The 127,119-nt window shown below is 36.8% G+C and overlaps 22 protein-coding genes across 33 annotated transcripts in view; 9 read left to right on the top strand and 13 right to left on the bottom strand.

Annotated features, from left to right (window-relative positions):
- Positions 1-3,350, top strand: part of LOC111800644 (bZIP transcription factor TGA10-like) — a 4,057-nt gene extending 707 nt beyond the window's left edge. The window contains exons 3-11 of the mRNA XM_023684432.1: positions 232-308; positions 462-641; positions 724-792; positions 878-937; positions 1,130-1,207; positions 1,282-1,360; positions 1,443-1,714; positions 2,309-2,548; positions 3,022-3,350. Coding sequence (XP_023540200.1) covers positions 232-308; positions 462-641; positions 724-792; positions 878-937; positions 1,130-1,207; positions 1,282-1,360; positions 1,443-1,714; positions 2,309-2,548; positions 3,022-3,171 — 1,205 coding nt within the window. The 3' untranslated portion in view covers positions 3,172-3,350. The remainder of the gene's footprint in view (positions 1-231; positions 309-461; positions 642-723; positions 793-877; positions 938-1,129; positions 1,208-1,281; positions 1,361-1,442; positions 1,715-2,308; positions 2,549-3,021) is intronic.
- Positions 3,351-4,106: 756 nt separating this feature from the next.
- LOC111799620 (protein ABHD18) lies at positions 4,107-7,140 on the bottom strand. Its single transcript, XM_023683034.1, has 5 exons — positions 6,611-7,140; positions 5,893-5,977; positions 5,626-5,795; positions 5,064-5,338; positions 4,107-4,568 (listed from the first exon to the last, which is right to left on the bottom strand). Exons 1-5 carry the CDS (start codon positions 6,984-6,986, stop codon positions 4,392-4,394), a joined length of 1,083 nt encoding a protein of 360 aa, XP_023538802.1. The 5' UTR covers positions 6,987-7,140; the 3' UTR covers positions 4,107-4,391.
- Positions 7,141-8,467: 1,327 nt separating this feature from the next.
- Positions 8,468-12,082, top strand: LOC111799621 (OTU domain-containing protein At3g57810-like). 6 transcript variants are annotated; one of them, XM_023683036.1, is made up of 8 exons: positions 8,468-8,683; positions 10,016-10,095; positions 10,537-10,795; positions 10,897-11,004; positions 11,090-11,211; positions 11,329-11,369; positions 11,570-11,668; positions 11,757-12,082. In XM_023683036.1, exons 1-8 carry the CDS (start codon positions 8,620-8,622, stop codon positions 11,929-11,931), a joined length of 948 nt encoding a protein of 315 aa, XP_023538804.1. In that variant the 5' UTR covers positions 8,468-8,619; the 3' UTR covers positions 11,932-12,082. The 6 variants fall into 6 exon arrangements, with proteins under 6 accessions (XP_023538804.1, XP_023538803.1, XP_023538808.1 ...); XM_023683038.1 differs by lacking the exon at positions 10,537-10,795 and adding an exon at positions 8,877-8,918 and having other exon boundaries at positions 8,623-8,683; positions 10,016-10,354; XM_023683039.1 differs by lacking the exon at positions 10,537-10,795 and adding an exon at positions 8,867-8,918 and having other exon boundaries at positions 8,623-8,683; positions 10,016-10,354.
- A 2,969-nt stretch (positions 12,083-15,051) lies between these two features.
- LOC111799619 (transcription factor bHLH48-like) lies at positions 15,052-18,514 on the top strand. Its single transcript, XM_023683033.1, has 7 exons — positions 15,052-15,952; positions 16,067-16,186; positions 16,285-16,350; positions 17,352-17,420; positions 17,716-17,787; positions 17,877-18,093; positions 18,192-18,514. Exons 1-7 carry the CDS (start codon positions 15,425-15,427, stop codon positions 18,257-18,259), a joined length of 1,140 nt encoding a protein of 379 aa, XP_023538801.1. The 5' UTR covers positions 15,052-15,424; the 3' UTR covers positions 18,260-18,514.
- A 99-nt stretch (positions 18,515-18,613) lies between these two features.
- LOC111799618 (exo-poly-alpha-D-galacturonosidase) lies at positions 18,614-20,610 on the top strand. Its single transcript, XM_023683032.1, has 3 exons — positions 18,614-19,316; positions 19,387-19,718; positions 20,001-20,610. The coding sequence occupies exons 1-3, from the start codon at positions 18,739-18,741 to the stop codon at positions 20,492-20,494; spliced, it is 1,404 nt and encodes a 467-aa protein (XP_023538800.1). The 5' UTR covers positions 18,614-18,738; the 3' UTR covers positions 20,495-20,610.
- Positions 20,611-20,621: 11 nt separating this feature from the next.
- On the bottom strand, positions 20,622-23,293 carry LOC111799623 (chaperone protein dnaJ 6-like). Its single transcript, XM_023683042.1, has 8 exons — positions 23,113-23,293; positions 22,224-22,322; positions 21,996-22,097; positions 21,729-21,788; positions 21,540-21,646; positions 21,380-21,462; positions 21,108-21,198; positions 20,622-20,984 (listed from the first exon to the last, which is right to left on the bottom strand). Exons 1-8 carry the CDS (start codon positions 23,212-23,214, stop codon positions 20,774-20,776), a joined length of 855 nt encoding a protein of 284 aa, XP_023538810.1. The 5' UTR covers positions 23,215-23,293; the 3' UTR covers positions 20,622-20,773.
- An 893-nt stretch (positions 23,294-24,186) lies between these two features.
- Positions 24,187-26,410, bottom strand: LOC111799617 (putative pentatricopeptide repeat-containing protein At3g13770, mitochondrial). Its single transcript, XM_023683031.1, has 2 exons — positions 25,945-26,410; positions 24,187-25,656 (listed from the first exon to the last, which is right to left on the bottom strand). Exons 1-2 carry the CDS (start codon positions 26,408-26,410, stop codon positions 24,212-24,214), a joined length of 1,911 nt encoding a protein of 636 aa, XP_023538799.1. The 3' UTR covers positions 24,187-24,211.
- Positions 26,411-34,405: 7,995 nt separating this feature from the next.
- LOC111800755 (zinc finger protein WIP2-like) lies at positions 34,406-36,060 on the top strand. Its single transcript, XM_023684589.1, has 2 exons — positions 34,406-35,067; positions 35,452-36,060. The coding sequence occupies exons 1-2, from the start codon at positions 34,495-34,497 to the stop codon at positions 35,953-35,955; spliced, it is 1,077 nt and encodes a 358-aa protein (XP_023540357.1). The 5' UTR covers positions 34,406-34,494; the 3' UTR covers positions 35,956-36,060.
- A 5,146-nt stretch (positions 36,061-41,206) lies between these two features.
- LOC111799692 (protein FAR1-RELATED SEQUENCE 5-like) lies at positions 41,207-44,243 on the top strand. 2 transcript variants are annotated; one of them, XM_023683135.1, is made up of 4 exons: positions 41,207-41,289; positions 41,724-42,185; positions 43,619-43,834; positions 43,958-44,243. In XM_023683135.1, the coding sequence occupies exons 2-3, from the start codon at positions 41,724-41,726 to the stop codon at positions 43,820-43,822; spliced, it is 666 nt and encodes a 221-aa protein (XP_023538903.1). In that variant the 5' UTR covers positions 41,207-41,289; the 3' UTR covers positions 43,823-43,834; positions 43,958-44,243. The 2 variants fall into 2 exon arrangements, with proteins under 2 accessions (XP_023538903.1, XP_023538904.1); XM_023683136.1 differs by lacking the exon at positions 41,207-41,289 and adding an exon at positions 41,303-41,485 and having other exon boundaries at positions 41,764-42,185.
- Positions 44,244-44,581: 338 nt separating this feature from the next.
- Positions 44,582-59,308, bottom strand: LOC111799691 (DNA-directed RNA polymerase I subunit 1). Its single transcript, XM_023683133.1, has 22 exons — positions 59,152-59,308; positions 58,791-59,065; positions 58,330-58,499; positions 57,667-57,826; positions 57,288-57,557; positions 56,906-57,160; positions 56,646-56,816; positions 55,811-55,973; positions 55,140-55,330; positions 54,597-54,863; positions 53,102-53,190; positions 52,857-53,004; positions 52,534-52,752; positions 51,726-52,154; positions 51,466-51,610; positions 50,447-50,658; positions 49,242-49,444; positions 48,243-48,441; positions 47,882-48,141; positions 47,410-47,550; positions 46,229-47,009; positions 44,582-45,463 (listed from the first exon to the last, which is right to left on the bottom strand). Exons 2-22 carry the CDS (start codon positions 58,806-58,808, stop codon positions 44,867-44,869), a joined length of 5,088 nt encoding a protein of 1,695 aa, XP_023538901.1. The 5' UTR covers positions 58,809-59,065; positions 59,152-59,308; the 3' UTR covers positions 44,582-44,866.
- A 694-nt stretch (positions 59,309-60,002) lies between these two features.
- LOC111799690 (dehydration-responsive element-binding protein 2F-like) lies at positions 60,003-61,496 on the bottom strand. Its single transcript, XM_023683132.1, has 2 exons — positions 60,621-61,496; positions 60,003-60,539 (listed from the first exon to the last, which is right to left on the bottom strand). The coding sequence occupies exons 1-2, from the start codon at positions 61,089-61,091 to the stop codon at positions 60,072-60,074; spliced, it is 939 nt and encodes a 312-aa protein (XP_023538900.1). The 5' UTR covers positions 61,092-61,496; the 3' UTR covers positions 60,003-60,071.
- Positions 61,497-61,660: 164 nt separating this feature from the next.
- On the bottom strand, positions 61,661-65,490 carry LOC111799689. Of its 2 annotated transcripts, XM_023683131.1 has the most exons (5): positions 65,098-65,490; positions 64,826-65,022; positions 64,550-64,654; positions 62,663-64,443; positions 61,661-61,992 (listed from the first exon to the last, which is right to left on the bottom strand). In XM_023683131.1, the coding sequence occupies exons 1-5, from the start codon at positions 65,198-65,200 to the stop codon at positions 61,983-61,985; spliced, it is 2,196 nt and encodes a 731-aa protein (XP_023538899.1). In that variant the 5' UTR covers positions 65,201-65,490; the 3' UTR covers positions 61,661-61,982. The 2 variants fall into 2 exon arrangements, with proteins under 2 accessions (XP_023538899.1, XP_023538898.1); XM_023683130.1 differs by lacking the exon at positions 61,661-61,992 and having other exon boundaries at positions 62,429-64,443.
- A 557-nt stretch (positions 65,491-66,047) lies between these two features.
- On the bottom strand, positions 66,048-70,177 carry LOC111799688 (zinc finger CCCH domain-containing protein 30-like). Of its 2 annotated transcripts, none has more exons than XM_023683128.1 (2): positions 69,989-70,177; positions 66,048-68,873 (listed from the first exon to the last, which is right to left on the bottom strand). In XM_023683128.1, exon 2 carries the CDS (start codon positions 68,772-68,774, stop codon positions 66,672-66,674), a length of 2,103 nt encoding a protein of 700 aa, XP_023538896.1. In that variant the 5' UTR covers positions 68,775-68,873; positions 69,989-70,177; the 3' UTR covers positions 66,048-66,671. The 2 variants fall into 2 exon arrangements, with proteins under 2 accessions (XP_023538896.1, XP_023538897.1); XM_023683129.1 differs by lacking the exon at positions 69,989-70,177 and having other exon boundaries at positions 66,048-68,461; positions 68,547-68,638.
- Positions 70,178-71,660: 1,483 nt separating this feature from the next.
- LOC111799687 (ATP phosphoribosyltransferase 1, chloroplastic-like) lies at positions 71,661-75,179 on the top strand. 2 transcript variants are annotated; one of them, XM_023683125.1, is made up of 12 exons: positions 71,661-71,763; positions 71,842-72,129; positions 72,208-72,267; positions 72,377-72,490; positions 72,610-72,675; positions 72,750-72,857; positions 72,982-73,065; positions 73,854-73,955; positions 74,049-74,162; positions 74,237-74,317; positions 74,436-74,555; positions 74,716-75,179. In XM_023683125.1, exons 2-12 carry the CDS (start codon positions 71,872-71,874, stop codon positions 74,809-74,811), a joined length of 1,203 nt encoding a protein of 400 aa, XP_023538893.1. In that variant the 5' UTR covers positions 71,661-71,763; positions 71,842-71,871; the 3' UTR covers positions 74,812-75,179. The 2 variants fall into 2 exon arrangements, with proteins under 2 accessions (XP_023538893.1, XP_023538895.1); XM_023683127.1 differs by having other exon boundaries at positions 71,670-71,763; positions 72,013-72,129.
- Positions 75,180-75,334: 155 nt separating this feature from the next.
- On the bottom strand, positions 75,335-82,927 carry LOC111799686 (villin-3-like). 2 transcript variants are annotated; one of them, XM_023683123.1, is made up of 24 exons: positions 82,371-82,927; positions 81,455-81,606; positions 81,207-81,306; positions 80,908-80,976; positions 80,583-80,819; positions 80,319-80,496; positions 80,065-80,197; positions 79,752-79,911; positions 79,527-79,677; positions 79,337-79,437; positions 79,091-79,249; positions 78,573-78,641; positions 78,428-78,496; positions 78,193-78,330; positions 77,939-78,067; positions 77,639-77,786; positions 77,515-77,525; positions 77,299-77,439; positions 77,091-77,216; positions 76,915-76,977; positions 76,642-76,746; positions 76,305-76,557; positions 75,980-76,218; positions 75,335-75,897 (listed from the first exon to the last, which is right to left on the bottom strand). In XM_023683123.1, exons 2-24 carry the CDS (start codon positions 81,508-81,510, stop codon positions 75,784-75,786), a joined length of 2,949 nt encoding a protein of 982 aa, XP_023538891.1. In that variant the 5' UTR covers positions 81,511-81,606; positions 82,371-82,927; the 3' UTR covers positions 75,335-75,783. The 2 variants fall into 2 exon arrangements, with proteins under 2 accessions (XP_023538891.1, XP_023538892.1); XM_023683124.1 differs by having other exon boundaries at positions 76,305-76,554; positions 82,371-82,926.
- A 4,025-nt stretch (positions 82,928-86,952) lies between these two features.
- Positions 86,953-88,821, top strand: LOC111801157 (WUSCHEL-related homeobox 11-like). The gene is made up of 3 exons (XM_023685152.1): positions 86,953-87,457; positions 87,774-87,949; positions 88,656-88,821. Exons 1-3 carry the CDS (start codon positions 86,953-86,955, stop codon positions 88,671-88,673), a joined length of 699 nt encoding a protein of 232 aa, XP_023540920.1. The 3' UTR covers positions 88,674-88,821.
- Positions 88,822-91,653: 2,832 nt separating this feature from the next.
- On the bottom strand, positions 91,654-93,203 carry LOC111800605 (transcription factor CSA-like). Its single transcript, XM_023684377.1, has 3 exons — positions 92,668-93,203; positions 92,257-92,594; positions 91,654-92,174 (listed from the first exon to the last, which is right to left on the bottom strand). Exons 1-3 carry the CDS (start codon positions 92,979-92,981, stop codon positions 91,939-91,941), a joined length of 888 nt encoding a protein of 295 aa, XP_023540145.1. The 5' UTR covers positions 92,982-93,203; the 3' UTR covers positions 91,654-91,938.
- A 10,699-nt stretch (positions 93,204-103,902) lies between these two features.
- LOC111800402 (zinc finger protein VAR3, chloroplastic) lies at positions 103,903-108,743 on the bottom strand. Its single transcript, XM_023684079.1, has 5 exons — positions 108,154-108,743; positions 107,938-108,055; positions 106,114-106,391; positions 105,857-105,955; positions 103,903-105,758 (listed from the first exon to the last, which is right to left on the bottom strand). The coding sequence occupies exons 1-5, from the start codon at positions 108,588-108,590 to the stop codon at positions 104,066-104,068; spliced, it is 2,625 nt and encodes an 874-aa protein (XP_023539847.1). The 5' UTR covers positions 108,591-108,743; the 3' UTR covers positions 103,903-104,065.
- A 3,538-nt stretch (positions 108,744-112,281) lies between these two features.
- Positions 112,282-113,870, bottom strand: LOC111799956 (family of serine hydrolases 2-like). Its single transcript, XM_023683492.1, has 5 exons — positions 113,486-113,870; positions 113,307-113,399; positions 113,135-113,233; positions 113,021-113,062; positions 112,282-112,819 (listed from the first exon to the last, which is right to left on the bottom strand). Exons 1-5 carry the CDS (start codon positions 113,612-113,614, stop codon positions 112,439-112,441), a joined length of 744 nt encoding a protein of 247 aa, XP_023539260.1. The 5' UTR covers positions 113,615-113,870; the 3' UTR covers positions 112,282-112,438.
- A 145-nt stretch (positions 113,871-114,015) lies between these two features.
- LOC111799954 (ribosome production factor 1) lies at positions 114,016-118,182 on the bottom strand. Its single transcript, XM_023683491.1, has 12 exons — positions 118,061-118,182; positions 116,931-117,116; positions 116,769-116,849; positions 116,546-116,641; positions 116,314-116,397; positions 116,093-116,162; positions 115,836-115,918; positions 115,612-115,691; positions 115,343-115,441; positions 115,149-115,254; positions 114,490-114,579; positions 114,016-114,362 (listed from the first exon to the last, which is right to left on the bottom strand). Exons 2-12 carry the CDS (start codon positions 117,096-117,098, stop codon positions 114,324-114,326), a joined length of 996 nt encoding a protein of 331 aa, XP_023539259.1. The 5' UTR covers positions 117,099-117,116; positions 118,061-118,182; the 3' UTR covers positions 114,016-114,323.
- Positions 118,183-119,106: 924 nt separating this feature from the next.
- On the bottom strand, positions 119,107-120,250 carry LOC111799957 (60S ribosomal protein L7-1-like; the record flags this gene model as incomplete). The annotated part of the gene is given in 4 exon segments (XM_023683493.1): positions 119,107-119,602; positions 119,737-119,839; positions 119,930-120,067; positions 120,153-120,250. Coding segments are annotated over 4 exon segments (555 nt in total), but the record flags the coding sequence as incomplete, so codon positions are not given.
- A 3,153-nt stretch (positions 120,251-123,403) lies between these two features.
- Positions 123,404-127,119, top strand: part of LOC111799958 (myb family transcription factor PHL7-like) — a 6,038-nt gene continuing 2,322 nt past the window's right edge. The window contains exons 1-2 of one of the 2 annotated variants that reach the window (XM_023683494.1): positions 123,404-123,781; positions 125,352-125,588. In XM_023683494.1, coding sequence (XP_023539262.1) covers positions 125,381-125,588 — 208 coding nt within the window. In that variant the 5' untranslated portion in view covers positions 123,404-123,781; positions 125,352-125,380. Of the gene's footprint in view, positions 123,782-124,549; positions 124,927-125,351; positions 125,589-127,119 lie in introns of those variants that run through there. The other variant, XM_023683496.1, reaches the window with a different exon arrangement.

Genomic DNA, 127,119 nt, shown 5'->3' with positions numbered 1-127,119 from the left:
TCTGTGGTTGTACTTCTTTGACCATAACACACTCTTTGTTCCTCTCTCTCTCTCTCTCTCTCTTATGGGGTTTCAGCATATGTTTTATTCCTTTTGGCTCTTCCATTTCTTACCCTTTTCTCTTCTCAAACATTACATGCATTCAAACCCTTCTCTCCTCCTTAAATTTACCATAATTTGTCCGTTGAAGCATTCTTTATAAGGGTGTGTTTGTTTTTTTTTTTGTTGCAGAGAGTTCGGGGATGAGACCGGCGACGTTGAACATCTTCCCGTCGCAGCCGATGCACGTCGACCCATTACCAGCAAAAGTAAATAAATGAGAAAAATTGCATCTTTTCTCCAAGTTGATGATTAGTTATGATATTAAATGGATTAAGAAAAGAAGAAGAAGAAGAAGAAGACATTTTTTTTTTTTCTTTTTTGAATTTGGGAGTATATGAAATTTGGATTTGGTGTTGTAGGCAAACACAGCATTGGTTAACCATGGTGATTCAAAGATCAAAGCATCAGAGCCATCCAAGGAGTTGGCCAACCAACGCAGCAGTGGAGCCACTCCATCCGGACCACCCCCAACTCCAACTCCAAACCCAAACCCAAACCCAACTACAACAATAACCGAACCTCATGCCAAACCTCCAAAAGTAAACCTTTTTTTTTAAATTAAATAAAAACAAAATCACTTCTTAATTAACATTAAATTGAACCCTTTTTTCTTTGTCGCAGCGTGAGGCTAACAAGAAAGGGCTGACCTCAAGCTCAGAGCAAGAAGGACCCAAAACTCCAGACCCCAAGGTCTAAAAATCCCACCTTTTTCATTCTATACCTGTTTTTGACCTCATTCACCCTTAAAAATGCCTTCTTTTTGCTTCATTTTCAGACTCTTAGAAGGCTGGCTCAGAACCGAGAGGCCGCAAGAAAAAGCAGGCTAAGAAAAAAGGTCCTTTTTTTGCTTTCTTTCTCGTGTATTGAGAATTGTTGGAAGTGAGTCCCACCTCCACTAATTTAGGAAATGATATATTTCTCCGTTCGCATGAGCCCAAAACCCAAAGTAAAGCCACGAAAGCATAGGCTCAAAGTACACAATACCATATCATTATATAGAGTCATGATTCCTTCGATACATTTTCAGGCCTATGTTCAGCAGTTGGAGCTGAGTAGGATTAAGCTGACGCAACTGGAGCAAGAGCTACAAAGAGCAAGAACTCAGGTAATATATATATATATATATTTGGAGTTTAATTCATTATTTTGTAACTTGATGTTATTGCTGGTGCTCATTAGGGTATGCTTGTGGGTGGCGGAGCAGCCATTTTAGGAGCTGACCAAGGACTTCCCCCCGGTTTCCATAACCTCAGCTCCGGTAACAATCCCTAATTATTAGTAATTACGTACGTTCACGATGGTATGATATTATCTTACTTATAAACCTTATACTCTTGTAGATGCCGCGGTGTTCGACATTGAGTATAGGCGGTGGCAAGAGGAGCACCACCGGCTGATGTGCGAGCTCCGAGCAGCTGTGCAGGAACATTTACCGGAAAACGAGCTCCGATTGTTTGTCGACAACTGCCTTGTCCACTACGACGAGGTTTTGAACTTGAAAATGATGGTGGCTAAGTCCGACGTCTTCCACCTTGTCTCCGGCATGTGGAAGACGCCGGCGGAGAGATGCTTCTTGTGGATGGGCGATTTTAGGCCCTCTGAGCTCCTTAAGGTACCTTTTCATTATTATCTCTTTGGTTTTTCCTTCCTAATTTTCTTTCTTCACCAAAAGGAAACTAACATAATAATATCAACAATAATTATAATAATAATAATAAGTATTATTATAATAATAATAACAACATTATTATTATTTAACATGGGTATATTTTTAAAAATCTATTTCTCAGGTCGAGAAATTATTCGACATGGTTGGAACGTTGTCACCAGCAACAGTATAGTATTAGATATATTGTTGCTGGTGACACTGTTCCTACCCTGTCGAATAATTTCTCGACCATAAAACCCAAAAAAAGGGGTATAATGATGGGACGGGAAGCGACAACATTGTGTGTTTGGTTGTTTTTCTCGAAAGTGTGAAGCAACAATAAATGACGAAAGGGTATTGAAATTTTGCATAATATGTAAGGATTAGGTAATGCAATGTAGAAAGGCAATACCTTTATACTACAAATTGGTTGTGTGTGTGACATAGAAATGGATGGAAATGGCAAGAATTGCATGGCTCTCTCTCTTTGTCTCTAAGAATAAATGCTATTTTTGACCATAAAAATTAACCCCAAAAGTTTGGTGTGTGTTTGTGTAGATAGTAATGGGTGAAATAGAGCCATTAACTGAGCATCAAATATTGAACATTTGTGGATTGCAACAATCCACACAAGAGAGCGAAGAGGCATTGTCTGAAGGCCTTGAAGCCCTTAACCAATCCTTATCAGACACCATCGCCGCTGATTCATTGAGTAACCCTCCCAATATGGCTAACTACATGGGCCAGATGACCTTAGCCATCAACAAGCTCTCGACCCTCGAAGGCTTTGTACGACAGGTACCCTCTCCTATCTCTCTTCACAATAGTACGATATTGTCCACTTTGAATTGGGAAATGAGAAGTCCTATCCTTTTCCTGATCCAAAAGCAACTCTCGTTATATCCCAAAGTGTTCATGTGGTTGGTTGGTTGGCTACTGGAATCTACGAATATGTCTATCTCTGTTCTATTATTCGTTTTGTTCTTTATCTTCTTCCCGACACCTACCTTTCAAAACGTGACCCACCATACAATATCCAAAGATAAATGATTGAGCAACTAATAAATTATAAGTTTTTATAAAAGACGAATGAGATGTTAGGTTTGAGTTTTGTTTAGTAATATAATTTGTTGTTATTTGACTTTGTTTTGTTGTGATTGTAGGCAGATCATTTGAGACATCAAACCATTCATCGATTGCATCAAATGTTGACGACCCGACAAGCTGCACGATNTTTGTTGTTATTTGACTTTGTTTTGTTGTGATTGTAGGCAGATCATTTGAGACATCAAACCATTCATCGATTGCATCAAATGTTGACGACCCGACAAGCTGCACGATGTCTGCTAGCCATTGCGGAGTATTTTCATCGGCTTCGAGCTCTTAGTTCCTTGTGGTTAGCTCGACCGAGGCAGGATTGAGTCGGAAGTATACCCTTTTTTAAGTGACAAAATCTTAACTTCTTCCCTTTTAGCTCATGAAGCTCTCTCTAAGATATAGCTATAGAACATGAGATATAGATAAATAAAATAGTTGTTGATGAACCATTTTCTCTCACTAATTATAAATATACAAAGCAAATAGGTCTTTGATTCCTCAAGGATGGAAGAAAAGTCCAAAATAAAAACAACTCTAAGCAGCTTCCACACAATAATCAAAGAAATGTTGTTTTGTTTATTTTCAAAGGAGCAGTTGCTGCTGTATAATAAACTAATAAACACTTGTCTTGGACACATTTGGGAGTTGATTGGAGCAGATATATTATATTGAAGAGATTGGTAATTGATCTGGGAATATGTTAGATTTGTTCATGTTTGTAGATTTGTTCATGTTTGGTTTGGTGGGATGTATCCCGTAACGATTCCACTAGTAAATATTGTCTTTTTTGAATTTTCTTAGGTTTTTTCTTTTGGACTTCTCGTCAAAGTTGCAAATATTGTCTTTTTTGGGTTTTCCTATAAGAAGTTTACACACCTTATTTCATTCTCCTCCCCAACCGATGTGAGATCTCACAATCCACCCCCTTCGAGGCCCAACGTCTTCACTAGCACTCATTCCCTTCTTCAATCGATGTGGGACCCTCCCCCAATCTACCCCTACGAGCCCAGCGTCCTTGGTGGTACACCGCCTCATGTCCACCCCCTTCGAGGCTCTGCCTCCTCGCTGGCACATTGCCCGGTGTTTGGTTCTGATACCATTCGTAGTGGTTCAACCACACTGCTAGCAAATCTTGTCTTCTTGGACTTCCCAATTAAGAAGTCTGAAAGGAAAAATCCAAAAAAGATAATATCTGCTAGTAGTGTGCTTATATAACACTCACTCTATTACAAGAAAAATTGAGAATTGACAAACAATATGAGCAAAGTTGAACGTGTCAAATAAACCACGAGTTGGGTCTGATTCGAGTGCGATCACACCATTGTTATATAAATTACAACGAAAGATGCAGGCATTGCTTCTGAATAGAGTTGTCTAATGTTTATACCTATGAACGTGAAATTAGGAAGAGAGAAGACATCGCAGAATAGTATCATATCAGATTTACAGGTTGAATGATACAAATCCACAGAATAAGAAGAAAACAAGAAAGAAAGAAAGAAATAGGCAACCATCTTTACATGTTTGGTGCAAAGCTTTCGTGTCACAATGGCGATTCTTTCCATTCGAGTCTGTCGAGCCCATCAACAATCGCCCGACGAAACTCGTTATTGTGTAGAATGAAGGAAGATACATGACCACCAGTCACCCATCTTACTTCTGAACCAGGCCAAGCTTTCTGTAGCTCGAGCACAGAGTGTTTCGGAATGTAGCCATCGTCCTGAAACTCGAAAGTGTTCGAACTAAGCTTCAATGCGAAAAGTAGAGAACAAAATAGCAACAAACAAACCGTGTCGTAAAGCAACACGAACGCAGGCTTCAGAATACATCTCTCAGAGTTCAATCAAAATTCATTAAGAAACCAAACTTGAAACCAGAAGAATAATAGAACAGACGGCAGGCCACAAAAGCTTACAAGAGAGTGCTCCAATTCTTTAAACAAAAGGAAAGAGCTTTAACGGACACATTATAAATGTAAAAGTACTATGCGAATGAAAGAGTTTATATAACCTCATGAACATCAGACGCTATAGTAGTATACTATATAGCACAGAAAATACAAGCAACAAGATTACATATTAAGAACTAAGCATGAGTAACCGAACTCGATATATATGAATGGCATAAGACTCCATATCAGCACATTTAGAGATACAAGGAAAGCAGAACACTTGAGAAATGTATTGAATGTAGTAAAGCAGGATCAAGAACTTACAGTAGCTGCAACAAGTATGACAGCATTGGGATTTTTCGGGATCGGAAAGCGTGTGACGTCTGTGAGAGAGAGTACATTCCGCATCCGTTCTCTAACCTCCTCAAGAGTCATGGCAGACTTCTGCAATGCAAGATCCTGTCTTAATGCTTCCCAAGCAGTTCCATGCTTTAAAATTCCCTCACAGAATGCTACAACAGCAGAGTGTGGAGAAAGAAAAGGAAACGTCGCAATCGGTGTAGGGTGTAGAGATCCAACCATTGCAGCATGTACTCCTCCTAAATTTCATAAATGGGTCCAACTTAGGAATTTGTTTCATNCAACCATTGCAGCATGTACTCCTCCTAAATTTCATAAATGGGTTCAACTTAGGAATTTGTTTCTGNCTTAGGAATTTGTTTCATAAATGACTGCTTAAATGCAAACATATGTCAGATTTAAAATTTAATCTAGGCTCTCAAAGTAAGGATTTAATGCCAAAACTTCAATATGTAATGATTTAGTCCATGAAATTTAGTGAGTAGCTTCATAACCATAATGCCAAGGTATCTAGATTGAGGCATACCCATGCTAAGCCCACAAATACCCATCTTTCCAAACCCTGCCTCAGAGTCTAACCAATGTAAAAGACCGCGAGCCTCTTCAATGGTTGCTCTTCCCAACAAAAGCAAGTCACTAACACACAAGAGTTTGGCACCAGATTGCAGCATGGGTCGTCGCTGACCATAGAAAGGACTGTAGTCGAATATTTGACACGAAATTAATAACTTAAAGTTTTGCATAACATTATTAGTAACTTTAGTTTCATTTAACAGAGCAGGATAAAGCATACCTCTCAAGCACCATGGTTGCAATGTTTTCCTTCAACAATGGCCCTCCAAGACGTAGTCGCCTTTCAAATGTATGGTCTCCAGTCCCTGCAAAATAGTTGTTTGTGTAGGGTTATCATCTGACCTTTACAATAGAGAAGCACTTCATTCAGTCAATGAGATTGATATTCATTGAACAACAAACATATATACATGATCAGAAGAAAAAAGAAAAAGAGAGATTCCAAAGAAACTATAATTCTAATTTTGCGTTCGAGAGGTGGAGATTTGAACCTTCTGAAGGCCTTTTCTAGGACATATAACCAGTTAGCTATGCTTTAGTTGGTATCTTAATCAAAGAGAACCATAATGTGTCTAAAACTTTCTCACCTACAATTATTTACTAAATATGAGATCATGTTCCGTGAGTAGCAATGAGTAGCAAACTGTGAGATCCCCGTGNATGAGATCATGTTCCGTGAGTAGCAATGAGTAGCAAACTGTGACATCCCCGTGAGTTGGAGAGGGGAACGAAACATTCTTTATAAGGGTGTGTAAACCTCTCCCTAACAGATGCGTTCTAAAAACCTTGAGGGGAAGTCCGGAAGGAAAAGCCCAAAGAGGACAATATCTGCTAGCGGTAAGCTTCGGTCGTTGCACAAACATAAGCAGTAAACAAGATAAGTATTCACTAAAAACAAGATTGATATTATGTAAAGCATCACAAACAAAACATGATACCTGCCAAATGAACAACACAAGACATCTTGTGGGTTGGCACAGATTTAGGCATGAGAAAAGCAACCCTTGCATTATGACTCTCGGGAGGCAATGCAGCAAGAAGCTGTTCATCACAAGGGGTCTTGAAAACCCCTTCTCTCAAACGAGCACTCTCATTCTCCCAAACCGTTCTCCAAATGGGTCTAATCAAACTGGGAGGCAAATTCTGGCCTACCATATCTGGGAACAACTGTTTGATCATCTTTTCAAGCAAATCCAGCTTCGAACCACCCCATCCCCTCGAGAAAAACGGTGGGCTGATCTTGGTTCTGTGCACAAATGCACCATACACATGGTCCAACACATAATGAAGCATTCCAAGATTAACAGTGACCATCGTAAGAAAACCCCAATAATTAACAGCACACCACAAATACCCAGAGACCTATCTAGTTTCAATTCACAAATCAATCAATCGGATAAGCTACCTAAGATCCATGAAAACAATTCAAAGAAGAAGATCCAAACAGTCCCCCATCTAGCGATTTGGGCGTNAATCAATCAATCGGATAAGCTACCTAAGATCCATGAAAACAATGCAAAGAAGAAGATCAAAACAGTCCCTCATCAAGCGATTTGGGCGGGAAAAAATAAAAACCCCCGATCAGATCTGAAGGAGTAATTGGAATCGAATAAACTTAGAAACCCAGATCGCGAAAAAACAGAATCGAAGCTAGATTAATCAAAGAAAAGAAGAAGGAAAACAAGGGGAAAGGGGTGTGATTCATAGAACAAAACCATAAATGGAAGGGCGGAAGGTTTGAAGGAAAGAAGACGGCGTTAAAGATGAAAATAAGAAAGATAAGGNAGATCGCGAAAAAACAGAATCGAAGCTAGATTAATCAAAGAAAAGAAGAAGGAAAACAAGGGGAAAGGGGTGTGATTCATAGAACAAAACCATAAATGGAAGGGCGGAAGGTTTGAAGGAAAGAAGACGGCGTTAAAGATGAAAGTAAGAAGGATAAGANAAAAACAGAATCGAAGCTAGATTAATCAAAGAAAAGAAGAAGGAAAACAAGGGGAAAGGGGTGTGATTCATAGAACAAAACCATAAATGGAAGGGCGGAAGGTTTGAAGGAAAGAAGACGGCGTTAAAGATGAAAATAAGAAAGATAAGGTGAAGAAAACAAAAACAGCGGGCGGATTTGGGAGCCGCGAATATTTGATTACTTTATCCAAAGATTCGAACTTTAATTGACCTATCGCCGCTTCCCCGCTTTGGTTGCGCCTACAATTAAATTTCGAGAAAAATAAATCAAATTTTACTCCTCAATTTGTGGATGAAGTTGCAATCAAAATCACCAAAATTTATATTAACTAGATATTTAAAAGTAAATGATTAAAATAGAAGGAGAAATTTGAATTTCCATTTTTTTTTAANAAAGATTCGAACTTTAATTGACCTATCGCCGCTTCCCCGCTTTTGTTGCGCCTACAATTAAATTTCGAGAAAAATAAATCAAAGTTTACTCCTCAATTTGTGGATGAAGTTGAAATCAAAGTCACCAAAAATTTATATTAACTAGATATTTAAAAGTAAATGATTAAAATAGAAGGAGAAATTTGAATTTCCATTTTTTTTTTTTTTTAAAAAAAGATGTTTAATTTGTCTAAAACAAAATGGTAGGAAAATATCTTGTGGGAGCGGCTGATCGAAGGCGCCTAATGTTTCACCTACTTCTGCGAAGGTTTCTTAATTGGAACAGCTACTGTTCGAGAAGATTTGATCTTGGAGCAAACGCCTGGATGAAGCTACAGAACGAAACGAGTGGAAATTCAGAAGCAGCGTCTTCATTACAAATCCGACTNGTTTCTTAATTGGAACAGCTACTGTTCGAGAAGATTTGATCTTCGAGCAAACGCCTGGATGAAGCTACAGAACGAAACGAGTGGAAATTCAGAAGCAGCGTGTTCATTACAAATCCGACTAGGTAACATATGGATCATTGCCCTAATCTAATTCCGAAGCAATGCGTCTCAAAAAAGGGGCCGTGTGTTCGTGGCTCAACATTAATCGCAAAGTTACCGTTGCAGGTATTCTTTCCTTTAATCCCATTTCTTGAATCTTATGCCATTTTTGGGGTTTGCTTTTGTTGTTTCTTTCTTTCACGTGCTCGGGTTTTTCTTCGAATTTTAAATCTCCTCCCCTCTTCGATTTGATCCTCTGCTGCTTGCCTTCTGTTGATCTTTCGCTGTTTGATTTTGTTCTTTCTCAAGCTTTGTTCAGGGTTTTCAGATTCTTGACCTTCGTGTTTTTCCTTGCTCAATGGTAATGGGGACTCTTATTATCTTCGTTCTAGTTCTTTTTCTTTTTCCCCTTTCCTTGTTCGTTGTTAATTTTCTTTTGGGTGTGTGCATTTATAGCCATCTGCATGAACTTTGGTTTATATTTCAGTAACATAATGTGAATTCATATTGGCAGAACATGAGCTATTGCAGCTGAAATGTAAATTCTTAGTCATGGATATTTGTGATTTTAAGGCTGTTTATAACAAATGCATCGTTTATTCACCGATCGTAGCATAACTCAACTAGTTAAGACGTATAATCAAATAGTCACATATTTGAATTCCGTTTAAAGAGATTGTTGCATTGTATATTAGTTTGTTATTATAGCAAGTCTTTTACCGGCAGAGGACTTCTGAGGAAATGTAACAGTCCAAGCTTACCATTAGTAGATATTGTCTTTTTTGGGCTTTTCTTTTCGAGTTTCCCCTCAAGGTTTCTAAAACGCATCTGCTAGGATGAGATTTCCACACCGTTATAAAGCATGTTTCGTTCCCCTCTCTAACCAATGTGGGATCTCACGATCCACCCGCCTTCGAGGCAGTGTCCTCGCTAGCATTTGTTCCCCTATCCAATTGAGGTTGGATCTCACAGAAAAGGTCTTATACCTGCTAAAGATGTACTCAAAATCTGAACCTCACTAAGGCTTTCAGTTTTTGAAGCTGTGAGATTCAAGTTACACCTTCAGCTTATTGTACTGCATCATATTCTATATTACAAAAAAGAAACATGATCATTTTGTAGTATTCCTGAACAAAGGTTTTGTTTAAGTGGATATGATTTTTGGACTGTATGTTAATGTTTTTGTAGACATCGAATCCGTTTTCGTTCTTGGTTTGGTTTGGGCTCCTCTCGATCTTATTCGTAGTTAGGAAGGTGGAAGGAGTCTAAATCAATAGACATTAATGAACCATCATCGATGGACGTTGCACATGTCACACAATCAATTTGGTTTGGGCTCCTCTTGTTCATGTTAAGCATCAGAGATAAAAGAAGGGCGTTCAAATTTTTTGGTCCAAATTATGGAATGCTTTCAATTTCTGACTTGTTTCCTCTTTCTTTGTTCTGTTAATTTCTCAGGCTACACCAGCATGCCTATTGGCTCAATAAGCGTTTGCACGAGGAATGTTGTCCCTCTGAACTTCCGTGTTCGATCACAGATGGGCAGCAACATTTGTACCGTGCTGTCTCGAAGGACATCGAACTCTTGCTGTTCCTATGGCATTTCAAGACCAAAGTGTTCGGATCAAACCATCTCCACAATGTCGTCTTGTTCACCAAATACTAGCCAAAGATTTCAGGGAGGCTGTCTCAGTTATTGCTTCTCCAGACAGCCAATTGAGTTGAAGTCTTTTAAAGATTTGATTACAGATGAAGGGTTGTGTGGAAGAGGACTTGAAATTTCATTATCATCCAAAGGTATGAATATGAAACTCTCAATCCCCAATGATGTTCAAATATAACATACGATGGCCAGAAAGATGTGCATCTCATGGCTTGTTATTCAACTTCTGAACCAGTCCATGCTGAAGCAGCTTGTGAGAAAGAGGATAATGAAGAAAANGAATGTTGTCCCTCTGAACTTCCGTGTTCGATCACAGATGGGCAGCAACATTTGTACCGTGCTGTCTCGAAGGACATCGAACTCTTGCTGTTCCTATGGCGTTTCAAGACCAAAGTGTTCGGATCAAACCATCTCCACAATGTCGTCTTGTTCACCAAATACTAGCCAAAGATTTCAGGGAGGCTGTCTCAGTTATTGCTTCTCCAGACAGCCAATTGAGTTGAAGTCTTTTAAAGATTTGATTACGGATGAAGGGTTGTGTGGAAGAGGACTTGAAATTTCATTATCATGCAAAGGTATGAATATGAAACTCTCAATCCCCAATGATAATCAAATATAACATACGATGGCCAGAAAGATGTGCATCTGATGGCTTGTTATTCAACTTCTGAACCAGTTCATGCTGAAGCAGCTTGTGAGAAAGAGGATAATGAAGAAAATTCTGATTCTTCTCATGTCAAACTCTCTCATGGAAAAAAGGTTTACACTAAGTATTCTGTTATAGGTGAGCTTCGAAGCCTTCTACGTCTTCTTTTACGTTACACGGTCAAATCGACAATTGATTGTAGCAAATTGTTTGTTCTGGGCAGGAATTCCCGGAGATGGACGATGTTTGTTCCGCTCGGTCGCTCATGGTGCTTGTTTACGATCTGGGAAACCAGCTCCAAGCCAGAACCTTCAGAGAGATTTGGCAGATGAGTTACGGACTAAAGTAAGTTTTATTAGTTTGTTTTTAAGAGAATACCATGGTGACAAGAATCCATATTTCAGACCAAGTTCTTTGCAAAATTGGCCCTTTACTTATAATGATAGATCACTCATCTTTCAGGTTGCAGATGAGTTTATCAAGAGACGAGAGGAAACAGAATGGTGACTCTCTCTCTCTCTCAAAAGAATTTTAAGTTCGTGAGGATCTCTAAGATCTATTAAACACATTTTAAAGTCCAAGAACATTTTAGACACAAATTTAAAAGTTCAATGACTAAACTATCTCTACCGTATAGAACAAGATGAGGTTCTCCCATATCCATCCTGGTCTCACAATAACATCCTGCCTGTGTTGACAATAGGTTCATTGAAGGTGATTTCGATACATATGTGTCTAATATGCGAAAACCACGCGTATGGGGAGGCGAGCCCGAGCTATTCATGGCCTCTCATATTCTTCAGTAAGCGCTTCCTCTCAATACTTGTTTCTCTACTGTGGTATATGAATGAATTGCTTGTTAAGATTGAAGGCTGTGGTTGCTGCTGCAGTGCACCTATCATAGTGTACATGTACGATAAAGCTTCTGGTGGGTTGATATCCATTGCTGAATATGGCGATGAATATGGCAAACAAAATCCCATCACAGTTCTGTACCATGGCTTTGGCCATTACGATGCTTTGCAAATTCCTGCAAATCAAGGGGTCAGTATATCAAAACTTTAGTGTTCCTTAGTCAATTATTGTGAATTAATTCATCCTATTTCATTCTATAAATAAATTTCAATTTCCATTTCAATGATGGATATGAGAATCCATCATGTACATTACTGAATATCTTGTATCTGTATGTCAAAATAGGTTTAGTCCTTTCGTTTCGACCCATGTCATGAATTTGTAAGTGGCTCTAGAGTCGACCATAGTGCTCTTGGTCGACGTATATGATAAAAGGTAGGCTTGGATTAGCATAACTGTGACACTTAGCATTAAAAAAACGGTGTTCTAGGCTACTTAGACTTGCGTCGAAACTAAGCCTAAGTCGAAACAAATATCTTAGGCCGACATCATTCAAGTAGATAGACCCGAACGACACCAAAATTAGATGGACAAAAATGTAGGCATAGGGGAGGGTAGCTGTATAGTATACATAGTCTGGGAGAGTGGACAAGTTTGGCAGAGATGATATAACTCACTGTATTTTACTTATTTAGCCCTACTTCTAATTATTAACTATTTTATTTTATTTTAACCGTATATAAAAAAATTTAATTAAAAAAATAAATAAAACTTCAGTGTGGGTGGGCCCTTTACAACTGGTACTCCCTACATGTCGGCCCACTTCCTGGCCCACCACTTACCTTGACTAGTTGCCTCCCTTGGGCCCATCACCCTCTATTTCTTTCTTTTCCTTTTTTTTTTTTTGTTAATTTATGAATTAATCTATATGGTGAACTAATTTTCAAAATACTAATAAGTTGGTAAGTTTTTAGGGTTAAACATGTCAATTTCATTTAATCAAATAATATTTTTTAAGTTTCAAAAAATAATTTTGATATTACGTCATTATTTTTTAAATAATTATTAGTGAAAATAATTTATCATAGACGTTATAAGGTATATTAATCGGAAAAAATTAGTTGAGCTATTGACACCCAACAAGTAGATCTAACCCTAACCTAAAACTGGACAAAAAGTCATGATGTAGGTAGTGCAATGTAACTTAACTCCGAACATTGTTGTACGATCATTAGGCTTACGTCGAAGCTAAGCTTAGGTCTAAATAATAGTTTAGTACATGTGGTTCATCGGGATACTCAACTTTATTTATATACAAGGCTTCAACTCATACTCGTCCAATGATGAGTATGGCATAATCCAAGTAGTCACACGCCTCGTAAATTAAAAAAATTATTAAAAACTAAGAGAAAGAAATTAAAAAAGAAAAGAAAAAGATAGACGACATATCTCAGACAGCTTACTTTTATCTACTTCTACCTCAACTCCCCATATGTCACTATTTTTCACTTATTAATCATTGGTTTTTTTAATAAATAAATAAATATATAAAAGACTGGAACATGGGCCCACCCCTACTTTAGTCTACGTCTTCAGCTATGGGCCCATTGAAACTGGTCCTCCCAACATCTCGGCCCACCACTTCACACCACTTGTCGGACCTCGGGCCCAATAGCCTCTGCTCTTTTTATTTAATGTATGGTTATTTAATAATGGATTAATAAAATAAAATAAAATAAATGTTTTTGGGAAAATTTATAAAAATCATCCTCCAGTTATAAGATTATTATCTTTCAATTTTATTAATCATCCATAAATAATATAAAATGTGGGCATAAATGGAGTGGGCCCAAAAAGGAGAAGTGGGCCCATAAGGACGAAGTGGGCCCTTAGAATGGGCTAATGGGCCTAAAAACGGACGACATTTCATTATTAGTTAAAGCAGAAGTCTTTGTTCTCTGTTTGGCCGCTGCTTCCCTATCCTCACAAATACGTACCCAACCAAATTCAATTACAAATTATTATTATTATTATTATTCAAACTATTTTCTTATTTATATTTAAAAAAAAATAGAGAAAATAAAAGGTTCATTAAATTAGGATGAGAAAATTAAAAAAATATTGTTGGTAATATTATTATTTTGTTAGTTAAATTTTTTGGTGGGAGCCACTTGAAATCATGACTACAGCTCATTTGATAGTGCCATCCCATCCCACACTATCTCACATCTCTTTCAAATTCTCCATCAATATAAAATTTTCATTTTTTTTTTCAAATTCAATAAATAATTAATTAAAATATCATTTTATTTCTACGTTTTCTCTCCTTCTAATAAATTTAATAGTATTTCATAAAATAAAATTTAATATACATATATAATTTAGAAATAAATTAATTCATTAAAACGTTTCTCATTTCATTTCAAGTGAGTACTCTCAAAATGAACCTTCGACCCGTTTTCACTTATGTGGGTGATTCTATGTTGATAAAGGTTTGAGTTGTTCCGTTAAAATACTCATGAATAAGATGAACGTTTTGCTTATAATTTGAAGAGGGACTCGATCACCAAAATAAAATTAGTACCACTAGAAATTGTTATAGTTTTGAAAAAATAATTTTTAACCATAGAGGGTACTTAGTTACGTAGCAAGCCCTCACAGGTAGAAGATGACCCAAAAAGGTATGCTTTCTCATCTCTATCTCACTGTTGAGCTAATCTTAATTGTTTATACTGTTTGTAATGTTTAAGTTTTGTCTAACTATATAAACCGAAATTAGGACTATGATACTCGAGCATGGACATCTAAGCATAACATCCGAATGGTTCTCTTTCTTCCTCACTAGTTGATTGACTACTTGAAATNTCTAAGCATAACATCCGAATGGTTCTCTTTCTTCCTCACTAGTCAATCAACGTAAAATTAAAACCTTCAATGCTGGTCTCTCTATCTCTTCTACTTGAAATCAAACCCATCAAAATTACCATCCTCCCCTTATCCAGAACAAATCTCATTACAAAAATTTCATCTTGTTTGATCCATAGAAAAAATGTAATCCAAAAGTAAGTGGCTAAAAATAGAGAGAAGAAATTTGAAGATCAACTAGAAAAAGAGATGAAATTATAAAAAAAAAAAAAAAAAAAAAAAAAANAACCCAAGATTTACTTGTGTGTTGCTAGTAAATTTTACCTCATTTAGGGTAAAAATAAAAATAAAAAGATAAATAGGAAAAGTAAGTAGAGTAATATTATTATTTTAGAGAGAAAAAAAAAAGGGACAAAAAATTGTGTTTGTGGTCCATCCGGAAGTCTATATCATCAGAGGAAGAACTGTAGAGGGTAAAATCCGTAGAAACCATTTTCTCTCTGCTTTTTTTTCTCTGATCTTTGTAAACAAAACTCCGTTTTGCGTATAATTATGCACTCCAAGTTGAACGGTACCATCAAGCAACGTTGCTTTCGCCATACTTCAAATGGGTTCCAGAACTAATCTCGACTGATTATTAAGAGGAAGAAGAAAGTAGATTGGCTGCCATTGAAGATAGTTTCCTTTTCCTTCATACCCACATTCTGTTTCTCTTTCATTCCCCTCCATTTCCCCTCTGATTCATCGATTAGCTCTGTAATCCCACATTTGAGGAGCTGGGTTTTGCTCCGAATTTGGTCAAGGTGAAGGGGAATTTGTGAAGTTGTTGTTACTGTAAATGGAGATTGAAGTGGGGACTGTTGGTGGATCCAGTCCCATCGGGCGTCAGTTCAATTACACTGGACTTGAATCGCATCAATTCTGTGAAGAAATTCATGGGTTGATGACGATTCCGTCGGAAAATGCTAGCTCCTTCACGGCGCTTCTTGAACTTCCGGCAACGCAGGCTTTAGAGCTTCTCCACTCGACGGATTCCGCGGAGGTTAAGAAGGATGATTCCGTTCACCACCGTGTCAAAGACGTTCCGAAACCCTACTTCAGTGCCTTAAATTGCAATTTGACCTTCCCGACGAACTCGCCTCTAAACGAACACGACGCCAAATTCTCTGTCGTGGCTGAAGAACACTCGCCGGAGACGACGAGTTCAGTGCCGTTGAATTCGAGCGTCAGTTTGGAGAAAGTGAAGAACGAGCCCACCATTGAAACCGATTCGAACCCTAATCACTCGTATCCGAAAATCTCCGACCCGACGGTGGAGAACAACACGAATCAGAGATCGGTGAAGAGGAAGGAGCGCGAGAAAAAGGTAACCGATAATCATAAAGTCCATAAGAACAAAAACAAAGAAACCTAGGGCTTTGATTTCTACATCAATTTCCATGTCTGAATTTCAATCAATTACAATCTTTAACCAATTCAGGGCAAAGGGTCATCAAAGAAGAGCAAGAACGAGAGCCAGGAAGATGCAGAGAAGCTCCCTTACGTTCATGTCCGAGCCGGCCGTGGTCAAGCGACAGACAAACATAGCCTAGCAGAGCGAGTAATTTTGTTAATTAATCAGTACTTAAGATCTGATCATCAATTTTAGTCTGATTAACTGTGCTGAACTAACACTTTATTCCCTTTTGGTTTGAAAAGGCAAGGAGAGAGAAAATCAATGCTCGGATGAAGCTACTTCAAGAACTGGTCCCTGGATGCAATAAGGTCAGTAGTCTTCGTAGTTATGCAGTCTTTATCATAATTAAATGTTCTTTGATTCAATCTGTGGAGCTTTATTATGATTTCTCTCTAATTGTCTGCCAAAAAGTGGAATTATGGTTCTTGGATTATGAACTTTAATAACGGTTCTTGTCATTGTCACCTTTTCTGTAATAAAGTGGTTGCTTTTGAGCCAAGGGAAGTGCCCAGTAGGTCTTTTTCTTCATCTTTCCTTTCTTACCTTCTCTCGACCATCTCTCGAGAATCTGAATTCTGCCCACGTGAGCTTAGTTCAATGGTAACTGACATATACTCTCGATCAAAAGGTCAAATATTCGAATTCCCAAATGGGAAGATGGAGTTAGATGTTATTTGTTTATCATGTATTCTACTCGTACGATGCTCGCTTAATATGTCTTATAATCAATATGTCTTATATTCATAGAGATTGCTTGAAATCTCAGCAATTTTCACTTTGATTGGCTGAGAAATTTAGTTCCAAAGGAATGCAAGCTGGACTTACCTTGAAGGAGTTGGGGGAATCAGAAGGGGTCCCATATGCTTGTTGGGTTGTTGATACTCATTTGAGGGTCCATGCTATTTTCCATCTATTTTAAGTTAGGCATCCATCATAAACTGGATGCAAATATGGGATGACAGAACAGCAACTTCCTCACCTAACTTCTCGAGGACGTGGAAAACGTGAGCGTTTTTAGAAAAAGATATGCATCCCAGAGTTGTGAATAGCCACGATAGAGTGAGTCGAAGAATTACGAGACGTTTTGAAATAAACAGATTGAGACTGACCCCGACTCGTTTGTAATGTACCGTGTAGTTTAATGAACATTATAGTCTTATGAAGATTCAGTAGTCGAGAGAGGAAGATTAGATGTCGTCGTTAAGCACTGAACTGTTCTTTTTCTATTCATATCAAATGTAATGAAGTAGTCTGCAAGTTAGAAACTGAGTTCTTTATTTATTTTCTTCCTTCCTCTGTGTCTCTGTAGATCTCAGGTACAGCTCTAGTGTTGGATGAAATCATCAACCATGTACAATCGCTGCAGCGTCAAGTGGAGGTCAGAATCTTACTTAAACGTTTTGAGATTCGTTCTGGACTGATACGTATATGATACGACTGGGTAGATAGAAATGTATAAGCTCGACAAGAATACGTATATGTACCTTGTTTTATGTATGTCAGCTCCTGGAGTTGTTCTTTTTGGTGGCTCTATCGATGATTGTTCGGACTAGCTTGCGTGTTCCTCGATTCAAAATAGGAAAGAGAGAGAGAGAGAGCCAATATGCATCATTTTCAGTAGTTATTTTCTTTTTATATATCAACCAACTTGTGTTGAACTTGCTGTGTTGCAGTTCTTGTCAATGAGGCTTGCAGCAGTTAACCCCAGAGTTGATTTCAACATTGATAGCATATTGGCTGCAGAAGTAAGTATATCAGCGCATCTGCTTCTTTTTCTTTGTCAACTTTCTGTGAACGAGATTTAACGTCGTGTTATCGTTTACTGAAATCTCAGAACGAACCCGTACACGAAAGCAACCTTCCAACCATGATTACGCCATTGATGTGGTCAGAAATCTCCCCAAGTGGAAGCAGACAACAATATCAACAGCAATGGCATTTTGATGCAGCAGTAGTTAACCAGCTAGCCGGGGCGAGGGACGAGCATAACCTTCATACTTTCAGCACTCCTGAAAACTCTCTTTTAAGTTACGACTCTTCAGCAAATTCAGGTATACAACTCTTACTCTATGATCTATGACCTTATTCTGTAATACTCTAAAATGACCAATTTAAACATAGTTCAACTGATCAACTATGTATGAAACAGCATCTGTACGCTCAAAATCAGTTGAAGATGGAGGCGTGAAGGCAGCATTATATTTTAGTTGTAGGTAGCAGCCGTGTATATAGCGAAATATATTAATAGTGATAGGAGTAAGCAGAGAAGTAGAGTATCTGCCTCCACATTCAACTGGGTGTTCAAGGCGAAGAAGACGACAAAGAAGACGACGAAGAAGACGAAGCCGAGAGGAATTTGATTTGGTATCTAAATTTTTAATGTGTATACTAATTTGGAGGCTGCTTTGATTGAAGCCATTACTGAAGACTGTCAGACTAAAATTGTACTGATTGTGATTGCTACTCTTTCTCCGATCTTTGTTCTTCCCGATATTCATATGAAGAACACACAACTTGATGATATCAAAACCGAACGCCATGGATTCAACTAAGAATTTCTTCAGTGATCTTAATGAAATCTAACGTAATCCATTATCCGCCCACCAAGTAATGGACCGGAGAGCTTTTCTTTAAAAGAAGAATTCTAATAAAATAACAATATAACTAAAAGGGAAAGGAAAAATCAGAATCAAGAGATGAAGATGAATCAACATCCAATGGCAATTCTTTTCTTTTTCTTCTCTCTCATCATCCATTCACACTGCGTTGTTCCCTCAATCAGACTTCCCGGCGGATCAACCTCCTTCTCCGTCACCGACTTCGGAGCCATCGGCGATGGAGTCCACTACGACACTGCAGCGATTCAGTCCGCTATTAACAGCTGCCCCTCGCCGGTCCGCTGCTACGTTATATTTCCGCCGGGTACCTACCTGACCGCGACGATATGGCTTCAATCCGGCGTCGTATTGGACATCCAACCTGGCGCCACCGTGCTGGCCGGAACGAGGATGGAGGACTATCCCATGGATTCGTCGAGGTGGTATGCGGTGGTGGCGGAGAACGCGAGCGATGTCGAGATCAGCGGCGGAGGCGTGGTGGATGGGCAGGGGCTGAAATTCGTGGAGAAGTTCGATAAGAGGAAGAACGTGATGGTGAGTTGGAACAAGACCGGGGCGTGCTATGGCGATGAGTGCAGGCCGGATCTGATTGGGTTCATCGGGTCGAAGAATGTTAGGGTTTCGAATGTTAGTTTGAATCAGCCTGCTCACTGGTGGTGCGTGCGACACTCTCCCTCCCTCTCTCTTACATAATTACTGCATTTCTCTAAGTGAAATTTGATGCAGCTTGCACCTGGTTCGATGTGAGAACACAATCATCGAAGATGTTTCAATTTATGGAGATTTCGATACACCAAACAACGACGGGATTGATATTGAAGACTCCAATAATACCTTCATTACAAGGTGCAGAATCGACACCGGAGATGATGCAATCTGCCCCAAAACATCTAATGGCCCTGTCTTCAATTTAACTGCCACTAACTGCTGGATTAGAACCAAATCTTCTGCCATCAAGCTGGGTAGCGCCAGTTGGTTCAATTTCACCCGAATGCTCTTCGACAACATCACCATTGTCGATTCTCATCGAGGTCTGGGGTTCCAGCTGCGCGATGGAGGTCAGTTTTTCATTCCCTTCTTAGTTGTGATGCTCAAACTTTAGTCTTTTTGGAGCCATTATATATAACAGTTTTCTGCTTTTTAGAACAAGATTTCAACTTTTTAGAAGTGGGGTTAGAGCAAAATACAGAAATTCAGACAAATGAAACCTATTTTTATATTACCAACTTGAAGATAATTCGATTAGTTTAGACATTTTCTCAACCAAAAGGTCGAAATGGTTTGAATTTCCACTCCTTTCCTATCCCATTAAGAAATTCTGTCTTCATATTCTCCTGTAGGAAGTGCAAATGACATTACATTCTCAAACATGAACGTAAGTACAAGATATTATGATCCTTCATGGTGGGGAAGAGCTGAGCCAATTTACGTTACGACTTGCCCTAGAGATCCAGGCTCGAAGGAGGGTTCAATCTCAAACATAAACTTCATAAACATCACAGCAACCTCCGAAAACGGGGTTTTCTTGTCGGGATCGAAATCCGGAGTTCTGAGTAATCTGAGATTCAACAACGTGAAGTTGACCTACAAAAGATGGACAAAATATGGTGGTGGTATAGCAGACTACAGACCGGGTTGCCAAGGCTTTGTTAAACATGGGATGGCAGGTATGATTATGGAGCACATTGAAGGATTGAGTTTCGAAAATGTTGATATGAAATGGTCTGATGATGATGATGGATCATTACAGTGGAACAATCCTTTGGATTTCAGACCATCAACTGTGAGTAACATCTCTTTCTTGAACTTTCATTCAGGTTATTTAAGAGAATGAAAGCTTGTGATTTATTTGAATCCTGAAAGTGTTATCTTCGTTTCTTTCTGTAAGAATGTGTATAGAATAATTGTACTCTGCATTTAAGAGGTTGCTATATAGTGGGGTTTGTTGAAGACTTTGATTATTTGAATTCTTCATTTGTTGCAAATGGTTAAGAACAACCATCATGGAAACCATTGTCTCAACATTTCTAAAGTCATTCAGCAGCACAGAGCTAAAACGTTTGTACAGAATCTAACAATTGATCAAGCAATTTACCAATCATAGATGAGAGACTTACTTCCTCTTCCTCTTGGATTTTTTGGACGACTTTCGGCTCTCTAGCTTCTTCTGGGCAGCCTCGAATTCTTCCTCAGTCGGTTCTGACAAATCGCCTCCCCCATATCTAGAAACCAAAGACGAGAACATGGAATCGAATCGATCTTTCCTCTCATTCCTTCTCTGAGATATTATTGCATAGAGATCTGTTTCCGACTCTTTATTGGATCTGTCAACAAATCCAAGCATTCAGTAAGCTCTTCGGTCCAAGATGACGAGATTTGACTGATATAAAAGTCGAAGTACCATCATCGAAGTCATAGAAAGTGATAAAACACAGTGAAAAGCTTACTTCACCCTCTTCCTCACAGGGCTGGTAGGTTGCTTTGTTTCGGATATTTTCCATGCCCATTTCTCGTAGGCCTTCGTTACCTTCAGTTCCCCTAACGCAAGGAAGAAAGGATAACATTAGCATCATCACGTCGAAGGGGGTTGCAAAGAAATGTACTAGAAGTATCAACAAAACAAATCCTAGGATGAGGTAGCCATAGCAACCCTAGAGCAGCAATATAAGAGAAGGTTAGGTGACATAGCCATCAATATAAAAGCAAGATGAATGCTAACCATTAGCTATAGCCTCATCCAAAATATCCTTGAATCTGTGCGAATCAAGCTTGGGATCCGAACAAAGCATAGAACAGAACATCCTGTGAAAGAAGAAACTTAAGAATGCAGCTTGGCAAGTGCACATAAAAACAGGACAGTTATGAGACACTCTCATTACCTGTTCATATTCCCCTTGAATTTCTTAAACAAATCAATCAAATCCTTCTTCTCTGATTCAGATCCTCGGTAATTTGCTTCAAATTCATCTATGTCAGCTTCAGTGACCTACAATTAACCATACATAGTTACAAACTAATTCCATTGATATTATAAAGGTATTGATCTTTCTACTTGGTGAAAGTGAAACCTTTTTGTACATCGTTCTGAAAAACTCGTGAAGATTCCGAACAACGTCCCCTGCAAGGTCCTGATGTGAAAAGAATCCAGAAAGACATCAGATTGCAATTCTTTAACACTAAGTCTAATAGTAAGTTGAATACTCAATTGTACGTTCCAAAGTGTCCTGTAAATGAACCAATACGATGCGTACTTATGCATCGATCTACTATTCAAGTCCTCATGCGATATCAGTAGACTACAAATGTCTAAAAGTATAAGTTAGGTGAGTACTTACAGCATCATCAATGCAGCCTGTTTGATCATAAACTGCACGCTTCTCCTCATCCCCAAGAATGGACACAACCTTTTGCAGCTGCTGAAATTTCTCTTTGGCTTCCTGAAGGGATGAAAGTAACAAGTAAACAACTACATATAACTTCAAACAAATGATTACAAAATAGAACAAAAATCAATTTAAAAACACAGAACTAAAATTTGCAGATGTAAAATTAGCATTCATCACCTCATCTCCAGGGTTTTTGTCAGGGTGAAGGCGAAGCGCCAACTTATAGTATGCCTTCTTGATTTCCTGCTGAGAAGCTGTCCTCTCCACTCCAAGAACCTACAACCATTATTATATACCAAATTTAGGAAGTGAAGGAACCACACACTATAGGGATGCAGTTAATTCATACATTCCTTTCATCGGAACAATAAAACAATTCAGAACAATAAAACAATCTGTAACAGCCCAAGCCTACCACTAGCAGATATTGTCCGCTTTAACCCATTACGTATCGTCGTCAGTCTCACGGTTTTAAAACGACACCCTTATAAGTAATGCTTCGTTCTACTCTCCAACTGATGTGGGATCTCACACGATTGCAACTCATTATCAAAATCCCGGTGTTCTAACAACTATCAGTTAAGTGACAAAAGAGAAGGCTAAAAGTTGTGTAAGATATAGTCTTAATTCATATGGCTAAAAGAAATCTGGGATCCTCTCCTGTTTCATTGATATGGGCAGCTGAATTTCTTCACTCCTACGGAACCAGAGAGCTAACAAGGTATTGCAGAACAAGATTTGAAGAAAAAACGCAGAAAAAGAACAAACGCCATCAATTGATCGGATTAGCTCTGTTCTTGTCTCAAAATCGGCGAATTCCCACCAAATGTAAAGAAACGCTAGAAATTGGAGTATTAACAACGATTTCCACCTCATAAAATTGAAGGATTCAAAACTAACAACACAAGCAAAAGCTACACATCATAAGACAAGAACATCCACCATAAGCCGTAAATAATGAAGCACGAAAACGCCACTCGACTCCATTTTTAGGGCAAAAGAATGTCGAGATAAAATGGTGTGTCAATCCACAAATCATCCATAACATAAAAGACACACGCCGTACCTCGTAGAGGCTGTTCTGAGTGGCGTAAGATTCACTCGGAGTTTCAACTTGCTCTTCCTCCTCTTCTTCCATAGGAACCCTAGATTTCTTCTTCTTCGCCATAGAAATTCGAGGAGAGGGTCCAAGTGAAAACAAGAATCGCAGAGCCTGAGTAGTATATGATCCGATCCGATCCGATCCGATGAAGAACACAATGGGTGTTTGCAAGATCGAGTTTTTTTATTTTCAGTCGCCGAAAGTTTCTTGTTTGCTGATTTTAGCCTTCTCCATTTCCCGCGCGACGATCTTTACAAGTGGCGTACCGTTAACAGAATTGTACTTTTGATATTAACCGCTCATTTCGATTGAATGGCTCCTGATTATCTGATCTTAATTAAATTTTGCAATAACATGAGAAGTCTTGCGAAATGAGAGTATTTTGTATGTAGATCTAAATATGAATAAATGAGAATCAAATGTTAATTCATTCTCTTGACGAGATTTTTCAGACTAGAAAGTAAATCGAGATTGAAGCTACGGAGCTAAATCATAATCTATAATAAAGTGATAGGAACGATATTGAATTCGAAAGGTAATTACTTGTATACTTACCAAGAGAGAATCAATTTAAACATTATTGAACAGAAGTCCAAAAGAATTCTTTGATCGAGGTCTTCATTCTTTTGTGCGATCTCCATGTATAATCTGTTATGTAACATACTTAAAAATGGGATCTTTAGTTCCCATTAGCTATCCACGTTCAGCACATCTGGTATTCATTTGGTAAACACCTTGATCTCGAGCTATTGGAGATTATTTCGCCCGTATACACCTCAACTTGTTTCAACCTCCAAGTGAATGAGAACGCTAATAGATTCAACAGGTTCAGAAAAATTCCGAAGTTGGAAACCTCATGATGTGTCGTAAGATTTCAGTTTTGATGTCTTGCTACAGCCACCGCGATGTTCGACATTAGGAATTAAATATTGATCTTGAACTGTTCTTCCCCTTCTTTGGATCATAGGCTACTTCAGTTCATGTATTCTAGACTGCAACAAAGTTGCAATCTTAATAGTAGCAGAGAAGAGACGAGTCATTGCTATTTCTAACATGGAAGCTTTTACCAATAATCTCCACAAGAACATGTTCCCCCAACTATATTATGGAACCGGTTTTTGTCCCTTAGGATTACCGTTCTTGCATAAAGCTTCGACACAAATTTGGCAAAACTATGGCAATCGACGCAAACTCGGAGGTTTTTTATGACTCGGATCGTTGCTCCTTCAGGGGCAGCAATCAACCAAAATGCCATAGCTAGCTTTTCACTGTGGCCTAGAAGTACCTTCTCTTTCTGTTCTTCATCCACATCATACAACACACAACTCAAGTTGGGAACATAACCCTCTTCCTTGAATTTAATGGCTAATTCTTTCACCTTCCTCGCCACCTCCTCCCTTCTTGGATGAGTGTGATCACTTGCATGGAAAGTATGAACAATCTGATCAAGCTCTACCCAACTGCGACCTGGCTCCTTTATCACAGCTTTCTCTTGCATCAGGTCCCTTATATTCCTCATATCTTCCCATTTTCCTGCAGAAGCATACAAATTTGAGAGAATAACATAGTTACCAGCATTTTCAGGCTCTATTTCTAGAAGCTTCTGACCCACAATTATGCCGATGTCGACGTTCGAGTGGACTCGACACGAACCTAACAGTGATCCCCAAATAGCAGCCGTTGGCACATAAGGCATCTTTCTTATAAAATCAAAAGCCTCTTCTATTCTGCCAACACGTCCAAGTAAATCAACAACACAACCATAATGCTCAATATCTGGTTCAATCCCATCCTTTCCATCAGCCATGTTGTAAAATATTTCAAGCCCCTTATGTTCTAGTTGTCCATGACTACAACCAGATAAAACAGCCAAATACGTGATGCTGTCAGGTTTAACTTTATTTTCTTCTCTCATCAATTTAAAAAGTTCGAGTACCTCTCGCCCCATGCCATGTTTACTATATCCAACGAGCATCGCATTCCACGATATGCAAGTTCTCTCAGACATGTGATCGAAAATCCTCCTAGCGTAGCAGACGTTCCCGCATTTTGAGTACATATCGATTAGAGAATTCAGGAGAACCACATTCAAAGACTGTCCAGACCGAAGGACATGGTTGTGGACCTGCTTGCCATGATTTAGCGCAGCAAGTCCGGATAGAGCAGTTAAGACACTAGCATAAGTTACATAATTTGAATGCATTCCTTCACTTTGGAGCTGACGGAATAGCTTCAATGCCTCTACATCAAGACCCATTTGAGCATAGCCAGAGATGATAGCAGTACACACAACGACATCTCGTTCGGGCAAGCTTTGGAAAACTCCATGAGCTTCATGGATTCTCCCAGATTTTGCATACATATCAAGAAGTGAACTTCCAACAAACATGTGGGACTCATAGTTTCTTTTAATGACAATGGAATGAATTTGTCTACCAATTTCAAATCCCAAACTACCTATGCAAGAAGTAAGTATGGTAGCAAAAGTGAACTCGTTTGGTTCTGTACCTGAAAAAATGACCTTTTTTATCATTAACATATTAAATGTGATTCGAGACAATAGGGTAAGTTAATCAATATGCAATTCTTTAATTTCTAAGATTCATCCCAATAATATTCCTAATCTGTCATTAAAATTCTAGAAGAGGGAGTTCAATCTTTCTGGGGCCCCTCGAGTAACAGAGTATCTGTAGAAACTCTCTTAATCCATAAAACAAAAAGTACAAAAAGCCAACTCTAAAGAAAGGAAACCAGATTATACATCTCACAAATAGAACGGGAAAAAGAAATGAGTACCTGATCTTAACATTGCCACAAAGAGATTCAAGGCTTGAGAGGCAAACCCTCTCTGCGAATAAGCCGAAATCATCGCGGTCCAAGAAACCACATTTCTCAGGGGCATTTCATCGAACACTTCCCGTGCATCACCCAAACACTCGCACTTATTGTACAACACAATCAGCCTCGTCCTGAGATAAACCGGAGGCAAATAACAAGTTTTGATCATGTGGGCATGAACTCTTTGGCCTTCTCTAATAGCCCTTTGGCTAACGCATTGGTTCAAGATGGTATCGTAACCTTCGAACTTCATTTCAGAGCCAAAAATGGCCATTTGCAGCAATGCTTCATTCAATTGGGCATTGGAACACAGTGTTTTCAAGTTGGGTGATGGAGAAATAGATATTTGGCGGGAGAATGTGCAGATGGGAGAGAGTAATAGATCTTTGACATGAAAGTACAAACAGAAGCTCCTCCGCAGCATATTCAAGTTCCTTAAACTCAAAGAAGAATATATATATATATATATATATATTTTAGTCTTGTTCTTAATTTATTTGGAAACCCTTCTAAATTTCTTAATTTCTTATACAAGGATGTCGTAGAAATTACCGACCTACGCAATGTTATGATATTATCTATCAAAATATATTTAATTAAAAATTGTTAGGAGTTAAAATTGAGATCCAATTGTTATATTTAGAGTTAATGATAGGAATATAATTAAGATAATTATGGAAGAAATTTGAGGAATAAATATATAATTGAAGAATTTTTTTGTTGTTAAATAATGAACCAAAACCCTTTAACAAGTTTCTCTGTTTCCATGTTACATAATCTCCCTTCATTGCTCCCCAAGGGCCCTCCTATTGATTCCTCATTCCCTCGCTCAACCTTTTACAAGTAGTATGCAAACAAGGATGCAACAGAAGCGCCAATGAAGGCTCCAACAGCAGGCACAGCAGCAGCAGCCGCATCAGAGGAGGGGCCAGGGGCCAGAGCTGGGGCTTCAGCGGAGGCCACAACGGCGGTGACGGTGGCAGCAGCGAAGAGGAGGGCGCAGGTAAGCTTGTTGATGGCCATGGCGATGAGGGGTAGATAAAAAGAGGGAAAGAAAAGGGTATGTTATTGAAAGAGAAAGAATTGCAGAGAAAGAGAGACCCGCCTGGAAAAGCAGATGGGATCTTCTTTGGTTTGCAAGATGAATGCTTGAGATCTGAGCAGGTCTGAGGAAAATGGGAGATGGGGGAACTGTTTTATACTTGCTTGTTTGCTCATATTTTTAGGCTAAAATGGTTGGAGAAAAAAGTGGATAGATTTTGGTGGTGGCTATTCATTTGTTTCTTGCATGCCATAAAAATAGCCTATAATTGCTTATTGCCAAATATTATAGCAATTTATTTATTTTTTCTTTCCAAATTTATTAGAATCTCTAGTTCAAACCCACTGTTAATGGGAAAAGTTTCCACATGAATGCTTTTTTCCCTCTTTAATGATCTCATAATCCACCTGGATCTTTCTAACTCGACATGTGATCTCATAATCCACCTGGATCTTTCTAACTCTTATACAATTTTACTCTTATACAATTTTAAAACGCGTCTAGGAGAGATATTTCTTCTTAATGTTTCGTTCCCATTATAAAGAATATTTTGTTCGTTCTCTATGTGTTCCTTTCTCGAATGTGGAATCTATAGATGTGTTCCTTTCTCGAATGTGGAATCTATAGAGTAAAATTAATTAACTGTTTCCTATGTGTTTCAAATTAATTAACTCACAAACATTCTAGTCTTATCTAGACTTATATGCAGAGGATAAGGTGGTGGAGTAGTGAATATTGTAAATATCGGGTAAGTAGCCATATTATTAAGGTTAGAGATATATACCCACATATTTTAAAGTTTCATATCGCATGGAGAAGGAACCTTAATTCCTCACTACTGGAAGGTATCCTTACACGCCTATACCAACATGTTATTAAATGCGACCATATATTCGCCATCTTTCATCTTAGATATGACCATGTAATTCCATGTAAGTGCTAAGATTGAAAAAACTATTTTAGCCAAAGATTGAAAAAAATATATATGAACACCTTCCTCTTAACCATATATTAACCAAGTTTGACCAATTTGATGCCAAATATCATAATTTTTTTTACAACTTTTCCTTTTAGATTATATATATACATGCATATGCATGAGATCTCATCAAACAAATTCACTTTTTGACTTTTCTAATATAACCAATAATGAATCCATCAAAGAATTTTAATTTAATTTTGAAATTACTATTATTTTAATTAGACACAATTGAAAATATTAATCGTGAGAAAGTGGAACGAAATATTAAAACCATGAGGCTAATGATATGTAACGGGCAAAAACTGATAATATCTATTAGTGATGACTTGAGTTAAAAGATCATGAGCAAGAGCGGCTAGGAATAGTGCCCTTTCTTTGAAATAATATCGAAGCTACGGGCTTTCTTTGAAATAATATCGATCATCAACTTCAAATTGGGTAGGCAAAATTTATGACATTGAAGAAGTTTATTTTTTTAATTGAACGAATATAAAGAAGATGGGTGATAGCATAGATATTGGAATTGAGCATACGAACATAAATAATTCAAAAGAAAAAAATTGTTGTTAAATAATGAAGGAAATAAGCACATTTTTTCCTCAAACCCCTTTACAAGTTTCTCCTGTTTCCATGTCACATAATCTCCCTTCATCGCTCCCCAAGGGCCCTCCTATTCTCTCCTCATTCCCTCACTCAGCTTCTTACAAGTAGTACGCAAACAAGGTCGCAAAAGAAGCGCCAATGAACGCTCCAACAGCAGGCACAGCAGCAGCAGCCGCATCAGAGGAGGGGCCAGGGGCCAGAGCTGGGGCTTCAGCGGAGGCCACAACCGCGCTCACGGTGGCAGCAGCGAAGAGGAGGGCGCAGGTAAGCTTGTTGATGGCCATGGCGATGAGGGGTAGATGAAAAGAGGGAAAGAAAAGGGTATGTTATTGAAAGAGAAAGGAAAGGAAAGGTTTGCAAAGAAAGAGAGACCCGCTTAGAACAAGCTGTTGGGATCTTCTTTTGTTTGCACAATGAGGTTGAAATGAGCGGGTCTGAGGAATATGGGAGATGGGGGAAGCGTTTTATAGGGCTTGTTTGATGATATTTTTAGGCATAAACTGTTGGGAGAGGAGAGAGAGCGATTTTGTTGGTGGGCTTTGATTTGTATGTTGCATGCCATCAAAATAGGGCTAAATTGGGTATTGTGTGTTGTTCGAATTAGCTACTCAAATGAACTGGATAGGGTTTGTAACCTGAATCCAACCCATTAGTGGATGATGGGTTCGATTAGTGGATGATGGGTTCGATTGGGTTGGATCACTAATCTTCCTTCAGAATTCAACCTAGGAATGGATGATGGGTTCAATTGGGTTGGGTCATCGAGTGGAGAATCTTCGTTCAAAATCCAACCTAGTAATGGTTGGTGGGTTGGGTTGGATTGGAGTCATCAGTGGAGAATCTTCGTTCAGAATCCAACCCAGTAATGGATGATGGGTTCAATTGGGTTGGGTCATCGAGCGGAGAATCTTCAATCCAACCCAGTAATGGTTGGTGGGTTCGATTGGGTTGGATCATTGAGTGGAAAATCTTCCTTCAAAATCCAACCCAGTAATGGTTGGTGAGTTCAATTGGGTTGAGTGGAAAATCTTCATTCAAAATCCAACACAGTAATGGTTGGAGGGTTCGATTGAGTTGGGTCATCGAGTGGAGATGTTCATAATCCAACCCAGTAATAGTTAGTGGGTTCAATTGGGTTGGGTCATCGAGTAGAGAATCTTCGTTCATAATCCAACCTAATAATGGATGGTGGGTTCCATAGGATTGATCATCGAGTGGAGAATCTTCATTCAGAAGGACGGAAAAGCTATTTCTCTATGTTAACTAAATTGGGTCAAAGACAACAACCAAAAATATCATTGCTTAAAGTAGCGTGGTCACGTCAACACACTCTCACGACCAATTGATTATAAAGAAGATGAAGAAAATGACAAGAAATAGCAGATCATAAGAAGTTAGCAAAGGCCACCAAAGATCCAAATCACATGCAAACTCAAGAGAAGGACGATTATTCCCACAATTATGCAAAGCCAAATCCTTTCAAATGATGTGAAACATAGATGTCACATCGAAACTAATTAAAGAAGACAAGTAAGCGTTGTCAATACCCTACTAGATACCCACATGCACCATTGCATTACTACACAAATTTCATGTTCTTAGCCCATTCACTAACAACTTATGGCTAAGTTCACAATCAAATCAAGAACACAAGCAAAACAACCAAATGAATCAAAGAAGAACCCAACATTTTACTCAATGAAACAAAGATCTTTGCCTTCAAATCAGCACCAATGACAGTATATGAATTGTCCACTTCTCAAGTTGTTTAAATTATGCATTCAGATGGGGCCAGCTGCGGAGGCATTATTATTTTGATTATTACGAGTGTTTGATGTCAGCTGGTAGCACTCCCTTTTGCTCGTTGTGCAGAAGAAGCTACCCACGCAGCCTGATCTGAGCCAAAGGCTGCCTTAATTTTGAAGTTGATATCACTTCTGTTGGTCAACAGTGGTACTCAATGATTAGCCATTGTTTTATTCTCTTCTTCTTCTTCTTCTTCTTCTTCTTAAATGTTTCAAGAACAATTTGAATGAAGAAAGGAATGGGAAGCATTAATAATGCCCATTTGTCCACCCAAATGCTGTTCAAAAAATCTACAACAGATTTGACATAACAATAATAATGATAATAATCAAGAAAAAATAAAAATAAAAACATATGAATTTAATGCATTATGATGATGATGATCTGTATGGCACATAGATATTCTGGGGATTTGTAAAATTTGCAGACGCCACGCAGACAATGTCTGTCTTGAAACCTTCAAAACAAGACAACCTCATTGGAACTCAATCTCTTTCCATTTTTCAACCAAAACCCTTAATTTCTCTTCCTATTCTTTCTTACACACACACTCGTGCTGTCTTGAGAACAACAACAACATCAACAAAAACAAACCCTAATTACCCTCTTGTTTCCCTCAATGTTTTCCCTTTGTTCCCTTAAATTCTTTAGTATATTGTCTTGCTTTTGTGTTTCTTCATTTCTTTACGATTTCCCGAGATTTTAATAACGTTTTACTTTTCAAATTTGTTTAAAAGATTTGATATCTATGAAGATATGCATCATTATTAAGGTATTCAAGATCCCTACGTGCCCACATCCCAACCAGACAAATTACACAAATTATTTTAAAAGTACGAAAATTCTAACCGGGAATGGGTACAAGTTCAAAATGTATGGATATATATGTCCAAGAAAGAAAAGGAAAACCTAAATCCTGCCATACTTCTTTTGCTATCAACACAGATCTCAATGTTTTGATCACTAAAAAAGTCACACCATAAGCTTTTTGATGTTAGATCAAGAATTCAGCCATACCCATAACCCCAAAATCCAATCTTTTCGTGTGATTATGAACAAAAACCTTGTTCGAACGAGAGTGATTCTAAAGACATGAGCGTTAAGAAATGGTTTAAAAAGTTGATAATTACTACATATACCAACTAAATGCACGTGAGCTAATCCAGATGGGAAGTATGAAGGTTTAAGATTAAGGATTTTTGTGGTTATAACCATTGGATTTTAGATGGAAGATGGAGGTGAGAGATGAGTTGGGATTATTCATTGGATTTAAAGAAAAATGTACTTTTGATCACTGTTTCATTCATCATCTCTTGTGTTGCTCATATGCTCATTGCTCCCACAGCCCCTTTTGATCATCCTATCATATCATAATTCCTTCTTGACTTTTCTCTCTACATAGATTTTGTCAGAAATTTCGTAAGGATTTTATTTTATTTTTTTAATTTTATTTTATTTTTACAATGCAAGAGAGAGAAGAAATGCATAGTTTTTTTAGGATTCATTGGAAGAGTGGAGGAGGGTTTTGAGGAAATGGAAGAAGGGGAAGGCATATTCCAATGCAAATGTTGCCATCTTTTCCATCTAATACCTTCTATTAAGAAGGATTTAGGGTTTGGAGAATTAAGAAATGGGTGTCGGGTCATGTTATAGGAAATGCAAGAGAACGTCGAGACCATCAGGTATCAAACCTATGAATTCTAGATCTTAATCTAAATCTTGATCCATTTGATTAGTATATGATCCAAAGACGAAGTATATTAAATAATTTAGTTAAATGGAAATAAAAGCAACATCAAAATTTAATCATAAGACTAAAATATGACCAACATATTCTCCCATCTTTGATCATTAAGGCACAAACAAAAGGCCACTTTAAAGAATTTGATAGCATCAAAGAATATATATATATTTATATATTTTAATAATTAAATGTAATACAAATAATCAGTGAGCAGCTTTAGTTTTACTTTTTCTTTACCATGATATGCCATAATGATGACCACCTTTAGTAGGCTTTTTCTTTATTTATTTATTTATTTTTTTTNCTTTATTTATTTATTTATTTATTTATTTTTTTAATTTTAATTTAAAGAGGAATACATATAATATATTGTATATATGAAGGTGGTGGATAAGGCACCTGATGTGCACGTGTTGAAAGAGATTTAGCATTGTATGGCACATGGATTGAGTCAAAATATAATGATGTTTTATGGTTTTGGGGAAAAGCATGTAAAAGTAATTCCATCATTCATACTTCCTTAATTTGTCATCTTACCTTTGTTTCTTTTCGACCCAACCCCAATCTCTTAAATGTCACCCCTGCCGTAGATGTCTCATGGCTACATTCGAATGAGAGTGATTTTAAACATAGAATGACTAAGAAAAACTTTTAAGAATTGAAAGTTACTACCTATACCAACCAAAGGTATACCTTCTTTTTTAGTGACTCGATCATAGGAACTCTAAAGTTAAGTATGTTTTGCTTATAGAGCAATCTTATGTTGGGTAACCTTTTGAGAATTTTTCTTAAAAGGTATGTGAATAAAGAAAAAACATGCTGGAAGAACTTGTGTTAGTCTATCAAGATAGTCAACATGTTGGAAGAACTTGTGTTGGTCCGTGGAAATAGTCAACATGTTGGAAGAACTTATGTTGGTATGTGGGATAGTCTTCATTTTTAAAAATAAGGAGTAAGCAACGTGACATATCGTAAAATGTCAGGAGATACAGGTTGCTAGTCGAACTTATGTTGGTATGTTTTTTCTTTGGTGAAAAATTAGGAAAAAAAAAAAAATATATATATATATATATATATATATTTTGTAAGAAAACATTTTACCTAAAAAGGTTTTTTTAAACAAAAAAATGTTTTATAACCTAATATCCAAACAATTTCTAAGGTTGTTTTATGTTTTTTTTTTTCATTTTTAATATTTTAAAAATAAATTTAAAATTTTAGATCTTTTATTCCCTTCAAAATATTGTTAAGCCAATAAAAAATTAAAACTTTATAAATATGTTTTAAATATAAATAAACATAAAAATGAAATAATTACAAAATTATCTGATTTTTTAAAAGTTACAAAAGATGAAATTATTATTAAAACATACATAAGCAATATATACAATATTTGACCAATAACAAAATCATCATTATTGTATGAACTCTTTCATATATTACAAATGATTATGATCCTTTCTTAATTTATATTTATTTTTTAATAGAATAATATGTATTAATATTTCTTAGGGAAAAAAAAAATACATAAATCAAATAAACTTGCCACTCTAATAAATTTCTACAAATTTGTATGGACATAATTGATCCCGTTTACCGCACTCATAACTTAACTATAATAGTTAAGTCCACTTACTTCTAGTAGATATTGTTCGTTTTGATCTATTACGCATAATTGTCAGCGTCACAGTTTCAAAAACACGTATGTTAGAGAGAGGTTTTCACACCCTTATCATGGATATTTTGTTCCTCTCTCCAACCGATGTGGGATCTCACAATATACCCCCTTGGGGGCCAATGTTCTTGCTAGCATACTACTCGATGTCTGACTCTATACCATTTGTAACAGTTCAAGCCCACTATTAGGATGTTGTCCGTTTTGACCCGTTACGTATCGCTATCAGCTTCACAGTTTTAAAACGCATATGTAGTAAGAATATTTCATTTCTCTCTCCAATTGATGAAATAAAAACGAAACGAAAATAGACACTACCATGAGAACGAGAAGGATAGGTCAAAATCTAAACCCTAGATGGTGGTAACACTAAAAAGAAAAAAAGAATGGTAATTGGAAATTCCACACCCAATTGGGCATGCCATCTCTCTTCAATTTGGTGCCCTTATTGTATACATACACATAACACAATCTCTCTCCCACTCTCCACCGTTCACTTCCTTCAGTCATCTTCTTCTTCTCTCTCTCTCTATAAAAGCATTCCACCATTAAAGCCACCACCACACCTAAACACATTAAAAAGAAGAACAAATAAGAAAAGAAACTATTCCCTCTCCTTCCCACAGATCCCTTTTCCCATTAATCCCACTTCCACCATGGATGATCCTTCCACTAATTTCTTCACAGATCTCTTCAAATTCAACTATCCCACTAATTTCCACCACCACCACAACCCTCCTTCTTCAAATCCTCCTCCCAATTTCTTCCACGCGCCGCCGTCTTCTCCTCCACTCCGGCAGGCCCTCCCCCTTCTCCGCCTCAGCCCCACAAGGTCATCTCAAGACCACCACCTCTCTTTTACTTCCTCCTCCGCCATGGAAATTGACAACAACAACAACCACAACAACGATAACGAGGATGTTTCGGTGACGGTTGCACTTCACATAGGGCTTCCAAGCTCTAATGCCTCAGAAATGGCGACCCTTTTGGTGTCTGATAATAATAATCAAAATGAGGAAGAAGATCAATTGGAAGAAGAATTAGAAGAAGAAGAAGATGAAGATGAAGAACAGCAACAAGCGGGTATCACAATTTCTGGATTCTCTTTGAGTAGCAGACTCAATAAAGGACAGTATTGGATCCCTACTCCTTCTCAAATCCTCATTGGTCCTACTCAATTTTCTTGTCCTGTTTGTTTCAAAACCTTCAATCGATACAACAACATGCAGGTAAACCTCTCAAAATTCCATCTTTTATGCTTTGTTCTTACAAATTTCAAATTTTTCTTAATGGGTTCTTCTTTTTTTGCATGGATTTGTTGTTGATTATGATGGGGTTTGATTCAATTAATGTTTAATTTTTGTTTAGTGATTGAACAACACACGCAATGTTCTTTGTGCCCCCTCCCTCTCTCCCCTTTTAGTATCTTGAACTCTGTGCTTCCCTTGTTTTAGAGGTTCTTTTTTGGGTCTTGCAAATTTTCTTTTGTTTCTCTCAAATGGGTCTTCCAAAGTTTTGATTTTTATGACACTAGAGCCTTCAAAATCTCAACTTTGTTATGCTAATGCATTGTTTGATATGAACAAAATTGAAAAAAAAAATGGGTATTATAGATGCACATGTGGGGGCATGGTTCACAATACAGGCGAGGCCCGGAGTCCTTGAGAGGCACACAGCCAACGGGGATGCTCAGGCTGCCGTGCTACTGCTGCTCGCCGGGCTGCCGCAACAACATCGACCATCCGAGAGCGAAGCCATTGAAGGACTTCCGAACGCTTCAAACGCATTACAAACGCAAGCATGGAATCAAGCCTTTTATGTGTAGGAAATGTGGTAAAGCCTTTGCTGTTAGAGGGGATTGGAGAACTCATGAGAAGAATTGTGGGAAGCTTTGGTATTGCATTTGTGGCTCTGATTTTAAGCATAAGAGATCGCTTAAAGATCATATCAAAGCCTTTGGAAATGGGCATGCTGCTTATAATAGTAATATTAATAACAACTGTGATCATCGTCAACAACAACATCATCATCATCATCATCATCATCATCATCATCATCATGCGTTCGATGAGGAGGACGAGTCGGCTTATTCTGAAGTCGAGGAAGATCATGATTGATTTTGTTGTGTTCTAATGGAGATTTGAGTATGTTTTTTTTTATCTATATGGGGTTTAAGGGAACCTTATTCTTACATATTTTTAGTATATACATGTTACAAAATCCAGATGGCTCTTTTTCCAAATTGAATTTACCCTTTTTAATCAACTTCCCTTGGTTTCGTCCGATTGTCATGCTCGAGTTGACATAGGTTCTTCATTTCCAATGTCGGTATATCCTTTTAGTTAGATAGAAGAGCGATTTGAATCTCTGATCAGGGAAGTAGCATGTAGACATGGTGGAGAGTATTAGCAGGTAGCTAAGGTTGAGATGTATGAACATGTTTTGTTCTTGTGAGATCCTGCATTGGTTGAAGAGGGGAACGATACATTTTTTATAAGGGTGTGGAAACCTCTCTCTAGTAAATCCGTTTTAAAACCTTGAGGAGAGGAAAGTTCAAATTGAACCGTTACAAATGGTATCAAAGGCAAACATTAGGTAGAGTGACATCGAGGACTCTAGGCCCCCAGGGGTGGATTGTGAGATCCCACATCGGTTGGAGAGGGAACGAAACATTTCTCGTAAGGCTGACAGCTATACATAACGGGCCGTGAGCGCCCATGTTACTTTTTTAATGTGTGATGTGTGTTGAAATGTAGGTAGGAGAGAGAAAATAGAGGTGCATGGAGGGAGATATGTAGGCGTACGCATATACATGGAAGCCATAAATGGTGCGAGTAATTAGAGTTCCATAAAAGGTCAAAGAAAGTTGATTGATGTGCGTAAAAGAAGACACCCATTGTTCATCTCACAATACCCACCTCATTATATATATATATACATTCACCTGTTTTCAGGCTTTTTTGTTCTATCTTTTTTATCATTAGTTTTCCTTTTAAGATCTTCATCATGGTTCCTATATTTATTATGTTCTTGAAATATATGTATAGTTTGATTCGATTTTCGAATATCTAAATTCTAGTTATTATAGAAAGCTATTGAAATATTAGCGTTGATCGATCTCACGTGGGTTTGGAATGTCCTACAAGTCGTGTCAGTTCAATCATAATTTAGTAGATAAAACATCAATGGTTAGTAATAAGGTCGATCTTCACTCTCGTAATTATTAAACTAAAAGCAAACGAAAGTTAAAAGCTTTGGTACAATGAATACTTAACTCTAGCTTATAATTGAGGCAAATTATCACAAAAGTAGTAGCTAAAAACTAATAATCACAAACATATGGGGAAAAAACATTATATGTGGTTATAATTATGGTTACATAAATCAATCAATACATAGGCTGTTCTTTCTTTTATGTAAATCAACCACAAACCCACTTTAAAAAACACATCAAAATTGCAATACCTTAAAAAAAGATGACGAGGAGACTCGTTTCTATATGCATTGTAACAACAAAGATACAACGAGACCCATTACTTAGAAAGAAAACGACATAGCTACAAAGAGACTAACTACTAACATAAGAATGTGTGAGATCTCACGTTAAAACAAAACATTTCTTATAAGAGTGTAGAAACTTCTCCCTAATATTATAGGTTTTAGGACAATACGTATCTATTAGCGGTGGACTAGAACGTGTAACGAGAGGTTAAGGAAGGGGTGTAATAAGAAGGGGATTTGCAGTGGAATATATAGTGGTGGCAGGAGAGAGAGAGAGAGGGGCAGAAGGGTAAGGATAAGAAAGAAGAAGAGTGAAGAAGGGAAGAGGGAGGGTATGTGGGGACATAAATATTGTACAAATGCTTCCTACACTGCATACACACATCCCTCTTCTGATGGATAAACTGTACATTTGATACGACATTTCACTAACTCTTTGACTATTACTCTCTCTTTCCTTCTCTGTCAGACACTCCTCTTTTGAATCTCTGCCTCTTCTTCTTCTTCTTCTTCTTCATATCTTCACCATTTTCTTCTTCTCATCTTCTCCTTTTCATCTCTCTCACTCATACCTTGTTTTCTTCATAACCCTTTTCAAATCAATCATCATATGTGCTTGTCTCGTTGTGAGATTCCATATCGGTTGGAGAAGAGAACGAAACATTCTTTATAAGTGTGTGGAAACCTCTTTCTAGTAGACACGTTTTAAAACAACAATGAGTATCTGTCAAAACGGACAATACCTACTAGTGATAGACTTGAACTGTTATAAATGGTATCAAAACTAGACACCGGACTATGTGCTAGCGAGAATGCTGGCCCCTAAAAGAGGTGGATTGTGAGATCCCACATCAGTTGGAGAGGAGAACGAAACATTTCTTATAAGGGTGTGGAAACCTCTCTCTAGTAGATACGTTTTAAAACTGTGAGGCTAACAGCAATGCGTAACTAGTCAAAATGGACAATACCTACTAATGATAGACTTGGACTATTACAAATGGTATCAGAACTAAACACTGGACAATGTGCTAGCGAGAATGTTGGGCCCCTAAAGGAGATGGATTGTGAGATCCCACATTAGTTGGAGAGGAGAACGAAACATTTCTTATAAGGGTGTGGAAACCTCTCCCTCGTACACACGTTTTAAAACTGTGAGGCTAACAGCAATGCGTAACTAGTCAAAACGGACAATACCGGCTAGTGATAGACTTGGGCTATTACAAATGGTATAAAAACCAAACACTGAACGGTGTGCTAGCGAGGATGTTGGCCCCTAAAAGGAGGTGGATTGTGAGATCCCACATAAGTTGGAGAGGAGAACAAAACATTTCTTATAAGAGTGTGGAAACCTCTCCTTAGTAGACGTGTTTTAAAACTGTGAGGCTGATGGTAATACGTAACAAGTCAAAATAGACAATATCTACTTACAATGTATTGTATACGTGGAAGAAAGGTTCCTACCCGTTTGGGAAATAGGAGACCCTACACAATTTGAGGCATTCCTCCTTTTAGTGTGTGTAAATGGGTTTAAGGGGAAGGCTTTCCTTTAAGGATAGTGCATGATTGATTGTGTTCATGAGATGTCTCTTTCCTTGTTCAAAGCCTTTGTCTATAAATGTTTACATATCATACCCATCAACACAAAACCTATTCCCTTTAATCACACCAAACCAACCCAAAAAGGACACTCTTACTCTTATTTATTCAATCATACATCCTCTTCTTCTCTTTACTTTCACCTCAAAATATGCAATGCCTTCCCCACTCCCTCTCTTTTTGGACTCAACCACAACATGCTATGCTTCCCATACTCTTCTACTCTCAACCTAAAATTAGGTTAAACAACATTCTCGTCCATAGACTTTCGTAAAAGTAAAGGTGTTAAATTGTAACACCCTATACCTAAGATTCAAAATCCAAATTTAGCATAAGGGGATCCCGACATTGTCCTATCAGCATGTTTTATACCCAATTGGAGTTCTTACGATTGAGCCACCGAAAAAAAAGATGCCGGCATAGTAACTTTCAAGGCTTTCTTAGCCATCTTATTTGTAGGATCTCTCTATTCGGATGTGGTTTCGATTCATTTATGTACTCGTTTTATAGACATGCAAATGGGAGGTAAATGGGAGGTAAACTTGAAAAGGAAAAGGGTTTTTCTTTTTTAAAAAAAGAGCACTTTCACCAGCTTCCTATAAGGATCACATCCCATTTTGCCAAAGTAGAAAGGGATATTTCAATGCAAAAAGTTGAATCAAAGGGGAAACAATAAAGGAAATGTGGGGAATGGTGTGGTGTGGTGTGGTGAAGTTCCAAATGCATTAATATATTCTTTGCTTAAAACAAGTAAGAATGTTGAAGGAGGCTTATTATGTGGATGATCATATATCAATTTGGGTATCTCTAATGAAGTGAGAGTAGGTCATTAGGGCATCAAAATGAAGACATCTTTGGTCTTTTTGTGTTACTTTCTGCAAACTTTAGATGGTGGGAGCAAGCTGCATCATTTATAGACGCGTAGGTTAAAGAAAGGTTTTCACACTCTTAGGAGGAATGTCTTGTTCCCTTCTCCAATCGACGTGGGATCTCACAATAGTTACAAATGGTATCAAAAATAGACACCGGTCGGTGTCAATGAGGACGCTGGCCTCTGAGGGAGGTAGATTGTGATATCCCACATTGGTTAGAGATGAGAAAAAAACATTTCTTATACGGGTGTGGAAACCTCTCCCTAGTAGACGCATTTTAACACCGTGAGGCCGACGATGATGCGTAACATGTCAAAGTGGACAATATCGGTAATCGATGGTAATTTGAATTTAGTTTCATTTTCTCGATGAATAATGATTGAGCTACAAATATCTGGTTGGTATGGTATGATAGCCAGTTGCTTTAGTTCATGTGGGACTTTATGTCAATCTTTCCACACCTTTTGTGTCTGAAATTTGCTTTGGGAAATCCAATGAAAGACTCAGCTTTTGTTGTTACTTAATGAAGGAAGATGAGGCAGTAGAGAATTGCTTTTAGCTCATATGCTACATCCTCAACTACATCTTTGTTTCCAACTCTAAACTTGTTCACTTTAATCAACATTCTCAACCAGAAGTTTATAGTGCAGGACCTACCATGTAACAAAAATGGGATCGACCCTACACACCCGGGACAAAGGTTGGCCCTTCTACTCGTGTAGTGCATGTATGGTCCAGTTCCGTCCATGGTGGGATCAGCTATGATACACTAAACTCATTCTTGGAGATACTCATCTACAAGATTTTGCAGTGCCCTCTTGGGCACGTTCTTCTTACAAATTGTTTTTGTTGGGATCGAATTTGATTTGGCTTGATGCATTTAATTTGATTGAACTAGATATGATATTCTATGAGAATTAGTAGAAAAATTAATACTTTAAACCGATTTGAGTATAAAATTAAACCGACTTTAAACCTGTGTGAACTAGAGTTGGAGATGTCGAATTAGAGTGAACTAGAGCTTGATGTATTGAACCGCGTATTAACCAAAACTGGAGTGCGTCAACCAAAGTTGACTAGGTCAAACTGCACTTGATGTGTTGAACCATGAACATAGGCTAAGCCGGGTCACACACCTAAGTTTAAAAGTATTATTGAAATTAAAAAAAAAAAAAAAAATTAGGTAATTTATAAAATTTAAAGGTATTTTTAAATAATAATAATAATAAATAATAAAAAAACCCTTAATTGGACCACCAAAATTTGGATGTAAGCCCAAAGCCCCACCCGATTTGAGGAACAAGATACAGTCATCTCTGTTTTTACCGTCTTATCTTTCCTTCCCACCGTCGTTTTTTACACCCATTTTTCTCCATCGTCGCTCTCTCGGGAAGCTTCTTTCACATAACTTCGCACAACAGACGCCGCCACTCGCCTTCTTTCTTCCTTTCTGCCCAATCAATTCTTCTTCTTCTAATCAGGGTATTCTTTCTAATCGCAGTTCTTATTTTTCTTGTTTCGCCAATCCTGTCGCTTGCAGACTGAATTTCTGATGTCAGGATTGAATTGAATACGCTTAGATACTGTATTGTTCTTCTGGGTTTCATTGTTTGTTGGAAATTGAATTGTCATTTATGTATACTGGCCATATTGGGAAATTCGCTTCACAGAGTTTAAAGTAATTGATGAAACTACTTTCCATTTTTGGTTGTTGTGTGGTTTTCGGTTCTTGTGTGCGCCGCCATTTTTTGTTTGGATGATCTAACTTTGCAAATGGGGTATTGTTGATGTTTTGTATCTGCTGTTCTTTGTGTCTGTCCCGTTGCTGATGAATTTTCTGCGATCGTCTATCCTTTCTTTTTCTGCTTGTTTCTCGAGTGATTTAGTTAATTTTTCTAGAAATTGGTAACTTTCAGATGGATTTGAGAGATAATAGTGAAAGATGTCTTCTGACAGTGGACGCAGATGAGGGAGGATCATTTGAAAGTCCAGCAGCGACGGAATTAATTGAATGTGATGGAGATATTATTCTTGAGCCTTATGAGGGCATGGAATTTGAATCTGAAGATGCTGCTAAAATTTTCTATGATAAGTATGCCCGTCAAGTGGGGTTTGTCATGCGTGTGATGTCCTGTCGTCGTTCTGAAAAAGATGGGAGGATACTTGCCCGACGACTTGGATGCAATAAAGAGGGGTATTGTGTCAGCATTCGAGGTAAATTTGGGGCAGTTCGGAAGCCTCGGCCGAGCACTCGAGAAGGCTGTAAGGCAATGATTCATGTCAAATATGATAAGTCTGGGAAATGGGTGATTACAAAATTTGTAAAGGAGCATAATCATCCTCTTGTGGTTTCGCCCCGTGAAGCTCGGCAGACGATGGTTCGTGTTTCTCTTCCCCCGTTCTTTTACTTTCATCTAACATCATATATTACAATTGTAGATTTGCTTACTTTTGCTCTCAGTAAGACTGTATTCTTTGCCAGTGTGTTTTTCTTACTACTCTGCAAAGATGTTATGGAATTGGAAATGATTGGAATCTGAATTTCTTTAAACAAGGAGAGCTATTTAATGGATTGTTCAAGAGAATCAATTATATTGTTTAGGGAGATGGAAGTGAAAACACCTTTGCCTTACATCTCGCCAATTGTGTAACGGCCCAAGCCCACCGCTAGCAGATAATGTCCTTTTTGGGATTCCTCTCAAGTTTTAAAACGCGTATGCTAGGGAGAGGTTTACACACCCTTATAAAGAATGTTTTGTTTCCCCTCCAACCAATGTGGGATCTCACAATCCTCCCCCCTTCAGAGCCGCTAACACACTACCCGATATCTGACTCTGATATCATTTGTAATAGCTCAAGTCCACCGTGAGCAGATATTGTCTTTTTTGGGCTTTCCCTTCCGGGCTTCCCCTCAAGGTTTTAAAACAGGTTTGCTAGGGAGAGGTTTTCACACCCTCTTAAAGAATGCTTTGTACCCTTCTCCAATTGATGTGGGACCTCACAAACTGTTAACGGGGACTTGTGTGTAAAAGGATTAAATGTCACGTATATAAACTATAGTTGTGACCTTGCTTTAAGGGAGAAGCTTCTAGTTTCATCTGTCTTTCTAATCTTTGTGCCATTCTCCATACTTTGGCCTATATTTTAGATTGTTCTTGACTTTAGTTTCGTATTGCTCAATGTTGTGTTGGGGGTTGTTTTATACCGTTGTGGTGTCTGGCACCATCTAGGATTTTTTCTTTTTCCATTATGAAAGTACTATTGTGAGATCTCATCTCGATTGGAGAGGAGAACAAATCATTCTTTATAAGGGTGTGGAAACCTCTCCCAAGCAGAGACGCGTTTTAAAAACCTTGAGAGGAAGCTCGAAAGAGAAGGCCCAAAGAGGACAATATCTACTAGCGGTGGGCTTGGGCCATTACAGTTGTTGTTGTTATTATTATTATTATAAAGAAACTATGTTACACGAAGTTTCACTTTTAGCGGTTTATTAATAAACCTATTGTGTGTACAGTTTATTGATGCCCATGTCACTGCTATCTCTTTTACTTGGGAGAATGGTGTGACCATGATTTTCATTTAGAAACCTGCCCCTTTAACCAACTCAAATGAACATATCAGTTAAATAAAACCAACCAACCATTCCATGTAGCACATTTAGTTACTATCCTTAGTTTGGGAAACTAGTGAACTAACAAGAGTGCTTCGGATTATTTGTATTCTCACAGTTAAAACCTTTCTGTGGGTGATTGATCTGTATTTATGCTGTATCATATGATTAAATGAGTTGATTTTGAATTTTTGCTTGTAGGATGAAAAAGATAAACAAATACAGGAACTCACTACAGAGCTGCGGAATAAGAAACGGTTGTGTTTGACATACCAAGAACAGCTCGCCGCATTTATGAAAATTGTGGAAGAGCATACCGACCAATTGTCGAGAAAAGTTCAGAATGTAGTTACCAACCTTAAGGAATTTGAGTCCCTTGAGCAAGAATTGTTGCATCCTAGATAGCCCTGCCACAGAGTGAGTATTTGATTGCCTATTGGCTCTTATGCTTCCCCCCAATATTGTCTTTCATCTTAATTTCTTTTCACTGCATCAAAGGTATTTCCTATGTCATTTAAGTACAACTATATTTGTATGCAGTGTCGTCGGTGGCCATCGATATTTGGAGCTTGGTAGCATACGAAGAATAGCGACCACCCTTCAGAAAGCTCCCAAAAGGCATTCTTAACAAATCCGCCCTGCCCCACCCCAAACTCGGAGCAAGCGATGGAAACGAGCGTTATAGAGGAATGACATCATAGCAAGCACTGGCATGAAGAAGTATTTGCAGACATCTGAGAGGAGAGATAATTTTGTAATGTAGAGACAATTTGATTTACCTCCATGAATGGATTTTATTGAATAACCAATGCAGTTCTTCAGAAATCTCTGATTGTGCATATACTGAATCGTCCAAACCCCATCCTAGAATGCCCACATAGCTATAATGAGAGAAGCAAGATTAGAATTGTTCCATTATGCTTATTTTACTACAATTTCTCTGCTAAAATGTTCTTCTCTTCTTCCTGTTTTCATTTAAGGTCACTTGGCTGTTCTTATAACCTAGTGTTCATTAAGATCTAGGTTAGTAAAAGCTTTTAAGTGCTGAGTTAATGGCTGTTGTTGTAAAAATGGTATCGAAAGTTCTATGAGGTGTCAAGTTCTATGAGGTGTCGTCGTGTTGAAAATGTTTTAAAGCAAGTTGATAACTAGTAGAGGACTGTTCAGAATATCATATCATGTCGATAAAATACTAATTACAATCTAAGTATTTCTCAACGGGACAAAATTTTGTGCCATTTTTTTGGACCTTTCAACATCCTTGCATGTTGGTTTCTACATGTAAACACTATAAATAATACAACTATAAGCTAATAATACAAAATCTTGTAGCATCCAAATTCTACACACTGCAGACAATCTCTTCCAATAACAACTAATTAATTGATGGGTAATTAAATTAGTCGATCAAATAACTCAAAACTCAAGATATGAAGCCAAAGGGACTCATCAGACATCGATTTTCTGCATCAAATCAAAACTACCGGTTCCCATCTTTACTGGCAAACCAAGACAGATTCTAGCAGATGGAGTTTCCAAGGTGTCTACTTCCCCATGGTATGCAGCTTGAACAATGAACCTTGCAGCCGTCTCAAAAGTCATTCGACTGAAAGGAGATATCGAGTCGGCTATGCCTCCTAATCGATTCATTGGTCGGTATCCACCAGAATGAGTCATATAATCAGCAATTAGAGTTAGATGTCTAATATTGACTGATATCCCATATGAACTGAAAATGTTTCGAATTTCTCTTATTATTGTTTCCCTAGCAGCTTCCACTCCATATGTTTGTAGCATGGCATGAATGTCATTGGAATATATATATCTAGCATCAAGCTCATCTTGTAACTCCCAGAGCGTCTTAAAGTCGACTCCAGTCGTCTGCAATGCAGGAACTTTTTCCTTTTCTTCTGGTTTGATATTCTTTCTTACCTTAATATCATTCCCGTGGTATATTACCTGACCTTCCTTGCATGTAATTTGTTGACAGCGGATGATTTTGCCAGAGCTTTGGATAGACACCTTCTGGGCCGTTCTCTGAGCAATCTGGTTTCACAGGCCAGAAAGGAAGTTCATAAAGTGATCAGTGAAGAAATAAAAAAATCACAATGTATTATGAGAAACAGATTTACACCAACAATTTTCTAGACTATCGAATGAGCATAGAAGAATTACATCCACCCTAAGAGTAACTACAGGAATGTGTGCTATTGCTCGTCAATAGTTTTAGCGCGCGCAGGTTTGAATTTGGAAGTATAATGTTCTCAGGACAACTGCAATATGGGTACCGGTGTGTAAGTAGAACCTATAAGAGATCGTCCAGCTAAAGGTTTTGAACCTATTAATTTGGATTCGTCTATCAAATATCTCTCAAAGACACCTCTCCAATACGGTGATAGATACCAAGGACCCATGGTTTTTCTTTAAGCTAGAGTCTAAAGCAGCACAAGGCTCCACCTCAAAAGAGATTGAAGAGGCATTGTTCGTACTAACACGTACAAGAGGTTAAGAAGAGTTGATCAACAGAAATGGGGAATGGCATGCAAACTTTCAAAGGCACCAAGAGAATTGGCCTTCACTCAGATAATTTAACTAATATATTCTAGATTATTTTGGCATCTTGTCCATAGACGCTTACATACTTGCCTATTATGAACCAAACAGAATAAATTAACAAAAGGAAAAGAGCCAACAAAAATACTGAAACATATCAAACTGATTAAACAGATTACTTCCTACAAATACATAAGTGCTAACATAAGGAACAAAAAAACCAGATCCAGATGAAAATAGACGAGTGTGAGAAAGTACCTGCGTCAGTAAAATATGAGGTTCATTGGTAAACTTAAAATGGACTTCAAAATGATTTCCCTTCGCTGCCACAAAAATTGCTCTATCATAGTCCTTTCTGGAGAATTCTGATTTAGCTTTCTTCTTTTTGTTTGATGTTTTGGTTGTTTTCCCTTTCGAATTGGACTTTGAGACATCTATTATCTCAGTCTGATCCTCAGATGTAGCGTCTTTAACAATTTCCATCGTATCATCATTGGTTATATCAGCCTCATCACCTTGATCAACTTCACTTTCAAATCCTGCTGATGGTTCTTTCACATTGAGTTCCTCTTCCGAATCATCTTCATAATCCATCTCATCATTAGTTCGAAGTTTTTGTTTTTTCATGTCAAAACCAAGATCTTCAGCAACATCTAAGTCATTGCCAACTTCATCATCATCATCATTTTCTTCACGTTGTGAGCTACTTACTTTATCGCTTTCACTCAAACCCTTTGATTGTGAGTCGGGCACAAAATTTTTTATACCACTAATTCGTGATAGTAAGAGCATTTCATTTTGGATTGAATCTTCCAACTCCCTAACGAACACAAATTCCAAAATTTCTTCCAAATCTTCTGAAGATACATGAGCATGCTGTGGATTACTTTCAAGTGGGTAAAATCTTATTTCAAGCTTATAAATACTGCATATCTCTCGCTTCCGTTGCGAAAATGGCACAACAGTTACTTCCATACTTTCTATTATGTCAGCTACTGTAATCTTCTTCAACTTATTAGCAAGACACTTTGCATCATCCCTGTCATATAACAGTCAATTTTTATGGTTCAGAATAATATTGACCAACATGTTATAGTTTGTACTTTCATACTCTCCCTTATGACAGTAACCAATTGTAAGGTTAGTTTGACCTACAAAATCACCAAGTTAACTTGTGTCCGCAAAATTCACATACATTGCAATCTATAAATTTCTCTCCGCCATGGTTCAATAAGTTTCAAGCTTTACCTTTATTTCTTTTTTTTTTTCTTTTTTTTTTAAATGGAAACAGTATAAAAAAAATACTAATGTAACTATGGCCGAAGTCACTATGTAGACTGAGAATATTAACTCTATGGATACAACATATACACTAGTAATAACGAGATTAGATACATAACCATGTAGCAATGAATCAAGAAACAGTAATTTTAACTTACATTGAGTAGCCCTCTCGCAATGGGCATGTCATAATTGGTGTCTTAATATCTTGTGAAGCAGTCATCAAAATCTCTTGAAGGCGGGGAATTCCAAGAGTCACATTCATCTCACCACGCCCAGCATGATGAAATGTGTTCAACCTAAGACACATTTCATTTCAACAACAAAAGAGAATGATAGTGAAATCAGCCACTATATAGTCAATCTAACGGGATAATAATTCCTCTTTTTTAAAAAAGAGTGAGAAGGTGACTTTTTTTTCCTGAACTTTTGTTAAGTATACTCGCTTATCAGCCAACTGATTTCTAACCAAGACAGCCAGGGAAAACTAAGTTCATTCTTATCCAAGTATCAACACTAATTACGATGACTTATTCCTAATATATTAAGAAAAGCTTAAACTGAAGTCTTATTCGAAGAGAAATAACATGATTAAAGCCTGAAAGTTAGAAACAGGGTGGGGGGTCTTACGTCATTTGTGTTGATGGCTCTCCGATAGACTGAGCAGCGAGTACACCAACTGGTTCTCCAGGCTGTGCAAGACTTGACAGGTACTTATTCTCCAGCAGCCTGATAAAGTCATCTTTTTGCCCCAGACCAGGAGCCTTATCCTTCGCAAAAGAATTATATATGACTTCTGCTTTCTCTTGAAGAACTGAAGGCAGCTCATTGATGTATTGATTAAAGCTGTCAGGCTGATGATGACTTTTTTGGTAGATCATTTCGCAGTTCTGAAATAAAAATAGGTATGATCTAATCATTCAGAAAACACACAAACAATGAATAAAAAGCTCTATTAAGCATCCAGATTTTGAAGGTTTCAAGTTCTTACAGCTGCAAGTGCTTCAAATTTTATAATAAAGGCATTTTTATGGACATCTACACCATCCTCGCCATAACGAAATTGAATAATGGAGCCATCTGCATCACGAACAGTATGATCGTAACCAACTTTTAGAGACTCCAGATTTTTAATAAGGCATCTTTGTAGATATCCACTCCGAGATGTCTTAACTGCTGTATCAACCAACCTATGAGAAGAAAAAAAAACTCAGTTTATATGTCAATAAGATGTCAAGTAAATACTGATGAAAAAAGTTCTTGTATGTTGCTCCTTAACCAATAGAACAATCTATCTAAAAGCCATGAAGGGGGGCAAAAAAGAAGAACAGATAAAAGTAACTGAACGTGATATGACCAAATTTGCAGTTTTAAGAATCTAACGTAACCAATTTCATTTGCATGGTATATTCTATTTAAAAATCATTAGTTCACTAATCAAGACCAGAATTGTATTTTTTATTCGTTAATTTCCCCTGTTATGGTATACTTTTGGCTTAATAATTCATTGTAACCATAATCTTATGAGTTACATATATATTAAGGAGTATAATTATGAACGCAGGAAACATGATGAATGTACTGCAATTTTCATCACTCCTCATTTATCCTTGAACAGCAGATTATAATGCAGATCAAGAATGCTTCCATAAAGGGGTTTTCTCACCTTGCTTTCCTTCAATGATGCTTAAAGATTATTAAAGTTCAGAAACCTCTTAGACGCAAAATTGAAATATCATAACCTGTTGGACAACTTTTAAACTTCTAGTTTCTGGTCAGTGAACAAGATCAAATCTTGAACTGGAATGATTATAGGGAATCCAAACTTAACTTTAATTTTCAAATAGATAGGACGAGGTTCAATGCAGAAATATGATGCATAAACCAATTAACTTTTGGGAAGAAAAAACACAAATAGCTACGTCTGATTATGCCAAATCACACATAATATTCGTCAGGATTAACTTAAGTCAGAAGAAGTTTAATTTACCCTTCACGGCCAGCCATACAATGGAAGTAGTATTCTTGAGGTCGAAGACCAGTAAGAAAGCGATCAACAATGAACCCTCCAGCTCGTGATGCCCAATCCCAAGGCGGAAAGCAGGGTAATGTTTTTCCTGACACCATTCTAGGAACTCGTTTGCCTTCTAACTGCTGCTGGCCTAAATGTGAAGATATTTGTTGAAAATTTGCCTGTTCAAAGCAAGACAATTTAGAAAAAATGGAAAAATCTCAAAACAGAGTAAAATTGTGATTGAGCATTGATTCAAATTTCCATCCGCATACACGTAAATGCAACAAATAAAAGAAAAATGTATTTACACTGCATCAACAAGTCGAGACAAGTTCAAGAAAGATTGTCAATTATGTCAAAAAAGATGGAATACAACGACAGGAGATCAGCATATATTTTTGTATTCATTCGTTTCATGGTTTCTTAGTTTTGTACTTTCATAGCCACATTTCATTTTCTTGGTACAAAGAATACCACTATCCTCAATTTTATCATGTTCAGGGAAACTAAAACATCATAGTTGCATCAGATAACAAACAATCAACAGGAAGGAGAAAAAATTAAACCATTATTCGCTACAGGAAAATATGACTCATGAAGCCTACATTTTAAACTCCAATTTTATATAAGCTTCTAATAACCTGCTAAATACTTACACCAACTCTTCTCTCTTCTTTTCTTTTTTATTTAAAAAAGAAAAAACAACAGCTACAATACCAACTACTACCTTAACTACTGGAAAGTAGCCACTTGGCAACCAAACAAACACAAAACATCTGAGCTATTAAAATCAATAAGAGAGAATAACATTGCAGGGATTTGAATACATAAAACACAAGACCTCTAATTCTGTTAGCATATTAATCTACCACAAGATCAAAATGTTTAAGCTAATAGATATATCAAATCTTATATTCTTAAGAATGCCGTACATAGAAAAAATTTGATCTTATATTCTTAAGAATGCCGTACATAGAAAAATATTGCTCTACCACAAGATCAAAATGGAAGTTTTCTTCCCTTTAAAACTTCTTTCCTTACACCTAAAGCAAAAGAGAAAGAAGTTTTAAACGGAAGAAAAGTTTTAAAAAAAGGAAGAAGACAGAAAAATAACACCACTGTGGAAGAAGCATTGTATTGGCAACAAATACCTAGATACTCAGAATTGCAAAGAAACCTACCGTACCACCTTTAGCCCCAGAAGTCGTCATCAGAGAAATGCAGTTGTTTACAGAGGGTTTTAGCAAGCCCTCAGACAACAAATCTTTGAGGACCTTAGAGTTACCAGTCCTTTCATTAAGTTGGCTGGTCATTTTTCTATCCAATGATGTTAATGCTGGCTCTCCATTATTGGAAATAGTTTTTTCAATATTCAACTGCAGTGCCATTGGATCTGCAAATCAAACATATCAAGTCCCAAATCCATCAAACTGAGAAAGTCCGAAGTAATAACAAATAGATTCCACACCAACAGTTGGCCATAATAAAAATATTTGTCATAGCAGGCTGAATCATGGAAAGTGTTTTGAGATGCAATTGTCAGGCCTCACATAAGCTCATTTATGCTTGTCATTTCAAATCATTCTCTGGATATGTATCTACGTTAGTTGTTCTTCCTCGTAGGTCAAGATTTTAATCAGAGTATGTACGAGTAAATACCATATCCAAAGAAAATTTAAGGCATTTTTATGGAAGCTTAGTCATTGGAGAATCAATACAGCAGATCATCTTCAATGGAGAATCCCTAATTTCTTTAGCACAATAGTATTGAAACCTTAATTTGGAAGGCTTTGCATGGAGCATGATTATGCCTGTAAATATTTTATCTTTTATCACAGATTTTTGTGGGGAACCCTTTCAAAAGCGATAAGAAAACACTATGGTTTGCACTTAACTGTTCCTTTTTTTTTTTTTTGGTCTCTATGGTGTGAAAGGAGTGGGTGGATCATCAATAACAATCATTCATCATTCGATGGGTTTATGGATTTGGTTTTATTTAATTTGCCCTTTACTGGTGTGAATGCTCACACCCTTTTAAAAAATATAGTCGTTCTACAGTAATTTATTGCAATCCACCAATGGTAGTTGGGAGGCTTTATCTTCTCTTTTGTACACTTCATTCATCAATGAAATTTTTATGCTTCTTTCTATTAGAAAAAACACTTCATGCATCAAGCACTAATAGTGAACAGGAAAATACCTAATTTTTCTCCATCTTTAACCTTAAGAAATCCAAGATGCACCTGTTCACCGATATTCTCGCAGATTTGGAGTTGCTTCTCTCTCTCCTTGTCCATACATTGTATCAACAAAAGATCATCTACTCCACATGTGAACCCATGCATCTAAGAAATGAAAGATGAATGTACAAGTATTGTCAATGCCAACTTGTAAGATGAGAACTAGCTTATGTTATTTTATATAAAGAGGGAGAGTAAACTTGAAATAGTACACCATCACCTGAAGATAAACAGTGAACAAACGACTCATTACAGAAAGCAAGACGCCAGCAGTATTTGAACCATAAAGCTCCTGCACTGTATGCACTAAGCCATAGTCACCAAATTGAGCCTTGTCTATGACACCACGCACCAATTCATTTTTAAATATTAGTAAGCTATCGTCATCTAAACGCTCTGCCTTCAATTTATCAAATTTTGAGTAATCATCTTCTTTAGAGTTCCCTTCATCAGGAACTTCTCCTTTTCCCAACTTAATTCCATTCCAAGTTCTTTTTCTCTTTGATTTATCACCATCGGCCACTTTGACATTGGAAGAATTATTTCCCGTATGTCTGCACTTAAAAAAACCACGTGGAATTTTCACATCTTTTTCTACACAAAATGGTGGGGCCCCTCTAGTGATATGGTCCAATAAGGCTGTGACAACCTGTAAACCAAAAAAAAAACAAAAACAAAAACGATTACGGTATCAGAAGTTAACCATGAGGCCTGTGAACTCTTTACAAAACAACAAATTTCTATTCAAATCCAGGAGAAGTGCAAAGAAAAGCAAAGCAGACAACGATAGTTTTCTAATATGAACTCATTTTAGAAACCTTGAGTGGGTTAACATTACTTACTCAAGCTCAAGTATCATAGCAAACATCTCAACAAAACACAAATCCTCTGATTACTAAAGTAGCACATGCCTACGAACTCCTAATATTTATTCTGTTTTTTTTTTTTCTTTTTGCATGATAAGATATATTTCCGTGTCTGCAACATTAATATGCAAATATCTTATTTTCTAGAAAAGATCCCAACACCTGTTTTCCTGTCCAAAGAGGCTCTGGTTTCCATACGGCAGGAAGAACAGGTAGCATCTCGGATTCAAAATCTAAAATGAAAATCTTCTGCCCAGGTTTATCTGAAGAAGCACATGGTCTGGATGTTGAAATGCCAGAACTATAGAGAAGCTGGCTAAACTCGTCAAATTTTAAGAAAGTATCCTTCTTCGTGAGAAGCACAGCACTTATAATGTGGTCCTGAAGAATATATGCAAATTAGGTGGTTAATCACCTATATATATCAATGACATCAGAGAGTATATGAAGAAATAAGCTCAGGGTTTTAGAAATTTACTTGGTACCTGAATTAATGCTCTGATTGGTTCACCACTGGTGGGTTTCACATATTGGTTATTTGCATTCACAATGTTGTAAGCTTCAGCACGAGAAATTTCATCTTGAGGAAAATGAACGTTCATTTCATCACCATCAAAATCAGCATTATACGTGCTGTAATTAGAGAACAATACATTTTCAGTGGCACGTGCTCTTATTGAAAATAACACAAAATGTTGTACAAGTTAATACAAATTATAAATAATGATACCTGCAATTTGCATAGTGCATTCGAATAGTCTTCTCTCCTTTTAAGACACGAACAACATGAGCCATAATACTAGGCTTGTGAAGTGTAGGCTGTTGGGGAAAAAGAAACAAAGACTCAAACACATGAAAAAATAGGATATAAATAGACATCCTAATGTTAGAACTAAAAGCCAGTTTACACCATCTCTATTTTATGTAAATCATCAATGACGGGGAGTGCGCAGAGGGGTCCATGTGATGCTCGGTCCCTTGTTAGGTTCAAGGCTTCCCTTTGAACCTCAGTGTTGAAGGCCTTTTATATTATCCGTTTGGTCTTATTTTGATTGATTAGAGTCTCTTTCTTTAGTGGGATTCCCTTTTGTGAGCTTGGTTTTTCTGTTGCCCTTGTATTATTTCTTTTTTCTTTTTCTTTTTCTTTTTTTTTTTTAATCTTTTTTACCAATGAATTTCGATTCGTCAACAATGCAAAAAAAGGGACTCCAATCCATAACAATAGGACCTAACAGGTGATTGGAAAAACAAGGAGACCACGCCCAGATTAAGGAATTAAACCTAGCTAATGACTAAACTTCCTCCCCAGCTCTATCCTAACCCCTAAAAATTTTGTAACTCCCTACAAGCCAAAGACCCAAACTATAGCAACGAAGCCAACTTTCCACAAAAAAGTATCAATACTTACTTCAACCTTACATCTCTCAACCACTAAGGAAGCTTCTTTCAGGCTCATCATATAAGCTATATCAATACACAACAATAAAAAAATTGCAAGAAACAAGACAGCATGAAACTTAGCAACATTTTTCTGAACTAGCTACCTAAACTGGGATTCTGGATAAGGGGAGGAAGTAAGTTGAAAACCAACCCAAAACGACCTGGATGAGGGTAAGTATTCCTTAGAAAAGAAAGTTCTTTATCAAAGAAAAAGACACTTTTGGGCTTTTTCTAAAATGGGATTCCGAAAAGACATGCACTTTGGATCATGGCCTAGAGGGAGCCCAAGGTAAGAGAACGCAACCTAACTCATTTCACACCCCCACAAGAGAAGCCCAATTACCCGACTTCAGTGGGTCACAATTCATACCGATGGTCAATCTCCTACCTTTGTTCATCTCAAGGCAATAAACCACTCATAGTAAGAAAGAGTTTTCCTTACCCAAGTAAAAGAAAAATGTGTCATCCGCAAACGAAGATGTTAGAGGTGTAGATTTTGTCCCAGGAAACCCTCAATAATCCTCCTCCACTAAAATTAATATATCCTTACCCACTTGGAAACCCATTTTAACAAAGTAATCAGCAACCAACTAAAACTAAATATCATAGTAAGACTAAAAAACAGGAAATAATAACAATGTTACATACTTATCCACTACATCACATTCACTTAGGAAGCAACTATAACAATAATGACAAAAAAAAAGGCATAAATTTAAGTTCAAGTCTTATAGATAAAGTAGTACAGATGTAAAAGAATTATGTCAAATAAAACCAAAGTCTACCTGTCGATTCACAAGAACAATATCTCCATCTTCCAAATGGCGATTCACAATTTTCCCTTCAAATTCATAATCATCACTTCCTTGATCGACAACCACTCCACGAGAGGAAGGTAATTTCCTTGAGATAGAAATGCGTGATTTCCGACTTGGCTTCAAATTCAACTTAACTGTAGCTAACTTATCAATGTAATGTGTGGCTCCTGGATGGGTTTCAGGACCATTAATTATAGCATTTCGTAACTTTTGAACATTCCAAGCAGTCACTCTCTGGAAAAAGTAACAACAAAAAGGAACAAATAAAACACGATCAGGTCAGGGATAAAAGCCACTTTTTCCTACTNAAAAAAAAAAAAAAAAAAATGATGAAGACTACTCTCAGAAAAGAAAAATTAGATTAAAATATTGTTTCAATAAATAACAAATTAACACTAGTTAGTCTAATCAAAATGTTGTGGCTTAAAACAAAAACCAGTACATACCACATACAAATATAGAAGACAATCAATATTACTACAAGTAGAATACTTGTTTAGATTAGAATACCTCCGGATAGGTCAATCTCAATGCAAAATAAGGTGGAATTCCAATCTCATTAACTGCTAAGTAGGGATCTGGTGAAATGACAGATCGGCACGCAAAGTTAACCCTCTTTCCCATCATCTTCTGACGAAACATGCCTTCCTTCTTCTCCAATAACTGACATATTCCCACAGAAACATCTTTTTGACCTGGACCTGCCGTCAAGAAAGCATGGCCCCACCATTCAATAGGCAGTTCCATGATTTGTGTATAACATTCATGGCAGTACTAGACTATCAAAAATAGCAAACATGCTACTACAAGGTTACAATTAATAAGACTAAACTAGACAATGGAAATTAGAGGCAAAATGCAATTTGAACAACACTAATTTTGCGACCATGGTAAGGCAGAACTTTTCAATTAGTGGCACAAATACCAGATGACTTGTGCATTAATTATTCTACAAAGGTGGTTTTTGTTTAGATATCTCACAGTAACAAAGCCTTAAAAAAGGTGTAAGAAGACTCCCTCATTGGAAATTAAAAAAAAAAAAACAAAAGAAAAAGGTAATTAAGAAAATCAATAGAAACAAGCCAGCAAGACAAATTGAAAGAAAATTGAGTCCCCTACTTCCGCATTGCATATAAATTGAAGGCCATTTAGAAACTTTGACATTGAATAAACATGCTTACCAGATGCAGTTTTGCTATCAAACAAAACATTGATAGATTGTTGAAGATCCATCCATAGCCTGACTATCTTTGAGTGTTCTGATTTGTTAGCATGAGCATTTCCTAATGATATATTGGACTGTAGCACCTTGTTCAGTAACACAGTTTGAGGATGCTCCATTATCTGAGAACACAATTAAGCAGCGACTCTTTATGAAAACATGTACAAAAGACCACATGAATTGTTACAGTCATAGCTAGATTAGTTAGATCTTGAGTTAGGAAAAAAAAAAGGTTGCAGTTTAAAATGCAAGGGATAAGTACTATTACAGAAGTAGAACATACAAGGACTCATGACCCCAATTTCCAAACCAGTTAAATAAACGACTGTTTCAACAACATTCTTTACTCTATTAGTCAGGTGGAAATGCAAAAGCTAGCAATCAAATGCATTATTCTTTTAAAATATAATTGTCAAATTCTTTTATTTTTTTCTCAATGAAAGTTTGGTCCTTTATCAAAAAATTATACATAACGGTCAAATAATGTTTTTGAGGGGAGGCCAAAAAAAAGTGTCACAGCAGTTAACAAGAAACTCATCTCACACAACAGCTTTGATTTTTAGTTTCCATCTACTACGTTTAATTCATTTCCATGCATCAACTTATGTGGTTCCTAAAAGAATTTAATTCATTTCCATGCATCAATTTCAGTGGTTCCAAACAGAAAAGGGATGAGCAAGCATGTGACCATCATTCATCAAAACCCTTGGTCTTTAGTCATAAACAGAGAAAGAGAGAGAGAGAGAGAGAGAGAGAGAGAGAGAGAGAGAGGAAGGGAGGGAGAAGATACTTACAGAATCGCCTCCTTTTGCAGGGGGGCGGAACTTAATTGGAGGGACTAGAACAGCCTCTAAGAAAAACATGGAGTGGCCTGCTTTATTTCCATATCCCTGATGCTGAATATCACTAATAAACGAACAGAGCATAGCTTCATTTTTCCACAAACGCTTCAAAATATGCTTAACCTATTATAAAAATACAAATTATTGTTGTTATTTGAAGAAAAGAAGGGAAAAAATTATCTGCTATTACAAAATAAACTGGCAGTACGTACCTCAGACGGCAACAAATGTCCTGCGGAGAAATTTTTTGGCACAAAAATTTCAGGAGAAACTTCCTCAGAATCTTCTACAGAGGCCTTGGTTGCAGTGTCATCAAATACATCTACTTCCGACATATTGATAACAGTAGTTTGCGGAACCGTATTCTCTTCCTCAATTGAGGATATTCCTTCAGCCCCACTACTCACACTCGCAGGCTTGCATCCTCTAATAGCATTGGCCCTCTTGTGAGCTCCTGGCAAGCCAGTCTGCGTCCATCATGAAAAAGAACCAAAATCAAATCCCTGAAACTTGTATATATGCCCATGACCTGATAGTAAAGCTATAAATGTAATATCACATCTGAATTAGAAATGGGCATGTAAGAAGAAATACCATGTGAAGCCAACCAAAAGTTGGTCTAGTAATCTTAGGATTTTTGGCACCACAATTTTTGCACTCTCTCTGTTTGGGCTTCAAAAATTTATTCACAGCAGATATGGCCTCAGAAAATTGAAGAGAGGTCCATTTTTTTGGTTGCATATTCTGCATTTCATTGCTATGCTTTGAATCTGAAGACTCAGTTAGCAATTCTGAATCCAACTCTTTCGCCTTAACAACATCACCATTTAAAATAAGCTCCAGTTGAGATGCACATTTTTCAACCTAAAGTCAAGAATTAAATTGGCAGGTATTATTTATGTATAGAAGACAGAAGAGTGTATGAAACTAAAGAATTCTACCTAAAAACATCCTTCGATTATAGTAAGTTTACCTGGGATCCGCCAGCCCGAAAATGGTGGCACGAGAAACAAGTGCGTTGTAGAAGATTATGGAGAATAATAAATAGCAAGGGATTATACACTGGAGAAACAAGGTCAATGTGACCACAATGACCGGGGCAGTAGAAAGGCCTTTGTCCGCAAGATTTGCAACTACATAAACCAAAATACCAACCAAATAAAACATTATAGAAACAGAGAACAAGTAAATATAACTTTAGATTACAAGACAAGTTCAAAACTGTAGATGAAAAAGATGTCACCAAATAGCTCTCCGATTGCAATGAATTAAAAAGGGAAGATATAGCAAAAACTCCATTAGTATCCAGAGGCTAATAAGAAGGTTAAATACTCCAAATCTGCCAAATTTCAAAACTTCCCCAAAATCTCCTCTTTCGACCATTCTATTTCAAGCCAAATTTACCCATCACAAGAGAGACAATAGGTGATGTACATAACGTGAAGGCTGAAGCAAAACAATTAAGACAATATTTTCTGAGCCTATAACCTACGAACAGGAAAATTCACAGAATAAACTCATAGCTGGAGCCAACTACGTAAACGTTCATCAACAAGCACAAACATGAAATATTGGATGGAACGAGACAAATATTCAACTTCTGAAAGAAAAGTAAACAAGAATCCAAGGTACTCACAGTGTTGTCTCATCTAAAGAACCCATGGCTGGATCATAAAGTCCGCCAGCTACGGGCCTGCCCATAGCATCTAACAATATGGGTGCAGTAACTTTTACAGCACTGTGTTTGCGAACCTCGTCTTCAGTCATGAAGCTGAAGGCGACCGCCTTTACTGACTCGGACGCACCCTGCAACAAATTGTCACCATTAAAAAAACTACACTACTCTTCAACATCCTACCACACCCCAAAGCTAAAATTTCCAACATAAAAAGTGGTCTACAACTAGAAATTGCCTTCACTTCATGCAGTAGAAGCTCAGAACAATTAAACATTAGATACAATGAGGATAAGCTCAAAACCATCTCCGTGTTTTACTACACTCGCATCCTCTCGCAACAAACAACAACATGAAAGCGAACACTCGGAAACACACAAAAGCAGAAGGAAACAGATATTGAGAGAAACGAGCATTAGTACCTCTGTGGTCTGAGCCATGGCAGTGACAATCTATTCCAACTACTCAGTTTCAACAGTCGGCGTGCGCGAGTGACGGAAGAGAAACAACAGAGGTTTGAAGCACATTCACCGATCGAGATTTTTTACTCTGTGTGTGAGTGTGTGAACTGAATAAAAATAACCTTTTTTAAACTGATTCCAAAAAGAATCAATATTTCTTTTACACTGATTTAGGGCAATTCCTTAGCAGGTTCTGGCTATAGCGGCGGCGTGAGCGAACCTTTCACGATGGCAACCTGGAAACGGCGAGGGAAAAAAAACGTGGACAGCGTCAATAGTTGTAGAGAAGAGTAGAGGAAAGATCGAATGATAAAAGACGTACTTGACGGCGAAGAGGGCTTAGTGGCGACGACGGCGAGTTGCAACGGAGGATGTCTCTTATCGATGGCGGTGGCGGCGGGCGCGAAGATGGTTACTGAGAAAAAGGAGAGGGAGAGGGAAAGGGAAGAGAAGACGAGAACGCGAAAGACGCAGTTGGACGGCGCAATGCAAACGGCTATGGAATTATATTAGTTCTTAAAGGAACCTTATTTCTAAATTTGTTTTTTCTTTTAATATATTTGTTAAAATTGATAAGATTATATCTCAACCAATTAGGTTTTAAATTTTTTTTTTTTATTTACCAAATTTGTTTTAGTTTAGGATTGAAGATCAAATATTTATAAACTCTTCTAACTTTTCCAAATTTAATTACAAATTTAACCTAATTTTCATTAACAAATTTGACCTAATTTTCTTGAGGAAAGTCCGGGAAGATTTTATTCTAATTAATATATCAAACTTCGAAACATAATGTTATTTCACGATTTTATATAAAAGCTAAATATCGTGTTATAACCTCAACTACCTGTAAAATTGTTCGATTACGTAGCTGCTGCTTGCAGATATATGTTTATTTACATCATCTTACTCTGATATCGTGGTAATTAGAGTACTATTAAAATAGTACATGATTTAGTTTTCCGTGAGCAAACCAAGCATGTTGAGGTCTATCTCAACTTGACACTGTCTCATTACAAATTGCTGATATGTTACCAAAACACTCGTTTTCACGTATTCGTTGACTAAGCAGCTATACTCGAATGGACTGGATAACTATTATGTTTAAAAAACTCTCTTCTCACTCCCTCATGTGCTCTGTTTCCCCCATCATCATTATTTGAACTACATATATAACCCCTCAAGAACAAAAAGAGATCCTCAAACTTGCACTTCCAACCTAATTCATGGAACAAAGCAGGGTCAAGGTATGATTCCGGTGGAATGGTCCTCTTGAAAATCCCAAATGGAGTTGGGAAAACTTAGATCATCTTCGTAGTTATAAACATAATCATAAACTTCAAAGTTTCCAATTTGATGATGATGGTGGTGATGAAGATCTTCAATATTGGCATGCACGTCCATTATGGAATCCCAGTTAAAGCTTTTGTCACTAAGTACTTCAAGTTCATCGCTGTAATGATCTTTCAAATTATTATTAGATGATTCTGATCCCAAACAACAGCCTCCATTCCCTTCCTCTCCTTCTGATGATTCAATCACTTTCTCCTCTTCTTCTTTCATAATCCCAAGTTGTTGTAGAAACTCGTTTAGATCAATTTGTGGTTTCTCTTCCACAGCTCTTATTGTCGTCGTCGTCGTCACCGCCTCGTCGTCCACCGGCGCTTCATCGTCCTTCTCTCCCTCTGTTTCTCTCTTGTCTTCAACTTTCTTGTATAGAGAAAGAGAGGTCATGAAAGTTAAAATTTAAATAAAAACAAGCATTTCATATACAAAGTGAGATTCCAATACCTTGGAAGGAGTGAGAAAGCCACGAGAGGTTTGAAGCTGCTGAAGCCTCTGATGAATGAGATGAACACTAGGCTGAGCATTGAGATTAAGCATGAAACCGGCAGGGCGATGATGAGGGAACATAGAAATGAAGTTTTTAGAAGGAACCCATTTGAAGATATTAGATTTAGCAGCACTAGAATTTGGCTGCAAGTGGGGAAGATTGAGATAAGCATCAGGGCCATAGAGTCTAGTGGCAGCTTGATCATAAGCCATGGCGGCCTCTTCAGCAGTGGCGAAGGAGCCCAGCCAGAGCCTGGTGCGCTTCTTGGGCTCGCGGATCTCAGCCACCCACTTGCCCCAAGTCCGCTGCCGGACGCCACGGTACTCGCAGGAGGCGTTGAGAGGGCCGCCTTTGCCTCGGGAAGGGCCTTTCTTCCATGGCTTAAGAAGTGGAGAGTGGGATTTTTTGTCTCTGCTGCCGCTATCCATTTTGGTTATGGAGAGTAAGTGAAGAAGATGAGTGGGGGAATGAAGGTGGTGAAAGGGAGCGGAGGGATATGTAGAAGAGGAAATCAAATGAAATGGGAGTGGGGGTATTAATGTTGTCACGTTCGGAGATGGCCATATTATATAGTTTTTGGACCGTTGTGTTGTGTGTATGTATCTATGTGCTTTGTGATTTCAAAAACTGTTATGTTACGGTATAACTCACGTACTTTTTATAAACTTTATAATTGATGTTCACATTCTATCTTTTCTTATCCTAATGGTATGGATTAACGGATGTTAATTGGCACCGAAGGATATCATATCATATTTTGGGTTAAATTATGACGACCCAAATTTTAAGGTAAAGACTACATTTGACACCAACTCTTGTAAACATTTTCAATACTTTCCTACATTTGGCACCATGCATTAATCACTTATAAAACAGATCATTTTTACTAAAAACACTCTCGTGTGCTATGCTACGTGAAATACGAAAGAACATCCATTAGGTAAATATGATTGAACCTGATAAATTATGTAACAGAGACAAGATTTGAAACATAGAAGATGACAAGAGAAGTGAAATTGATTACAGAAACAAACAAAAAGAGAGAGGAACGGTAGAATGAGGAGGTAAAAGGAAATTAAATGAAGTGTGAGAGTAGTGTTGTTCATAGGATTCTATATTGGAGAGATCTAAGTGAGTTGAAGAAGAGTGACAAGTGAAGAGTGAAGAGAGAAAGTCACCTCAGTTCATTTTTGCAGTTCACGGGCTCTTCTTTTTCACATGTTTTTGAGCCATGATTCTCGAGTCTCTGCTCTTCATCTTTATCCCATGTTCGTGCTTCCTAAGGAGCTTGAATTGTTGATGCAGTAGTCATCTTCTTCTCATCCCAACCTAAGAAACACGTGTTATCCACATCTGATTAATGGTTTCAATCTCAAATCATTACTCATATAAGGCCAAATATCATAATGCATCTAAAATATGCTTACTTACAAGCACATCCTACCCTCTATTAAGTTCAAAAACTAGGATAAATTACGATGGTATAAGACCGTTTACCGCATTGTTCCGACCTAATCAAATAATTTCTCCCAAAAGTCATACGACAACTTGCTCCCCGAATGAAGGAGTAAAAAGTTCATCACCCAGATGATTGTGAAATCTATCACTTCTTTGATGCAAGGTGCCCCATAGATGGAACATGTGAATTTTTATCCCACTAATTTATTATGAATTCTATTCAGGCTTATACAATTATATCTACAATTTACACCAAGATATAGCTTGATAAGCAATATTGCCGAAAAGTTTTGTGTAGGTCCGTGTCTTTTCTGCAAATATTCTCTGATTTCTTTCTTTTCATAGATTCGAAAAGAGAGCCATGATGAGATTTTTCCACAATAGGGCTTTTGCGTTCTTGAAAGGGTGGTACGTTAAGGCCATATCAAAAAAATCACCACTATTCCCTACTTGAAAAATTCACAGTTAGCCTAAACCAAAACAGGAATGGAGGGTAATAGCAAATAGAAACTAACTACTACAGAAGTATGAAGAAACTAACTGATGATATTTCCGTCGAAATCTTATGGAATATCTAGAAATGATAGACTGATCATTGTCATCATCATCAGAATATTTTTCTCCTCCTATATTTATAGCATAAGAAGGTTCCTCTTCCTTGTCATCAGTTTGGTACTGTAAACCTTCTTGCATACCCGCTGCTTCAACTGGCCCTTGATCTTCGTGGAGAGTATCATAAATGTCATGTTGCTCTGTGGCTTCTAGACCATCTTTCAGTTCTGCAACATTTCCTTGACACTCTTGGTTCACCAATTCATCGCCGTCTTTCTCTCCAGATAAAACATCGGGCGCAACTCTCGAAGAACTTGCCTCGTTTTCTCGGCGATTGGAATTAGGAATTTGCAATGACTTTGACAGCTCTATTCTTCGCTCAATATCTGTAACTGTCGGGGATTGATGGTTAACAGCTTCTTTTACATGTTCTCCATCTAGAGTTACTTGATTGTCTTGATTTTCCAAGTGTTGTTCACTAATTTTAGCAGCATCCTCAACTCTAGCATTTCGTGAAGGATCAAGATCTTTTTGTTGCAATGCCTCTTGAATAACTATTGAGTATTGTCCCAAACAAGTACGAAAAAAGGTAGCAATATTTTTCTTTGCCAATGCAGCATTCTTCTTAGCTTCAAGGTATTCTGATATAGCAAGTGAGCATAAGCAGAATGGACAACTAAAACCGCCTTCACCATGCATCCTAGCTGAGGAATCCAAGCACTTATCATGAACCACCAAAGGACAATCACTAACATTACAGGACAATAACTGACCACCTTCATTGCATTTCACACAAACGCTCCCCTCAGCTAATAGAAAAGAATCACGATCCGCCATACATTGAGAACTAATAAATTCTTTCTTTTTCGCTGCAATCGTTTGAATATGGTATCCATCACTATCACTTAACATATCTTTCTCTTTCTCATCGGGATTCATGCCAACATCAATATCGGTAGCAACGGTCTTCGGCAGAAATCCACAATGGGACAGAGTGTTCATTTCATTTACATGATTATCAACCCCGAAGTCATGCTTGGAATCGCCGGTGATGATATCATGCAGGTTGCCTTCAACAGGAGAATTATTAGATGCTTTTTGTTCAACTGGCAGTTCATTTCCATCTTTTGATTTCTCCAAACTAATAACTTCATCCATCTCAACATCTTGTGAAGGTCGCAATGTAGTATAACAAGGAGTACTTGATTCAACCTGATGCAATTCATCAGTAGCAGTATACTGTCCTGACTTCTTTGACCCAAAATGCTCCTCCTCGACAACTTTGTCTTCCACCGAAGTCATCTGATGATCAATATCATCTCTCTCTTGTGGCACAACTCTTTCAAGTGAAGCTTCAAACACCTCAGCTCCATGTGAAGAAGCCACTTCATGTCCTGAATGCGAAGTATGTGCATCAAGCCCCTTACGCCTCTTAGCATTCACGTAACCATCATTACAACCAAGTAACTGTCTTGCCTCATCTTCAGATGTTAAATCAACAATACTCCTTTTAGATGGTAACAAACTAGAAGTAGATGGGTCTGCCACAGACAGTCTTCTTCTTTCTTCCTCAAGCAGTACAGGGCTTCCTCTGCCTGTTTCCTTTTGAGCTTGAGGATCAGAAGAGCTAGTATCTAGTCTCCTGCAGAGCTCGTTAAGATCGCCATTATTCAGAAAAATCCTATCCTGCATTTTTACGGGCATCAACCCACTCTTCTGCATTAAGAAATCAGCATATGGATGTGTACCATCAAGAATTGAATCTTGCAGCTGTACCAAAAGAAACAAAACAACAACTTCACAAATGGCCATACATTCGAAAAAGGATGGGAGCAAATAAAGTAGAGAGTGGAGACAAGTCATGAATTGTTTTCACCTGAAGCAATGTACACCGCATGGATGCTCTTTTTTGAGCAATAAAGGGACTAACATCCCATTTTGACATATCTGGTTCAGCCATTCTTAAGGCAGATTTAGAAGTCTAACAACAACAGCAAAAAACAAAATTCTATGTCAATGCATACCCATTTCTTGAAAGCCAGAATGTATCTATCTGATATGGAGATAAGCAGGCTCAGTTCGCTTCCTAAACACAATGCACTATAGGGCTAGGAAATCAGAAATTTACAACAAAATTTTGAAGAAGTATTACCTCCTTACATACGCGTTTAAGAACATCTTCACAGCACTCAGATGAATCGAACATAACTTTTGATTGTTCAGCAGGAGGGCCATTTTCTCCACTGTAATTTAAAGGGCCAAACAAACCCTCCAAGCATCTCAAAGCAATCATTTCCCCAGCGTTCTTTCTTGTAACCTCAGGTAATTCTTTACCCTCATCAATTACATCTGTAAAAAGATAGAACGCTGAGTTATACAATAATAATTGGACTCTAAAGGATCTAAATAATTGACAGTGAGTACCACGCAATAGAGAGTGTTTCACTTCCTTGAAACTTGCAAGGGCTTCAACGGTCCAACGCCAAGCAAGAGCTGAACTTGAAGCAGATTCATGTTCGTTCTCCATCGGGAATCAAGGCACAAAACGCCCGAATTCAACTAAATTAGCACAATTTAATGCAGAATCCAAAGCTCATGTCACACTGAAGAGAATCAACAAGCAATAAACACGATCATTTAGGGTTTCCTGCCATTACAACGAACCGTCGAAGAATCAAAAAGGAAAGATTTACAACGATCACTCAATAGCTCGATGTAGAGGGAATTGGAAGAAGATACGAGGATTCCGAAGAAGGATGGAATCGGCGAAGAACATCGAAAAGATCTCGAAGAAGAATGAAGTTAAACCATAGTCTTTGTTTAGATAAAACCCAAAAGGGTATTTTTACCACGATTTTTACTTTTCTAAAAAAATAAAAATAAATGCCCTTTTAACTTCTTAATTTTATTTGAGCTGAATTATATATTTACATATAGATTTTAAAACTTTTAATATATTTAATATGTCTTAATTAATTTCTTAACTTTTAAAAATCCATTAAAAATTGATTGATTTGATGAAAGTGTTTATGCCTAATAAAATCCTAAATTTTATATATTATTTATAAGGAGTTTGTAAATTTATAAAAATTTAAAACTAAACTTTTATTTGATAGGAAAATTTTGGTGAGTGAAAGAAAAATTACCCAAAAAAATTATATAAGAACATACTAATTTTTAAAATTTAAGATCGATGTTGGATAAAACTATGATTACGATTGTGACCAAAATGTGGACTATAATGACAATAAGATACTACACAATCCGCTTTATAAGTCTCTTAATTTTCACTATTTTCTAGAAGTTTTATATAACGAACATAATAGTATGAAATATGAAAATAAAGCATCTATTTCCAAAAGATTACACAAAGATTTGAGCACAGGAATATTATCTCCATAGATTATTTAAATAATACATTAAAAAACTGATCCTTCAAACAAATCAACATCAACTGATTATGATGTGCCCATTACACAAAACTCCCATAATCTAATCGTTCCATTCATATAATCTACAAAAGATAAAGAATCCATTATCTTATCTTCACTACTCAGAATCAAGTTCCTTCTCCACACTAAGTGTTCAATCAATCCGACAGTGGGTAAACAGTGGGAATTGCTTGGTTAAGTTAATGAATGAGGTGATGAATTAAGATGTGAATGTGATATGATGTTCATTACAATTAAACATGATGATGCTACTCACAACTGGGAATTTTGGGACATTTTTCTTCTTTTTAATGCCAACCTAATAGGATCTAAGTTTTAAAAACAAAGAATAAAACCTACCTGGGTTCTAAATTGTCGACATTAACTAAGAGGTTGTCATAAAAATGGTCGCCTTCGAGTGAGGGTGATTAACTCCCCCCTTTCGCCTCGTGAAGATGCATTTTTCCTTCCCATGCCCAACAACAAAAATCGAAAAAGGAAAAAAAAAAAAAAGGCATGTTATATACCAAAATATAACTGTTGTTAACTACCTCCACCGACACGACTTCAGTTTTGTTGTGCGACGAGATGATCGAGCTGCATTTGCTCGAGCCATGCTCCCAATGCAGCATGGTCAACTGACTCCATTTGGGAGTTCATGTTAGAACTCTCACCTTCAGATACAAAATTATTGCCACCTGAGTTGGGATGAGCCTGCTTTTCTTTTATCTCAGTTGGAGATTCTTTTACAAGCGATTGAACCCATGATAAATCTGGTTCTTCTCCATTGTTCCCAAGCTCAAACGACGATGATTGCTTAAGTTTACCCATTTCATCTGCATTGACTGCCCAATCAGGTCTTCTATTAGAAGGTCCCCATTTAGACCAAGAACTTGTAGGGGAACCAACAACAGAAGCAGAATTGGCACCTAGTTCACGCGAGCTGAGGCTGCCAAACGGTGGCTGTTTCTCTCTATGAGCTAACATGGACAAGCGAGAGCCCATGGGAGAGATCGGTTCCAGATTTCGTGGAGACATCCTCCCAGATGATGGAACCCCAAAGGAAGCCTGCAATAGAGGGTGATCAACATTTTTAGGAGAGAAATTTGTGTTGATTGGTGACAAAATATTTTGTTGCTGCTGAAATTGATTGATAACAGCTGATTTGTGTGTAGGGGAGAAAACAGCTGAAGCTAAAGCTTGATCGGAGTATCTGGGAGATAAACTTTCAGCAGAGAAGAGATCGTCAAGATTCGAAGGAGTCAGAAGCTTCAGCCGACCAGAACGGCTCAATGAGTTTGAACTTAATGGTGGCTGAGAAAGACAGTTCAAGTCATTAACGAGCTGCTGTTGTTGCATATCAAAATCGCTCAGATAATCGAAGTCCTCCGCAGGGATGTCTCTTGCACTCAGAGAAGATCTTAGGCGGCTGGATTGAATATTGCTTCCTGGAAGATGCAAGACAGGTACATTCGGTTGAGACCACGCCATGGATGAGTGAGACATGCCATTGGCAGAGGGAGACATTGGAGGAGTGAACGGTGATGGAGATATCATAGGGACTGAAGATGGAGAACCAGGTAGAAGGTTCATGACTGTATTATATTCCATAGCAGAAGCCCCAGAAGTTGCAGAGCCAGTCGAAACATACAGTGGTCGAAGTTCCTCAGTCCTGTGTGCAAAGAAGCAGACTCTCCTTGAGCAATTTGTGCCATCTTTGCAAAGTCGGGTCCGATATTGTGCTGGGTGCAGCCAGCACTCGAACACCCCGTGAGCATATTCACACATATCTCCCCATCTGCAAGCACCCTTCCGAAAATCGGGACAGGGTACACAGCTATAATGAAACTTTCTTGGATCCCTCCTCCTGGCATTCTCTCCAGGGTGGACAAAGGGGCACTCAGTCCAATCATGAGAGTAAGCCCGTGAACAGGGACGAACCTTGAACGAATACATTCGAAATTCATCAGTTGAGTAAATACTGTTCTTGATGTCCGGAAGAGAAATATCAACAGGGTATTCTTTCTTCTCAGATGGAGAAAACATAGGAAAATCATTTAGTTTCGACTTTGTTGGAGAAGAAACCAACTCTGATGCAGACGAGGGGGCATTCAGAGGAGATGCAGGGCGAGGAGAAAGCAAATTCCTTGCACCTTTTAAAACATCAAGATTTCCTTCACCAGACGAACCATATGTTCTAAGAAGCTCTGTAAGGATAGATTTGAACTCTGCATGCCTTGGGGGGGCAACAATCACATCAACGGGTCGATGTCCATTCCCATCAACCATACTAGAATCAGCACCAGCAGCTAAGAGCAGCTTCACAATATCTACAGCATTTGCAGCCCCACCTGAGGCTGCACAATGAAGGGCAGTGCTTCGGTCAAGACCAACGGCGCGGTTTACATCAGCACAAGAAAGAGAAAGAATAAGCTTCAGAACCTCAATGCTTCCATAAGTAGCAGCAACCATTAAAGGTGTTCTCTGCTCATTAATCATCTGCTTTGAGCCTCTCAATCGACCATACCACAAACCAATCTCATCAATACCAGAAGGGTCGCGCTCAATCGATCTCTTAAAGGCATCAATGTCATCATTTGCAGCAAGCTCGAGCAAACTGGAAAAGGCATCATCTGTTTCGACAGTCAAGTTATTCATGACTGAGCCCATGGACTTACACAGTCAAAAGAACAGAAGAAATTTCTTGAAGACGATATGGACTTCAGCTCTAAACCACAGAACATGCTTCCTTCATCAGGAGAATGCCAGCTGAACTCAAGAAACCATGCCAAGAAGAAAAAAAAAATACAGGATAGGATTTTAGTAAACAAAAATATACAGAAAGAAGACAATATAAATAGTTATTCGCATATAATATATGTGGCAAATGGGAACGAAATGAGAAAGAAGATAAGAACTTTACTCAGATTCAGCAGATTCTGTGAGCACTAAAATACAGACAAATTCCTAGAATACGTTCCCACAGGTAAATTCAATTGAAAGAAAATGGAAAGACAATCTGCACATAAGTTAAATCTTCTTTTATCTTCTTCTTTTTTTTTTTTTTTNTTTTTTTTTTTTGTGGGATTAAAAGGGAGATTACGAACAGGACGGTTAATTGCTTACATAATCATCCCAACCATCTTCTCTAATTCCTCACCCTAAATTAAAAACAATGAAAATAAAAATAACAAAAAATTTCTAAATCACAATTATCTGCATGAAGATCATCCTGAATTTAATTTCTGTAAATAAAAAATAAAAACGCAATAAACTAGTTTAGTTTCAGCGTGGTGATTTAATCCGATCCATACGTCCCCAAACCAACAAGTAGACCTTTTCTGGATTTTGTTCAACAAAAATACAATTTTTTAGGTGGAGAACCCCAAAATCATAACAGAAAAACAATAGTCAACAATAATTCAAATACATATATCTATATACATATATGTATGTATGTATGTATATAAACTCCTTATTAATATTCACAACAACACAATAATACAATACAATTACCAAGCTCCTCCAATTTCATGCGATCCAAAAAAAAAAATACAAACCAAACAGAAAATCGACGGCGAAACCAAAATAACGTGGATGAAATACAAAGCTCAAACCAAAAAATACAATAAAATTTGAAAGAACAAAAGCACGGATCGATCATCAAGCATTACTCCACAAAATCAAACCTAACCCAAAATCCCAAAATCACACGAAAATGGCATAAACCAACAAATAGCAGCTAAAACCATTTGAAGGTGAATCAAAACATCTCTACGCTTTCCATTTCGTTAGATTACAAGAACATCACAAATCAGAGCAAGAGAAAAAAAAAAAAAAAAAAGGAAAAAGAATAAGTAGGGAGAAGAGAAGCGAAATCGTACCGAAATTGGGGGAAAAAGGAAGTCAGTGAAGATTGAACGAGTGAGTGAGATCAATCCAGAGATTCAAAGAGAGCATTTGACGACTGGAGAGAGTGAGAAACTGCGAGTAGAGAGAGCGAAGAAGAAGAGAGCTTGTTCTTCCTCGACCCCCAATGTTTTTGCTTTCTCATGAGAAATAAAATAAATTATAATTTAAAATACCCTAAAAAAATGAAACTTTATTCATTATTATTTTACTCGTTTGAGAAAACCGCCTATCCAATATCAGCAAAAGGGAATTTGGAGGGAAAAAAAAAAAAAAACAAAGCCCAAAGCGCAATGGGTTATATTCCTCTGGTCCTCACTCATATCCGAACAATTTTCTTTCACCCAATATTATCTTGCCACGTAAGAGCAAGCGTATTTTCGTCACTTCCTTCACGTGGGCTGCTGATTAGATTGGTTGGATCATGATATAATTGTGAGACTGCACAGACAGAAAAAGACACTCGATATAGTGTCAAATTTCAGGCAAATTCATCCTAAATTCACTCGACATGAAAGTTCAAGTAGACTGAGGCTAGAATCCAGTGCCGCACGCTCACACTAAAATTATCCAGAGTATCTGACGACGTGGCAGGGACAAATCTTTTCTTTTCTTTCTCTTTTTCTTTTTCTTTTTTATAGAAAATTTTAGTATATATTTTTTTTGAATATATATTAAATTTAGTTGGATATATCAAAATTGAGGGGATAAAACTTTATGTCAATTCTTGAAAGAAAAAAAAAATGAGGATTAAATTCCATTTATTTCGATACTTTTTCAACTTTATATATAGAAATTTGTTTCTCCATAATTTTTATTGGAGGGTTCATATGGAACCGATTCTCCTCATAAAGTAGGAGAAAATAACCATTTTTTTTTTTAATAATAATACTAATTTTTAATTAAAAGATTAAATCAATTTCGTTTAATTTTAAAATATTATTACATTACATTTTATTTACACATATAAAATTTCCTATCCCAATATTCGAATTTATACTACAATGACAATGTCGTTTTTATGAGTAGGGGCAAAATGTCGACATATCCACGCCATATGATATTGTTATTAAAATTTTACTCCCACGTACAGACGCTCAAGACATTTATCTTGCAATATGACTCATGCATGTGTCGTTTCGTATATTCTAAAATATGTTTGATATGACACTCATGATCGTAAAAATAGTGAGAGATCATACATTAACATAGAATATCAGTCTGGTAAATTTGTATATAAATATATTAGTTTTATTAATATTATTATTTTTTATGGTGGGGGCAGCATCTTCTCTTACTTCTTCTTCGTCTTCTTCGGCGACGGTCGCCGACGTCCTCCTTCTTCCTCATCGTCTTCTTTGGTAAAGGTTACCAACGCCGTCCGCCGTCGTCCTGGCCAGCTGCTTTTCGCCCTTCTCGCCGGTCACTACGGAAAGCTATCCAAAGCTTCGTTCTTCAACGGAAGAGCAGATAGAAGCATCTCCGTCTGAAAGTGACCGGGGATGAGGGCGGCCACAACCAGCTTGGCCGGAAAGAGAAAGAAGAAGAAGAAGGAGAAGCCACCTCGCAATTTTTTTTATTAAATTAATATGCTTGCCAATTAATAATTAATTAAAATTTATTTTTAAGAATATATATATATATATATATATATATATATATTTTAGATATAAAAAAATGCATATTTGGTCGACACTGAGGACTTCATCTATGCTGTGAGATTGGGTGGCGGCGGCGGCGGCAAACGGAGGTGATTCCTGTATTCCATCCACTCTAATCTCATCCTTAATTTCAATCGCATCTGAAATCCTAGGGTTTTATCTGAAAGTTAATCCATCTTGAATCGGAATTGCGAAAGATGTGGACGTTCACAGCGAGTTTTCAGCAATGTCCGACCTCCTCCATTCCTTTCATTGCCATTTCCTCGCCTTCTTATTCATCTTCTTCGTATTCTCGCCTCTGTTCGAAGCCGCCGACGCTTATTTGCTCTGCCGTACAGTCTCAGGTCGAGACTCTTACTGGAACCACACACGGGAGGATCTCCGATAGAACTGAGATTCGATTTGGGTTGCCTAGTAAAGGTCGCATGGCAACCGATACCCTAGACCTTCTCAAGGTACATTCTTCTTCACCTTTTTTTTTTTTTTTCTTTTTGGGATTTTTCCACTTGTTTGACACTCTTTTTTCTCTCCAGGACTGTCAATTGTCTGTAAAACAAGTCAATCCTCGTCAGTATGTTGCAAATATTCCGCAGGTACTTGCTAACGAATGAGCTTCGGTTTTAGCAATCAATCTATGTGAAGAATTCTGCATATGTTCTTGTGTATTCATTTTATTTACACATTCATTCTGTTCTCTAACAGTTATCGGCCTTGGAAGTCTGGTTTCAAAGGCCTAAAGACATTGTTCGGAAATTGTTATCTGGAGATCTGGACCTCGGCATCGTGGGTCTTGATACAGCAAGCGAGTATGGGCAAGTATGGGTCTCAGTATATAACCAATTCCCCTTTCCCCAACTTTTGAATCGGTTCTTTTTTCATTACTTGGAGTGAATTTTGCTTGGCCTTTTGCTTCTGATTGTTATTTTCTTCCATAGGGTAGTGAAGATCTTATCGTTGTTCATGAGGCCCTTGAATATGGTGATTGCCGATTGTCGCTTGCTGTAAGTTTTTTTTTCCCTTGATATCATCCACGATGATTTTTTTATGTCATGACACTGCCATCCTTTCAAACTAGATACCCAAATACGGCATTTTCGAGAATATAAATTCAATCCGGGATCTAGCTCAGATGCCCCAATGGACCGAGGAGAAGCCACTTCGAGTTGCTACTGGCTTTACTTATGTATGGTGTTTTTATTCATTATTCATCACATCATTGCTTCTTTTTCTTGAAAGTAAAAGATTGTTTCAGTTGGGGTTTGAATGAATTACTAATTGGATAAGTTCAATGATGTTCTTTTTCATAGCTTGGCCCCAAATTTCTTAAAGAAAATGGGTTGGAACACGTCAGTTTTTCAACGGCTGATGGAGCATTAGAAGCTGCCCCTGCGGTAATAGTTCTTGACGAAATGTAGAGTTTTTGTCTTGAGTTGGTTGCTGGTTTTCACACTGCTTGTATTCTGCTAATGTCAGATTCAATGCATTGACTGATGCTATTGCGAGTGACCAAACCTTGAAATTTCCTTGTAGCATTTAGTTAAGTTTTTGTAGTAGTTCCTTTTTGGATAAAGTAACCATTTACTTTAGCATGTCATCACTATAACCATTTACTTTAGCATGTCATCACTATAACAATTTACGTGAACATTGTCGTCACTATAACCGTTTACTTGAAGCATGTTACTATTGTAAGCTACATACATACATATCGGAGTGAAAACAACTACAAGAAAAATGCTTTGAAACAAGCTATTAAAGATAGTAATTGTTTTAGTTGTTCCAAGAACATGTATCATGCGTGTCTCAAGTAACTGACATTTTTCTTATGCAAGTTTGTCTTGTGAAATAGGGTCTATGTTGGGCAAACTTTCAGTTGTCTGGAAACATAATTAGTACTAAAATGTAACCTCTGAAAACTATTTCAAGCAGGGATGAAAATGCGTTGTCCCATTTACTATACTTTATCCCCTTGTTTGCAGCTAGGAAAGATTAATTAGGTCAAAACTTCTTGCTGCTAATGTAAGAATTAAGATGTAAGATACTAAGATAGATAACGTCGATTCCCTGATAAAACTTGTCGGATCCATGATTGAAGGAGACATGGCAATCTGGACAACCTTCACTGCTTAGTTGTACTCCACTATACTTACAGAACCATGTTTTCCCCTTTGAAATGCAGATGGGGATAGCTGATGCTATTTTGGACCTTGTTAGTAGCGGGATTACTCTGAAAGAAAACAATTTGAAAGAAATTGAAGGTGGTGTAGTTTTGGAAAGCCAGGTGAACTTCTTTATTGGATTCTGTCCTTTAGTCTTGTAAAACTGATTTTTTTTATATCAGATGCTTTCTTACTGCAAAGATAATGTTTTCTAGGCTGTTCTTCTTGCCAGCCGAAAGTCCTTGCTTCAAAGAAAAGGTGCTTTAGACACAACCCATGAAATTCTTGAAAGACTGGAGGCACATCTAAGGGCTGTTGGTCAGTTCACGGTGAGTTGTTGTCTGGTTTGTGATCAATATTCCTTTTCCTTCTGAGCTTGATATTATCATGCTCTAACTGGCAGGTGACTGCAAATATAAGAGGAAGTAGTGCACAAGAAGTCGCAGAGCGCGTTTTAAGTCAACCATCATTGTCTGGGTTGCAGGTGGAAGCAATTCTTTCATAACACCACAATAGAAAAGGGGGAAAAAGAATAATTCTTTAGAAAGTGAACGTACATTTTTGCGTAGCATGTTTTCTTATTTACATTTTGGTAAATACAGGGCCCTACTGTGAGTCCAGTTTTCTGCAAACGTGATGGGAAGGTGGTAGCTGATTACTATGCCATTGTCATATGTGTCCCCAAAAATTTCCTCTACAAGTCGGTTCAGCAGCTGAGAGCAGTAAGCCATTAGCTTTTGTCTTTTACAATTATAATCCCCAACTTACAAAAACAATGTTCTTAACTTCATCTCTTCCGTCCTTTAATCCCATTATCAACTGGCTTGCCACACACACACACGACACTATTTATAGTTTCTCACGTGGAACCATTTGGTGCAGATTGGAGGAAGTGGGGTTCTAGTATCTCCTCTGACATACATTTTTGACGAAGAAACTCCCAGATGGAATAATCTTCTCAAAGAACTTGGGCTGTAGTCATTACTACCAGTCATGTAATGCATGAGATGAGAGCGAGTTTATAAAAGGTATCCTATCCTGTTTCTAGTGACCTTAGCAAGAGTACTTCCACTTCCTCTTCCACTTCATCTTCCTCCGACATATCCATCAAACTTGAGTTATTTATGTGTGAATCCTGAACCAGGTTCTCTAAGCAGCTTTTGTGTCATTCGTATTCTCGTAAACGTTTTGCGCATTCATCCTTGGCCGTCTCAAATGTATTGTTCTGTTTTGTTTCTTGATTCTATTATTCGTATTATCTGTTTTTTCTTTCTTTCTCAAGGATGGGAGGGAGGAAGATTTGGTTATTTGAAATGGTATTTTCAATATTCATCCTCTTACTTGAATTTGATATCTCACAAACACATGAAAATGTGTCTATATATATTTTAAAGAAGTCAGAGCTCTTTCGAGTTTCGAGTTTCAAGTTCTAAATATCTGAATTAGAGGAATATTAGTATATTGCTAATTTCAATGGCCTAATTGGATCGAGACCGAAATATATACATATCAAACAACAAAAATATGTCATTCCTTGTAAAAAATAGAACGCATACAACATAATCGTTTACGTTGAATATACAACCCTCAGCCTACTAGCAAATGAAAACGAAGATGGTAGGGCGACGACACTCACAGATAAACTTCTAGAGGACCAAATGAAAGAATTGGCTGCCTGGTTTTGTAAACTACAACCTCTGAACATTACATAGCAGCAACAATGACCAAAGAGATACATATAGATGAAAAAGAAAAAAAAAAAAAATCACTCTTCAGGCAGCAGCACAATTGAATGGCAATAACTATTGATATGTTCATCAATGGCATATATCAAAATGGCAACAGATTTTCGGGCCCGACCAAGAGACACGAGTACAACCATAATTTCTTTCACGTGAAAGTCGAAAACAAAATAGATGGGGAAATGTAGATATGACCTCGATTCATTCGCTAGAACAAATCGGCTTTCTTCTTGTGCATGTCTTGCTTCCATTTTGGCAACTTGTAGAATGCCTCTTTTGTTGTTCCAAATATAGTTTGGAACTCTTCATCAGACAGATAGGCCTAAGACAACATGCCCAAACTGTTGGCACAACCAAACGAAAATATACATATTAACTCAGTAAGAAAACAATACAAAGCGTACCTCTCTCTTTTTGAGGTCGATTCCAGTTACCGGATTATCAGATTTGGCCTTCAGTCGATCGTAACCGAAAACAGACAAACTTTTGTCACTGCCATTCTCCTCCTGCAGGCTTTCTTGATTTACATCTGCATCGTCGGGATTGTTTCCCGATGCAGGCGTGGTTTCCCCTGGTTCCTTAAGTTCCAAGACTTCTTCAGGACTCTCTATTTGTTGTATGACATCATCATGTTTTTCTTCAGCTGTCATTGTTTAATGCCACCATATTTAGTCCTTCCATATTCAACTTTACTAATCTAAGAGAAAAGAATGGTAAAAGTGTTGTTGCCTGGGATGTTACTCTCTGGAGGGGGACTGCCATCAGATGAATCATTGGCGCTTTTCTTTTCAGCAGTAAGAACAGAAGAAAGAGCAGCTACTGCTGCTGCCCTTTGTGAGCCCTTCCCCCTGCCCGATACTCTCGAAGCAGAAGTCGTCTTTTCAGGCGACGACTTAAAAGCCGAGGTCAAGGCAGCTAGAGCTTCAGCTCTTTGTCTAGGACCACTTCCAGGGCTGGATCCATTGGACTTGTCCGGACTCTGCTAAGGAAACAAATATATAGTTTATCAACATTGACAACAACAAAAAACTTAGGTAGTACATAACAAGTGTGGTGTGACATTTACCAAATGGGTGGATTTATCTGCAGATGGTTTAAATGCAGACGATAAAGCAGCTAAAGCCGAAGCTCTCTGAGTCGGTCCTCCTCCTTGGTTTCCATTGGACTTTTCCTATCTCAACAAGAGTATCAAATTTCAGTCACCTTGCTATCTAATGAACAGATAGTCACAACATTTTGCACCAGAATCGACATATCTCGTAAGGTCTTATATTCGTCATAAGCTCGTTATCAAGAACAGGAACTTCTTTTAAGTAGAAGTTAGAGGAAGTTGATTTACCTCCACAATATGTCCAAGCCCAAAGAGTAAAGTCACCTTCTTTTGGAACGAGTTCCCTTGAACCTGCAAGAACCGAACGAAAATGATCATATCTGAAAAACGTACTTATCAACAGCATAACATATATTATATATAGGATTAAGCAAAAGCCGAGTGAACATAGTTTGAGCACGTACAAGAGCCTTAGTATTATCCCACGAAAAGTATGTCGTGAAGAAGCATGGCTCGTTTCCTTCAGAGACTTTATATAACGGCACGTTAGGAGGCAATCCCTCTAGAGATGCAGCCATCTCCACATATTTCTGGAGGAAAAAAATGGAAGTAATAAGAAAGAAAGCAAATTATTTAGAGAAGTGTAACACAATATAGTCCTGCGACTCGTACCTGACCAATTTCCCAAGCATTTTGCTTTTCTTTGGGGTCGACAGATTGACCGATCCAAATAAACACTTCGGCTTGAGTATCAAGTATCAAGACGTCCTCCGTCAACAGATCATCTTGAGAGAAGTTGTAAATTTCCTCTACCTGCACATGGTAAATATAAGATCATAACACTGCATCTGGTTAACTTCTACATTAACAAGGAATTCAAATATTCACCTGGAACTTTCCTGTAAGGGCAAATGCACCAATATTGAAGCAGTCAAAACAAACAGTCAGCAACGGTAACAGTTGAATACCGAACGAGATAATTTTACGTAACTTAGAAGAGAACATATGTCACCTCTACTGGTCGAAATCGCGTACAAGTGGGGGTCCCTGACGATTTCCTGAGATGCTTTTTTACTGTTGTAACTTTGTTTCCCTCCAAGTGCAAACCAGAAGGTTGAACTCTCTGTTCCTTCCTTGGCATGTTTCAAAGTAACTCCTGGCTGTATCAGGAAGAAAATAAATAGAAGTTTGAACAATTTAGCTCAAGTTAGCTCAGGTTCTGAGATCTCAAAGTTTCGGCGTGCTACATGCACAGGAAACTCGTATCCATCAATATATATATATATATATATATATATATATGAGACCTTACCTTTAGAAACTCTGCAACTTTTGCAGCTAACTGTTGCTGATCGAATGTACTTTGGTTTCCATGCCATGAAAAAACAGAAGAGCCAGATTGCAGGACAAAACACTCGGTCGAGTTCAAAGAGGTCGCAACCTGATTTACAAATGCATATGGTTTATGCACACACAAATATTCCAAAACCTCAAGAAGGCAGATTAAGACGTTCAAAAAGGCATAAATCGCACGTAACAGAAAGAAAAAAAACACCAGAAACATACACCATCAACTTGCACTGCTTTATTGTTGTGAACGGATGTTTGCGATATCCGAATAAGAGCAACAGAATCGACCGTGTAGGTTTCATCTGTCAGAGCTTTATCTGCTATGAGTTTCTTGTAACCAGAGCTCAAGCCACCCTACAGCAGAATTCATCAGAAACTTGTAAAACTATGACGTGATTCGACTTATGAAAGAGATGAAGTTAAGAAATAAGGTTTTTAGAAGACTACCCACCTTGAGAACCACCATAGGTTGAAAGAGGGCAATGAACTGAGGTGGTTCTTTGCCTTGGAATATGCGACCCTGCAAGAAAATACATGATAAGGAAACTCTCAAAGGTAGAGACTATTTTAGTATCTATATTGTATGCTTTTGCTACCTGAACAGGTCTCCCTTTCAGCGAGTTGGACATTGTATTAGTCAACCGCATAGCCATCTTCTGATCTTCCTGAGGTTTTAAATATATAGAGAATGGTTTGATAGCTATAGATTAACGAACACGTATTTGTAACTACAAATGCATATAAATATGTTACGACTGTAACGACCCAAGCCTACCGCTAGCAGATATTGTCCTCTTTGGACTTTCCCTTCTAGGCTTCCTCTCAAGAGGACAATATCTGCTAGCGGTGGGATTCGATTGTGACAAAGACATTGAAATCTGAGGTTAATGACGAAACATCCCCACACTTGCCATATGGTTACAAGCACTTATTTCTCTATAGGAAACAAGACCAACAGGAAATTAAGAACATAGCAGATAAAGCTCTGGTTATGTTTGTGCGTGTGTGTGCGTGTGTGCGTATTTGGCAAGTACACCACCATAATAGAAGTCACGCACCGCGTAGGTTACAATAGTTAAATTTTTGTCAAAATAATTCCGAGATGATAACTGACCTCAATGCTGTCCTTTCCAAACCAAGAACACAAGAAATAATCTTCTTTCCTCTCACCGGAGTGGTAGGTGTAAAGAATGATGTAGCAGTCTCCGCTATAAAATTTACCGATATCCTCCACGAGCAATGGAGTTTTGGCACTGCCATTGATTCGCCATACCTGGAGAATGAAAACCATCAAGAACCCAGTTGAACAATCAAACTAATCTAGCCATTTCAAGCAACCAAAACCGAGTATCATTCAAACCTCCATTTTTCCACCTCCCTCCAGCAATGGTGGAACTTCTTCATTCACAGGTGCACTTTTTGTTAATCCCTTCAGACCAAGACCTTGTTGCTTCAATAGAGCTGTTTGTAGAACAAGTACCATATTAAACAATACTTGTAAAGCAAAAGGAAAACCAAACTCATTTGATCCAATTAGATGAAGTAACTACCAGCTACTTTTCCCCGTCCTTCCTCAGCACCTGTAGTCACCGATCCAACTGGCCAGGACCCGAAGTTGGACTTAAAAGAGTGCGTTTCATAACCTTGGATAACCCGTGTCACACGTGTTGACTTTGGCCTACACTGGCTGGCAATAAACTCCTGAAAATAAAGTATTGTTTTGATACGTCCCATACATAACTTTAATTACTCGAAATTTTGGCACAGTGGCGTACCTCGGCTACTTGAATCGCTGCTTTTCGCTCTTCTACTTGCGTCACTCTTCCAACCCAAACGAATACTTCAGCACCACAGTCCAACAGATAGCACTTGTTATTTTCCAGTAAGGATTTTGATAGCTCGCCATCGACAACTTTTACTTCTCCACCATCGATGCTACAGAAACCGTTGAGAGAAGTTAGAAATACGTGCCTCCGTGTATAAGAAAGATTCTTATAAATATTAAACCGAACAGGAAGAGAAAAAATCTTTGGAGGAATGCTGGAAACAAATATCATCTAATAGTAATCAAGGAATGCCAACAGATACCTGTGAAGCTTAGCAAGAGCGGGTTCTGGAATGATATCGTCTTCACTAGCAACTTTCTTTCCAATGGGTGCAAAGCCACCAAATAGGACCCAAAATTCGCCCGAGTCAGACTCAGTATCCAACTTCCCATCATCTAGTACATTCAAAAGGACGTCGACTCAACGCATTGCAATGTGGAAACATAATTGAAAACACCAAGGATTGACTATAAACAGGGGGAGGGTCAGAACAATTAGTGTATCTTCTGCTCTTACCAACAATAGCAACATCGCACTTCCCCTCATGATTTCTATCCTTCAAGAACTGAACCACTTCCAAAGCTTTTGCCCTCTCCTGGATATTGGAATTTGCACCATTGAACTGAAATATCTTGCTCTCTGTGTCTAAGATGAACACATCATCGTGATTCAACGATGAACGAGCGAAAGGAACCTGGATAAACCAAATGCAAAAATAATTGTCAGTAACTCCATGTCTCTGGAAGAAACACTGTTGAATACACTGAAAAGAAAAGTTGCCTGTTTCATTCGGACAACTCGCTTTCCTCTACAGATATACAACTGTGTTTCAAATTTTTCTTCCTCGGGTTTCTTAAATCCAGATGCAACGCCTCCCTCCAATGGTATGATACAAGGTTTGAAGTACGACAAAAACTTTTCTGATTCGTGCCCTTGGATTTCTCTGTGTTGCACTGCTCGTCCTCCAAGCGATGCATCGAGCTCCACAGTTTTAATAGCTGCAGTTCCTGCTTCATCCTAATGTAAAACCAAAACAAAAAGTATGATTCACTTTCATTTCTCAATGAGGACAGAGAGGAAAATGAAATAGGCAGAGAAAGAACACCTGACTAGTATCTCTTCCAATCCAAAAGTGTATATCATAGAGGTAAGAACCACCTTTGCCTTGTGTTGTCTGCATAAAAAGTAAAGAGCTTGTAAAACAACATTCTGAAAGTTCCTCTCCTAAACAAATTAAACAAACATCTGAGCTCAAAAACAAAACGAATGTCGATCCTCAGCTCATGTCTCCAAACATCAGACGAGCATTATATGTCCTGTTCGGAACATTCAAGTTGTCTTTTTGCTGATAGAATTATTGCGACACGCCCGCATTAAAGACGAGAAAAACTAAAAAAGAAATACCTGCAATATTATGTAACTATCCCCCATGTAAAATTTCCCATAGTCGGACTTTTGCAACGGAACAGGCTGAAAGTTTTCAATCCGCCAGATTTCTGTCCCACTAAGAGAAATTAAGTTGAACATCTTAAAGTTTTGAGACATAATCTATATATATATAGATGAATCAATCAAGAATTTCATCACATACAAGCAACTAAAGCTCTAATCTCAAATGAATTACAGAAATTTTCTAACTTTTCTAAGGATACACTCTCTGTCCAACTGCCTGAAATGCAGGATCCAAGGCTTTGGCAGAGGTAGACATTGGAAAATATTTCTCTGCTACTGTCTCCTTAGCTGCTAGAGAAACTAACAGTTTTTAAATTAATGTATCTGATGTCGGATATGCCACGAGAACTCACTGCAAGAAGAGCGAAAACGAAGCGTGTCAAACAGAGTGATAAATCAGTGGAAACCCCAGCATAGGAACAAGAACATGAGAGATACATGAACAGAATTTAAATTTCGAAGCAGTCGATATAAACGATGCAGTCTAGTTGAACGCTCGTTAATCGAAATGTTATATCATAATGATCTTTAAGATTAAGCCAGCTGCTGGAATCCAGAGCTCAGATGAGGAAGAACAATCCAGAACACAAATCTCTCTATTAGTCCAAAGGATGAACAATTCCACCATTACAAACATCACAAACCTTACAAGTAAACAATCTTGTAATGTTGATTAATACCACATTCTATCCCGCCCAATTATCTCCTATAATGAGTGAATAAAGAACAAATTACAATGCTCAAGATCCTCCATACCAATTACCACAGATCATATTCAATATCCTTGAACATTGTAATTAAAGAGTGATCTAAGAAGAGTGATAATGTTAAGCCATCATCTCGCAGTAACAATTCGCCAAATCACAAGATTTTCCCCAAAATGGTGGCTGAACTACACAACACACAGTAAGAACACATCCAAACGATATACACCAAGTCCAAAACACTTCCTAATCACCATTGATTAAAAAAGAAACAAAATGGGGAAGTCCCATGAACCAATCAGATCAAATCATCGATTGAATCTAGACCAGATATGTACAACAAGAACAGGGACAAACAATCAAACCCAGAACGAAAAAACCAAAAAACACCCAGATCAAAAAGAAAAATCACATGGGTTAACGATCAAAGACAAGATCAACGAAAAACGCAGCGCAATGGAATGGATTCAGCTGATCCGAAAACAGCAAAACAGCTGCCTGCCCGGAGATCTCTCGCAGCCTCTGCAAATGAAGAGTGGAGGGAAGAGAAATTATTAGGAAATAGAAGAAAGTGGAATGGTGGAAGGACGAGGGCGCAGAGCTGGCAATAAAGAATGATATAGAAGATAGTTGGGAAAAAGAAAAGTGGGAATTATTGCTGTATGTGTCTGTTTTTTCTTTTCTCTCTTCTCTCTCTACAACTTTTCAGCCTTTTGAGATTGGTATTCAGGCGAGTGAGAGAGATATCAAAGTTGGGCTGGGTCCGACCGGTTGACAAGCTCGTTTATTCAAGGGAAGGGATCTGTGGACGGTGGCACCGCCCAAATTGGGCTCTGTTTTTTCTTCAACACCTTTTTTCACGATTTGTCCAGTTTAGCAATCCCTCAATTCAATTTCAACAATTGGGTTTGAAAGTTCTTGGGAATGAAGATTGAAAAGACAAAGCTTTGACAAAACCCATCATTCAAATGGTAAGAATCTGAAGCTAATTCAAAGTATGAACTCGTTATGCAGGGTTTTGTGTTATACTATGTTAAGTTGACTTCCAATTTTACTTCAAAGTCATGCTTAAAAGAACTGTTTAGAGAGACAGTTGACAAATCTCTTTACAGATAAGGCTCATAATATTAATAGTAAATTCGATTGAAAAGGACTGAAAAGTTATTTTTATTCCATATTATATTAATCACATTAAATAATCTCTTCAACTTACAAAAAAATTAGTATCCCAACGACGAGGAAGACCACTGTTGTTGGTCAAAATTGATTTACATGGTCTGTTTCTCTCGACATGATTTGTACACCATATGAAATCTCCATGTGGCTCAAGTATACCCCTAGTTGGTATTGTCCGTTTTAGTATATTACGTATCGTCATCAGCCTCACGATTTTAAAACGTGTCTACTAAGGAGAGATTTTCATACTCTTATAAGAAATGTTTTATTCCCTTCTTCAACCGATATATGACCTCACGATCCACCCCTAGTAGACGCGTGGTTGGAGAGAGGAATGAAACATTTCTTATAAGGATGTGGAAACTTCTTTACAGTAGACACGTTTTAAAATCGTAAGCCTGACAGCGATACTTAAAGAAAGCAGACAATATTTACTAGCAGTGGGTTTTCCCAGCATCTCCTGACACATAATCTCATTACTTACTTTTAGCTTCGACGAGTGCAAACTATCCTCACAAACCAGCACTATTCCAACATGTTTTATCCTCACTTACATGCATCTTACGAAAATTTTCAAGAGATCACCCATCATAAAATTACTCAGGCAAAACACACTTAACCGTGAAATTTTTATGATCAAGCTACATAAAAGGAAAGTGCACCTTGTTCGTATGTACAGTGATTTTCAATTCTTTCAAGTCTTTCTTAGTCATCATTCTATCTTTAAGATCGCTCGTATGGTCTTAGTCATATCCTCCTTCTTTGTCATAATATGTTTCACCTTTCGAGTTAGAGAGGCGTAAGAACAAGGAGGGAAAGGGAAGAAGACAAGATGGGCATTGCAGCCTAAAAAACAAACAACGAAACACAGATGGCAGAGAACCGCGGGTGAGGAACAGAGTCGGTTCAGGTTGTTCTACTCCTTCAATTAAATAAATGAAGAAAAGTGTATGTGTGTGTGTGTGTGTTCGAGTTCTAAGCCACTTCGTGGTTTTTAATATTAAAAAGTTAAGGCGTTGTGTGTGTGTGTTTTTGTTTGTTGCTATAATTTTAATACACAAAGCACTGCCTCTGATACCCATACGTCTCTTCTCTAACGTCATTGCTATTAAATTATTGCACCCTTTCTTACTTCCTTTCACTGTCTCGCCTTCCCATGCATGCTTTCACATGCACCAAACCCTACCTCACTTTTTCCTACCATTCAAGCTCATCGCTAAAAGATATTATCTATTGTGATTCGTTACGTATGACTGTTAGTCAAATAATTTTAAAACGTGCTTGCTAAAAAGAAGTTTTCACACCTTTATAAGAAATGCTTTGTTTCTCTTTTCAACCAACGTGTGATCTCACACTTCATTTTTATTATTATCATAGTTTGTTTTTTCTTTCGTTTTTTAACTTCTCTTTTTCATGTTAGGTCTTAGAGTTAATATTCAAAGCGAGTAAACAAGTGCATGAATAAATTGAAACGTTTAAGCGGGCACGTGGAGCTAAGAAATGTAAAGAAGTTTTAAATGTAGAGAGAGATGATTCAAGAAACAAAATGATTAAGCCTATGGTAGCAATAATGAATGTTCTGAATGAAATCTCTCTGCTTTCTACAACTAAATCTCTCTTATTTTGTAAGAAATCTTTAACAAACTACCAATTGTTCTCTACTTTTACCTTCAAAATTGATTATTTTAAGAACTTTTGATTGAAAGGAAAAGGGTAAAAAAAAAAAGTGTGAATATGCTATCTACATGGACGAGTGGCACGATCGAAGTCCCACGATTGGAGTATTGTGTGATGTAGCAAAAACGAGAGGAAGAAAGAATTCGAGATGAGCCTGCATAGTATTGAGTCGTTGGTCAGTAAAGGTTGATAGAGCCTCATGTACATCATCAGGTCCGGCAATTAAGGTGAGTGGTGTTGCAACCAAATGTTGGATTGTGGTGGAGTTATGGCAAATGGAAGAGGTTGGACATGGTGTACGAAAGATGAATTGACAATTCAATCTTACTTTACCTTCTGAGATATATCATTCATATCCAAAAGTGGGGAAAAAACTAAAGAATGTTGTCCCTTCCAATTACCATGGATACTCTTTGTCCTCCCTACGAGTATCAATAACGAAATGACAAAGAGAAGTACACAAATCGTTTGGACCTATAATGAACAAGGTACATAATCGTCGAACAAGTTCATACTCAAACTTCAATGATTCGACTTTTCTTTCCAACAGATCTTTTGACTTTTGTAACCAATATATGTAAGATTAAATGTATTACCAGGAATTGAAGCTGCAAATCGATTGGATTCGATTCAAACAAGTTAATGATTTATGTGATGTCCCACCTTGGTTGGGGAGGAGAACAAACCACCATTTATAAGGGTGTGGAAATCTTTTAAAGCCTTGAGGGTGAGCCCGAGAGGGAAAGCTCAAAGAGGACAATATCTGCTAGCGGTGGATCTGGGTCGTTACTAATGGTATCAGAGCCAGACACCGGACAATGTGCCAGCCTTCTCGCTGTTCCTCGAAGGGGGGTATACACAAGGCGGTGTGCCAGTAAGAACGCTGGCCCTAAAGGGGGGTGGATTTAGGGGCGGTTCCACATCGATTGGAGGAAGAAAAGAGAGCGAGCGAGGACGCTGGGCCCCGAAGGGGGGTGTGGACCCTTTATAAGGGTGTGGAAACCTTCCCCTAGCAGACGCGTTTTAAAGCCTTGAGGGGAAGCCCGAAACTGGAAGCCCAAAGAAGACAATATCTGCTAGCAGTGGATCTGGATCGTTACAATTTAGAAGGTAGGAAGAGGTTTGTTGATTCTTAATGATATTACCCACTTGAACTTAATAGAGGGTGGCTAGCTTAGGGTAGACAAATAATCCAGCTACTACTGCCTTTATCAACGACCAAAGGGATTATGTTTATTGACTTAGGTTTCCTGTTCCCTGTCGTTTATCAACTCCATAATATATGTATATATACTTTATTATTATCCGTTTAAACTCGATTTAGTAGATACTATTTCTGACTTATATAATCTATAATCGGTGACTCTACATCCATCACTTTCGTGTACTTTGAGTTCTTAGACATGCATCACTTTTCATGCCGTCAAATCTTATAAAGAAAAATGAAACATATTTCAATATTTTATGAACGTTATAAACATACATATGCATGGAGTTCCACATACGAAATATCGGGTTAATGACACGATGCAGCATATAAGAACTCTACAAGCTATAAACCCCGTTTCAAAATCCTTCGCAAAACCAACCACGAAGATCTCTAGAAAAAGAGGATTAAGCACCAAACATGAATAGAATCATCGACCACGAGCCCATCAGTAACAATCGCACAAGTCTAAGGATCGAATTAGAGTCACTACACCTATTGTTGTTCGTCGTTCATGTCGAGGGTAATTAAACAGAAGAAAAAGGAAGATAATTACGAAATCTTTTCGTTCATCTTTTTAAGCTCGAGACGAAAATAACGGAGTAATTGGTATAGAAAAGAATATATAATTAATTAAAAAGAGAGGGGTTGGAGTGTGAAAAGACAATTTTATGATGGAAGGAATCCAATATTAATTGTTAAAATCAAGAATATTGTTGGGAAGTATAAGTGCATAGATTATTAATTTTACCAATATTCACCTTCCCTCCATAAATATCTATTCCAATCCCTATCCCTATCCATATATATTTCCTCATCTCTAGGTTTTTAAGCGCAGAACTGGAAGAACAAACACAACATTTTTATACTCCAACAAAAAAAAAAGAAAAAAAAAAGGAATTTTTATTTTTATTTTTATTTTTCGTGTTTTGTAATGGAAAATCACGGCGATGACCCAAACAGTCCAAATCTCAGCTCCGACAGGGCGGAGCCGGTGAGATCACGGTGGACGCCGAAGCCGGAGCAGATTCTGATTTTGGAGTCCATTTTCAACAGTGGAATGGTTAATCCACCCAAGGATGAGACCGTTAGAATTAGAAAGCTGCTTGAGAAATTTGGCTCTGTCGGAGATGCCAATGTTTTCTACTGGTTTCAAAACCGCCGCTCTCGGTCTCGCCGCCGCCAACGCCAGCTGCAGGCAGCTGCAACCCACCAAGGTGGCAGTGCAATTCATTATGACAGTGGTTGTAGCGGTGGCAGTGTCATGAATTTTGCTCCTTCCTCTTCTTACCTTGGAGAAGGAGGCTCCTCCTCCTCCGGCGGCGGCGGCGGCGGTTTTTCGATGACCGATCACATGGGTATCTCTGAAATTGATCAGCCGATGGTTGTAACCCCCTCGTTTTGCCCTTCAGCAACCTCGAATTTAGAGTTCCAATCAGGTATGGGTATGCATGTTGGTTCAAACCCTCATTTTATTTCACCAAAATATCCAAAAAAAACACCAAAAAAAGGGTTTTTGATGAAGACCCAATAATCAAAATGGATGGAATATAGTAAATTTAGCAACTTTTTTTGATTCAGCTTTTTGAAGAGAGTTCCAATGAATTGTTCTCCTTTTGATGATGATGTGACAGTTCTTTCTTGAGCTGCAATTTTTTTAACACTAATAACATAAAAAAACGTTTGCTTTGAATTATTTGAATTGATTCACGGGTTTGAGCATTAAATTTTGTGTAAAAATGTTTGATTTTGAAGGTTATATTATAATATTCATAAATGGAGTTCCGACAGAAGTGCCAAAAGGAGCGGTGGACATGAAGGCAATGTTTGGGGATGACACAGTGTTGGTTCACTCCTCAGGACTCCCAGTTCTTACCAATGAATTTGGAATATCACTGCACAGTTTGCAGCATGGTGAAACCTACTTTCTGGTAATTATTCTCTCTCTTTCTCTGTTTTTGAGCCTCTTAAACTTTCTATCTTCCTTCTATAATTCAAACAAACACATAATCTAAGACAATTTGCTTTGAAATTAGTACTAATCTCTTGGATTAACCCATGGAATTAGCTTAGGAGGGTTTTGGTGGAATGGTTAGTAAGTTAATTAAGATGTGTGATCCTTTGGATTAGTGCTAGAGAGTTTGATGATGAACCTAAACATTTGACTACTCTTAAAAAGATGAACAAAACACGCCATAATTTGATGTAAATTTATGCCAATCAACCCAAATAATGCCCTAAATTTAGGACTAAATGTATTAATTCACTAGGAATCTTCTCCTAGAGACAATATAAAATGATATCACTTGAAATTTTCAATTCATTGAAATAGATTAAAAACGGATAGACGATTAATCCTAATCTTTCATAGATCTAACTCAATTTAAAGATTGTGTCATAACCCATCATTTTGTTTAGCTCAACAATTTTGAAGGCAAGAAATCGAACCTTCAACTTCCTTGTGAAGTGTATAATCATCGTGGTTGAAATGACATGTCATATGATCATCATAGTAGCTGTTCTTTAATTTGTATGCCAAATTCAATGGACTAACAAACCACAAAACACAAAAACAAAGGGTGATGATGATGATGATATTAAGGTTAAGATTAATTGTGTGGAATCTTGGTCGCGCAGGTTTCAAGGCCGACATGAGTTAGGAAAGAAACCAGCTGCAGCAGCAACAACAACAGCGCCTACCAACAAGAAAATTAAAAACAGCTCTCAGATTTTCAAATGATTCGTCTTTTTTTGTAAGCTTTGTAGTGTTTGGTTTGGTTTGATTTCTTGTTTTTTTTAATGTTCTCCGGGAAATTGGATCTAAAAGAACATAACTTTATGATAAAGCTTTATAGCTACCATACCCATTTCGTTATTTATATACATAAATATGTCTATCTCTTTTGGTTGCTATGCTTTATGTTATGGGACACCATTCCTTCCCTTCTTTCAAAACCCTAAAACAACTCTTTTCATCAAAGGAATGGTACCATTTTTTGCAAAAGCTTATGCCTACTTTCTTAGTTTTCGGCATGCAAAAGCTTTTACCTCCGAATTAAAATTTATAACGTATAACGATTAACGGTTATTTGGTCAACTCAATTCTACTGTTACACGTAGATAAAGTGTTTATTTTAGAAAGATTATTCAATTGTTGTAACTATCGTGAGTCATTGTCATTAAATGCATACTCAATGTGAACTTAGCTCAAAGGTTTGAATTTTGAGCTTAAAATAAAAACATTGGCTCACCTATTTGTGTGCTCTAGGATCACTCCACGCCCGGTTAGCCATCAACTTTGTTGCCCTATACGACTATGGCACAATATGAAGAGAAAAGACTAGCCTCATGAACATTGTCTCTCAAAACGATGATGAAACGTTCAATATTCTTGACTTTAGTGTCGACTAAATTTGCCTTCCCTTAAATTGTGACTAAAGGACTAGCCCATTATTAGTATCGATGAACTTCTCCAAGAACTTCGACAACAAGATGTGCATCATCGTCTACTACGCATCTCACCTTCTGGTCTTTAGGGCAATTCTAGTATATTATCGAGTACCTAGATAACCAGTAAAAGGGTAAGTGTCCCACACATTCAAATCCTTTCGATACCTCCCTCCAAGTGTTATGCTCCCAATATCCAAAGCTAACTATTGCATAGACGAGGGTCTACAGTGGGTATCCCACCATGGTTTCGAGTTCAAGACATGACTATAAACTATTTGTTCAAAGAAAAACGTAAAAATCTTCATATTTGTAGATCGAGAAAACATCGTTTACTTTAAATTAAAGTTGATATAAACATAGTTTTGGTTTTAGAAAAGAAAAATCTAATACCAATAAAAATGTTGTGATTCAGTCATACATCATGAATCTTCCTCTTTTCAATATTGAGACAATCATCCAAATGCTTCCATCTTTCTATGAACTATATATTTCATCCATCCATCTCTATTAGTGTTTATGATGTAATTAAAAAAAGAGTATCCACTCATACATAAAAAAAACAATATAACATCATATCATATTATTAAATTGGAATATTTCGATTAAAGAGAGAGAATATAAATAATGTTGGAAGTTGATGAAAAACTGCATGGCAATGGATTAGGGAAGCTTCAAAAAACGATGCAACCACCTTGGACTTTGCCTACCGACAAATACAACCATTCTCTATCTGACGGATGTTTGTTCATGATGTTTTTTTTATTTTTTTTTTTTTATAGATTTTCTCTTTCTAATTCACCCCTCAAACAATCTCGAACTAAGTATTCTTGGTAAGAGTGTGGAAATCTTTCCTTATCATGTGCGTTTTAAAACTGTGAAGCTGACGACGATGCGTAACAGGCCAAAGTGAATAATGTCCGCTGGTGGTGGGCTTGAGCTGTTACAAATCGAGCGGTGTGTTAACGAAAATACTGATTTGGAATAATTCCAACAAAAATACTCAATTTTTTAAAATCTATTATTAATTTCTAAATTAGTTTATATGATTTTGGACTTTGTTGGGCATGGGCCTTGAAAGCATTTATGTGGGCTCTAGATGCGTTAATTGGGCTGGATTTGGGCTTTGAAGTGTCTACTAAGAGACCAAATATTGGCCCATGACCACGTTCTTATCCCTTTCATGGGCTCCCATTTTCACCTAAATCAGACTGCAAATCACTAAGCCAACTGCGAACCGAACTGGACCGTTTCTTCCTCGCGTAACCTCATGCTCCCAGGAACCCTAGTTTCATTTTTTGCATGGCTGAAATCAGGTGAACGACAATGCTACCCAACCGTCACCTACATCCAATGGTGGTCCGTCGCCTCACGGAACGTCAAACTTGATCACAATCTACCTCCTTCGGGACCAGTTGTTTACTTCTCCAATTGACGTGAGACACCCCAATCCACTTTCTTCGGGGGCCCGCGTCCTTGCTGGCACACCATTTCGTGTCCAACCCTCTTCGAGGCTTAGTCTCCTGTTGGCACATCGCCGGATATGTAACCCTGATATCAATAGTTGAAAGACAAGAATTTGGATAAATGGTAGTAATTCAACACAATGCCTTGCTTAGGACAAGAGTGAATTCTCAATGATAACAACTCAACTTTCTAAAACCCTAGTGTGAGGTCTCATATCGGTTGGAGAGAGGAAACACATTTTAAAACCGTGAGATTGATGACAACACGTAACATGCCAAAACGGACAATATAAGCTAGTAGTGGGCTTAGGCTATTACACTTGGACTAATCCGAGCTCATTACCCTATGCATACTTTTATCACTTAAAGCGAAAAATGAAAACATACACCGTGAGAAACTCATACATTCTCATAGAAAACAAACAAAACTTTGTACCATCAAGAGATTATGCCTACTACCTAAAATGAAACTAAGGAGAGTGTGTAAGTTTTCAAGTTTAGCTCGGATCAACCAGGGTGGCGTCGACTAACCCTAATCCATTGCTATAACTCACGACACTCGACTTTCAAAAGAAGTAGATAGCTCTCGTTAGCTATTACCCCTTGATATGATGATATCGGCCTAACCTTTAGGAGAAACTCTCCATTCGACTTAAAGATCGAAAGTTCAAATTGTGGCACGTGTTAAAACAAATGGAGAAACACTTGAACGGTCAGGTGGGTACAATAATTTGAAATGGGTTCATTAAAGACAGTATGTGGTAGAGGAAGAGCATTTGTGAACATTAATTGCAGAAGCATAAGTAGAAGCTCTTCATCTACAAAACCCCTAATCTCTTTAACAACCCATTTCCAAAGGAAGAGCATTTTTTTAATATCTTTTTGGCTTTCTCCCATCATTCTCTGCCATGCCTCACTGTACATTGTAGAGAGAAACAACGGAGATTGTTTTGTTTACATTTAGACTCTGCTTTTCATAAAGAAAACAGAGACACAGAGGAGTAAAGTTACGAAGCTCCAACTCCAAGGAAATCAATGAACTGCATTTTCATATGGTGGCCGCCGTTCCCATTCATGGTGTCCCGGCCGGATGCTAAGGAGAGGTTCGTCGAGATCTCTGACTCTGCCCCTGAAACTTCCGAGTTCGACCCCGACGACTGCTCCGCCGCCATCACCTCCTCTGTTTTTTCCCAGCACCCGATCTTCCCCACACCCGCCGCCACTCCTTTCCTGCTGCACCATCCTACAATCCACGAAATATTCAAACTTCAAATCTCAACTCTGAGCTTAAAAACAATATAAAAATCATCACTTTATGAACTTACTAGGGGCAGGGGCAGGGGCAGAGGCAGAGGCAGAGGTAGGGGATTCATCGACGGTGCTGGAGATGGTGGATTCACTGGACACATTATGTTTATGGAAGGCTTTCCGGGAGGATCTTCTGTAAAGATTGGAGTATTGTCGACGTTTTCTAGCCATGATCACGTGCCAATGATTCTTGACAGCATTATCAGTTCTACCAGGAAACAAACGAGCGATCATGGCCCATTTGTTGCCGTACAATCTATGTGCTGTTAAGAGCCTCTCTTCTTCTTCCTCGTTGAAGGCCTTTCTGTTTATCCTTGGATCCAACTGGTTGAACCATCTCAATCTACAGCTTTTNAAAAAAAAAAAAAAAAAAAGTCATAATCTTTGAAGAAAATACTCAAAACCTCAACAAAATTCCCTCCAACATACCTGATCTACCACTGAGATTCTCGGCGATCAAGTTCCAATTTTGGGGGCCATAATGGGCGACAAGCTCTTTGAGCTTAGCATCCTCCGCCGGTCTCCAATGGCCTCTAGCACAAAGCTTAGTGCGGCGGCGGGCACCGTTAGTTTTGCCATCTTCTTCTTGTTTCTCTCTGTCCTCGCAATTTGATCTGCCGCTGTCACCGCCGTGGGACGGCGGTGAGAGATCGAGAGAGGCAGGAGGAGGGGGCGGCATCAAGGCGACATTTTGAAACAACCCATGAGTTTGAAAGGCATCGCTGAAGCATTGAAGGTTCATTATAGAAAGGAAATGGAATCAGAAGAAGAAGAAGAAGAAGAATGAGTGGTGGGTGGGTTAGATGTGAGTGTTTGTTGGGCAATATTTATGTCAAGTGTTGGAGAGAGAGAGAGAGAGAGAAAGAAGCACTCGTGTGAAGAAAGCAGGGAGAGGACACAAATGCTTTGATTACTCCAAGCTTGGTACTGCCATGGCTTGGGTTGGGGCTTACCTTTTTCTTGGGGTTTGTGGAAAGAAAAAAACCAGACTCTTTGTCTCTTTCCTCTCTTTTTAACTCTTCTTTCTTTTCCATTTTAAGGACAACATATAACACATCAACAACATTACATTACGTCTCAATCCTAAATCCTACTTTCAAATCATAGTAACCACGGAGAAGATAGAGATTTCTTAATAGTTGAATTATATTCTTCGCCTTCATTCTACTCCGTCACACCCTACAAATAGAGTTCACAACCCTATCAACTCGACCAACTCAAAAATAAAGCTCACAACGATCCGATCCAAGCCCTTTCGATTCAACAAGAGTCGGTTATAGAATAGTCTTTTGATTAATTTTTCCGTTCTTTCAAACTTTCTGACCCTTTGGGTTGGTTAGTCTTGCTATTGCTATGGTTGGTTTAGGGTGCTCTTTGTGACCCTTTGGGTTGGTCGGTCTTGCTATTGCTATGGTTGGTTTAGGGTGCTCTTTGTGACCCTTGGATTGGTCCATCTTGCTATTGCTATGGTTGGTTTAGGGTGCTCTTTCCGTTGGTAGTCAACTCTTAAATCTTCAGGGACTCAGCTCTGAGTTAGTACTTCCTAGGTTTTGGGTGAACCCTAACCATTTACTTTTTTTTAACCCTATCCATTTACTTTTTTGGTCTAACCCTAAAAATAGATTGAACTTTTTTAGTCGATCAACCTAATTAACTCGACCAATATTGAGATTTAAGCTGTTAATATAATAGGGAAATAAATAAAAAAATTTAAAACAATAAAATTAATAAAAAAAAAAAAAAGAGCACTGTGACTCAACTTGAAAGTAAATAGAGCAGTAGGAGAATAACATGTGACTTAAAAATAAATAAATATTAAGACAGAGTCCTTTTTGATTGATTGACCAAATTGTAGACTCAGGCATACATTTATGTCTCTGTAATTTGTTTCCTTTATCACAACCCAACCTACCTCCTTAATCAACATTTAATACGTACACACATGCATACACATACACATACACATATACATATACACACACGGTTCGATGGTTGCGTGGTTTAGGGTTTCAAACTTTGAGCATGGCTCGGGTTTTGAATTTTCTTTTATTGCTTAATTTATAAAACCAATTTGAAATTTAATTAAAAAAAAATTTCAAAGTTCTTTTTGACTATATAATAAATAAGAAAAGTAGTTCCGTTATTATATTCATGCTAAAAACAATTTAAAAAATGGCAAGAAAAAGTAAATTAGGAGAAAATTTTAAAGTTACCAGAAAAAAATTTGTCATGCAATTCCAATAAAAACATTATAAAATATTTAATGAAACATTAAATATCGATATTTTAACTAATTAAACTACGCCCAATTTACTATAAGATAATTTAATTATTTTTTTTTAAAGAATAATATACATTATTATTATTATTATTATTATTATTATTATTATTATTATTATTATTATTATTGTTATTATTATATGGGTTTTGTTGGAATTGATGTGTTTGGGGAAGGGGACATTGATGTTTCCATTGTAGAGATGAAAAGATATCCAAAGTCCAATGGCATGCACATGATGACCTACAATCAAATGTATCTTCAAAACCACACATGTTTTTATAACATTTGGTATTTCTAACGCTTTTTTCATTTAAGGTAACATCCCGAACAAAAACATAAACTTTTTGTGAGATCTCACGTTGGTCGTTCGGAGAAAAAAAAATTGTCCGTTTTAAAATCGTGAGGCTGACGACGATACGTAACGGACCAAAGCGGATACATTTCACTCAGGTGAGGACCTCTTTTTAAATCTATTTTTGAAAATTAAGTTTAAAAAAATTATTTTTTTATTATTTTCTTAAAAAAAATCGTTATTAAACCATATAAAGATGTCCTTAATATATAACATAAAATATAAAATATTGAAATACCTTTAAACAAATAAACCTTTTTAATAAAAAAAATCATTTTCAACATAATGCGGCAATGGTAAAATTGATCACGAAACTTATGTAAAAGGAAAAATAAATAAATAAATAATAAAAAAAAAAGAGAAAATGCGAAAAAAAAAACCAAGTGCTTGACTGGTTTTCACAAACCATTCATTGTATTTAACTACCTTTTTTTTTCTTACCAACTTAAAATAAATAAAATAAAATAAAGAATTTCCTCTCAATTTCTTTCTTTATTTGATTATTAATTTAATTCAAAATTAAGATTAATTTAAAAAAATCTCTCTTTTAGGCACAAAAAGGATATTTTCCCTTAATTTTCTGTCATTTGATATAATAATTCTAAAAAGGGTGTCAAAGAAAATAAAGAAGGTGAAAGTGAAAGTGAAAAGGAAGGGTAAAAATAAATAAATAAATAAATAAAGAAGGATATAGAAGTCGATTTGGAGTTGATTACTCAAATCCCAATAGCATAAAGAAAGAGCCGGTGAATTCAGTGAGTCAGGTATTTACCATCCATCTTACCCACTTTTACCACAGTTAACTTTTTTAGTAAATTCTTTTGATGAGACCTGACATGTCATGTGCATGTGGTAAGTTTTTAGGTAGAGCATAATATTATATTTTGGATAAAGAAAAAAAGAAAAATTGAACGGTTGAAAATGTGATATTAATAAATAATTAAAATTTAATAATTATCTACAATTTTAAAATTATCTATTTTAAATTGAATTGGAATATTTTAAAAGAATTTGTGTCGGCCGTAATTATTTTGATCAAATTATAATAAATTAATTAGTTAATTGAAACCCGATAATTAGTTTAATTTTCTCTCTCATACTTTTCTTTTTGGACGGACAGTGGGATTCGTTTTTATTTATAGTAAAGAATAATAATTGAGTTTTCAGAATCCGATCCACGTGTCCCTTCACACGTGCGGGATCCATTCGTGGCTACGATTTTGAAATGTGGGCCCCATCTCATGAAAATGCAGGGCCCATCTGACGTCACACTGATTCTTCACTACCTTTGCAATCTCTCTCTCTCTCTCATAATAATAATAATAATTATTATTATTATTATTATTATATTTGTTATTTTGTGTTTTTTATTTTATTTTTATTTTCCACGAACTCATAATTAATTTTCTTGACTTAATTTCTCTTTTTTAAATGCGGGGAAGAACACGTAAAAGTTTGAAATTCTAACCTCTACAAAAATTATTTATGTATTTCTTTTTCTATTTACTATTTTACTTTACGGTAATTCTTGTTATTTATTTTTCTTTACTATCTAAAAGTAGAAAAAAAAATCAAATTAATCTTTGATCTAATAATTACAAAATATCTTCATTAAAATTACAATTTCCATATTTATTTTTGTAATTAATGATAATATTCGATAGTTACAAACTAAAAAAAGGAAAATAGATAAAGTTGTAGAAAAATAACACGACACGTATACGTAAGAAGTTCCAAAACTTTAGTTTTGAAATTCCGTCTTGATTTCATTTTGAAGTTCGTTCATTGAATCTCAAAAACTTTATGTTGATAACTTTAGAACAAGGTCGAGTATGTATAATTTTAGAACCACGTTAGGTACGTATGCATACGTTGTGATTATTTGTGTTACAAAATTAGCAAAATATTTTTGTGACAATTACACATCAATTTCGTGACGTTCTATGTTGTTTTTTACTTACAACAATATACATTTAATGTGTATAATGACGGTCCTAATCAGAATATGTATAGAAAAATTGGTTTATTACAAAATTACTGTAATTAGGAAAAAATAAAAAAGATATATATACTTTTTTTTTCTTTTTTAAAATTTGAAATACAAATTAAATTTTATATTTTGTATTTGTAAGAGTTTTATTTATTTATTTATTATTATTATTATTATTTTATTTTGGGTTTCAACCAAACCCATAATAAGCGTTTTTTATGGGGTAGGATATGAATATTATTGATGTTTCCAAAACCTAAAAAACCAAAGCTACATAATTAATTTATTTTTATATTAAAAAAAACATATATAAATAATTTGTTAAAGTTTTAGGGAGATTAAAAAAAAAAAAAAGGAAATTAGTTAGAAATGTTGGGGTTTAAATGCAAAAGACAAGAAAAAGCGGGCTTTGTTGAAAATATAAGCCATATTTTTTCCTTAGAGACGCGTACCGCCGATTGCACACCATCAACCTTTACAAAACTTTGACTCACCTTCTTCCTCTCTTTTCCAAAAGGAAGGTTTGAACTTAACATGGTTCCATACTTGAGTCACTCATCTTGGTTGGGTCTGCACCGAGCTCAATGTAGCAGTTCAAGCTCACTGTTAGTAGATATTGTTTGTTTTAGCCTGTTACGTGTTTTAAAACACGTTTACTAAGAAGAGGTTTCCACCATTATAAGAAATGTTGGGTTCCCTTCTCCAACTAATGTGGTATCTCGCAATCCATCCTTTTTGAGGGTCCACCGTCTTCGCTGACACACGACCTCATGCATGGCTCTAATACCATTTGTAATAGCCTAAGCCCACCACCAGCAAATATTGTCCGCTTTGGCTCGTTACGTATTGTCGTCAGTGTCATGGTTTTCAAAAGCGTCTACTAGGGAGAGGTTTCCACACCCTTATAAGGATGTTTCGTTCCCAATCCAACAAATGTGAGATCTCACAATTCATCCTCCTTGGAGGCCCAACGTCTTCGTTGGCACACAACCCAATGTTTGGGTTTGATACCATTTGTAACAGCTCAAGCCCACCACTAATTGATATTTTCCACTTTGACTTGTTACGTATCATCGTCAATCTCACAGTTTTAAAACACGTATACTAGGGAGAAGTTTTCATGCTTCATTTCCCTCTCCAACCAATGTAGGATCACACAACATACTTTCATCACTCTTCTATTCTCGAGCCTCACATCCTTAACTCAATAAGCCTTTTCTCGTGCATCCCGACATGGCCACAAGATAACAAATAAAGAGCCAAGGATCGAACCATTAACGTCGAAGTAAGGTAATATATACATACTCTTACCCTAATGATTCAACCATTACAAAATTTAATGGATAGTAAATTTTGTAGGAAGCTTCTAGAGAAAGAGAATTCAAATTTAAAATGTGTTGTTATGGTTCATATATATTTTATTATAACAAATTGCTATGGTGGAAGTCTCCATCAATGATGTATTAAAAATGATATATTAATTGATAATTGGGCTATGCCGTTATCAAAGTGTATAATAAACTAAGCCACTAACCTAAACTTTAGGTCTCACAATACTCATATATATATATATATATATATATATATATATATATTTTCTTTGTTCTTATTACCTACCTTTGCTTTTGTTTCATGCATCAATCATTTTCCATCTTCTTTTGGAAAGGACACAAAAAGTCAAAATACATACTTATATACGAACAAAAATTCATGAACCCGACCCCAATAACTTCGTTTCCTGATGACTAGATCACATGAAGATGCAACAAAATGCACGAGTTACTGGCTATAGAACCCATACCGTTTAGCCAGCTTAACAAATACACGTGGGAATGAGAAAATTCAAATCTTTGACCTCTTAGTAAAATATATCTTGATTGAGAGAAGCTAATGTATATTTTATGTACGGATTTGTATTAAAGTTAACAGTTAACTACTCGGTAACAAATACATAATATTAATATTTTAATCAATAAAATTATACTCGTGTGAGGTTAGGGTTAGTGAAAGAATGGAATTTATATAATATGGTTTAATTAGGACGTAATCACATCACATGGCTCTGAATTTTATACTATATTAATAACATCAACCGACACTATAGTGGTTTTATATTATACTCTCACATTAATACTTTAATCTATAAATTAACTAATTAAAACATTATAGTAATTCTAGGATTAAGCTAACGACCAAGATAATGTCAAGATAATGTCAGTTGTCTCACCCTTTGCTCTTCCCAAGAAATTAATATCTTAATATTTAATTACCAAAAAAAAAAAAGCTCTTGAAAAACTTGTGCAAATTCAATGAATCATTCTAATATTAAAATATTAATTATGTTTTGGGAAATTAATTTTGCATTTTCCTAGAAACCAAGCAGCCCCCACTAGTTATATTTTTATAATTACTATATATATAATATTATCCAACATTCATTCTCAATATTCCTTTTGTAAATAGAAACACGTTTAAATTTTTATTTAAAAAAAAATACACGCCCACCGCTAATAAATATTGTCCGTTTTAGTTACTTATATATCGTTGTCAGTCTCACAGTTTTAAAATGTGTCGGTTAAAAAGAGGTTTTTACACTCTTATGAGAAATGTTTCATTCTCCTTACAACCGATGTGAGATCTCACAATAACGCATTTACGCACAAAGAATTTTTTAATGGAAAGAGTGGGAGAAAAAAAGTAAATATGTGGAGTACTATGTTACCAACCTCGTTCTTATACCTAACATTTCACTTTTATCCTTTGTCTTGTTTTATTTTCAATTATACCCCTAATTAAGCATTATATCACAATTTTAACCTTTTGGTTCCGTAATAATGACGTGAATTTGTGTTTAGTGAGCGGTTGTAATTAAAAATAGTGTAAAAATTGTCGTATCGTTTTAAGCCACTGTCATGTCTATTTTTCATCTATATAAAGTTTACATACAATTAAATCAATTATTTCTGTAAAGCTATAATTATTAAGAATATAACTACTCTCATATTTGGTTTATCTTAGATTATGATTGAACGATATAAACGTTCATCGCTAACGAACTTACAAATTAAAGCTAAAAAAATTATAAATGAAATTATTAGGATTGTAATTAGGAAATATTGTGAGATAATTATGATTAGATTAGATTTGGAGAGGAAATGAAAGTCCCTTTCATGTTAGTTACTTTGGTAAACACAAAATGGGATTCCAATACCATTAAAGATGGTGTAAATCAATTTGACATTCAACAATAATTTTTTTTTTCAGGAAAAAAAGACAAATAATTAGTCTACAAATGGACCCCAAAAATAAAGCTACGTGGAAAAGTAATTTCATCCTTTTGTAGGGTTTAAATTAAACGGTGAACAAAACTTGATATGACACACAGAAAAGTATACGTAACATCATTTACAATAGTATGATATTATCCACGTTAAGTATAAACTCTCGTGATTTTGCTTTTAGCTTCTTCAGAAGTCCTCGTACCAATGAAGATAGTATTCATTGCTTATAAAGTCATGATTTTCATTTTAATTAATCCTCAACATTAGTGTTTGATTAGGTAAGTTCTTAGTACTTTAAGCTTAGCTAGTTTGTAGCACTATGGATGAATGGAGCACTTTTCAAATTAATTTAAGATTGACTTTTAGGACATCTAAGCCTCTTTTAAGCTGATTTTTAGTGTAAGGGGTCATGTTATATGTTTTAGGCACAACTTCATTAAGGCACTTACACATGTTTTACCCACTTTTTGACCACTTTGTTGGTTTGGAGAGGTGCACTACACACTTTATCATCATTTCCTCGTCGTTTACGCACGTTCAAAACACTTATCTCTAGAAAGAGGAGATAATAATAATCGACGGTAAACATATAGGCTCAAGATTTTAAGTAGACTATAAATTTGTTATCAAACGGAGTGTTTGCATCATTAGATACTAGAGGTGTATATTCAATTCGACAACTCGAACCAACCCAACCCGAATTATAGTGGTTAGGTTGGGTTCATTTTTTCTAAACCCTTCCGTTTCAAGTTCATGAGACAAAAATTTCGAAAAACGAAACTGAAAAATTATAAGATTTTAAGCGGACTATAAAACAAAACTAAAACTAAACATATATGGATTAAAATGATAACTCGAGCGTGCATTTTGGAATAGTGTAATTAAATAAATAAATAAATAAAAAAGTATATAAAAGAAATAAAATATATTGCTTTAAATTTTCTACGCCCATCACGTTCACTAGGTTTGGGGGTGTTTGAAGCATGCGCGCGCAGCCTTTGTTGAAAACAAAGCCATCATTCCCCAACATATATAACCCATTATAAATTATAAATTAATTAATTTAAAAAAAAATATAATTATTAAAGACTATGATATAATATTAAAATTTGAATTTTTTAGAAATTATATCATGTTTATTTATTAAAATAAATGTTATATTGAAAAAGGAAATTTAAAAATAGAGAATTTTGTTTAAATCTAATTTAAGTTTAATTAATGAAATTGGAATTATTAAACACAAAAGGTCCGAACAAAACGTACCGTTTTTTACGCAAAAAAGGTAAGGGGAGAGGGGCCTCTCATATTCCGCACGTGTAAAATTATCCATTGATATATATATTATATATATTGGGTTAACTTCCATAAACCAAACTAAAGGCCCTACATTTTTTATATTTAAATTTTTACCCCTCATAATTATTATTCTTTTCACATCTATCCTGGCACTATTCTTTTTTTGCATTAATCTACTTTTCTAAAAAGTCCCTCCTAATATGGACTCTTTTCATTATACGTTACTACAAAAAGTTATGCAATTTCAAAAGTCCCTCACCTATATTTCCATAAATTAGATTCACCAAATAATCAATCATTAATAATAAGGTTAATTTTATTTAAAAAAAAATTAAAAGAACAGAGACTTATGAAATTATCATAATTATATTTTGTTGTTCGTTATAGGGGCTAAACCCTCATCTAGCCCTGAACTCGAGAACCATTAGAGTTATAATGTCAAACCTGCAATATTAGGGTTATCCTTAATTTTAAATTAAAAATTTTAAGGTGTAATTATAGCAATTTAAGAGATTTTCTAAATAATTTTCTGACTTTATTTTATGTTGAGATATATTATTTATGGAATATATCCTAGATATTATATCTTAATATTCTTCCATTTATGGTTAGATTTATAGTATATTTTATTTTATTCTGGTATTTAATTATTTTATATTTTCCTCATTTGTACTAGTTTGTATCCTATTTAAAGGATATCAATATCAATGATAATATACACCTTCCCAATTATATTTTCTATCTCATTCTTAACATTTTATCTTTAATTTTTGTTTGTAATATATATATATATTACATAGACTACAAAATAATTTGCCATATATATAACATTCCCATCAACTCAACTAACATTAATTTGAAAAATATGTCACATCTACCTTTAATGTAATATTGACAATATTAATAATTAGGAAAAAAATAGCAATCAATCAAATTAGAATATCACTAAATTAAAAGCACCAAATCTACAAACTTTTGACTTCTTGAATCGAAACGGAGAAGAATGGAATCAAATCTAATTCATTTTCAAAACAAAACAAAAATAAATAAAGACGATCTAAAAATATTGAGCTATTTTTTGCGTGATCTCTAGTAATACCCTCCTCTCGAATTATATTGTATGTATTAATTTCCTTTATTTTTCAGAGCAGTCGATTTTGAATGTTCAAAAAATAAAAGACAAGAACGTACCGACATCTCGGTGCAATTCATTTGGATCAAAATGGTCTTTTTTTTTTTTTACTCGTGTTTAGTCAACACGAAAACGTGAAAAGGTGACATGTCTTATTGTGATTTAGTCAAACGATGTTGGTCTGTTTTTGGAAGAATGTATGTAGCAATATGTATTGAATTGAATTCTTGGTTGGTTCAGTGGTTACATCTGGACTTTTGTACTGAGCCGTCCTCAATTTTGACTTGAGGACTGTTCTAAGTTCTTCATATCTATGGGTTTGCCATTCTGTACATTGCCCAAACAGACAACCATTGTATTTGGACCCTTTTCAACCTTCTTCTTCTTCCCATACTTTTCTAGTCAATATAAGAGAATGTCTTACATTTTGATATATATACATTCAATCTATGATCAATATATAGAAAGCGTATATCATATAAATACATGAATGAAATCAAGCATAATAACAAATTCAATTCAATTCAATTGATTGAACCATAATATTCAATGGTTATATCAATTCTAAGTTTAGCCATGCATATTCAAATAAAAAGGTCTCATACCAAAATATATAACCAAGTTTAAAGGATATAAAAAAGAAGACAAATTAGGTTCAGCATGGCCATATCTTGTTCCTAGTGGTATCTCCACGATCTTGAGTCCCGAAAATCACTCTTCGAGTTCTAAAGTCATCCTCCCACATGAATGAAATATAAGATAGTGTTGAGACACCTAAGTGAATGAAAGGATAGTGTCGAGATACTCTACCCGCGCAACGTTAAGATGCTAAGGATAAAAACTCCCCGGTTTTGTGGCTACATTTTGGGCGTAGAGACAGTTGAAATCTCGGGATTTATGACTTGAATCATTCCTTCTAGAGATGCTGTACTCCCACTTGAATCATTCCCTACTTTTCAATCGGTTCTTCTATTTACACCCAAATAGTTTCAATTTCATCATAATTCTTCCTGAAACCAATATCATTGCAATATCCCTTCTAAAATCAATAGCAATCGAGAAACGACACAACACTCGTGTGAAACTTACCCCGTGGAGGCTCTCACACTGCAACATAAAGCTTCTGGTTCCCCTTCTCCATCCCATAAACACACGACAAACACCCAATAAGACCATCTATTCGACACCGAACCACGACTCATCTTCCAAGGAATCCAACCAAACCAAGCCTCCAGAAAACATTTCTACCATAAAGCATCTCAGAGAGCTCATTTTCAAGAGCAAGGAGGCCTGATAGGAATTTGACCAGCCATTTTCCTTGCACACAATACTTATCAATTATGTGGTTGAACTACTATTCAATTCAATTTAATCAATAACCAAGATTTTAAGTTATAAAAGCCATACATGAAGTTCCTTTCTTTTTCACGGTAAAGAACAAACCAATACCAATAATCTCAGTTTATGAAAGAAATTGAAGAACGCTGGGTGTTTCTAACTGCCATCATTTTCTCGCTTTGGTGGGTCTGAACTAACAATGGGCAGATTTCTTCTGTATTGAGGTGATGTTAACCTTCTTTCCAATGGAGTTTTCCTCTTGCTGACTACAAACCTGTTGACACCTTTGCGCATTGGCATGATCGATGGAAAATCTTCGTCCGGAATCTGACTTAGCTCAGAGATGTCCTTGATCTGAGCAACACGACGGAACCATCTTTGCACTTTAGCCTCCTCCGACATGTCCAATGGATCTGGTTCAGTGACTGCTGAACCCTCCAAACTCTTTCCACTCCATTTCTCTCTTATGTTTGGCATCTCGGATGCTGGAGACGGATTTCCCGCCACACTTGTGTTGGTATTCGCCACATTCTTGTGACCAGGTTGAGAGCTAACCAAATTTGTGTCTAGACTTTGAATGTTGGGTACTCCGTACGCTGTAGCTTTATCGCTCTGACTGGAATTCCGTGTATGGAGTTCTGAGTTGAACCTGCCTGCTTGAGTTTCTAGATTATCAGACTGTTGAGAGTTACTTCTATCGTCGATACCAATGCTAGTGTCGTATGACTGAGCTTCAGTCACTTGACCAGTTGAATCATCTGAGAGGGTCTCAGTCACTCGACTATTTGAATCATCTGACAAGGCCTTATCTTTTTTTGCAAAATAGTCCGGTGGGAAAGGAACAAAGGGGACAAAGTTGGAACTGCCAGCTTGCTCCATGGCAGCACGCCTCTTATAAGCTGGAGACGTTAAAGAGCGGTCTTTCTTTTTACTGACAACAAATCTATTTTCTCCCTTGCGCATTGGCATGATCTCAGGGAAGTCTTCATCAGAAATTGCACTAGTAAGATCTGTCACATTGTGCAGTTCGGCAACCCTTTTAAACCATCTCTCAGATTTTTCAGTTTCCTCCTTCCCTTCATTGATTTTCTGAATCGGATTCTGCGGTGGAGAAGGAATATCTCCTCCTTCGTTCAATCCATTGCCCTGGGAAGTACTGCCTGTCCACTCATTAGAGCCTGATGGAAGGGATTTGTTATTATCAGTACCAACTACCTCAGTCTCCATGCTTGAATTCTTAGGCTTTTTCGCAAACATATCTGGAGGTAATGGAACAAATGGAACATAACTGGAATTACCTCCTTTCGGGGACTCATATTGCGAAGAACCTGAACTGGATGATAAAGTATAATTGGTACGAACACCTTGCTCGTTTCCAAAATTCGTGGATTGAGAATTAGTGGATAGGCGACCAAGAATGTCATCATGGCTGTCAAGAGAATTCTTAGAAGCAGAAAGTTCACTGCTGTTATTTTCTGGAACTCCATCGTTGCCCAAATTTCTTCTGTATTGAGCATTAGCCAACCTCCTCTCCAGAGGCGTCTTCCTCGTGCTCACAACAAATCTGTTAACTCCTTTTCTCAATGGCATTATTTCAGGGAAATCTTCATCTGTTATTGAGGTGCCCGAATCAGAAGTACTGTCCAGCTGAGAAATTTTACTAAACCAACGCTGAGCCTTCTCTTCATTTGCAGCCAACTTACTATCGATATCAACCTTCATTGTGCGACTTCCATTGTCATTCCCTAAACCAGAATTTATGTTAATGTTACTGAGAGATGGAGGCCCTGGCCTTTTGCAATCACACCTTAAGCACACTGTATTCCTCCCATAATTGAAAAAATCACATCTGCCAAAGTAATCAGAATGAAATTTTAATTTAGTCATTCAGAACAGGGGAAATGGAAAGATGTATCAAGTCTGAGAAAGTAGAGAATCACTCCGTACTGAGGGCATTCCCATTCTCCACCAATCAGCTGTCGCTTTGGTCGGGCCTCCTCGCATTCAAGGCATTTCACATTTCTTGCGAAGTTCATGAAACTACATCTACACTCGTAAATATCCAAAACAGATTATCTCAGTAGAGGCACAAACATACTTTACGTGCTAGATCAGAATACAGCAAAGATACAACCAGTAGAGGCACAAACATTTGAAGATACAACCATAGCAGTATAAAAGGTAGCAAATAAATGAATATCTACCTTGGACAAATCCAGTCCCCTCTTTTCATTTCAACTTTTGGCCCATACGGCCCACGTGATTGGCTATATTTGTCAGAAAATTGATTGTCTGTCTCCAAAAGCTTCGGATCTGGATTGCTAAAACAAAGCTTGCATATTTCACTTAACAGATTCCTCATAGATGATTCTACCTGATCTCTACTGTACAGATTACTTTCTGAAGAAACAGTCGGGTTTCTGGCATAGCTCAAGATAAATTTGAATAAATCAATCGTCCTTGCTTTATCAGAATCCAAAACCTACCAATGGTGATAGCACAAGTGAATATTGTGAAGTGCTAAGTTTTAACACACAAAATCAAATCGGGGCTGGAATAAATGAAGTAAAAATGGAAACAGAAATTCTTCTTGATGAAAGAATTAATCCATTGCTATATGGGAGGCAGAAATATAAACCTAATTAAAGTTGGATATTTGTAAACAATAAAGTCAAAACATGAACTAATCACAGCTAAAAAGGCTACGACACTTTAAAAAACAAACAAAACAGTACACTCATTTCCTCTGTGCGCTTCCAACCATATTTCGCTTCCTTAGTAAAAACCCTTTTAACCATGGCAAGGTATCCTTGTCTCCCAACCCAAAGCCTAAGGGTTACAAAAATGTCCCAAGTTGCAATCAATGCAAGAAACAGAGTTACTATAAAGGTTCGTATTCTCAAGTGCTCCCCATATCTTGTAGTGTACTACGTTCAACAGACTTTGGTATCTTCAAATTTCTCACCGTGTACACATTATGGTCTTTCTTTTCAAGGACAGTTATTTGCATTAAATTGAACATTAATTTGAGAAATTAAAATCAAATTAATAGGACTTGAGTTAGAAGAGTTTGTACTCGACTTTCTTCTCAATATAGTTTCTTTCATCCTTCTTCATTTCTAGGGGCTTAATTGCTACAGTTTATCTTCAAACTTATCCAAGGAATTTGAAACTTTTGGTACCATGAAACGTCATTGGTGCATTCCGTATTATTAAATCTCATAGAGACCTAATTGTTTCCATAAGTGAGTACGGGACTGGAATACTTGGTCACTGTTATCTCTCCTTGCCTCCAGTCACGTAACTGCCTTCAATTTCAAAAGACTGGTATTTCCTAGATCATCAAATGTTTCCTTGTTTGCATCCCAATTTTCCATTGCAAATTCATATAAAAAACAGGGTATGATTCTTCCCTGTCTCAGTAATCATAAAATTGATGAACCAACACGTCATCATGTTAATCTCTGCTTTCGTCATCTTAACTCCAGTAACATTTCACTTTGTACTTGTTCCAAGAATATAGTCACCCTTTCTCTTCTTGCATACAAACATTAGAACTAATCATGAACATGATAGATAATTGCATCCATTAAGCTTGTGACTAGTTATAGGACGCATAGACAACTATGAGATCCTAGTAGGGGTCACAATATTAGTCCATGAGCTAGGGGTGTGGTACTTGGTGGAGCCTAATAAGAAAAGATATGGATATGGATACGAGACATGGATACGACATGACATGTACATTGCGACATGTCCGATATCTAGGATATGAACACAACAAAGACACATTTATTAAACTTACACTTAAAAAAATATATTATCATTTTTATCCAAGACTCCCTTAGTTTGATGTGTTATTTGGTCACTTAGCCAGTGTCAATGTTAATATAGCCCCTTGAGATCAAAAGAGCACTCTAAAACACTTCTGAAACAAACACAAAGTCCCTTGATACGCAGGCAATTACAGCTAATATAACGAGCAATTATGAAGAACTAACAGATACTAATCTGGAATCCATACTCACCTGAGTTTCATCGCCTTGTAAGAACAACTTCATCTTCCTCAATGAAGCATCCCCGTCTCTGAACAGACATGGGTTCACGCTTTCAACCAACACCTTAATATCCCTCCTAGGAAGCAATCTGCCACAACAAGTAAAAATAAATAAATAAACAAATACAAGAAGGTAATGATCAATAACAAATTGGCTTCCTTTTAGTAAACAGAGCACAAAACGAACCCTAAGAGATGTTCACGGCCGCGGGAAAATGCGAAGCACGCATTAGCCGCATTCACAAACTCAGCTGGCAGCTCCTGAACAGCGACGAACTCATTCCCAGAATCCGGACTACCAAAATAGCCACCGGAGTCGAGGCTCCCGAGGAAATTGGACCATTCTCGCCAAATATAAGAATCCGGAGAAAACACGCCATTGACGGACCCAGATTCTTCAAAATTCCCGAACTCATCCCCTGGAGTGGAGACCTGGGAATGGACATGGCGAGAGGCTCTAATTAGGGGAAAGGAAGGGGATAAGAATCTGTTTCTGGGCTGAAGAGAAGATCGGAAGAAGTTGTGGTAGTGAGAGGCGAGGCGGAGAAAGGAAGGGCGGCGGTGGTGGTGAATGAGAGGAAGAGGAGTGGATAGGAGGACGAAGAACCTGGTGGCTCCGCCCATTGCGGCAGAGATAAACGGTGGCGAGTGGAATCGGAGATAAACCCTACGGTGAAGATAGAACCACGAGAGGGAGAGTATTTGTCCAGCCCATGACCATGTGGTTCATAACTTGGAGTTTTCCGGATATGGGTTAATTTCAAAATTAATTTTTATTTCAAACAAATACTCTTTCAGTGACAAACCTCATTTTATCTGCATCTTCTTCAACTTTTATAGGAACAGAAGAGGTCGGTGTTTATTTGGTTCTTTCTTCTTCATCTGAATTTACAAGGTAAATAGGCGTTCAGATTCTCTCGTAATCCTCTATTTGACTTCTTTCACGAGAATTTCACTATCTTTTTTTACTTTTTCACTCGACGAACAGGCTTTAAACAAATAGACTCACCAAGCGTAAATGGAAACTCACCTCGTAAACTCACGCCTTTCTTTTCTGATATCTCTTCCTCTTTTTCTTAGTGATACTCATAGGATGACTCGAGCAGAAAGAGGTAAAATAATTTTGTTTGGAAAGAAGATTTAATGAATTGTGTTGTATTTATTGATTGATTTGGGAATAAATTGATTTTTGTGAGAGAATTTGGTTTGTGGGCACTAGTTTTGGAAGTAGTAGGAAGATTTTGGATTACCTTGTTCATCGAATATCTCAAGGCAAGAACATTGTTTGAGATTCGAATCCCTCCACAAGCAAGATTGATCATGTCGAGCTTGAATGATTCTACATGCAACCTAAACTACATACAATTCCAAACAAACTTAGCCATTGGCTAAAGAAGAGCACAAATGCTTCCTTTACTATATTTGTCAAGTCTACTCACAAATACAACATACAACACTTCATATACCCTCGATTCCAAGAGTGGTAACATTCATACTTTAGGATCATAATTAGCCATTATTATGTAAATGTAACCGAAATTAAATAGAAAGTCTTAAAATACAATAACTCTAGATTATTCTAAATTGTAACCCACCCAAAATTTATAACAATCAAACTTCATTCTACTTCAAGGTGGCATGAATTGGAAAATCTTTTGATAATTTTTACAACCTTTTCTTCACATTTTCATTGAAGTATATTGTATGATTAATGTCTTTTGGTTCATATCAGTGATGCTAGTTCGAATTAGGAGCATACGTATAGATAAATCGACACCACATCAAAATGAAAAAAATCTCATGACTCTGCATGACATGGTTAAGGTGCACTTTATCCTCGAATGACTCGATAATAAGAACTTTCAGATTTGAAACAATTATATGATGGGTAATCTCATTTTTTTTTAGAGAACATTTAGATAAGCACAAAACATGTTGAAATGATAGTTTTGATCTATAGAGACAGTCTTCGCTTGTACAAGCTACGGTAGACTATAGTATAATAACGTAACCCGATCGGAGGAGAATATCGGATTTAGATTCTGAATCATGATCTAAAATCTTAGATATAGAGCGTTACCCGTTCTAAATATATATATATATATACATATAACAATTGGCATGTGTAATGGCATGCACAAACGAATTACAGTCGTAAAACATTAATCCCCCGAAGTAAAAAACCCTAACCGAATCAAATCATCAAAAGTTGCTGAATGAAAGACACAACTTCAGCGTCGGAACTCCTAGCCATAGCCACCGTGTCGACTCCGCATGCCTCAACCAGGTCCGTGGAGTGTGCGGCGTGGCGCCCACCGTCGTAGGCCTGAAAAATGTGGTGGAAGTAGTTATGGGGGTGGTGGTGGTGGTGGTCGCCGTCGTGATCGGAGGGAGGATGGTAGTAGAGGCGAGCAGTTTGCGGACAGTGAGAGTGAAATCTGGCGGCCATTCTCACTCCAACATCCAACAATTCAACGAATTTCCCCATTGATGTCTTTGATGAGAAATAAAGAGAGGCAATGAAGACGAGGAGAAAGAAATCGATTTGGGATATGAAGATTGGGGCAAGAGCCGGTTTATATAGCCCGCCGATTTTTTGACTCCGCGTCAGAATTTCTTTTTTTTTTTTTAATTTGTTATTGCAATGGAGGGCTTCTTTTGTTCTTATTTGCTATTTTCACCTGCCGATTTATTTATTTAAATTTGTAAAACTAGTACCATTTTTTTTAAAATTATAAATTTGGCCCCTAATTTAAATTTTTATTCGAATATATTTTATATGGAATCAATTAGATTTTCTATATTTAATTTAACAACCAAATCTGTTAGAATATTTTATCTTATTTTTAACAATTATAATTTTCTTCTTAATTTTTTAATTAGATAAAAATTAGAAAAATGTTAAGCCATTTAAAAATGTAAAAAAATAAAATAAATAAATAAATTAGACCTTTAATTTAGTTAAATTTGCTGTAAAAATAAATAAAGATTTAAATTATCAATTTTTTAAAATTTTAAAATTTAAAGTCTAAAATAGAACAAATTTTTTTTTATTAAAATGGGATGAAATACACTATTAATAAACCAAAAATAAATTGCAAATACAAAGAAGAAATGGAATTTAAAAAAGTTTTGGGCCAAAAATGAAGGACAAGGAAGATGAAGGATAAATGTATAAATACATGAAAACAAAGGGACCATGACCGGCCGGCTTTCCACGCTTCTTGGACCATTTTGTGTATAATTTGTCCGTTTGGGAGTTCCAAAGGCCAAAAAAATCCAAATTGATGGCTCCAAAACTCTAGTTTTTCCGCGTTGACCTTTTCAATATACGTTGACCTTCTGCTATCCCAAACGTTGAGGACCATTTGACTTCAATATTAAATTAATTGGAGTGCTATTTTGAAATAGGTTTAATTATATAAAGTTGAAATTTTGAATCTTCAAATTCTCACCTTTAGTATACTAAAAAATTACTTTATTGTTTTAAAAATTTTATTTCAAATATTAAAAAAAAAAAAAAATACAAAAATAAGATTTGGTAGGGAGGTGTAAGAACACGAATATACATGGACATGGTTGAAAGATAGTTTCAATTATGTCTAGTGGAGTGTGTTTGATGAGTTTGTTAGATGTGCATTAAATTTGGGTGAGTTAGGATTGTTAGTTTGGTGAGTATTATGACATTGTATGTTAAGTAGCTTCCATCATTAACTTGAGAGCTATGGAATGCGTTAGGTGGGTTTGTAGGATTTGAAGTGTGTTTAATTTGGTGAGTTTGTAAGATGTGGAGTGAATTTAGTTGAGTTAGAGGGTTTGGTGAGTTTATGGCATGTGGGGTGAGTTAGGCACTTTAGTTGTGGAGAGTTTGATCGTTATGGAGTATGTTTCGGTGAATTCTTGTGGTTTAGAGTGCGTTTGAGTGAGTTAATTTAACATATTTTGTTTGGCTTATAAGGGATAATTAGTTTAGGTCAGTTTATTGGATTTGAAACGTTTGTCGGGTGAGTATGTGCGATGTAGAGTAAATTTAAGTGAGCTAGGGTTGTTCGTGTTTGGCTTTGAATGATTAATTTGGTTTTTGTTTTTTGTTTCCGACATTTAGGTACTTAAGGAATGTGTTTTGGTTAGTTTATTGGATTGAGATTGTGTTCGGGAGAGTTAAGCATATTTTCTTTGGCTTTTAAAGGCTAATTAGTTTAGGCGCGTTTTGAATTAATTGAAGTATAAACTAGTTAAAACATGCCCTTTTTAAAATACTAACGAAAAGATACACATTGTTAGTATACAGAATAACTATCGGTTCTCTTGAGCATTTCGTAACTGTCTGTCGTATTCTCGTTCAAATATACCATAGTTCATTTACATAAATTTGTTTTACTCGGGTATCATAATAGTATCAAAAGAGATATTTTTATTCGAGTACTAAAAGAAATTGAGAAGAAGAGAAAAACATACCGAGTCGTATCACCTTAAGTTATATTACTATTCTCGAGCTCATTCTCAATGTTGTCAGCCACTTTCTGAGTGATATTCTCCTTTACTTCTCCGTCTCCGACATGATCATGACTCGAAACTATCGCATCGACCCAGCAGCGGAGCTCCTCAGTGGCTACTTCATCTAATCTAGGGACAGTATGACCTTGAGGATGCCTTATGATGAGAGGCTCATGGAAGGCAGAAGCAAGTTCTTCCGAAGGAAGCTTCAACCAATCCTTTTCCCCTATCAAGTGAACAGATTTGACCTTTATTTTGTGCTTGTAGGCAACCTCACAGATGCTTTCATCTTTGAACTTTGTTCCTGATATTGACACAAACATCTTCATTGGTGGATGCTCCTTCAACACCTTCTCCTGTTTTCGTTATCTTTGAACTACTTACGATGTTACGATATGGGTAAAAAATTAACGTAAATTTAGTGTTGTTTATTGATTTGACTGAATTTGATACATTGAGTTATGTTCATTATCGGTATCAATTATAGTAGTTAGGTTCATTTTGACAGTAAGATCATTTAAGGTATGCTAGATTTGTGGGCGTTAATTAAGACGTACCTGTGCTTGGTAACCCAACAAGAGTGCTGACAATACCGCGCCCTGGACAAAAGATTAAAAGATTAAAATGGATTAAATTATGATTAAGAGTAAAATTAAGGTAAATAAAGCAACCTGAGAAAAGCCTAAGAGTCCATGAAATGGGCCATTGCATGTGATGTAGTTGTTCAAGTAATCAATGGATTGTTCCAAGTTTGTGTACTCTGTGAAATCCTGCCAGGTAAAGGTCAAATAAATAAATATATATTTTTTAAAATTTAAAAAATATTTAAAATTAATTGTGTACCTCATTAAATTGAAACCATTCAAAATAAGGAGGTGGAAAATATCCTTCAATCTCTGATTTTCCTCCTGCTGGAAATATAGCATCTGGAAATTCCTATTTCAATGTACAAATTTTTTTATATAATTACAAAATTATATAAAATAATGTTTTAATAATGAGTAAATAAAAAAGGAAAATACCATATCAAAGTGAGCGAAAATGGAAGGATCCCATTTGGTGAGCTGCTTTCTAAGAAAACTCCCACTGGTTCTGAATCCATGAAGGCATAAAATCTTCAATCTCTTTGCTCTCTTCCCTCCACTCTCCATTTCATGTACTTCCTCTCCTCTTCCTCTTCCCCCACTTTAGTTGTAGGAGCTTCTCTTTAATAACCTTCACAAACTTAACTTTTTCAACTACCTCCCTCGTGGTTTTCCTTCGTCCATACGTTTTACCTATCAATATCAATATTCGTTGCAACAAATATCGCTATTGTTTAGAGAATTTTAATACTGTTCTAACCTTCCAATACTATTGGAATGAACAAAAATAATTAAGAGTTTCACTTCAAACTGAGGAAAGCTTAAGAGTACAAAATTAAAAGGTATTTTTATTAATATCTTAGCCGATAAACTAAACCAACGATACGCCATTTTGCATTCTCTAAGTTAGTGAAACTTGGCTCTTCTAAACCAAGATTGGATAAAATGCATATATGTAGTCCTCTGAGTTCTCAAAATGAATACACAGCCTTTTCATTCGCGTTCAGCTACGAGAAATACTTCCCAAATGGTTACAAATATCTGATACATTTATAGTACCTATAAAGCCAACTCAACCTTAACGTTAATGCTACAAAATTTAGAATTGTGAAAATCAAGTAACTTCTTTCTAACATGCAAAAAAAAGAAGGCCAAAAAAGAGACTCAGATTCGCCAATCAGTCCACCCTCCACAATCTATGTGATCTAACATTTATATAAACCTGAGCGGAACTTTTACTCCCCGGAAATAGAAGTAATGAAGTCCAATGAGAATGTCACAAGAAAAATCTTCTGCGGCTTGTATCCATTTCAGGCTGAAAATCAGAGTAAGTTGGGAATAACGAATTAGATAAACAGGATGTATCATAATATGATCTAATAGTGTGTATTTCATGCATTTTGGGGTCGAGATCCTAATGGGGAAGGGAGACATAGACATACCTTATGAACCCACTCGTATTCCCCGCCTTTTGTATCGAAAGTTCCATGCTGTAAACTGATCAGTTTCATTGTGAAACGAGGACCGCATTCCTGAAAATTCAGGTCTCAGAATCAGTTGTATCTACAGTAATATTCCTCCCTCTCATATTAAGTCTCGTAATATCACTTTCCCATTCAAATCTAAACAAGATTGACACAAAATGAATAACATAGCAGTTCTGGTCAGTAAGTGAAGGTGTGCTTGCTTGCTATAACCCCTTTCGATGAGCTGTTTATTTCATCTATGGAGAAAAGAGTTTCAGATCTAGCAAGACAACGTCTATGGAGAAAAGTGTGAGGATTAATGTAAAACAAGAGTATGCTACAATGAATTCTTTTGGTTTCCATACTGTTTCTCACAAAACCCACTCAACGTTTATAAACTTTCTTAAGTCCAATCTGTTGTACTCTTTCTTGATTATGAATGAATTATTGTTAATCGCCAGCACCAAAAAAATTAGAAAAGCAAAGAAGACCCGAGTTGTAATAAAAGAGACAAGATAATAACAAGTAAACGAATATTGAAGTCTCCTCATAAAAAATAAATAAAAAAACCACCATAGACATCACAAAAAAAGAATCCTTTCATGTGAAATGGATGGGCAGATTTTGATATTTACCTGCAGCCGTGCAACTACTTTTGGCTGAGAAGCTTTCTCACCCTTATCCTTGGATTTAGTTTTTGAGTCAACCTCTTTTTTATTTTCCTTGCCTTCAAAAATGTATCTGAGATGACAAAAGGCACAAAATCATCATTCATCCAAACTCTCATGCATACAGAACGAAAATATTTGAACCAGATACAGAATCATACCTATGATGCCGGAAGAATATGAAATCACGTTGATTGTGAAATGTTACTACTCGCCGACCACGAAAATTAGGATCTTGAGGGAATAGTGTCTGTATTAATCTAAAGAAACGAGGCAACAATAAAAGTCAATGCATTGAGAAAATTAAGCAGAGATATCATAATCATATAGATGTAATAAACAAGAAAAAGTAACCAGAATCCTAAATATGAAATGCAGTCTTTCAGAAGAGGTTTATTTTCAAATAACAAATTTGGGTACAGAAAACAACCTTCCAATACGAAGACCAAGGCGTGTCGTGAAGTTAGTCAATACAAGCTCTGGCTCGTGGCCGGTTGGATTTCCATGATTCTACAAGGAAGAAAGGATAAAATGGTTAAAGTTTCATGGAAATTATATACCTTCGAAAAATTCAGTAGTAGTTAACATGCAGCACAACAATTCAAAATCAGAACTAAGTGGAGCATTCTATTTCATTGAATTGAAACAGCATACCTTAATATCCTTGCGTAAGACAACATTTGATATCTTAAAATGCGCAGTAGGTCCCTCAGGCAACCCGATAATTAGAAGGCCATCTGCAAGAATTTCAATACATTAATGTAAATTGAGGAAAGAATCTAATTTATTGAACAACTAAGGAAACAAACTATTAAAGAAAAAGAAAAAGAAAAAGAAAAAAACCAAGCTAGAAAGGGACAAACTAACATGCAAGAAAGAACAGCAAGATTAATGAAAGACTAGCAACTTACCTAATTTTCTCCTACTCGTATGAACAACAATCAAAGAAGTGAAGTCCCTGGCATTTGCATATTCTATAATCTACAAGAAAGAGAAGAATCACGTGCGCAAAGTTATTGCCAGAATAACAAGCTACAAGTCTTTCTTCTATACTATTTTTGTGTTATTCTTAATTTTCTAATTTTCCTTTTCCTTCTGTGTGTTCATTAGAAAATACAAATATGAGTTGAACCTTCTTCAAATCATTAGTTCCTCTCTTGTAGTAATGTGCATTTGGTATCACTGAAAGCAACTCCGATATAAAATCAGGTCCAATCTGCAAATAGTAAGTCACATACAAGCAGAAGATTAAAATATAGGTTACCAAGTCTCACTAAATGTGGATGCTTTAGGAAGGTTTACGTGAAGTGCAAGTTGCTAAAAAACAAAAGTACTGTCTAACTCGTAATAATGAAGAATCTTACACTAGAATTAAAACGACAAGTAGTAATTAAAACTTTTGGCACAATGTCCCGCTTTATGATGGAACTAAATTCATCAGCATCATTCCCAGCAAATAGCTGCAGAAAATCAAAACTGGACATATTACAAGTGTGTACTCTAAATGAAACGAATACGAAGTAAAAATATACATTTAAATAAAAGCTACAGCAATGTCATATACTAAGATTTAACAAGAAGGGTAACCTCTTCATCATCAGGTTTGCAAACAGTCTCATCAACCTCCCTGGTGTTCTCAATGGTGCGAGGAGTTTTCCTAGGAGGAGGCTACAGAGAAAAAAGATAAATGCTAAGTCAGAAACTTCGAAATAGAAGATAAACAGAATAGATGAGTAGATGATATGATACTTCTTCACCAAGTTCAAGAGCTTGCTTCTCAGCAGCATCACGAGCCTTGGCCCTCTTGCGTTTCTCAAGCTTCTTCTGGTTTTTGAGGTTGGCATGAACTTCTGCCCTCTTTTCCTTGTTCTTTATCATTGATGGGATTAAATCCCTGTTCTTCTTCTCCTCTCCCATTTATACGCCCTGATCAACCTGTAACATAATTCAAAAATTGACAAATTAAAGATAGAACAAGTGAAGTTGAGAAGCAAATCATATCTGACCAATGGTTCAAAATTAAACACTAGACGGGTATGTCAAAAGCTTATGAGTACTTTAGCTTTCTCTAAATAAGCCATAATAAAACATATCCTAATTAGTATTTCCAACACCACCAACAATTATTTCGGTTCTTAAGCTTCATCAAGATTCCAAACTATCAACCATCAAAAGAATTTGTTGGGACTTGGGAAGGACATCCAATTGAAATTTAGAAGTCAAATTACAGAAAGTTGAAAACATATCGTAATTGTACTCTCTTATTACTCCAATACTTATAAACATGAATAACAGCCATTGAGGTTATTAAAAGTTATCAAAACCACCAACCATGGATATTACAGACTACAAATATTTAAATTGAAGAACTTAAATTACTAAACATACAACCATTTAAACCGAAGTAATCAAGAAAGTGAAACTATATTCCCACATTCATAAGCAAGTAAAAAGTTCACATCACACGACCAAACTTCAGAATATCAAAACCTAGCAAATACAAGTTTAGAAACGCGCCCGCATTAGACCGCAAGTCACCGAGAGAAAGAACAAACCTTAACCTAGAACAACCATAACCTAGAACAACCAAGTTGATTCGCGAGTGTGGAAAAAAACAAAGTTGAACACAAACACAATGCAGAAAGAAGAAAGCACGGGCAGACTTAAATAAAAACTTGGTTTCGGGTTGGGCAGAACATTCATAAATGAAAACAAAGATCGAGTGTACAGAACACTGCCAGACCTAGAACAACACGATAATATCCGATTTTCTGCAGCTACAAGACCAATAATCCTTAACGAAAATCGTTGATTCTGTAATTGCAGGACGATTAAACGCAAAGAGAGCGATAAATGAAAGTGGAAAAGAGAAAGCTAACCCGAAATATAGATTGCGGAAGAGGAAGAAGAAAAGGCGCGCCGGTGGAGAAGGGGAGAGGCGGCAGAGTAGAAGCCCACCGATTGTAAGGGTTTTGGGTTTTTTCTTGTTTTCATTTTATTTTTAATTTGAGAATCTAAAGAAAGGAAAAAAAAAAAGATAGAAAGTAAGCGGCCCAGATAGGTTTCGAACCTATGACCGTATGCCTTAACCAAGTAAACCAATTATGAAAATTATTTTTATATGACCGTATGCCTTAACCAAGTAAACCAATTATGAAAATTATTTTTATTAGATCTATTTAGTTAAAGCTTTTCAATCAAATAATTTAGCCATTTAAAACTATTTAATATGTCTTTAAATTTTAAAATATTTAAAAGATTTTCTTTCAAATTTTTAAATTTATATTTAATATACACCTAACTTTCAAATATTTTTTTAAAAAATTAATTGTTAAATTTTAATAGAACCCTGGACTTATAAAAACACTCAATAATTTAAAATTTTGTTAAATACAATATTGAAATTTAAAATTCTATTAAACATAAATTTTTATGGAAGTTTACTGTGCATAAATTATTATATTTTAGATGTATTTATTGTTGACGATTTTTTTCAATAATAAAGAGAGAATTGGGAAATGATAGAACTGATAAATTAGGATTAATCAATGGATAAATAAATAAAAAAAATAGAATTTTAAAGATTAAGTTCGACATTAGACATTAAAGAAGTCTTATATAAAAACAAGATCACAATTTTAAAATAATATCGATCTTTTTTTAGTTTTATAATAAACTAAAAGGCTAAATTGTTAGATTTTCAATTTCTAGATAAAATCAAATACCTTAAAACCAAACTCAAATCAAGGGCTTTATAATTTAAAATTTCTCTAATTACAATTTTTAGTAAAAAACTAATACATCAAATAAAAATCGACTTCTAAGATGATAACTTCGATGTCGAGATCAAACTCAAACTGAGTTTGGTGAGGAGATCAAGACGACAGTTGTACCGTTACCATAATAGCAACATTTAAGAATATTGTAGCGCTAATAAAATAAAATAATATATCACTTAATAACGTTTTGTGCCAAATTGGTAAAAGATCAGATACAACAGTGGCACCAGAAAATTTTCCTGTATCCACACATTACAAGCCCTTGGATACAAGTTAAAAGTCTCATAAGCTGATAGGTCAAGAAACTGATAGTTATGAGTAGAACAACATAAAAACTAACGATACTAACAAAATTGAATTACAGAAACTATCAGCTCCTTCAGGTTTTTTGAAACCTAACTTTAAATCAAATGATCTGATTCAAACCTAATTCATCGCATCAATCAGATCATTGATATCATCCTCTCTATTCCCAGCATCTCCACCCTCCTTGTACAATGATTTTTTCCCTTGAAGTCCACTTCCTGGCTTTTCAAGTTCAAAGGGCCATAGAAAGGAAATTACCTCCTTAAAATGTGGGCCAACATTAGCAATTTCATGCACAATATCCTCCATGCATAGGATTCCATGCTTGCCCAATTCCTGAAATTTACCATTAAAGTATAAGAGAATAAGGCCATGTGCTTAAAAAAACTTTTGACAGTTAAAAATCTTTTTGAAATACTATCAAAGTCTTTCCAACCCGGGAGTAGAGTAGCTAAGATGGTTTGTCGTACCTGTTCGATGATGTTGTTGTCAGTTAGAGGAACTCTTTGTTTGTCTATCTTTGCAAATCCCTTCTTATGGACGAGCTCCCTCACATTTTTAAGATTAGGGTATCTGAAATTCAACCAAAATTTCAGTAAAATCATGGAGAAAGAAGCGTGAAATCTAGTGGACCTAGTATAAGAAAAATGATTGTTCACATACCCATATGTCACATATGGCTCCACCCTTTGTAGCTTTCCTAGAATATGCTCATTGGCCTTCGCAAAGACCCCGCTGAAAACTCTACTTAGTCCGAGCTTATATAAGAGACTCCTTGTCTTTGGATGCATGTCGTTCTTGCTGGAAAAATGTAGTGAAGCAATTACTAATCTTGTGAAGCTACACAAAAGGAGGGAAAAGAAAGTAAATGTTAAGACATTCTTACCCCTGTATCCGAATTATAAAAATCAATTTTGATTTTGATGGCACCAAGGCAGTTCTTTTTCTCTTTATCCTGTGCTTCATCTTGACAAAGTCGAGTTCCTACATAAGATAAATGTNAAAAAAAAAAAAAAAAAAAAAAAAAAAAAAAAAAAAAAAAAAAAAAAAAAAAAAAAAAAAAAAAATCAAACTCCCATTCTCAATAGCAGAAACTCAATAAATAATAGAGCAAGCATATCGAAAACTGAACAAACAAAGCTAGCCTTAAACACTCAAATTGCAGACGGTATTGTACGTGACCAATGTGGGAGAGAACATAAAATATGAAAGAGTTTCAATTCGAAGTGGTGATATGCTACAAAAGAATCATTGAAAAAACAAAAACAAAACAAACCGCAGTGATTTATGGTGCAAATGGCAACAATAGCAAACAGTTAGCTCACATTCAACGCACGAGACTATCAACAACCAATCAGAAACACAAACCGGAAAGAACAGCCCGTAGTCAATACGAACAGGGCAAGGGAGTAATCAAAGCACGAGACTAGCAACANTTCAACATTATTGCATGCCCAACCTGATACCCTTTGAACCAATATTAATTACACCAATAATTTGCACATAAGAAGAGAGTACTGGAGACCATAATTGAATCTATAAAAGGGTAAACTAAAAGGAAGAGTTCAATGTACAATCCATCTACATCCCAAAAGGGGGATTTATGCATGTGANAGACGGATGGAGATCGGGAGTATACCAGTAATGACAATAGAGTGGAAAGTCGCGGGAAGCTGCGATACAGCGATCGGAATACAGACGGCGACGAAACTGATCTGCGGGAGAAGGAGATGAAGACGGTGTGGGTTTAGGGTTCCTCTTTCTTTTATTTTATTTATTTTCTATTTTATTTATTGATATAGTGGGCTGGATTTTAATGGGCTTTATGATTGGACACAATTTCTTTTCGCATAGTGGGCTGGGTTTTACTGAGCTTTATGATTGGACACAGTTTTTTCATATTGTGGGCTGGGTTCTATTGGGCTTTTTGATTGGACAGTTTTTTCATATTGTGGGCTGGGTTCTATTGGGCTTTTTGATTGGACAGTTTTTTCATATAGTGGGCTGGGTTCTATTGGGCTTTTTGATTGGACAGTTTTTTCATATAGTGGGCTGGTTCTATTGGGCTTTTTGATTTGACAATTTTTCATATAGTGGGCTGGATTTTATTGGGCTTTTTGATTGGACAANAATTGCAGACGGTATTGTACGTGACCAATGTGGGAGAGAACATTAAATATGAAAGAATTTCAATTCGAAGTGGTGTTATGCCACAAAAGAATCATTGAAAAAACAAAACAAACCGCAGTGATTTATAGTGCAAATGGCAACAATAGCAAACAGTTAGCTCACATTCAACGCACAAGACTATCAACAACCAATCAGAAAAACAAACCGGAAAGAACAGTCCGTAGTCAATACCCACAGGGCAAGGGAGTAATCAAAGCACGAGACTAGCAACAAGTCGTTTTTCAAGTGAGAAGAAAGACGGATGGAGATCGGGAGTATACCAGTAATGACAATAGAGTGGAAAGTCGCGGGAAGCTGCGATACAGCGATCGGAATACAGACGGCGACGAAACTGATCTGCGGGAGAAGGAGATGAAGACGGTGTGGGTTTAGGGTTCCTCTTTCTTTTATTTTATTTATTTTCTATTTTATTTATTGATATAGTGGGCTGGATTTTAATGGGCTTTATGATTGGACACAATTTCTTTTCGCATAGTGGGCTGGGTTTTACTGAGCTTTATGATTGGACACAATTTTTTCATATTGTGGGCTGGGTTCTATTGGGCTTTTTGATTGGACAGTTTTTTCATATTGTGGGCTGGGTTCTATTGGGCTTTTTGATTGGACAGTTTTTTCATATTGTGGGCTGGGTTCTATTGGGCTTTTTGATTGGACAGTTTTTTCATATTGTGGGCTGGGTTCTATTGGGCTTTTTGATTGGACAGTTTTTTCATATTGTGGGCTGGGTTCTATTGGGCTTTTTGATTGGACAGTTTTTTCATATTGTGGGCTGGGTTCTATTGGGCTTTTTGATTGGACAGTTTTTTCATATAGTGGGCTGGGTTCTATTGGGCTTTTTGATTGGACAGTTTTTTCATATAGTGGGCTGGTTCTATTGGGCTTTTTGATTTGACAATTTTTCATATAGTGGGCTGGATTTTATTGGGCTTTTTGATTGGACAATTTTCATATAGTGGGCTGGGTTCTATTGGGCTTCATCATTGGACAATTTATCATATAGTGGGCTGGGTTTTATTGGGCTTTATGATTGGACACAATTTTATTGGGCTTTTTGATTGGACACAATTATTTCGTATAGTGGGCTGGGTTCTATTGGGCTTTANAAAACAAACCGGAAAGAACAGTCCGTAGTCAATACCCACAGGGCAAGGGAGTAATCAAAGCACGAGACTAGCAACGAGTCGTTTTTCAAGTGAGAAGAAAGACGGATGGAGATCGGGAGTATACCAGTAATGACAATAGAGTAGAAAGTCGCGGGAAGCTGCGATACCACGATCGGGATAAAGACGGCGGCGAAACTGATCTGCGGGAGAAGGAGATGAAGACGGTGTGGGTTTAGGGTTCCTCTTTCTTTTATTTTATTTATTTATATAGTGGGCTGGGTTTTAATGGGCTTTATTTTTTCACATAGTGGGCTGGGTTTTATTGGGCTTTATGATTGGACAATTTTTTCGTATAGTGGGCTGGGTTCTATTGGGCTTTTTGATTGGACAATTTTTCATATAGTGGGCTGGGTTCTATTGGGCTTCATCATTGGACAATTTATCATATAGTGGGCTGGGTTCTATTGGGCTTTATGATTGGACCCAATTTCATATAGTGGGCTGGGTTATATTGGGCTTTTTGATTGGACACAATTTTCATATAGTGGGCTGGGTTTTATGATTGGACACAATTTTTTCATATAGTGGGCTGGGGTATATTGGGCTTTTTGATTGGACACAATTTTTCATATAGTGGGCTGGGTTTTATTGGGCTGATGATTGGTCACAATTTTTATTGGGCATCCTCTTGTACCCTGGTTTCGTGGTGGGACCCACATTGTGACCCGAGATGCTATATAAATATCGCCGTCCTTCGTACGCTATGACACAATTAAAACTCCGTCTTTTATTATTTATTTATTTGTTTGTTTGTTTTTGTATTTAAATAAATAAAAGGAGCAAAAAAGAATTAAAAAATAAACAAAAGGAGAGAGAAGAAGAAGAGAGAGAAAGAGCTTCGTCCGGTCCTGACGAACCATCTTGCCAAAATCAGAATTCTTGCTCTCTTGTCTTCCTTTCTCAAACCCTAAAACGGACAAATTCCAATTCCAGTTTGCTCCCCGGAGACCGGCTACCTGCCACCGTGTTCCACCACCACCGTCGCCGCCGCCGCCACACACTTCTACTCAAACCACTTGATCGTTGCCTCGACTTCAAAATTCATCGTCGGCTGCGTTTGCCCCCTAAAATTTGGATATTTTGTTGTGTTTCTGTTGACTTTGGAGGTGATGGTTCTGAAGCTAATTCACCCGCCATCGTCGTCCTTCTGAGTCCATTCCAGGTGATGCATAGTTCATTAACTTCGTAGATTCTGTTAGCTTACTCTTAATTTTGCTTCTTAATTATGCTGGGATTATCTGGGTTTTTATTTTATTTTATTTACTTAGTATTGTTTCTTTCAATAATATTTTCATCCATTGAAGTTGAAAAACGGTTTTTTAAGCATTTTGAAGCCGTGTAGCGTGAAGTGCATGGATCTTATTTTTCTAGTTTTTGTTGCTGTGTGATTTGGAGCATTTCTTGTGACTTAAAATTGAATTTCATGTTATGTCTTAACAGACACAGAGCAATTGTTTTGTTGTGAATTTGAGAGATGGGTTCGATTGATTTTTTTGTTGTTANTGGGCTTCATCATTGGACAATTTATCATATAGTGGGCTGGGTTCTATTGGGCTTTATGATTGGACCCAATTTCATATAGTGGGCTGGGTTATATTGGGCTTTTTGATTGGACACAATTTTCATATAGTGGGCTGGGTTTTATGATTGGACACAATTTTTTCATATAGTGGGCTGGGGTATATTGGGCTTTTTGATTGGACACAATTTTTCATATAGTGGGCTGGGTTTTATTGGGCTGATGATTGGTCACAATTTTTATTGGGCATCCTCTTGTACCCTGGTTTCGTGGTGGGACCCACATTGTGACCCGAGATGCTATATAAATATCGCCGTCCTTCGTACGCTATGACACAATTAAAACTCCGTCTTTTATTATTTATTTATTTGTTTGTTTGTTTTTGTATTTAAATAAATAAAAGGAGCAAAAAAGAATTAAAAAATAAACAAAAGGAGAGAGAAGAAGAAGAGAGAGAAAGAGCTTCGTCCGGTCCTGACGAACCATCTTGCCAAAATCAGAATTCTTGCTCTCTTGTCTTCCTTTCTCAAACCCTAAAACGGACAAATTCCAATTCCAGTTTGCTCCCCGGAGACCGGCTACCTGCCACCGTGTTCCACCACCACCGTCGCCGCCGCCGCCACACACTTCTACTCAAACCACTTGATCGTTGCCTCGACTTCAAAATTCATCGTCGGCTGCGTTTGCCCCCTAAAATTTGGATATTTTGTTGTGTTTCTGTTGACTTTGGAGGTGATGGTTCTGAAGCTAATTCACCCGCCATCGTCGTCCTTCTGAGTCCATTCCAGGTGATGCATAGTTCATTAACTTCGTAGATTCTGTTAGCTTACTCTTAATTTTGCTTCTTAATTATGCTGGGATTATCTGGGTTTTTATTTTATTTTATTTACTTAGTATTGTTTCTTTCAATAATATTTTCATCCATTGAAGTTGAAAAACGGTTTTTTAAGCATTTTGAAGCCGTGTAGCGTGAAGTGCATGGATCTTATTTTTCTAGTTTTTGTTGCTGTGTGATTTGGAGCATTTCTTGTGACTTAAAATTGAATTTCATGTTATGTCTTAACAGACACAGAGCAATTGTTTTGTTGTGAATTTGAGAGATGGGTTCGATTGATTTTTTTGTTGTTATTGGAGTATTGATAAGCTGTCATGTAAAATCCTATCCAGTTATCATTTCTGTGAAGCTGCTGAAGTAGATTATAATTTTTCGCAGGAATTTTTTTCAAGTTGTTTCTCCTCATCATGTATCATGCTAAGAAATTTTCAACTGCGAGCTTAGTTCCACATAAATCTCAAGGTGCCGAACAAAGTGCAAGTGTTGCGGTTCTTGGTGGATCTACAGCCAAAAGTCCAATGCCACCTGGGGGAGGTGGAAAACAACGGTTGCGGTGGACATCTGATCTTCACGACCGTTTTGTGGATGCCATCACACAACTTGGTGGACCAGATAGTGGGTATTTTCTTTTTAGTGATGTTATTGTGCATTTTCTTTCATCTTAATTTTCAGGATTAGAAAAGGGGAAAATATTGAATGAAGCCATGCAACAATTTCTTCTCCGTACTAGCTTGATTAAATGTGGTTCTATGCACATTTGTAGGCTAGATGTTATTTGATGAGTTCAAGGGGGTTTGAAATGAAGTAGTGTAGTAGAAGAGTTTACAAGGCACAACTCGGAAGTTGATATACGTATAGTCTTGAGTATTAAATGTGGTTCTGTGGTCCTATGTTGAGGGGCTTGAGGTGTGCGCAAATTGGGTCCGGAGACTTGCTAGATGCCTTTATTTTTATGTTGCAAAGCCAAAAGAAACCATGAATTAGGGGAAAAAAAGGAGTGCATGCTTACATTCTTGTGTTACCAAGATCCCTAGGGGATTGAAAAGCATTCTTCTAGGTCATTTATTATTGTAAATGCAATCAGTATTACTTTGGTAAGAAACAACTCCCCCTATATGTAATAATGCTTCACTAGTACCGAGCTTATGAAAAGCTATCGTATGGTATCAACACGGAAGGAAACTAGCTACAAAATATAGGTTTCTGTAAGAGGAGAGTAATCTTGGCGTTGATGAAGCATTGTTTGCATTGGAATATGTTTATGAGATAACTTTTAACTTTTACTTTTCTGGCCTTGTACACATCATGAATGTTATCTTTTTTTTTTTTTATGTCATCTCAATCCTTCTGGCAATATTGCAAAGCCATCCTTACATCTTGTTAGGAGAAAACTAGCTTTGAAGTAGGATAGAGTAAATTTATCCATGTCGAAAAGTGAACTTTATCAATTGACCACCACAACCAGTTGACAGAAAAGTAATGATATTTGAATGATAAAATATAACTTATATTCTTAAACGTATAATTATATTTACAAAGAAGATCTTCAGCTTTTCTTTTCTTACAATATAACTGAACAAAAAGGAAGAATTTCGTTGAGAGAATGAAATCAGGAAGATAAGCGGGAAGAAAAACTCCAGTCCAAAAGAAATTACTGAACTGAGAGTAGTTATACTGCAATAAAAAAGAAGTCCTAAGCTTGCACCTAGTGGAAACCATAAAAAGTATTCCATCCAACAAAAATGAACTTTTTTCTTTTTTTTTTCTTTTTTTTTTCTTTTCTGTTACTTTCACTCTGAAAAGTCCCTTAGAGTGTGCTTCTAGTATTCGACCAAAGAGACCTTTCTTTGTCTTTAAGGGCTGTTCATCAAAGAAGAAATAAAGAAGGCTTGATATATCCTTATAAATTGGGGCCATCCATCCAAAAGAATTGGTTAGGTTGAGCCTAAAATGGGACAAAAGGGTGATTATAAAAGGAGAGAACCAGAGAGGAGAGAAAGGAAGGGTGGCATGTAAGCTGTTTGCATAAAAGTAATATAGTACTTTCACGTTAGATTATCCACCTATCTATTCTACTTAATGGTATTATCTAGGAGTCGAGTCTACCAATGGTCAAAGAGCTCCGGGGATTTTTTTTTTTTTTTGG

This window comes from Cucurbita pepo, chromosome LG08 (genome assembly GCF_002806865.2).
Source record: "Cucurbita pepo subsp. pepo cultivar mu-cu-16 chromosome LG08, ASM280686v2, whole genome shotgun sequence".
Lineage (NCBI taxonomy): Eukaryota > Viridiplantae > Streptophyta > Magnoliopsida > Cucurbitales > Cucurbitaceae > Cucurbita > Cucurbita pepo.
The sequence above is the reverse complement of the archived record's forward strand: the minus strand, read 5'-3'. Positions and strand labels throughout refer to the sequence as shown.

What these genes read in the sequence shown, in the direction of transcription:
- LOC111799686 (XM_023683123.1), bottom strand. Translation starts at nt 81,510, where the DNA reads ATGTCTACCTCTGCCAAAGCCTTGGATCCTGCATTTCAGGCAGTTGGA. An exon ending in AAGTTGCAGAGTTTCTAAAG is followed by an intron (nt 77,787 to 77,938) that starts GTAAGGTCTCAT and finishes TTCCTGATACAG; the next exon opens with CCAGGAGTTACTTTGAAACA. An exon ending in CAGATAAATCCACCCATTTG is followed by an intron (nt 76,558 to 76,641) that starts GTAAATGTCACA and finishes TTGTTTCCTTAG; the next exon opens with CAGAGTCCGGACAAGTCCAA.
- LOC111799621 (XM_023683036.1), top strand. Translation starts at nt 8,620, where the DNA reads ATGCGTCTCAAAAAAGGGGCCGTGTGTTCGTGGCTCAACATTAATCGC. An exon ending in AATTTCATTATCATGCAAAG is followed by an intron (nt 10,796 to 10,896) that starts GTATGAATATGA and finishes CTTCTGAACCAG; the next exon opens with TTCATGCTGAAGCAGCTTGT. An exon ending in CACTAAGTATTCTGTTATAG is followed by an intron (nt 11,005 to 11,089) that starts GTGAGCTTCGAA and finishes TGTTCTGGGCAG; the next exon opens with GAATTCCCGGAGATGGACGA.
- LOC111799956 (XM_023683492.1), bottom strand. Translation starts at nt 113,614, where the DNA reads ATGGAGAGTGGAGGGAAGAGAGCAAAGAGATTGAAGATTTTATGCCTT. An exon ending in GACTCTTAGGCTTTTCTCAG is followed by an intron (nt 113,063 to 113,134) that starts GTTGCTTTATTT and finishes TCTTTTGTCCAG; the next exon opens with GGCGCGGTATTGTCAGCACT. An exon ending in TGTTGGGTTACCAAGCACAG is followed by an intron (nt 112,820 to 113,020) that starts GTACGTCTTAAT and finishes TAACGAAAACAG; the next exon opens with GAGAAGGTGTTGAAGGAGCA.
- LOC111799618 (XM_023683032.1), top strand. Translation starts at nt 18,739, where the DNA reads ATGAAGATGAATCAACATCCAATGGCAATTCTTTTCTTTTTCTTCTCT. An exon ending in AATCAGCCTGCTCACTGGTG is followed by an intron (nt 19,317 to 19,386) that starts GTGCGTGCGACA and finishes AATTTGATGCAG; the next exon opens with CTTGCACCTGGTTCGATGTG. An exon ending in GTTCCAGCTGCGCGATGGAG is followed by an intron (nt 19,719 to 20,000) that starts GTCAGTTTTTCA and finishes ATTCTCCTGTAG; the next exon opens with GAAGTGCAAATGACATTACA.
- LOC111799687 (XM_023683125.1), top strand. Translation starts at nt 71,872, where the DNA reads ATGTGGACGTTCACAGCGAGTTTTCAGCAATGTCCGACCTCCTCCATT. An exon ending in ATGTTGCAAATATTCCGCAG is followed by an intron (nt 72,268 to 72,376) that starts GTACTTGCTAAC and finishes GTTCTCTAACAG; the next exon opens with TTATCGGCCTTGGAAGTCTG. An exon ending in TTGCTACTGGCTTTACTTAT is followed by an intron (nt 72,858 to 72,981) that starts GTATGGTGTTTT and finishes TCTTTTTCATAG; the next exon opens with CTTGGCCCCAAATTTCTTAA.
- LOC111800402 (XM_023684079.1), bottom strand. Translation starts at nt 108,590, where the DNA reads ATGGGCGGAGCCACCAGGTTCTTCGTCCTCCTATCCACTCCTCTTCCT. An exon ending in TACAAGGCGATGAAACTCAG is followed by an intron (nt 106,392 to 107,937) that starts GTGAGTATGGAT and finishes CACCATTGGTAG; the next exon opens with GTTTTGGATTCTGATAAAGC. An exon ending in GGAGAATGGGAATGCCCTCA is followed by an intron (nt 105,759 to 105,856) that starts GTACGGAGTGAT and finishes TTACTTTGGCAG; the next exon opens with ATGTGATTTTTTCAATTATG.
- LOC111799619 (XM_023683033.1), top strand. Translation starts at nt 15,425, where the DNA reads ATGGAGATTGAAGTGGGGACTGTTGGTGGATCCAGTCCCATCGGGCGT. An exon ending in CGCTGCAGCGTCAAGTGGAG is followed by an intron (nt 17,421 to 17,715) that starts GTCAGAATCTTA and finishes GCTGTGTTGCAG; the next exon opens with TTCTTGTCAATGAGGCTTGC. An exon ending in ATAGCATATTGGCTGCAGAA is followed by an intron (nt 17,788 to 17,876) that starts GTAAGTATATCA and finishes CTGAAATCTCAG; the next exon opens with AACGAACCCGTACACGAAAG.
- LOC111801157 (XM_023685152.1), top strand. Translation starts at nt 86,953, where the DNA reads ATGGAAAATCACGGCGATGACCCAAACAGTCCAAATCTCAGCTCCGAC. An exon ending in GAATTTAGAGTTCCAATCAG is followed by an intron (nt 87,458 to 87,773) that starts GTATGGGTATGC and finishes TTGATTTTGAAG; the next exon opens with GTTATATTATAATATTCATA.
- LOC111799692 (XM_023683135.1), top strand. Translation starts at nt 41,724, where the DNA reads ATGGATTTGAGAGATAATAGTGAAAGATGTCTTCTGACAGTGGACGCA. An exon ending in GTGAAGCTCGGCAGACGATG is followed by an intron (nt 42,186 to 43,618) that starts GTTCGTGTTTCT and finishes TTTTGCTTGTAG; the next exon opens with GATGAAAAAGATAAACAAAT.
- LOC111799689 (XM_023683130.1), bottom strand. Translation starts at nt 65,200, where the DNA reads ATGGAGAACGAACATGAATCTGCTTCAAGTTCAGCTCTTGCTTGGCGT. An exon ending in GAAACACTCTCTATTGCGTG is followed by an intron (nt 65,023 to 65,097) that starts GTACTCACTGTC and finishes ATCTTTTTACAG; the next exon opens with ATGTAATTGATGAGGGTAAA. An exon ending in TGCGGTGTACATTGCTTCAG is followed by an intron (nt 64,444 to 64,549) that starts GTGAAAACAATT and finishes CTTTTGGTACAG; the next exon opens with CTGCAAGATTCAATTCTTGA.
- LOC111799623 (XM_023683042.1), bottom strand. Translation starts at nt 23,214, where the DNA reads ATGGCGAAGAAGAAGAAATCTAGGGTTCCTATGGAAGAAGAGGAGGAA. An exon ending in ACAAAAACCCTGGAGATGAG is followed by an intron (nt 22,098 to 22,223) that starts GTGATGAATGCT and finishes TCATCCCTTCAG; the next exon opens with GAAGCCAAAGAGAAATTTCA. An exon ending in GGATGAGGCTATAGCTAATG is followed by an intron (nt 21,199 to 21,379) that starts GTTAGCATTCAT and finishes TCCTTGCGTTAG; the next exon opens with GGGAACTGAAGGTAACGAAG.
- LOC111799690 (XM_023683132.1), bottom strand. Translation starts at nt 61,091, where the DNA reads ATGGATAGCGGCAGCAGAGACAAAAAATCCCACTCTCCACTTCTTAAG. An exon ending in GCTTTCTCACTCCTTCCAAG is followed by an intron (nt 60,540 to 60,620) that starts GTATTGGAATCT and finishes TCTCTATACAAG; the next exon opens with AAAGTTGAAGACAAGAGAGA.
- LOC111799617 (XM_023683031.1), bottom strand. Translation starts at nt 26,410, where the DNA reads ATGCTGCGGAGGAGCTTCTGTTTGTACTTTCATGTCAAAGATCTATTA. An exon ending in TGTGGCAATGTTAAGATCAG is followed by an intron (nt 25,657 to 25,944) that starts GTACTCATTTCT and finishes TCATTTTTTCAG; the next exon opens with GTACAGAACCAAACGAGTTC.
- LOC111799691 (XM_023683133.1), bottom strand. An exon ending in TTGTTCTTGTGAATCGACAG is followed by an intron (nt 53,191 to 54,596) that starts GTAGACTTTGGT and finishes TTTCCCCAACAG; the next exon opens with CCTACACTTCACAAGCCTAG. An exon ending in CAATCAGAGCATTAATTCAG is followed by an intron (nt 52,753 to 52,856) that starts GTACCAAGTAAA and finishes TATATTCTTCAG; the next exon opens with GACCACATTATAAGTGCTGT.
- LOC111800755 (XM_023684589.1), top strand. Translation starts at nt 34,495, where the DNA reads ATGGATGATCCTTCCACTAATTTCTTCACAGATCTCTTCAAATTCAAC. An exon ending in ATCGATACAACAACATGCAG is followed by an intron (nt 35,068 to 35,451) that starts GTAAACCTCTCA and finishes TGGGTATTATAG; the next exon opens with ATGCACATGTGGGGGCATGG.
- LOC111799620 (XM_023683034.1), bottom strand. Translation starts at nt 6,986, where the DNA reads ATGGTCACTGTTAATCTTGGAATGCTTCATTATGTGTTGGACCATGTG. An exon ending in TTGTGTTGTTCATTTGGCAG is followed by an intron (nt 5,978 to 6,610) that starts GTATCATGTTTT and finishes ACTATTTTGCAG; the next exon opens with GGACTGGAGACCATACATTT. An exon ending in GCAACCATGGTGCTTGAGAG is followed by an intron (nt 5,796 to 5,892) that starts GTATGCTTTATC and finishes ATTCGACTACAG; the next exon opens with TCCTTTCTATGGTCAGCGAC.
- LOC111799688 (XM_023683128.1), bottom strand. Translation starts at nt 68,774, where the DNA reads ATGGGCTCAGTCATGAATAACTTGACTGTCGAAACAGATGATGCCTTT.
- LOC111799954 (XM_023683491.1), bottom strand. Translation starts at nt 117,098, where the DNA reads ATGGGAGAGGAGAAGAAGAACAGGGATTTAATCCCATCAATGATAAAG. An exon ending in GCAAACCTGATGATGAAGAG is followed by an intron (nt 116,642 to 116,768) that starts GTTACCCTTCTT and finishes GATTTTCTGCAG; the next exon opens with CTATTTGCTGGGAATGATGC. An exon ending in AAGTAGTTGCACGGCTGCAG is followed by an intron (nt 114,580 to 115,148) that starts GTAAATATCAAA and finishes CTGAATTTTCAG; the next exon opens with GAATGCGGTCCTCGTTTCAC.